Genomic DNA, 144,179 nt, shown 5'->3' with positions numbered 1-144,179 from the left:
GTAGTGCCCTAACGTCTATATCCCTGTGATCAGACACGAGTTTGAAATATTAATTGGTTTGTTCTCATTGTCTCTCCTCCACTCCTTTTACCCCATGCCTCACCCTCCGTGAGAGTCTATATCATGACTTTCCCATTCCCATTGCCTAAGAGGGTAGTTGTCAGAATAGCCCCCAAAGCCCCAGGGACCTCCCTGGCAGTCTAGTGGTTAAGACCCTGCGCTTCCCCTTCAGGGTGCTCAGGTCCAGTCCCTGGTCAGGGCATTAAGATCCCTCGTGCCCTGCGTGGTATAGCCAAAACAAAAAAGTCCCAAGTCCTTAGGTTTTAAGTTCAGGAGCTGTGGTCTAGGTATAGGATGGATAGGTTAGGTGGTGGGCATGATCCATCGGTTGCTGGTGTGGGAGAGTCCTGGACCTGCCACCTCCTTGCTTTGGGCTACATCTTACAGGACGGGAGGAAATGCTAAAAGCCCCAAATAAGTGTGGAGACCCCCGAGCAGAGAGCCCCCGAGCCTCCACCAGTGCTGTGGAGGAGGCATCTGATGGAGAACCGAACCCAGATGTAGTGTGCCCAGACATGACAGGCCAGTTCTGCACCAACCCCAGCCCCCTCAGCCCCATGCGGGTTCCTGCAGCCCCTGACAGCACAGCAGGGCATCCAGAAAATTCTCTCGGCTTCCAAGTAGGGCACTCCGCTTGTCTGGAAGGTGTTGGGTCAGAATTTCACGGCCAGGATGGCCCTTGGGGGTGGGTGTATTAGGTTTCAGTCTAAAGGGACCCACACACCTGTGCCAGAAGGACACGGGGCGTCTGGACCGTGGCGATCAAGGCAATGTATCAGCGCCTCCCCCGCCACTTAGAGTCAGTCTGGAGTGTGGGACAGAGAGGAAACCCTGATGGGGGAGCAATCCTGAGTGTGATAGAACTCTAAAACCTCAAGTCACTGAGAAGCCCCTGAACAATAATAACTTCAGTAAGAAATCACGAGACTGATTTTTCTGCACCAGGCAGAACAGGGGCATAAGAAAGAAATCCCACTTAGAGGGAAAATAAAAGTACTTCTGGATACATCTACCTTGAAATGTGTAAATTTCTTCCCGCAGAACACATGCACACTCCCATCAGGCTAGAAGACCTGGCCTGAAATCTAAATGCTATTAACAACACCTGGGGTGGTGGGGTGCCCAATTGTCTTGATGTTCTGTGATTTCTTTCTGAATTACTGAGACCCCCCTCAGTAGCTTCCCTGGAATTCTCCAGGGTGTGCGGTCAGGAGAGACCAGCCTGGTTGTCCAATCCCAGCCCCCAGGAGCAGGTGTGGTCACCCCCAAGGTCAACTCCCAGGAATGAGTTTTCCAGAAACGTTGTCTAGGCTTCACCTCTCTCTAAGCAATACCATCTCTCCTACCACCCACCCGCCACCCTAATAACCCACATCTTAGAGTAAGCGATGGGAGGTATTAGCAGGGGAAGCGGGAGGAGTAAACCCACAAATGTGACCTTCATCCCTGATTCGGAAATGTTGGTTTTCCAGGATCTTGGCTGGTGACCTTATGTGATCACATATCACCTCATTCCATCATAGTCACAGGCCTTCATCAGGATCATTCTCAAAGTCCAACCTTAGGAGAGAAGTCAAATATCAACTCTAAGTAGAATATGCATGTGTGAAAGGTGAGGAATCTCAGCTCTGATCATGTTTATTCTCCCTCTGTCTCAAAAGAAGGCCTCAGTGGGTCCTAAGATGAAGAGACTGCACAATAATAAAGGAAAGCTTCTATACTGAGAACTTAGACTCAGCTCTGTGCTAGGTACTCCGTGCATTTTATCATTTCCAACAACCCATGAATAGCGATCCCTCTACCACCAAGTGCCTGTACATCCTGGTATTCCAAGACAGTCCTGGTTTATACCTGTGTCCCAGTCCAGATGACCTCAACAGTCCCCCTAATTATTATCTCCCCCTTTACAGGTGAAGGTAGAGAGGCTCAGAGAAATGAGCTAACTTCCCCCAGGTCACACAGCTAGAACACAGTGGGGCTGAGAGTTGGGCCCGGTCTATCTCACTCTGGAGGGTGCGGGTTAGTAGTGAGCTAGAGAAGGACGTGGTCGAGAGAAACAGCCAGGGAAAGGATCACCAGCCAGATGGGAAAGACAGGTGAAATCACCCCCCTTTCTGCTTTATTTTTCCAACACTTCAGAATAGATATATATCCCTTTTACAAATCTCCCCATAAAAATCAAAGCCTACACAGTTTGTGATGAGGATGTTCTTGCAGAAAAGGAGAGTGCTCATTAGAAGGACCCTGCCTCCCCCTGCCCTGCCCAGGGAGCGTCTGGCCGGGAGCCCCAGAGGCCTGTGGATCTGGGCAGCCCCTTCTGCACCTGCTGTTGGGAGTGGGGTGGGCAGAGATGTAGGAGAAGGGACCCCACAGGCCAGCTTCTGGTCCCCTCCATGCTCCCTTTCTGAGCCACATCTTCTCATCTGTAAAATGGGTATGATAATCCAGGCCCTATCTTCTTCCCAAAGTACTGCCAAGGGAATCTGAGGGGACAAGCTGGGCCCAGGGCACAGAGAGACAGGCTGTCAGTATCCATCCACCCAGTGAATGCTGCCCAGCTCCTGGGACGTGGTCATGGGGCTCCAGGCCCAGGGCAGGCTCAGACCACAGCTGAGGGGTCCTGTTCGGCTGGAAATTCCCCACCCTATCCTTTATTTTTCATCCCCTCATAGGACTTTCAAGCAAACTGAGACGTAGTCCTCTCTGGGAAGAAAAGAAAACTGCAGCGCTCAGCCCAGGGTGTGCTGACCACGGCTCAGGTCAGGGACCCCAGCCCAGGGTGTACTGACCACGGTTCAGGTCAGGGACCCCAGCCCAGGGTGTACTGACCACGGTTCAGGTCAGGGACCCCAGCCCAGGGTGTACTGACCACGGTTCAGGTCAGGGACCCCAGCCCAGGGTGTACTGACCACGGTTCAGGTCAGGGACCCCAGCCCAGGGTGTACTGACTACGGTTCAGGTCAGGGACCCCAGCCCAGGGTGTGCTGACCACGGTTCAGGTCAGGGACCCCAGCCCAGGGTGTACTGACCATGGTTCAGGTCAGGGACCCCAGCCCAGGGTGTACTGACCATGGTTCAGGTCAGGGACCCCAGCCCAGGGTGTACTGACCACGGCTCAGGTCACGGACCCCAACCCAGGGTGTACTGACCTCGGCCCAAGGTGTACTGACCTCAGCCCAGGGTGTACTGACCATGGCTCAGGTCACGGACCCCGACCCAGGGTGTACTGACCACGGTTCAGGTCAGGGACCTCGGCCCAGGGTGTACTGACCACGGCTGAGGTCAGGGGCCTCAGCCCAGGGTGTACTGACCTCAGCCCAGGGTGTACTGACCACGGTTCAGGTCAGGGACCCCGACCCAGGGTGTACTGACCACGGTTCAGGTCAGGGACCCCAGACTGAGCGTGGAAAGTGGAAATGGGGCTGACAGGAAGCCGCTGACGAGGAACCCCACAGTGTAGAAGTGGGGGCCAGGGTGATCCCACTTGCAGACCCTCCACAAAACCTGGCCAAAGGTTAGGGGCAGTTCACACACACAGCAGACAAATCTTGAGGCAACAGAACCTTTCGCAAGGGGTGCCTTCCCCACTTCTTTTTGCCCCCAAAGAAGAAGCCTGACAACTTCCGGAGGAACCCTTGGTCTGAAATGATGGAGGAACAAAAGGGGCTCAGGGGCTCTGCTGGCGGAGGACTGCATGTGACTGCTTGTCCCACGATTTCTGTAAACAGCAGGCAAGATTGGGTAAAGGACAGAGCATTGGGCTATCCAAAGACCCAATGCCAAAACACAGAAGTTGCATGACCTCTGAGCCTCAGTTTCCTCATCCAAGAAATGGGGCTGTTAAAGCATGTTTTGTAACCCAGAATGGGGGGTGATCGATAACCCCCTAAGAGGTAGGGAAACTATGGCCCATAGGAAGGGGTGACCGATCCATCTACTCACTAGCCAGCACCTTCTCCTTTCTCTCTCCTCTTCCCATGCTTTTGAAAGAGACACTCTGTTACTTTATCCCCAGAACACTATTCCAGTCATTTCTGACTCTGGATATTCAAATTAATTCACACAGAAAGTCTTGGGAGGCATTTTTTGTTCCCAGAGATGGATGCTTAGTTCCTGTCCTCCATATTCACAGATCCCATTCAAGCACCGGTCTACCTGGAACTCCCGTTCTCATCTGCGAGTGACCTGAGGCCAGACTTCGCAGATTCCAGAGCCACTGAGAGGGACTGGCTCAGAAGCAGCCTGGGGCTCTTCCCCACCCAGCTTCTCAAAGGCGCATCTTTCTCCCCCTAAAGAAGCCAGAACAAGGGGACGTCTCCAAGGGGATGCCATTTACAGACAACCCTGAGCAGCGACAAGAGCGGGGCGGTGACCTTCATAGGAATCCCTCGTAGTAACGTTTCAGCCCTGGCCTGCGACAGGCTCCGCTGACTCCTGGACATAAATTACTTGTTCATTATCAGGCCCCGACATGGGGAGGGATGTCGGCAGCTTGATTGTGTTTGCGTCCTGTGGCAGGCGGTTGCAATCCGGGCTGCCACGGCTCATGGTGCTGTGTTACATGGGCTGGTGCTGCTGCCTTCGTTTCCAGGCAGGCTCAGGCCTCAGGCTGCCCACCAGCTTTGTGCTTCAGGGAGGGAATCCTAGATGCTGGGCTGGGTGGCAGAGACAGAATACACAAGTCCTCATGACGAGACGGCCAGCTGTAAACGTAGATGGAAATCCTGCACCAAGGTCAAGCTGCAGAGAGCCTGACTGAAGCCTGAGAGCTACCGCTCGCCGAGCCCTTGCTATCAGCCAGGGGCTGTGCTACATGTATTAATAAGAGATAGAATCCTTTGTTGCAAGTGGCAGAAACCCAGTTCCAAACAGCTTAACCCAAAAGGGAAATGTGGGCGTTCACTCAAAAAGTGAGACTAAAATAAAGACGCCGGACTAAGAGATTATTGGAGCCAAGGATTCAAGTTCAATCAGGGCTCTCTCTCTCCACTTCTCTGCTTCTCTCCAAGTAGGTTTTTTCTGATGAGTCAGCTGTTCCCCCAAGGCCAGAACCACACCTGCAGGGAACTTCTAGCTTACATTTTATGTCTTTACAACAGAAAGGAAGAGGTCTTCTTTCAACTAGAATAGAAAATCCCAAGGACAGACTCTGATTAGCTCCACTAGTCTGAGCTGAGCTGCCCATGCTGGGGGTTCGCTCCCGGATCTAGAAAGGTGAACCTCTAAAGTTAAGAACCCCCGAATCCTGGTTTGAGAGCAGACCTGATGTACAGAAGCCATCTGTACATCGGGTAGGCACAGAGGCTGGGGCACTAGGGCCACGGCTGTGCCCACCATCGTTCTGCAAGGTGAACGCCTCCACCCAGCAGCCACCAGGGGCAGTGAGGCTAGAGGACTGCCTGATCCAATCTTGGATACATCTGTGAGCACCTCATCTTGAGGACCACACCTAATTCCTGGCCCCAAGCCCAGCACCTGGCACACAGGAAGAGCTCCATCACATTTGCAGAATGAATACAGAAATGCACCAAAGGGCAACAGAATCAGTGAGGGAGAAAAGCAAAATCAGTTGAACACCTGGGACAAGCTGATGCTCCTTGTAGGTTACCTCACTTAACCCCCAGCCACAAAGCCCCAAACAAGATGATCCAACAGACGAAGTTCAAGTGAAGCTTCATAGGCAGCGACAGGTGGGGCCGTCTGGTCCCAGGCCTCCCTTCACCCAGAGTCTCCATGGAGAGTGCCGTAAGGAAGGTCTGAATCTCCAGCCTGGCTCGAGGGAGATGCCCAGCTGGCTCATGGGGTGTTCCCTGGTACTGTAGCCACCTTGGTGTCCCCTGGTCAGCAGCTGGGGGAGACTGAAGCAGGCAAGGCCCAGGTGGAGCCCAGGCCAGGAGGCCTCAGAGGCTGAGCCCCTCCCTCCTCCCCACGCTGGCCCTCCTAGGAGAGATGCCCACCCCGTGTTGCTAGCAGAAGGCTTCAGCAGACAGAGTCCCCGGGCCAAGCAAACCCCGAGGTCCCCAAACTTTCCACTTCCATAAAGTGCTCTGATCTTGTCAAATTGCTACCAGAGGAGTCATAGCTGAGTGAGCACTTGCCAGGTTCCCGCAGCTCTCCCGAGAGCTGTCACTGTCCTCATCCATCATAATTGAAGCAGTCCACCTGCTCCGGGCCCATCTTTCAACTGCAATGATGGCTCAGATGCGATAGATGTGTCTTGTCATCACCTTGACTTTTTTTTTGGAGAACGCAAAGGTCAGAAGGGGTCCTGGGGCGGGTGAAGCCTTGATCTCAGGGTAGAGAGCTGACTGCCTCTCCCACGGAACACCAGTCCTCACCATGGCCATCTGCTACAGCCTTCTGGCTGCCTCCCCACGTCAGGTTGAGAGGAGAGCTGGAGATTCTATTCACCCCAAGACCCCAAGTTGCTGCATTTGCCTGCCATCTTAGTTCTGCAGAGAGACAGACTCCAGTGGGCCCACAGAGTTTGGCACTGCCTTCCATGACCCCTAGACCCAGGATGACCCTAAGATACTAACTTTTGCATGTGTCTCCACTCAGTCCATACCCATGACCACTGGCCTTGGACCTGTTTGCCTGGTAAGAAAAATGGTTATCACTGGTTATCTGCCCTCAAGTCTGCTAATGAGCGCAGTGGGTGTGAACAGGTGCAGAGGCTGACAGCACGTTGCCCTGCCTCGGCCCCAGCCCAGCCAGAGTCGTCTTTCTGAAGCAAAGCTTTGCCTACTCACCGTCCTCTTGACTTGGAGGCCTTCAGGGCTTCCTCTGCCTGGGGAATAAAAACCACCTTCCTGGGCCTGGCACTCAAGGTACCAAAGAAGCAGACAGTTTGAGGAGCAGTAGGGGCCCCTAAAAGAATCAGTGCCCACTTATTTTAAGACTTCGTTAACAATGAATTCATTTTTTTCAATCAGAGGTATTCTAAGACACAAAGCCATGTCAAGGGAAGAATGAGCTCTCTGCCTCTAGAAGCATTCTAGTCCAGCCAAGTGGTCAGAAGTAGGTCCCGCAGCTCCCAGGTCCTCAGGCCTCACCACCTCTCATCTGGACGTGGCAGTAACTTCCTGCCCACCTCCTGCCTCCCCTCCAGCCCCTGCTCCACACACAGCCTGCCCTCTTCCCAAAGTTCCAGACTGCCCCGATCTTGTCATTTCCCCACTGAGAACCCTTCCACATGGGCTGCATTCATTGACCACAGGGCCCGGCATATCTGGCTCCCACCGGCTTTCCCACCTCATCTGCCCCCCTCTCTGCCACACGACCACCTTCCTGTCCCTGGGCTGTTACCCTTGCTGTCCCCTCTGTCACCCTCTTCCGCAACTACTCCAGTCCCCTGCCTCCCGGAGCCCAGCTGGTCCCCAGGGCTGGGACGGGGGCTGCTTCGGTCCTTGCTCCTAGCACATTAGCCACACCTTTCCCCAGCACCGACTTCCTCTGGCCTGGCGCCTTGGCCAGTGTCACCACATCCGTCCCCCGCACCGCCCCCCGTTAGCCTGTGAACCCAGCCCAAGGCTTGGCCACCTCTACTTCCGCGCCAGCTAGCATTGAGGGCAATCAATATTTTAGGAAAAATCTCATGATAGTAATTCTGCCTTAATCTTGTACAGTACTATACTTGTAAAAGTATGTTCTATCAATTACTTCATTTTACCCTTCAATTTCTCCTCCGCAGATGGGAGACCAAATATCATTCCCATTTGATGGATGAGGAAACTGAAGTTCAGTGAGGTTAAATAGTCCCCCTGAGATCACATGACTAATCAGTATCGGGGCCTGACTCTGCCACAGGTGCTCTGAATCCCATTCCACTGGTATGTTCTGCCATGCCAACATTTTCTAGGCATGATTAGAAATCCCTGAAAAACAACAAGGCAAGGAATGTTGCCTGATGACTGTGGCTTGGAAAATGTTATTCTGCTTTTTTGAAAGAGAAATAAGGAAGATGGCTCAAATCAGAAACCAGTGACCTTGACATTGACCTAGGTGAGATTGGTGGGTTGTAAGCAGCCAGAAAGGACAGACATCAGTAGGGGGTGAGGGCTGGGTGAGACCTCAGCATCCTCATTTACCAAAATGAAGTGCTCAAAGTCAATTACAATCAACCACAAAAATCTGCAATTCTACCAGGAAGCAGAATTCGATATATTTCCTGGCCAACAACCTTTGGTCTCTACAAGTTCCCTGGGTTCTTTTCCCAACTGCTTGCTGAGTGTTCAGGGCTTGTCTTAGCTGATTTCTTTTAGCCACATCTGTGTGTGTGTCTAAAATCCTCTAAATTACCTAGTACCAGCAGTCCCATCCAGGGACTCAGGTCCTGTTTCTTAATGATGATTGATGGCTTTGAAGATGCAGCGGATCAATAGTGTCTGAATTCCTAAACTCTTGCCAGTGCTGGAGAGAGCACACATCTCAATGCCTGCCACACAGAGCAGAAGGGGGCCCGTCCCTCACCTCTCATTCCTTCCGCGGTCAGATCAGCGAGAAACGGAGCCTCATGGGTCACCCAGAGAGATGGCACATCATGCCACGTCCACACTGCGGCCGCAGTTCCTCCATTCACTCAACAAGGACTTAACCATCTTGTCTATAAAAGCCTGTGCCAAGCTCTGCGGGGTGCCAGGCACCACTCCCGGCTCTTAAATGCATCCTCTCTCATGGTCCTCACGGCAACCCCATGATAACTTAGAGTTATCATCTTGTTTTACAGAAGGGGGAAGCCCAGGGGAGGTCTCTTGCCCAAAGTCCAAGCTAGGCAGTGTTGGAGGCATGATCCCAGGCTAGAGTCCGCATCCTGGCACAGATAAAGTTTCACAGGAGGGAGAGATGACCTGGCTGTGGAGGAGAAAGGATGTAATGAGGGAAGATGAGGTCTGTGAGCCAGAACTCCAAGGACAAATTGGATTTGAAAAAAAAAAAAAGAGCATTCTAGCCAGACCCCAAACTGGAGCAAGGGCAGGTATAACAGGCAGGAGCGCATTTCAGGAAATGAGGCAAGTAGCTGGATTTGCAAGGAGCAGACTCCAGGGAGAGGGACCACAGCAGGATGATGCTAGGAAGGTGGTTCAGGGCCAAATGACGCAAGACCCAGGAGCGGTTATCTCCTGGGTGCTGAAGGGGGAGCCACAGAAGGCAAGTCTTCCACGCAGGAGAGGGTCACCGTCAGGACTGTGGATCCAGAAAAGCAACCTGGAGGTGAATGCCACAGCAAGACAGACCCAGAGAGCGGGCCGGGCGGGCCAAGGGAAAAAAAGGAGAGCGGCACGCCTGTCGCGGACCCCAGGCCCGAGCGCGGGTCCTCGCCCAGGGCCGGCGCAGCACCCCGCGCTGGAGCGGGCAGGAGGCAGGGAGCCCGCGGGCGGCGGGGAGGCGGTGCGGGGCGGCGGGCGGGAGGCTCCCCTTCGACAGGTAAGTGATTGGATTAAGAGGCCGGTCTGACAGGATGTCCGTTCAGCCGCGGAGGCTAATCAACTTCCCCATCCTGCCTGCTAATAAATCCTGCTCCGGGGACCACTCTGCCTGATGATCTCTCCTCGGGGACCGCCGCAGACTTCTCCCGGAGCACGCTCGCGCAGGCTATTAAGGGGCCGCCTCGCGCCTGTCAGGCCCGCCGTCCCGGGGAGTCTCGGGAGGTGCCCATCACCCAGGTGCGCCCGCCGGGGCCGCGCGGCCCGCGGCCACACGAGCCTCTGCTCCGCCGCCGCGGGGCTGACAGCCCGCTCGGGCCGCGGGGGCCTCCGCTCCTTCCCGCGGGCGGCCGCCCGGACCCCGCGCGCTGCCTCCGCGAGCCGCCGGGGCCCCGGGAGGGGTCCGCGTGCATAACCCAGGAGGCGGCCACTGTCGGATCCGTAATATCTATAGAGAGGACGTAGAAATAAATTCAAGCTTTAATTGTTTTCTTGGATTCGCCGCAGCTCAAGAGGGCTAACCGAAAGCTGTCGGGGAAGGCCTGGCTCTTTCCAGAAGCTGCTCTAGTTTTGCTTAGCTGCAGTCATTTCTTTTTTCCTCTTTCCCCTACCCGCCAGAAGGTATCAGGGGGGCTCAGAAACAATTTCCTTTGTTACTCAAGATGAAAAATCCAAGCCTTTGGACTTGTAGACCCAGCTGCTTCCAAAATAGGATGGGTCCCCACCCCCAACACACACACACACACACACACACACCCTACCACTAGCTTTCTTTTCTGTGAATAGTGTCAATGGACAGAGTTCAATTCCACATTTTCATCAGATCTGGAAGAACCTCTAAGGGCATTATTAGATATGTGAAGTACGCTAGAAATATTCACGCAATCCCCATCTGGCCCTGGGAGGAAAGAAGGGACTGGGAAAGTAATAAAGTGTGTTTATTTTTTAATCTAGATGACATATTTTACATCATTAAAAAAGACAATTATTTTAAAAATTCAGCCTGCATGCTTCAATGGTTCGGGAGGCCTGCCACCAAGGAATCCATCATAACCTCCCTCCACAGCCAGGCCTGGGTCCGTCCTCCAGGCCAAGTCCCATCCTTAAACCGTCAAAACCACGGAGGCAATTGAGAGTCATGTAAAAAGCCCTCATCTCTGAGGCACCTTTCCAGGAGAAGGGGGTCTCCGATCTCACAGTTCAGAGGATCCTAAGCTCAGGCAAAGGAATTTCAAGGATGACAGAGGATAGACAGGGTTCAGAATGCCCAAAACACCTTTATCTTTGCAACAAAGCACCAGTTGTCCCGTTAAGAAAACCCTGCTGCCAGCTTTCCAGATTACATCTGACCTCTGCTGTTACTGGTCCAGGGTCACATCCTAGTGAGGGATGCAGCTGGGACTTCTACCCCCTCATCTGGGGCAAAACCCAGGCTTCTCTCCAAGACACCCAATAGCCAGCTCTAGAAATTCTCCCTCAGCCCTGTCCCTTGGGTTCTTGTTCTGCTTCCAGCACAGGCCAGAGGTCAGTATATTAAAGTGCATTAGTCACTCAGTCGTGTTTGACTCTGTGACACCATAGATTGTACCCCACCGAGCTCCTCTGTTCGTGAGAATCCCCAGGCAAGAATACTGGAGTGGGTTGCCATTTTCTTCTCCAGGGGATCTTCTTGACCTAGGGATTGAATTTGAGTCTCCTGCATTGCAGGCAGATTCTTTACCATCTTAGGCACCAGGGAATGCCTTAAAAGCTTGCATCTCTTTTGACTCAGCAAATGGATTATTCTAGGAATGTCTAGAAACATAAGCAAGTCACCAAAAAAATTATGTGAAGATCAGTCTTAACGACACTCATCATGGTGTTATTTATGTTCGGTTAAACCCTATGAAACTGCCATCTCTTAGGTCAAGAACAGCCAAATGTCAGAAATTTCATATTGTTTACTTTAATAATGTAACAAAATTAGAAACACTTAAATGCCCATTAATAGAGATGCTTGGCTGCATTTCAAGGCCCATTGGAAAACTACTTAGCTGTCTGAAATGATATCACAGAACTATACTTGGTAGAACAGAAAGATTTCAGAATTATTTTTGATAAAAAATAGTTGCATAGTTGTCTGATTCCTCTTCCATAAAAATGAAAAAAATAAATATGCAGAGATAAGGATAGACTCCAAGATGTTAAGAAGGGTTTTCCCTTGGTATTGGGATTGTACATGATTTTTATTTTCTTCTTCATGTTTATCCATATTTTCTGACTTTTATAACAAATGTGCATTGGTTGTATAGTAATAACAATAAAAGGAAACAAAGGGTTTAACACACTCACACATACACACAATAATAAAATAAATTGTGTGTCTCAGATTTGAATCTGAGATGCTGACCAAAGCTGAAGCCAGGACCCAGGTCTGGCTATGGAGGGAGGTTGTGCCGGGCCGCAAATGGGACCTGAGGGTGGGCCTCTGCTCTTTGTTGAAGGCTGGAGGCAGGCAGAGGAGGCAGAACAGGATGCTGGAGAAGGGGCAGTGGACTGGGATGGTGCCCTATTGCACTCTTAGGTCAAGTGATCTGGACAGCTGCCAGCACCACGGGCACTCCCTGGCTGTCTCGGGCCTGGCCTTAGGGCAGAAGAGGAGTAGGAACCATATGTACAAGGATGTGTTCTACTAGAACAAAAACTGAATTTCTAGCGTCTGAGCTTGGCTCCAAGAAAGGCAGAGTGGACAAAGCCAGGTCCACCCTAGATTCATCAAGTGCTCTGTCTCAATGAGACCAGATAGCATTCTGGCCATTTGCTAGGGTGTTTGCTTCCATGTTCCCTAATAACATTTGTTTTTGCCTCGCTCACATTACAGAAGAGGCAGAGGTGATTTCAGTAGAAGCAGAGAGCAATTAAAAAGAGCAAGGTGAGAACAAGGTGGGGACTTCCCTGGCGGTCCACTGTCGAAGACTCCATGCTCCCAGTGCAGAGGGCCTGGGTTCAGTCCCTAGTCAGAGGGCGAGATCCCGCATGCTGCAGTGCTCCCACTAAGATCTGAGGCAGCCAAATAAGTAAATATTGGGGATGGGCAGAACAAGAGGGAAATGTTTAAAACAAAAGGACTAGGACTGATGTCTTGTTTGTCAGTCATTTTTTCCTACCCCAAAGGTCATTAAAAACTCCCTGTACTGCAAGAGAAGAAGATCAAAGATTAGATACCGGAGGGGTCCTTGAGAAGGGCCCAGAAGCCTGCCTCTCCCCTGGCTGAGCCCGTGGTTACAGGGATAACAGAAATCTCAGGTGAGTTTGGAGAGATCTGAAAGTTGGGGAGCCCTGGGCCTCTTCCCTGGGGAAGGCCAGGGAGGCACAAACCTGGGAGAGAACCCATGTTCATGTGTGGGCAGGAGGGACAGAGAGAGAAAGCTGTGGGTGGTGTGCCTGAGCAGAGAGGGCCTTGGGGAGCGTCAAGGAGCTTCCTGTCGCGGGAGAGAACAGCGGGATTTTCCCATGTTCCTTAGCAGCCTCTCATGTAGCTGACATTTGCAACACTTCTGGAAAGGTCTGCCTCGGGAGGGAGGGGTGGTGGAACCAAAGGCTGAAGGCATCGGCCCCAAGGGCTGGCAGCCCTGATTGTCTCAAGGGTTGACAGCTAGGGTGGGTGACTCCCAGAGCACAGACAGCCCCCAGATCATTTTGCGAAGACCCTAAGTGGACTCCCACCCAAAATTTAGACAGTTCAGCAGCTGAAGAGTAGGGAGAGAAACCCCAAAGTAATGAGATCACTTGGAATTCACTGAGACGAACTTCTCGCCTTGCAGCTGAATGACGGTTCAAAAGAGAAAGCATGCCCTGTCAAGAAAGACAAAGTCTCCTTTCTTGAAAACCCAAGTGTGTGGCCTGAGACTGGTGAAAGGACAATAAGGTCCCACTGAGCACCATGTCCTGTGGGTCTGCACTTTCTGGGGTGTTCAGGTGGCCAGCAGAAAAGGCCAGGGTGGACAGGAGTGGAGGGATGGAGAGAGCAGGCTAACCAAGGCCCAGGGAAGCCGTTGGCTGGAGAGAGACCAAGTGAAGCAAGGCGGTGCTTAGGGCACCACGTAAGCTCATGGCAGAGCCAGGCTCGGGACTCAGCTCCTTCTAACCGCAGGCGCTGCAAGTGGCCGCAAGACCAACAGAGCAGAGCGGGGTGGATGGATGGAACTGCAGAGCCATCCTGGGGACATGGCTGGGTGGGCAGACTGTCTCCCACTCCAGGCAACTCTCAGAAGACAGCCCGTAACTGGGGTTTCCAGGAGCTCGGGTGCACGCTGAGCCAGCTGCCTCCAGCCATGGTGTCCTGTTAATAACTGTGCTAACTGTCCCCACACACGTCGGCACTAATATCCACACAGCCTTCCAGGACCTGATTTATCAGGATGGAGGGCACACTCTTAAAGGGTCATAGCCCACTGCGGATCTCCACTCCTTTAGCGCTAAGTGGCGAAACATATTTTCTCTGCTAACACGACTGTATGTTACAGGATAGATTATTTTAAGAATCAAGACTAAATTGAAACAAGGCAGGCTTGATTTTCTTCCCCCAGGACCATAGGAGCGGGTCATCTATCAGCGGGACGTAGTGGGCACAGTACTAAAGAGTGACTGCAAATCTCAGGGTGGAGGACTCCACTCCAGCACTGATCTGCCAAAGTGACCTTGGGCAAGTCACTTACCCTCACCGAACCTCAGCTTCCTTATCAACAAAGTGGGGAACGCTGTTCCCCATCCTGGTGCATAAAATGGTCTTACAAATATATCAGGGAAACACAAACTAGACATTTTACCAGGAAGTACATGTACACATATACATGGCTGGTAAATACTGAAGGAATGTTCAAAATTTCTAATCAACTTAGAAATATAGGTTAAACCAGCTAGAGGACATTTTTAATTATCAAATTGACAAATATTAAAATGTGATAAAAGTCAGCATCAGTGGCTCTGGAGAGATACAGGCACATTCAAACAGTGTTGCTGAGAATATAAATCAGAACAACCTTTGTGGAGGGCAAAGTTGGCTGTTAAAAGGAGCTTACCCTCTGATACTGTAACTTCAAACCCAGGCATTTCTCTGGAGGAAATAATAACTGTGTGAACAAAGATGTAAGAACTTTAGGAATTTTTTCCCTATAATTTTATCCCAATTATAGGAATCTGCTTATAATAGTGGGGGTTAGGGGATAAATTATCTAAATACCTGATCTTTAGGGATTGGGTAAAGAATGTTCCAACCATCTAATGGAACATTATGTATCCAATTTAGCTGTCAGAACAATTAGTGACACAAAATTATTCTGAGTTAAGGTGTTTTTTTTTTTTTTTAAAGCACGCTATAAGATAGAATCTAGAGTAAAATCTATGGAGGAAAAAATACTAGAAGAAAATACACCAAAATATGGACAATGGCGAGTCACTGGCAATGGGCTTCTAAGAGATTTTTATTTTCTTCTCTTTGTTTGTTTGCATTACCTACATATTCTACAGTGGGCTTTACACTCTTGATTTTACAGTAATAAAAGTTATTTAGGAACTATCCTTGCTCTATCTCCCGAGGGATGGCATGAGGATCAAGCTGGCGATACCAAGGCACGAGGACCACAGAGAGGATCGTGATTCCACTGCCCTTCATGAAACCCCTGCCCTGGGTCAGAGTTGGTCACGCCCTTCTCGGGCCTCCATTCACTTATTTGTGTTCTTCTCTTGGTACTGACCACATGCTGTCTTCTCTTAGATTATTCACACACCCATTTCTCCCTGTGACCTGAGAAGTCACTGGTGCAGAATCCACCATGTTTTGAGTTTGTCTCCCGCTCAGGGCTTGTCCTAGATTTGCTGCCCAGTGAATGTCTGTTGAGTTAGATAAAATGGCCATCAGCTAGAGCTGGGTCACCTTGGATGCACATCCTGCTTGCTGCCTTCCAGAGGGGTCAGTTGCCCTTGTCTGTGCCAGCCCCAGCAAAGCCCAAATGCAGCACCTTCCATCTCACCAACCTTCCTCCTGGAAGACTGTTCACAGCTTTCTGATCCAGGGAAACCTTACCTATAGCACCCCTCTGTGGACAGCAGAGGTACCAGGCCACCCCAGACACGAGTTCCTTGGGACCTCATAACAACTCAGGAGGGAGATCAAGGGCTCTCAATCCCATTTTACAGACAAGGAAGCACAGGCTCTGAGACTTAGAATGAGTTGCTCATAGAACTGTTTAGAAGAGGAGCCTATGCTTCCAGACTCGAAGCCCTGTGCTCAGGGTAACAGAAACCCAGACCCAAATGGGTACTCTGAAGTCTTCACATAGTGACAGATTCCAACACTATCCTTCACTATCCATGTAGCTTTAGGCAGGGCCCTTTCCCTCTCGGAGCCTGTTTCCATTTGTAAAGTGGTGCTAAAAATCTCTGTCTCAGGGTTGTTGAGGGGATCGGCTCCTCACAAGGATCCAGCGCAATGTGTACAAGCGGCCTCCGGTCAGGTGAGCCTTGACGGAGGGCTGCCTTCAGACACGGCTGCCCAGGTGGGCTTTCTTTTGTGCCTCTCCATGGGGATGTCTTTGCTCTTCATGTGCCCTGAGATCAGAAGGCACTGCCCAGGAGGCTGATGCCAATGTCTCCTCCCCTACCTCTCACCCCCAAAAGGGCTCCAAATTCCCTACAGCTTCTTTACTGGGCAGAGGGAGGGGCTGGCAATAACAAGAGAAAGAGAGTGGGGGGCTGAAAGAATACATTTCTGCCACTGACTCACTGTGAACACATCACTTCTGGAGTGGAATGAGTCATATCCCTCCTAAAATATCAGAGCCTGACGCCAGGTGTAAATCTTACCTTACATGGCAAAGTAGACTTTGTAGACATGATTAAATTACAGACCTTGAGATGGAGAGATTACCCTCAATAATGTGTGTGTCCTAAATGCAGTCACAAAGATCCTTATGTGAGAGAGGCAGAGGGAATTTGACACAGATGATCAGGCAATGTGAACGTGGAGGCAGAGCCTGGAGTCATGTGGCCATGAGCCGAGGAGTGCTAGCAGCCACCGGGAGCTGGAAGAGGCAAACAATGGATTCTCCTTTAGAGCAGGGAGTGTGGCCTTGTGGGCACCTTGATTTTGGCCCAGTGAATCTGATTTTTGACTTACTAGTCTCAAGAACTGTGAGAGAATACATTTTTGTTTGAGGCCATCAAGTTTGGGGTCAATTTGTTACGGCAGACATGAAAAAACAAATGCACTTACCCTCTCCGAGCCCATGGAAAAGTTCTATGATGACATGCGTGTATAAATAAACTCTCAGGGTTTATTAGGTCAGGTCAAACGAAGCTTTCAGTTAAATAATGAGGAAAGTGACTCACTTCTGGGGTGTGGTCTGCAATCATCGGATGTCAAAGGTCACCCTTGTCAATGCCAGAGGCCAGTGCAGGATTGAGCACAACCTGATCCTCTGCAGTGGGCAGCAGTCCTCAGGAGTGCTCCACCCAGCCCCGAGACCCTGCACCCGGGCCAGTCATAAACCGTGTACTCTTCTATGTCAAGGGCACTACGGTTACTTTTGTTTGAGAGAAAGAGTTCTGTTTCTCAAAGAAACAAAAAGTAAAGAAAGAAATCTTGGCATAGTCCCTAAGAATGTAGTTTTAGGAAGCGAAACAGCAGAAGAATGAATTATTAAAACCACCAGTCTAGTCCAATCATTCCCACACAGACCAAGAAACCCAATGCCCAGAGAGGAGACAGGGTCTCACCCAGGGTCGTGCCAGCAAGCTAGGAGACATGGAGCAGTGGCTATTGTTTCATTTCTAGAATCACATTATTTAGGCTGTGCCTCCAGCACAGTCAGCAGCTGGACTAGGGGTACAGCTCAGTCCTTCCGGCTCCCCACACTCACACACACTCATAACGCTCACACACTACTAGATTCCTCGCACTCCATGGTGTGCCAACTTTCATCCTCAGGAAGTCACCATTGGGCTAGTTTCCTGGGGTTGCTATAGCACATCACCAGAAACTGGGAGGCCTAAAACAACGAAATGCATTCCCTCGCGGTTCCAGAGGCCAAAAGCCAGAACCAAGGTGCCGGCAGGGTCATGCTCTCTCTGAAGGCTCCAGGCGTTCAGGTTCTTCTGACAATCCCTGGCACTCCTCGACGTGTGGCTGCATCACTCCATATCTGCCTTTATCATCACAGGGCTCGCTCCCCTCTACGTCTCTCTGTGTCTCTGTTTCCTTTTCTTGTGAGGACATCCGTCATTGGATTAGGGTCCACCAGTGTGATGCCATCTTGACCTGACTACATCTCCAAGGGCCCTCTATCACATGACAGGTCTAGGCAGACATGAATCTTAGAGGGACATTATTCAACCCAGCACAGCCATTTGGGCTCTTTATCCAAACAAATGAATAGCAGAGGCTTGAGAGCCTAGTCTTAGCCAAGTTCTTAAACATCTGAAGGATTTTGTCTATACCTCTCTTTCTGCTCTGTATGGTAGTAAAAGGAGACCCATTCTACTCTTTCTAGATTGTGCATTCAAGGGTGAAAGTTCCCAGTCCCCTCATATAGCCCTGGCACAAAGGAGGAAGCTGAGAACATTTGTTGCACAAATGTATAAGACATCGAGGACGCAGCCTGAAGAATGCCTTTCCTGGAGATGGAGCCGCAGCCACTTCTAGCTTGCTGGTGTCACAGCAGGCAGCTGAGATGCTGAGAGTCCCTGAGGTTCAGGGGCTCTGCCTGAAGGAGGCAGGAACAAGAGTGGCATCTGGCAACCAGCCAGCAGAGGTAAGAGTGGGTCTTATGGCTGCAGACCCTGAGGATTGAGTTTGGCTCCACTCATCCAGCAGACTCCCAGAATCAGGGCGTTTCTGATTGCAAGGGCTGAGGAAATATCTAGTCCAACTCTTCTTTGTGTAGATGGAGAAACTAGCACCCAGATAGGAAGGGCCTTGCCCAAGCTCACACACAGTTGGGATCCAGGACTCCAGACTCCACTCCGTGGGTCAGTCTAGTGCTGCCTGCCTTATTGGTCTGCCTGGAATCAATCCTTAACAAGTTAATTCAACAATGAGCTTTTAAAGGGATCCCTTCTTCGTTGAATTTGATGTACACAATATATACCCCCTTTGACCTAATGATAGCTCTTCCAGAAATGGACCTCAGTTATGCATAAGGATGTTCACTGTGGTGTTGTTTATAAGAGAGAAAAATTGGAAACAACATACATTTCAACAGTACAGGTCTCAGAGGAGCCTGGTGGGCTACAGTCCAAAGGGTTGCAAAGAGTCAGACACAGCTGAGTGACTAAGCACACGCCGTTTAATCACTGATGGCATAATTGGTTTTGGAATATTGTGCAATCATTACAAATAAATTTTAAGAAGACACAAAGAAAATGCTTATGATATATAAAACTGGGGAAATAATACCTATAGTTTGTTCCTAATATTCCAATATTATACACACACACACACACACTCACACTCACACATATATCCTGATACCTAAGCAAAGATGGTCCTTGTTTGGAGTCACAATTTAGGGCATTCTATACCCTAAGTTTCATAAACACACTCACACATGAATAGTTATCCCAGAAGACACGGGTATTTCTGTTTCCTGGGATCTGATGCTTGGTGCTTCAAAACGTCATCTTAAACACCAACTTGCAATTAACACCATTTAAGCCCTAGGAAATGCGTCTCCATTCCCGGCCCTCCGTTTGTGAAACAAAAGGGACTGAGTCCCAGCTCCACAATACTGCGTGGGTGAGTTGCTGCTGACACCAGAGACGGACACCGCCTCGCCTCAGCGTGGAGGCAAGATTTGAGCAGTGGGTATGCTTAAAGAAAAGACAAATTAATTTGTCAGATACTTCCTCTCAGATGGCATGAAGTGCAGTCTTTTCTTGCATAACAAAGTATCATCTCCTAGTAGTGGGAAGTGTCCATATCCTTGCTGTTCTTCTTGTAATTCGTGGTTCCAGGACTACTCACTAATTAACACATTTGCAACAGCTGCACATAACAGCTGAGGAATGTTCTACAATAGCAAATAATTCATTTTACTCTTAAATTTGTATGCATGTAGGTCTAGATATAATATGCATGAAGCATGATGCCAGTTCTTTATATTGACAACTAAATGGACCTTGGCCATTAAAAATAGCATCAAATTTTATTATTTTGAATATTGAGTTTAGTTTACTCAAACATCTGAAAATTAATTAAAGTTCTCAGCTTTATGGGAATAATTTTATCTAAATTTTCAACATTTACTAATTATAATTTGAAGTTTGCCTTCTCATCTTAATAATTTTGAATCTTTTAGAAGAAAAACAACTTCTTTAGGAAAATGATTTAAACATGTGGTTTATGAGACTCCAATAGTATGCTTGCCCTTGTCCCTCAAGTGTACAGATTAGGCCTGTGTTTAGAAAAAGATCCTGAGAAAAAATATTTCAGAATTTTAAAGGAGGTTGAATATAGATAGCAAGACTGCCATGATTTTTATTTCCTTCTTTTACCTTTTGTTTGTATTTTCCCAAGTTTTTCACAACAAAAAAAAATATTACTTTTTGGAAAAGGGGCTTCCCTGGTGGCTCAGCAGTAGAGAATCCACCTGCAATGCAGGAGATGTGGGTTCGATCCCTGGGATGGGACGATTCCCTGGAAAACAAAATGGCAACCTATTCCCGTATTCTTGCCTGTGAAACCCCATGGACAGAGGAGCTTGGCATGCTACAGTCCTTGGGGGTCACAGAAGTGTGGAACATGACTTAGCGACTAAACAATAATAACAAAGTTGGAAAAAACACAGTATATTTTCAAGTGATGCATATTTACCAGATCAGCTCTCCAACCCCACCTCAACATGGAACTTCTACCCTCAACCAGGATCCTGGAACAGGTTTCTGATTGTACCCCTCTACTCCCATGACCACACCAGACTTCCCGAAGGAGGGACCCCAGCGTAGCTCTACCTCAGACCACTCAGCATTCTCCCCCTCAGCCAACATCGGAGTCAGGTAATGAGATCCATATAGGAGCTCCTGGATGCCCAGGACCACGATCCTGGCACGGCATTCTCAGCCCAAGGTTTTCCAGAGCAGTTAACTCAGCGCTACTTCTGGGCCCTAAGTAGGAACCAGCACCCTCCCCAGAGTTTGCAGTGACCACACCTCCCCCACTCAGGGCTAAAACCCCCACACCTGACCTTCCAGAATTCTCCTCTGACCTTCCAGGATTCTCCTCTGGAAGATGATCAAGCAGACTGGGGGTGAGGGGAGACGCTATGATGGGTCTCTTCTCAATTCCCCAACAGACGGCATTTCCCATAGAGGGAACTAACAATAATGGGGAAACATGTTTCTTCAGAGAAAAGAGCAGTGGGATGCTCTCCCTGGTTCCCATCCAATCCCAGCCTCTGGCACCTGCAATTTCCCGGGCACCTCCACCACCACCCACCGCACCCCACCCCCGCTCCCAGTGAACTTAAGTGAGGCTGTGTTCCCTTGTCAGGCCATCTCACTTCAAGGAAACGCTTCCGAGAATTGGGAGAGGAAGCGTTTACACCTTCAGGGGCCCCAAAGGGCAAAGCTGGGAGGACCTCAGAGCTGAATTAACCCCTCTTTGCATACATGAGGCTCAGATTTCCACCAAACACTGGCCCTAGGTCACAAAGCAATCATGACCCAAGGGGAACCCACGGATTTTCTCTTCCGGCACACTGGACAGCCTAAAACTTTCCTTCACATTGTGATGTTTGAACCCTGGGGACTTCCCTGGCCACCCAGTGGTTAAGACTCTGCTCCAAAGCAGAGGACACGATCAATCCCTGATTGATCAATCCCTGATTGGGGAACTAAGACCTCGCATGCCACACAGCATGGCCAAGTAAATACATAAATAGAATACCTGCCACATTCTTCAAGGAGATGTGTTTACACTTCAGGGTTTTTTAGAAAATTATCTCCACCGGGATGCTTGCCCTGAGCTACAAATTGAGCAAAGGCAGAGACTATAGTGCCTAATTCACCACAGTGGCCTCAGGGGGTTCTGGCGTGCTACCTGGTTCGCTGAAACTAGGTGGACCTTTGCTCATATTTTCGTATCTCTGAAAGGGGGTTACAACTTGCAATCAACCAACCACAGGTCGAAAGTTTAATTGGAAGCCTTTTTTTTTCCTTCATAGATTCATCATTGTGCACCAGACAATTGATGCATCTTAGATTCAAAGAAATATGGTAAGTACGACAATCGTGACCAAAACATATTTGTCAAATGAATAAATGTACCAAGCGCTATGCTGAGTCTACACCTATTTCATTTACTTCTCCTCAAAAATCCTCCTATGTAGGAAGCAATATTATTCTCAGTTAACAGGTCAGAAAACTAAACCCTGGTGCAGTTAAGACACTTGCCCAAGGTCACGCAGTGATGGTGGACCTGTAATCACCCCAGAAGAATGCGGTTCTCTAGTCAACAAGTAGGGTGGCCAAGCAGCTGGGCTGGTCCCGGTCTGAGGGGTTGCCTGGAACATGGGAATTTCAGAGCTAAAACTAGCAGAGTCATTGACAAGCCAGGATGCTTGATCACTTTGCCACCGAGTCCAAGAGTCCCCCACCCCTCCGCCTCCATCTCCTCCAGAGCCTGACCCCAAATAGGCCCCTAGAGCCGGCAGGATTCCCACAGCTGGGTCCCCTCTGGATCAGCGGCCCCTCCACTGTTTGGTACTAGGGAAGCCGCCTATGTCCCCGCTTCTTAGTGTCTGCTGTCAACAGGCAGAAGATCCAGATGTTCACTGGACTGGCTGGGCTGTTCTCGCAGCTGATGACGGCACATCTGACTGGGTTCTTGAAGCTTCACTGAAATCAAGTACCAGGCTATATCTCCTTAATTCCTATTTCATGCTGCTATATGAATTTTGACAAGAAGCTCAATGTTTTCAGGTTCTGAGAAAGTGATAATATTGGCACATTCAGATCCAAGAAAAAGGGTCCATTCCCTTGAAAAGCCTCCTAGCCTTGCTGACCAAGGTTGCTGGAATCCACATAAGGCCCAAGTTTGTTTAGAAGGTCAAGTTGCCTGTGGGCAGAACTTCTCATTGGTGGAGGACCCCAACCTGAGGCGCTTGTTATTGGATTGGCCAAAGAGTTTGTTCAGGGTTTTCCATACACTCTTACAGAAAAACCAGAATGAACTTTTGGGCCAACCCAATACAATGCAGACTCTAGGCCTTGGCCCAGACTTGATATATCAGCCTCGAGGGATGGAGGCCAGATATCTATATCTGAAACAAGCTCCCCCAGTGGTTCTGATACATGCCAAAGTTTATGAACCATAGTAGAAGACAGTATCAGAAAATCTTGTGACCTCATGTCACCTTACTCAGATTCTCATGCAGTTGGACCCACATTCAGGTGGGTCCAGACACTGGTGCCCCAACCACGGGGACCCCTGACCCGACCCTTGACCCTAGATCCTTCCTTCTGGGTCTGTCCCTGCTGTCCCCACAGTTGGCCTGGAGGTATTAAACAGCCCTGTCCCCCCTCAGGGGGCGAAGCCTGCAGGACCTGGGAAGACTGCAGCCACAGATCAGGTACTCATGGGCGCAGCCAGCCAGAGCCGAGCGCTTCTTTGGCATCTCTGGTCCTTCTCCCAACCAGCTTCACAGGGATCCGGGCTCCCCGTCCTCTCTGCCCCAGCCGCCCCTGCCTCTGCTCACCACTTTCTCCCCTCCCCTGGCCTGCTGACTCCCAGGGCTCCCCAGCGCCCTGCAGGGACTCTGTTGCGGTACTGGTGGATTTTACACGAGAAATGAATATATCACTCTAAGTCATCCCACCCTGATCACAACTCCATCCATGGGGCCACTGGATCTGGGCTTTGCCCTCGGCTATATCCTCGGGGCTCAGCCTGGCACGTTGTAGGAACCAGTAAGTAACTGGATAAATGGACTATGAATAAATCCCCACATGTCCCGATGAAGCAAGAACTACTTTTATCCCCAGTTTCACAACTAAGGAACGGAGGCAGAGATGAAGAGATGTACTGCTCAATGACTATCTGGCAGAACAGAGCTGAAACCCATGCTTCGGGTCCCAGATCCCCAAGTTCTACCTCCACTTCTGAGAGGGCTCAGGAGGAGGCAGACCTGGGCGAGTTTGGCAACTGGTTTGCTCTGTCCTGAAACCTGGCAACGTCATTTAAAAATCTCCCCTCTTCTTTCTCCTAGATTTCAGCTTCTGCTTCTCTTTCTCCCCTCTCTCCCTTCTCAGACCTCACCTGCCCACTGTGTCCACAGCCTGATACAGTCACAAAGACCCAGTGATCTCTTAATGAGGGACTTCTTTTTTTTTTTTTTTTAATATTTCTTTATTTGGCTGCACTGGGTCTTAGTTGTGACATTTGGGATCTTTTTTATTTGTGGCACATGGGACCCCAGACCAGGGATTGAACCCAGGCTCCCTGCATTAGGAGCGCAAAGTCTTAGCCACTGGACCACCGGGGAAGTCCCTCTTAATGGGGAACTTCTCAAAATAAAGGCAGAGTCATGCTGAATACTGAGAAAGCCCACCATCAGGCTCAGGTGATTCACTGGCCACAGTGAGTTGGAGAAACAGAGGTAAATAAATATTGAAAAGAACTAGTGCCTTTTTGGTTTAAAGTCTGTCCTCAATATGAAAGAAAAATAAATTAAAAAAAAAAAAAGCTCCTGAAGATGAAGAAAAAGAGTATTTGGAAAACTTAGAGAAACAGATATAATAATGATAATTGGAAACTGGCTTCCACCCTTTAAAACGAATCCTGATGAGATGCATCCTGAAGTGTAAACAGATTTGAACAATAAACTTATTGAACCATATACAATTATTTCTGGAGAGAAATGGATGAGCGGTTGGTTAGACAAATGGAAGAGGTGTGAATGATTCTTAACACTCTGATCTGGCAAAATGGTCCTTGGAAATTAATGGAACAAAAAATTATACCGGGGAAGAGAAGCATCATCAGGAGAAGGCACTAAACATAGGAACCATGAAATGAAAACGCATTCTTATGAATAAGAGAATTAATGAAATGAATTTAAGAAAAGGTCAAGTTGGGGAGAATATCGGATGGGCTGCAGTTGCACAAAGACCCTGAATTTACTGTGGCCTTTGAAGCACAGGGCTTTGGAAGTTCAAAGTCCCAGAGAAAATCTTCCATTCCATGCTTTTTCTTTACATGAGGACCTCAGGTCCAGAGAGGTTAATGACTTGTCCAAAGCCACACAGCAATGAGGGTACCAGTCCTTTATGCTACACTGCTGCTACTTGTGGGTCAGGGAAAGTCATGCTTCCATTTCCTCTAAGCTGCAATTTAGCAACTGAAACTACACTTCAGAGATGTTGGCAGGCATGAGACAGGCCTAGAGGAGCTGGCCCAAGCGTCTCCATGCAGAGAACATGCTCTCTAGAGTCAGAGAAACCTGGGTTCAAATCCCAACTTTACCACCCAACAGTTATGACCTTGCAAGTCATTCTACCTTTCTGAACCTCACTCTTCTCTTCAGTAAAATGGGGCCAACACTGCATACTTTGCAGAATGAAATGAAATATCCCAGGAAAAGCACCTAGTACTTAGTAGGAACTCAAGAAACAGTGCTGGTGTTATAGATGTAACCAAAATTCATTGTCTTAAGATTCAAAAGTTCACCAAAAGGGGGGCGGGACCTTTTAATGGCAATAAAAGGAAAGTAAAGCATCATGACAGATTGTCTGATTCCCCCCCCCCAAAAATGAGAAATGGAGTGTGTCTCAAAAACTTGCCAACTTTCCTCAGAGAAACCAAATGGCCCAGGATTGCAGAAAAAATACACTCAGTCAGTGTGCACCACCTGGGGAAATACTAGCATCTCTTTATAGTTTGGTTCTTGAGACACTCTTGAGGATCTGGACTGCCCTACCCCAGCTCACACCCTGAGGGTCCCTCTGCAGAGCAGCGCCCCTATAACTAGTGGTGCCCGGTCTGCAGGAGAGCGGGGTCCTCTGTCAGGCCCTCCACCCCCATCACTGGGTGCAACTCAGGGAATAAGGCCAGGATGGGCCCTGATGACAATACTCCACTTACTATCACAGGAGAACACCAGGGAGGCACTGTCCTCCCAGAGCTGTCTCAGGCGCAGTCAGGAAGGGGCTATCTGGCTAGGGCACAGGATTTTGCAGAGGTCAACTATGAAAAATACCCACAGAGCTCCTGAGGTCTGCAGAGCCTATAGGGGACTCCACTCAGCAGCCCTATTTGCAAGGGAAATATGTGCCTGGCTAAGAACTAACTCTTGATCTATTCCTATGAGAAACCAAGGTGTATTTAGCTGGAATTATTTTCGCAAAATGCTGCTATAATGAGTTTAACAGCTTATTGCCCAATAAACTATCATGCTTTAGCTCTGTGCAGATGTGAACTAAGAACTTGCAATCCGCAGGACAGACAGACTCAGGCACTCCAAGCTAAGGCCACACGGCCATAGTTTCTAGATCCTTCAGAATAAGCTGCCTGTTGTGACTGAATTAACTCAACAGCAATGGCATCCAGTTCAAATTCCACCATATTTATAAAGCTTCCCAAATTCCCCCATTAGATCAGCTTCTTCCTCTAGATTCTGGGGCTCTGTGTTGACCACTATCTTTCTGGAATTTAAGAAGACATGTCAAATGACAGCAACTGAGGTCAGGAACCATCTTTTCCTTCATCCCCAATGCCTTTAGCAGCATCTAGGTAGGTACCTGGCACATGGTCAGGCCTAAGAAGCATTCTAAGAATTAAATGAAATGATTGTGGAAAATGTAAGGCTGGGCCAAAAGAACTCAGAAGCCAAATTTTCCAACAGTGACTTTATTGTTTTTATTTCCCTTATTCTTGGTAGGGAAATTCAAGGTAGTTTATACCAAGGGACTTATAGTAAAAGGTAATGGATTCTGCATTCAGTTATGGCTGGAGAGTTGACATTCTAGCTCAGTGGGTTGCCTAAGGGAGGGTGGATAAGACTGTTCTTTGGTATTGGATGGGCCCAGGGTCAAACTCTGACTCTACTGCTTACTAGCTTGGGCTTCTTTTTCCTCATCTGTAGCTAATAGATAACAGCGTTTGCCTTGTAGGATGTAGTGAGACTTAAATGTGATAATGTGCAAAGCACTTAGCTCACAGGAGGCCATAGCACCATAGTCCCCTTCTCTGTTCATGTTTTAAAGAGACATGGTGGGATAGAAAAGGGTGCGGTCTTCAGAGCTTCACTGCCCTGGACTAGGTTTGCAACTTCCCTTCCCCACATGTACTTGTGTGACTTTGAGCAAGTTGTTTACCTTATGCAAGCCTCTGTTTTCTCATCTGAGAAACACAGTGTGTATTTTATGGGTTTGAGGGAAGGTTAAACGAGATTACTTTTATGCTGAGACTAGTGCCTGGAATTTATTCAGTCCTAAACAAGTGGGTGCTATTATGTTCTTCCTTAGGCTGGCTCAGGGCATTTATCAGGCCCACAGTCAGAGCCGGACTTTGTGTTGGGCTCTGTGGGTTTGGTGGTCCTGGCTGAGAGGGCCTGCTGAAAGGCAAAGAATCCAGGGTATGGCAGGAAAACCTCTGATCTGGTCAGGACCACGGACAGCTCCAGAGGCGCTGCAGGCTGGACTGTGGAGGCGCCCCAGAGGTTCACAGTTCCTGACGGTATGTCTTTCCAGGGGATACCAAGAACAGATAACTTTAAGGGAATCTATTTCCTGCTCATCAGCTTCCATAGGAGACATTTCCTAAAACTGATCTGCCTGTGGTGGAAGCATCATGCCAGTTTTCCATTTCCATCTTCCCTTTTCTATAAAACCCCTTCTACTGTGCAGACTCATGCATCTTTTCATCCTGAATCTTATTATGATGCACCGTCCATTGAATCCCAGCTTCTGAGGCATCAAATAAAGGGATAAGCCAACAAATGGTGTTCTCAATGTCACCTTTAACCAAGGCTCTACAAAGATCCCTCACCAGGGCCACCATATAAAGTTGGGCAGGTTGTCCACTGCATAATTTCTGGGGTTGCCATCTACATCATAGTTTGTGTAAATGACTCTCCCTGGAGACACAGATTGAGTGGCAGTATGAGGTGGTCTTCCCCGATCCATCTCATTAACAGAGACACTTCCAGTAAAATTTAACTGTTTAATAATTATCAAAATTTGCAGTACATTCACGTTATTTTTTTATTTGTATTACTAATACTTGAAGTGATAGTTCAGAAGACTTTTTTAATTCTTAGAAGCTTATGGTCACAAAAAATAAAATAATTCAATTTATATACATCTTTTTGTAGCAGAGAACTATGATAGGAAAATCAATAAAAGACTTTCAAGCATAAAAATACATTACATTAGAATAAAATTCTGTGGGGGAAGTGGATTGGAAATACAATTTCCTACTGTTAAATAAGAGCTCATTCGTGTATTTTTTTAAAAGGATGGTCGCGGGTCTCAAATTGCTATGATGTTTGTATTTTATTGGATACATTCAAAATTGCAATGTGAGAGTTTTATCTTAAAATATCTATATTTAAAGTAACCATACATTACATCTTTTGTAATTATTTCTAATTGTTTATTTAAAATTGCTTCAGATAGTCTAGATGTCAACTTTTAAATGCTCAAGAAGGGATATAGATTTTTAAAATTATTTTAGGGGGTATTGAGGAAAAAATGGCTAATTCCGCTGATATTAACCCTATTTTAGACACTGGCCTGTCCCGGCAAGTGGATGGCTCCTTTGCACAGCAGAACAGGCATCCCACATTGGGAGCACTAGTTCTTCGCTTTTCTTTAGGCCAAGCTCTGGTTCAGGGGCTGGGACATTACTATGTGAAAAGGATGGTCTTTGGCTACCAGACCAGGTTTGCCTGGATGTCTGCTATCATTTTCTTCCTCATCACAGAACTTGGGTTTTCTTCTGTGATTCTGGGCAAGTGTTCACCTTCCTTTGGGTTCCAGCAATCCGGCTGTCAGGAAGGGGCCCATCAGACTCTCAAGACTCATTTGGTTCGGGACTCTGGGTTCTCTTCCACCAGCGCTCCCTCACTGAGAGCCTGATACCATACCTGGGACATTGCAGGCTTGCGGTTAATATGTCCACCCATGTGACGGCCTCAGATATGGAGAGATCTGCCTTTTCCCAGTAGAAAGTTCCAAAACAAAGCTTTTATTAAAAACTTAAAAAAAAAAAAAAAAACTTTTTATTTCGTTTTGGGGTATAGCCAATTAACAATGTTGTCATAGTCTCAGGTGAACAGCAGAGGGACTGAAGCCATATTTATACGTATATATGAATCCATTCGCCCCCTAACTCCCCTCCCGCTCAAGGCTGACACATAACATTGAGCAGAGTTCCATGTGCTATACAGTAGCTCCTTGTTATCCATTTTAAATATAACAGTGTGTACATGTCCATCCCAAACTCCCTAACTATCCCTTCCCCGCATCCATCCCCTACCCCAACTCACACCAACACCCCCACCACAACCACAAGTTCATTCCCAAAGTCTGTAAGTCTGTGAGTCTCTTTCTGCCAAAACAAAGCTTTTGACCTATTTGTACATATAAACTTTTAGGAATATAGATGAGCTAGAGTGCCACTTATTTAATACATTTTAAAATTTAATTTCACATACATGTAAAGTAACTTATACAAGACATATTACTATACCAATATGTTGATTATAAATTAATATATTAATTGAAAATTAGCACATTAATATAAAGTCTTACAAGTTACAAATATATTTAGAAATATTGTTTTTCCATATTTACATTTAATTCATGAAACAATTATATTCATTCTCTTCACATACATCTTTGACATTGGTATCTTTGTCACCACTAGAACCACTTCCCAAGTCATCTGACACAGCTTTCCAGAGAACATCATCTTCACTTCCATTCAAGTCATTTAGGATACAGGCCAGTTTGCATATTAGGATGATGCTGTCACTGGAAATTATACTCCCAACACCAAGTACCCATTCTCTATTCATGAGCTCTGCAAAGTAACCACTTAGAGTATATTGTCTTTTAAAGCAATCCTTAAAAGGCTTGTTTACAACATTCAACGCTTGCAATTATAAGGAAAAATGACTAAATCTGCACTTGGTGTTTTTGTCTCCATTTCTGCCCGAGTTACCTTCCTAAGCATTTGAAGCACAGCATTGGTTGAAGTTATCAGGAGCTAATATGTCACCCCCAAATAGTGCTTTGTGGGTTCAAATTAAGTGTTTGAGAGTGAGCCCTGTAACAAAAGAGACCTGAATAGAAGGCAAACCTCTCTTTTCTGAGAGGTAACGGGTGAGTGACTGAGTGGTGGATGAATAGCTGGGTGTTGGAGTCTTTGGCTAAGTTGAATACCCTCTCTCCCAGGCTTGGGCTTCACAGGGGCTGCCCTCCCCCCCCCCCTCCCAGTCCCTAGAGTCCTTAATTGGAATCTCGCCCAAGACTGACCCACCAGTACAATGGGTTCCATTTAGGCAGAGAGGCTGCCCTCATTTTAATCCAGACCCAAGCCCAAGAAAGGAAGCTATGTTTGTCACATCATTCCTTGGTATAAACTGCGCCTTGGAGCCTTCTCCTCTGCGACCCTGTTACGTCTTCCAGCCAGGCTGAGAGGTGGCTGTTTAGCCATGAGGACACTGAAGCTCTAGCCTTTTTAAACTACATGCACAGAGACATGAAAACTTGGCCAGTAATTAATCTCCCAAGTGGTTACAAACAGCCCAGTGGCTCAGAGTTAGACACCCCAGATTTAAATCCTGTTCTTCCACTCAAGAGACATATGACCAGTAATGAAACACTTAATCCTTCAAGGCTTTGCTTTTCTTAACTATAAAATGAGGATAATAATGTCCTCCTCAAAGGGCTGTCATGAGGATTAAAATAATGGTATCTAGCCCAGAACCGTGTACATCTGTAAGAACCTCAAGCTTCAGGACTCAAGCTCTGAGGGCAGAGAACATAATATAAAATGAACCAGATGCTACTTGGGACAACACAAGTTTTCCCTGGGTGACAAGTGGCCACACCGCTTACCTTTGCATGTACGAAATGCAAAAAAGAAGATAGCAAACTGGCCACCTGCCCAGACACACAGCGATTCTAGCAGGGGACTTGGTGTGTGACAACCAGGTTAAAAATCATGGTTGCAACTTGATTCTCTTATTACAAAAACGATACAGTTCATTATACAATTATACAGAGGAAGGAAAAGAAAATTACAATCACCTCTAATTCCTGGAGATAACATTAGTTATTATTTTGGTATCCTTCCAATTCTTTTTTGTTTGTTGGTGGTTTTTTTTTTGCTTGCTTGCTTTTCCTCTCTTAATTGCAAACAGTGCATCATACCCTTCATATTATTTTGTAACTTACTTTTCTCACTTAACACCCTGTGAACAGCTTCCTATAGGTGGCGCTAATGCAGGGGACGCTAGAGACACAGGCTGGATCTCTGGTTTGGGAAGATCCCCTGAAGGAGGGCATGATATCCCACTTCAGTATTCGTGTCTGGAGAATCCCATGGACAGAAGAGCCTGGCGGACTACAGTCCATAGGGTCGCACAGAGTCAGATGTGACTTAACAGGCATGCACATCATTTTAATGATACATAACCTACTAACTAACATGCTCTTAAAAAAAAAAAATTTTGGGGGGGGAGGCTTTTGAGTTGTTTGTAATTTTCCCCATCACTAAGTCCTCTTAGAATTTTACAATTCGTAAAGCACTTACTCCCATCACTTTGAATCTTCTTATTAACTCAAAAAGAAAACAATGTGATCATAATTCTCTCCACTTGACAGGTGAGAAAACTGAAGCTCACAAAGAAAAAAAAATGGCTTGCCCAAGGTCACTGAATAACTGGTAAAGCAGTGCCCAGCCGGGGTCTTCTGGATCTCCAGCCTGGCCAACCTCCTGACCCTCCTCCCTGCCCCTCCTCCCTACACAGAGTAATGAATCCTCCAAGATGCCATGCATCTTCCGCCGCCTCCTCTCCAGGAGCAGTGGGTTTAGAGGCACCACTTAACCCAGACCAGAGACCTTGACCCCCTAATCCAAAGGAGCTCCTCAAACACTCTCCAGCCTCTCACCCAGCTTTCTTTCTTTCTTTTTTTTAAAATATTTATTCATTTGTCTGTCCTGAGTCTTAGTTGCAGCACGTGGATCTACTTCCCTGACCACAGATCAAACCCAGGTCCCCTGCATTGGGAGCATGGAGTCTTAGGCACTGGATCACCAGCGAAGTGCTTTACCCAGTTTTATTGTGATCATTGTATTTATAACTACTCAGTATTTTCTTGTTTATTTACTTGTCTTTTATATAGTTCAGCAATTTTCAGTAGGACAGAGCTAACCCTCAGTGTGTGCAAAACAAGGAATGGGTTGTCTCACACCATTATAGCATCTGAACTTTAACCAGATATCCATGTGAGTCAAAAACCACTCAGGATTATCTAAATCTAGACTCAGGCTCCATCTTACACACAAAGGCATGTATGCTTGGTTTAACTGATACTGACTTTTCCAGGAACAGAACCCCCATGGAAAGCAAGAGATTATTACTTGCCTTTCTTCAGCTTGGAGTTTCCTCAGTTCAGAAAATCATGTCATCAGTGGCATTCATGACATTAGAGTCACAGTTACTATACCTGTATCAGTCTGCATCTGTAGCTGTCACATTCAAAGCAATTCTAAGTATATGTGCCAGGATCTTTTTTTAGTTCTTATTTCAAATTGTCAAAGAGAAAATGTCAACACTCAGTTAGACATTACCTCTTTTTTTTATTCTTAAATTCAAACGTTCATTATAACTAAGTGAGCTTCATGGTGCTTTCTGGTATGTCCTTATGATCAAACACTTACATACTGAAATACATATTAGTTTGCTTCCCTAGTGACTCAGATGGTAAAGAATCTGCCTGCACCCAGGGAGACCGGGGTTTGATCCCTGGGTCAGGAAGCTTCCCTGGAGAAGGAAATGGCAACCCATTCCAGTATTCTTGCCTGGGGAATCCCATGGACAGAGGAGCCTGGTGGGCTACAGCCCATGGGGTTGCAAAGAGTCAGACACAACTGAGTGACTAACACTTTCACTTTCACTTTAGTTTGATTAAAATTCCTTTCCTTTTATTTCTCTATTACATTACAGTGAAGTGCTATATTGATTTTTAAAACTATGTGAATAAGTAGAATGTGTTATCTGTGAATTTAATTTCAGGATGATAAAGGAGTCACTCAAGGGATTTGAGTTCCAAAGAAGTCTTTAGGTCTGATTGTGTTGAGAACCGCTGGTGTGGTCTGTCTCCCCCACTAGAAAATCAGCTGCGTGAAGGCAGGGCCTGGTTTGACTGAATCCCCACACTGACTCCTGGCATCCAGAAGAGAAGGGTACTCAATAAAGACCAGCTGAATGAAAAACAGAAACATTCCAGGCATTATCAAAATTTGGGGTGGGGAAGATATTTATGGGCGCAGGTCAGCCTGTGACAAGTTGATTTGGTAACATTTCTGAAATTCTTTTTCTCCAAGAACCAATCGGGGTAGGAACCCTAATCTGCCTGGATGTTGAGAAGACTCAAAGAGATCATGGATTTGCAGCCTCCTGGCGCAGAGGAGGGCTGAGTAATTGGTTGCTGGTGGTGTTTTTGTTGTTGGATTTCCCAAACAGTAAACCATAATCCTCTATTGTCAGCTACCTGGCATCCTTCTCTGTTCAAAATCCGGTAGTTGTTATTAATATATTTTCCTAAGAACCTCCTCTTCCTATTCACCCCCTCCCGCCTCCCCCACCGCAGGCCTGCACTACTTTCAATAATCTCACTCTAATTGGACATTGGGGCTGTCAGGATGCCCCTCCTCTCCCCTCCCCAGTTCCCACCTTGCTCACAGATGCAAGGGTCCCTGTGGCTCCAAGCAGAAGCCATTGACCAGGAGGACGAGGAGGGAGCCAGGCTCCCCGCGGGCGCCGTGGCGGGACAGAGCCGGCGCCCCAGACTTGGGCTGCCCGGCCGGCCTGGCCCTGCTCCTCTGCCGCCGCCCCCGGGGAGCCGTCTCCAGCCTTCCGCGGTGGCTCGGCCGCAGGTTTATCACACTCGCTGAGAGAAGACATAATCAATTCCCCAGCTGGCACTTTGCGCTGAATACCCACTTTTTCAGCTTGATAGCAGGACTAAATTAGTTATTTAGCAACTAGGCCCTAATTTAGAGCGAGCGAGATCCTTGACAAGGATCATTGTTCAAGGCCATCCCCCCTTTCCCTTCAGATAGGAGGCCCACAAGTCCCCAGAAGGTGATAAATAGACAATTAGAAAATAGATATATTTGGTTAGATCTACAAGGCTCCCCGGTGCTGTCAGCCTCACAATGAAGGGGGCCGGGGTAAATTGGTGGCCAATGAACGCCAGCTGCCCGGCCATCCGTCCTGCAGACACTCAGCCATATGTGGCCATTTACAGGCCGTCCTGAAGAATAGATCGGACCAGTAAGACCAGAGGGAACTAAAAATACTTGACAAAGTTGGCTGCTCTTCATTTAACAAGAATAAAATATCTAATGGGGTGTAATGGAGGCCATCAATCACCTACTGCCAGACCCCAATGTAATACCACACTTTTAACTATTAATGCTACTTTTTTTTTCTCTCTAATAAGTGGGACAGGCACAATCACTTTGTATACAGGGTGGCGGTTTGGGGAGTGGAGATGAATGGAAGATGCTGGAGAGCTGTGGCAGAGGATGAATTTCGGCTGAAAACAGAAAGAATGGTGGGACTGCAGAGTGATGCACCGTTGTTGAAAACAGTATGGCTGCTCCTCGGAAAGTTAAACGCAGAATTCCCACATGATCCAGCAATTCCACTCCTGGGTTTATACCCAAAAGAAGTGAACGCAGGGACCCTAACATATACTTGTACACCAACGCTCCCAGCACCATATTTACAATAGCCAAAAGGTGAAAGCAACCAAGGGTCCAACAATGGACGGATGGATAAATAAAATGTAGTGTATACATACAACGGAATATTACTCAGCCTTAAAAAGGATGGAAATCCTAACACCTGCTCCAACTTTAAGACATTATGATAAATGAAGAAAACCAGGTACGAAAGGGCAAATATGGCATGATTTCTTTTATATCAAGTACCTAGAATAAGCAGATTCACAGAGATAGGAGGCAAACTGGTGGCTGCCATGGCCAGAGAGAGCAGGGAATGGGGAGTAGTTGATTAATGTACAGAGTTTCAGTGAGCAATGACCAAAAAGCTTCTGAACTAGATAGAGGTGATCATTGTATTAATACAACATTGAATGTACTTAATGTCATGATTTATACACCAAAATGGTTAAAATAATAACTTATATGTTATGTATATTTCACCACAATTTTTTCTAATTTCAAATAGGAAAGGCAGAGCGGGAGAAACATTCCAGTTCACTTAAAGAACAGAAAGATCTTGTGAATTCAGTTAACCTAGGAGTATCTTTTAAAGTCACCCTAGAAGATTGGTCTTCACATGGCAAATCGTGTCTTCTTGGGTGAGGGGGGGGGGTCTCAGTTTCCTTGTCAATAGATAATAGATAACAACCCTTGACCCCTCTACTCCCCAGAGCTGTTGTGACATCCAAATGAGACGAATGAGACATGAGCATTGTTTGTAAACTGTTAAGTGCTGCTGTCTAATTTGTCACCAGTACAGCTAAGAAACACTTCAGGAAACCTACTAAGGGTACTTCATCCACATGGACTGATCCATCAGTCTGAAAAATCCCACGGATGAGAAAGTCAGATCCCCACAGATGGAGACCAAACCCTGTCCTCAACCCACCACCCACCTGGGGAGGCTCCCCCTTGCCCACTGCTGGTTTCATGCATTATTCAGTCACCAGAGGCAGCCTGGTGGCCCTGGCGGTGTCCTTCACAAAGTCTGAGAGTGTCTCCAGGCGGGGCAGACGAGGAACAAAAAGCAGAACGGCTGTGAACACACCTGCAGGGAGCAGATGAGCCAGGTGCTGTGGCAGCGTGGGGCTGAGGGCTCTTCGCAGGGAAGCAGGAGAGGTCTGGGCATTAGAGGGACGGTGACGGCCGCAGAACGACGGCCATCAGGTATCACGGAGGCGCTTGTGCTGGGGGGTTCCGCTGCCTTTTTTACCACCCTCTACCGCCAGAATGCAAATTTTGGTTTTATTGAAAAGCTTCCTTCTATGTCACTTTTAAAGCACCTTTACACCTTTTAACTCATTTGATCCTTGAAACCACTGTGTGCATAAATAGATTGAATATTTCCTTCTCCTGAAACTGAGCATGCTCTGCTTGTGTCCTAGTTCACCAAGTCTGAATTCAACTCAGTCCCTCTGCTCACTGTTTTATATACACTCATGAACCCAGAAGCCCTATATTCCCTTTCTTTTTACACCTGGCCCGTGTTCAATAATGATTAATAATTCATTTAGCAAATTATACTATTAATATTTAGGATTCACAAGAAGCAGAAAATCAACTCAAACGAACTTAAACAAGGAAGAGGAAGTTAGTGTAAGGATTAAAGAGATTCTCATGAAGCCCAGGAACAGGAATGTGCCTAGGACCCAGGGAAAAACCCAGAAGCTCAGCCTTGGTCACCACACTTCTCATCTCCCTTCTCTGGTTGGTTATCTATGATTTTCTCTCTCTCTCTCTCAATTTCCATGTCAGTTTTCCATAATTCTCAGGTTCAAAGAGAAGGAAATGCGGTTGCCAACAGTTCCTGACCTCCACCTCTTTTGTGTTTAACCACTGGAAGGGAGAAATCTGGCCCTTCTTCCTCCCCAAAGTATAAAAGCCCCAGGAGGAGGCTAACTGGCTTAGGCACCCACTCCTGGACCAAACGTCAGCAGGAACCACTGTGTGAATAGAATAGGGGGCCGGGAGCAATCCTAGAAGAAAAGGTTGGGGGGTTAGTGCTGGGAAACAAAGCACAAGGTTTCCATTACCAAAGACTTCTATGGTCCACCATGTGGGAAGCATTCATTCATCCAGAAATAAGCACTAAGCGTCTGCTAGGTGCTAGCCACTGTGGTAGGCACTGGAGACAAAAGCAGGGAACAAGAAACTCCCCCTGTTCTCAGGGAGCTTACAGGCTCTTTGCTAAGGCTGATCATACATAATCATACCTGATAATTTATTGCAACTAGGGGGTATAAAGGAGGAGGGCAGGATATATTCATACAGGACACATACCAAAATAGATTAGGAAATATAGATAGATAAAATTTTATATATGTATATTCATATATATATATATATATATGATATATATATATATATCTTCCAACCTAATTTGATGGATGAGACGTCTTCCCTGAGGAGGTGAGACTGAAGCTATGAAGGATGAATGGCAGTTGTCTGGATAGTCTACTAAGTACTCTGGGAAATTTAAAGATGAAGATCCTATCTTCAAGAAACCTCAGTCTAGCAGGGCAGTGTTTCCTGAAAAGCCCCGCAGAACACTGGTTGCATATTAACAACTGTCTGATTTATAAGAAAAGGTTCTATGCTCAAATTTATTTTGGAAGTGCTGGGTTGGACAGTTAAACTGTTGTCTTTAGTGCAGAACTTGTTGGAGATTTTTATATGCCAAGGTACCCTGAGAATCTCTAAAGAGATTCTCTTTTCCAATTAAGACAAACCTTTGTAAGTAACATCTTCAAATTCAAGCAAAAGTGCTCTGTCAGAAAACCCTGTCAATTTATGGAGGGTAAGAGACCTGCCCAAGGACACACAGCTCATTAATGATAGAATTTGGATTCTACCGACCTTCCCACTGGGCCTTCCTCTCCCCTATCTTCCTTGCATGACAGAGGCTGCAAAGGCAAGATAACCACTTCCTCAGCCTTCTTTTTAGCTGTGGATGGCCACATAACCCATTCTGCTAATAAGATGATAGAAGAATTCTGCTTGAAGACTAGTGAGAAAGATTTTGCTCCTGATGTAAGAGAAACTTAATAGGATGAGTCCTCTCACTGGCTTCCCTTCCTAATTTTGTGTTCTGTTGATAGAACACAGAAGCTCTGGACTGCTGTGGCCATTTGTGACGTTGAGGGGAGCTATCACCAATACCGTGAGTGTAGAAAAGCATAAAGCAGGTGGGAATAGCCATAGCCCTTGATCACAATAAGTTGCTATGACCATCCACCACTCCACTTCTTGCCATGAATACCTACTTTAATGAGGGAGAATGTTATGTTACTTGCTGCCAAAAAAAAATCTTTATCAATTCAATTCTCATCCCCGCTCATCCAACTTGGACTTTTAAAATATACAATGTCTTGTTGCCTAATGTTATTCTGGTAGAATGCCTCTTAGAATAAAAATACCCAAATTTCATAAAGCATTCATATCTTTCAATATATTTCAGTCAGTATTCATAAAGGAAAAAATTTAATTAAAAATTAATCACAAAAATTCATCATGACATTATTAACAAAAGGATAAATGAGAAGTCTCCAGTTGTTTTTTTTTTAAATATAATTGGTAGATCATCAGAATCCCATACAAAATTTTAAAAAGCAGATCAGGAGACAACAAAAAGGAGGTGTGTCTCAGATGGAGTGGCCCTAATAGAAGCCTTGTCACTGTGCCCAACTATTAACAACCTGATTTATCATATAATGTTGTGAGCATTTTTACATCCTAATACAATCATTTGTAACTTAAATTTAAACAGGCAGTTGACTGTGTTTTACTTCTGTTTTAGTAAAATTTGGTTGAGAGGTTTGGGTTGCGTATGATACACTGAATTTTTTTCCCATTTAAAATGATGGAAAATTAAATCCCAGTGGTGTTTGTGTGTAAAATGTCTGATTTTCAGGAATGAATTCCTGAAAGCACAGATGTGGTAAGAAAACTGAATCTGAATTGCTTTATAAATGCCTTCACTGAACTACAAATCAATACCCCTCTTGTATTAAAAATCAATATGATAATTGGTTGTATTAAGTGTTTCTGCATCTTCTGCAGAACAGTGATTACTCATTTGTTCTCCTTAAGTTTCTGCACCACAGAACCCCAGGCCTAGCTGTGCCTTAGACGCACCTGGGGATCTTCTAAAAAATATAGGTGCACATGTCCCACCCCAGTTGGGTTAAACAGAATCTCTAGGGGCAGGGTTCATGCATCAGTATTCTTTTTTTTTAACATCCTGGATCATTATTAAGTATACTCAGTCTGAGAACCACTGCTCTAAATAACAAATTCTTCCAAGAACTTAGAAATAGGAAAACACTGATATAACAAGACTTGTAAAACCTACTAGGTTCCTTTTTATCTTGGCTACCAGGAAGCTCAAACAATTAGAGTAACTCTCTTGTCCCTGGTTCTTACTTCAGTTAATTCTTTCCTTCCCCCAGATGTTCAGAGGCTGATTCTTTTAAGTCACTTTTATTACAATAAAATCCAAAATCTTCTGTGCTCCATCATCAGAACCCACCCACTCTGACCAATCATTCTAGCATATGACCATACATGAACACCCACACACCCAGAGCAGGGCTTAGCCTACTCCAGGAAGCCACACCTCTTGCTTTTGACTTAATCTTTTTTCCCTCTCTAGAAGTTAGATTGCCTTAAACATGTTCTACAGTGGTTAAAACCTTGACTAATCCAATTTTCTACGAATCAGGGTTATCAAATATTAATATCAACCTACTTTCTGTGACTTAAAAAATATTTTACTTTGGGAACAAAATATATGGCCTCATTTATGCTTGAGTTCATCAACCAGTTAAAATTTTTTGTGTTGTTCTTTTCATCAGCTCTGACAAAATGATATGGAATTAGACACCCTGTGAACTGTTTCTTTGCTCTAATGTGTGAGCTGCGCTTCACTAGAGGGAATAAAATAATCCACTGTCATTTCTGTTTTTATCATATTCATTTTTTTGGCAGAGAATTTATTCACTCTTCACTATATAGTTATTTATGTGCTACAATCTCGCATTTTTGCATTCCCCAGAGAATGCACCATTAAAACTCTTAATGTGACACCTCATATTTTTAGTAGACTAGAAAATAGTTACAATTTTAATTTAAATTGAAATGACTATGTAATAGCTGGACAAATCAGTTTGAGATCCCCAGAGCTCTTAATTGTAATTCTCCATTGTTTTCTATGCATAAATTTCTTTTCCAAAGTGTTCATTTTGAAATACTCACTCATTTTTTTTTCAGCTGTTCCATGCTCATTCCAAACTCACTTATTTAATAATTTTCTATGGTTAACAACTTCACGATTAAACTTTAATGTTAAATATAAATGGTTGAAATAATAAGCTTATTAGAGTGTTTAGAAAAGAGAGAGGATTAGACATTTAAGGAATGATGAATTTAAGTATAAAGTGTAAGAATAGGAGAGAAATTCAGTCTGGCCAAGAACAAAGCAGAGACATAGAATTTTTTTTTGGGGGGGTGTATGTATACATATATACATCATACAAATATATATATGTTGCTGCTGCTAAGTCACTTCATTCGTGTCCGACTCTGTGACCCCATAGACGGCAGCCCACCAGGCTCCCCCGTCCCTGGGATTCTCCAGGCAAGAACGCTGGAGTGGGTTGCCATTTCCTTCTCCAATGCATGAAAGTGAAAAGTGAAAGTGAAGTTGCTCAGTCATGTCTGACTCTTAGTGACCCCATGGACTGCAGCCCACCAGGCTCCTCTGTCCATGTGATTTTTCCAGGCAAGAGTACCGGAGTGGGGTGCCATTGCCTTCTCTGACAAATATATATATATATATATGACTCTTGCAACCCCAAGGACTATAGCCTGCCAGGCTCCTCTGTCTATGGGATTCTCCAGGCAAGAATACTGGAGTGGGTTGCCATTCCCTTCTCTAGAGGATCTTATCGGCCCAGGGATTGAACCTGGGTCTCCTGCATTGCAGCAGATTCTTTACCATCTGAGCCACTAGGGATGGATATATATATACATCTCATATATATGATATGAATGTCCAAATCTGCTCCAAGGATTGGACAGAGGAGCCTTCTCTGATGGAATTCAGGGCTAGAAGCAGCCATGAGAGTATATAGCCTAACCTACTCATTTTACAAAAGAAGAACACAAAGTTGTAGAAAAGGGAATGATTTTTTTTTCAGAATCAAATGATGTCTTAGCAAGACCAGGGTAAGAGAAGAATCAGAAGTGAACTAAAAAGGGGGTAAGAATTCTACTAAGGCAGTCAGATAGCCTCTTTTCTAGAATCCCCACATCCACCAACACAAGAGTCAGAGCAATAAAGGATATCATAGCCTCCCACTCGCTGTGCTGAGGATATTTCACAGCATCTGATTCTCAGTTTAAAAACGCGAACAAAAGACAACACCTGTGCTCCTGTCAGATCAGATTTTATTTTCACTTGGTCTGGCAATACTTAGAAGGTAAAAATGTCTCCAATAGAAAACCGGGTAATGCCTCTCAAATAGGTCTTGAAAGGTCTGCTCAGCCGTTTTGAACATTACTGGGATTAAGAATATCTACACTGGTTCCTCCATGCATGCATGCATGATTAGCTGTTTCAGTCGTGTCCGACTCTGCAACCCCACGGGCTGTATGTTGCCCGCCAGGCTCCTCTGTCCATAGGACTCTCCAGGCAAGAATACTGGAGTAGGTTACCATGCCCTCCTCCAGGGGATCTTCCCCACTCAGGAATCAAACCCATGTCTCCTGCATCTCCTACATTGCAGGCAGATTTTTTGCCACTGAGCCACCAGAGAAGCCCTTGCCCCTCCATGCCACACCCCAAATCCCTAGGACACACATGAAGACCTACTGAAGGTTGATTGCTGAGTTGTCCCTCTATTTAATGAAGAACATGTAAACCACCTAGACAAGAGCCTTAGATAAATTCTGACAGATATGGGGTCTAGCACTGACCCTGCTACTAATTGGCCATGTGACTTTGGTCAAGTTCATTGACCACACTGGGCCTCAACTGACTTATATAAAATGAGAAGACAAGTCTAAAGGCCTGTCTGTTCAGCTCTAATATTCTATGGTTCCAATTCTATCCCTTAATTTCATCTTCATGGTCTTTCTGTGTTTAGTCATTCAGCCGTGTCTAACTCTTTGTGACTCTGTGGACTGTAACCCGTCAGACTCCTATGTCCCCGGAATTTTCCAGGCAAGAATACTGGAGTAGGTTGCCATTTCCTACCTACTCCAGGGGATCTTCCCAACCCAGGGATCAAACCCAAGTCTCTTGCATCTCCTGCACTGGCAGACAGATTCTTTACCAGTAGCACCACCTGGGAAACCCTCATGGTCTTTACTTGACATTTATTGAGTGTGTTCTATAGCCTAGACTCTTGTTTGACAGTGGGAATATCAAAGTGAAAAAGACACCATCTCCATTCTCCAGAGTCTCAGTCTACTGGAGTGAGATGAACAATAAATAATGTGGAAATATTATTATTATCTAATAATTAATATTATTAAATATTATTAATATGCTGGGACAACAGATTTAAACTGAGACTATCCCAGGAAACCTGGGATGTATCGTCACTATAAAGACGGGGATTATAGGAGAAAATAGAGTTTGTGGACATAATAAGTTTAGGTCTAGAGATGTTTCCTTTTAAGTGCCTATGGGACATCCAAATGGAGGACAATGGAAAGTTGGACTCAGGGCCTGGCTGGGAGCTGAGGAAAGAGGACTGGGCCAGAGATTTAGATGTGGGAAGCATCATGAGCCACAGGACAGATGAGAGCATCTGGAAAAGTGTGAAGAGCAGGAAGAGAAATGGCCAAGTCAGAAGCCTAGAATTAACATATAAGTGATGGACAGAGGAAGAGCCTGGAAAGAAGACTGAGGAGTGGGAGGAAAACCAGAGGAGAAGATAATCAAAAGCAGAAGGGGGTTCCAGATGGAGGAAGTGGGCAGCAGGGTCAGGGAACAGGAATAAGGTGGTCATTGGATTCAGCAGTGGTGTTCAGGGGTGGTGTCCTTGGGGACTCTACCTCTGGGCAGTTTCCTCCATAGCCACACTCTAATATCCCCTTCTGACCATAGGATTTCTCCTTAAACCTCATCCCATCTGCTTGGAGTCTATTTGTGGGCCTGAAAAAATGGAGATGATATCCAAAGACTGTAGAATACTATTACTTAAAAGATCAAATTGCATCAAGAATTGCTACTTGTAAAGCACTTTGCAAACCAGAAATATCATACTCAGGTTCTCTTTTTCTCCTATCCAACATCCTTTCTGCCTCCAAGATTCACTACTTGTCCTCATCTTCATTCTTCTTCCCTTGTGACTTCAGTCTTCATCTTCATAGGTCTTACCTGTCTAGGCTGCATCCAATTGTTCTTGCCATCAAATCCATGAGCATGTGGTCTGAATTTCTTGCCTTTACTTCTCATCAGTGTTCCTGTGGCCCTGAGGTCAAGCTTCTGCCCCACCACACTCCTGAAGCTGCCCCTGGTTCCTCCTTGACCAATCTAACGCCTTCTTCTCATTCCTCAGCGTCCCTGTCCTCTCTGTAGCATCAAGCATCACTGTTCATCCCTCTTTCAAAGGTCTTCTCTCTTGACTAGAATGGCTTATTGTTTCTTCTCCCATCTCTTTTCAATTCCATTACCTGTTTTTCAGAGAAGTAGTTGACACTGGCTAGATCCAGCTGCAATTTCCCTTAGGTGAGACAACGTCACCCTGGGGCCTGGGGATATGCTGGGCCGTTGAAAGGGCCATTTCTTCCTTCCTAAAGCCAGATCCTTGACTTGAACTCTCTATCAAGAAAGCCCTGGGGCTCCCATTCTGCAACATAAAAATCAGACCCTAGATTCTCATGTCAAGAACCACATAGAACTATTGCTTCTCAGGGTTACGAGAGATTCTCAAACGATTTAATGCAGAAGTCACCAAATGCTTATAATCCTTCCTTCACAGTCCCAGTTGAGGGCTCAGTGGGTAAAGAACTTGCCTGCAATGCAGGAGATGCTGGAGATATGGGTTTGATTCCTGGGTTGGGAAGATCCCCTGGAGGAGGGCACAACCCACTCCAGTATTCTTGCCTGCAAAGAGTCAGACACGACCGACGCAACTGAACACAGCACACGGTCCCAGCTGAGGGGCTGCTTGTTTCTGCAGCAGCACGCCAGGGATAGGGAACTGGCCACTTCTAGGCAAGCATCTTTCTTCCCAAATAGCTAAGGAGAAAGGCCTCCCTCATAGCAAACCTCCAAGGATTCCCCTGTAGTTCCGTTGGTAAGGAATCTGCCTGCAATGCAGAGGACCCAGGTTCGATTCCTGGATCAGGAAGATACCCCTGGAGAAGGAAATGGCAACCCACTCTAGTGTTCTTGCCTGGAAAATCCCATGGATGGAGAAGCCTGGTGGTCTACGGTCCATGGGGTTGCAAAGAGTCAGACATGCCCTCAGCACAGCACATGGCAAATCAAGACCAGCTGCTTCTTATACCTGTGCATTTGGTAGTATTCTTCTCTATACCTAACGGGGCCATCCATAAAAGTTCAAATCTCTCTTCCATAAATCTTCAGATTTCTGAAGATGCGTGTCATATCTCATTCTTGTCTCCATGAAGCCTGGCCTTTCCTTCCACCATTCCTCACATCACACAGCTTCAATTCCCCTCATGACCCTGACCCACTTATCTGAAAGTAACCATTTCCAATAGTAAAGTGTGTGTGTGTGTGTGTGTGTGTGTGTGTGTGTGTGTGTGTGTGTGTGTAAGTGAGTAAAAGGAATTTTTTTTAGTTTTCCTTTAAGTAGTTCATTTTTGCAAACATCAGGGAACAATTTCCGAGAGGCAGCATGACATATGATGACATAGGAACAAGGTTACCCAGAGCCCAGCACATCAGACAGTCTGGAAAACCCTTAAGTGAAGAACGCCTGTCTCCATGAAACCTTGATAATTTAAAAGGGACAATGACTATCTGAAGCAGTCAAGGTCTCCATTAAATTCTGCAAAGCTAGACGACTGGAAGGGGGGGCTTCTCACGCAAGGGGACCCTTTGGTCTTTAGCGACATCATTATCTGTGGGTTATTACCATTACTACAAATACTAATACACTTTTATTAAGCACTGGCAATGACCCAGGGCAAGTGAGTTTAAGTTCATATTATATCCATTTTCATTATCGAGAGAAAAGAGGAGAATGAACAAAGGACTGTAATGTGAAATTCTAAAGTAGGAAAAATGAAAAAAGGTTAATTAAAAAAAAAACCCACAGAGTAAAGAGAAAGGCTCCAACTGTTCGTGGTCAGGAGTCATGATGGATGGTGGATCTTGTCACCCTGGACTTGTCCCCTATGATTTCTTTCCATCTCTCTCTCTAAAAAGAGCCTCCTCTCAGCTAAGGACACGTCAGGGACAGGGTGAGGGTGGAGAGAAGGCAGTAGACTCACCTAAGGGTCCCTGAAACTCTGCAAATCAATGTTTCCTAATTCTAATGTCGGGCCCCAAACAGAATCAAATTTAACATTCAAAACACAGTAAAATATAAAAATAAAATGAAAAGATTAAATCCTGAGGGACACTCCCTTGCCTTTTTTTTGCACCCTTGACTCAAAGTATTCCACTCTCACCCTGGCCTTCTGTATGGTTTACATGTCTTAGGAAACATGTCAGACATTTCCCACTGGACTTTCCTGTTGGTCCAGTGGTTAAGACTCCAAGCTTCCACTGCAAGGGGTTCCCTGGTTAGGGAACTAAGATCCCAAATGCTGTGTGACACAGCCAAAAAAAAAAGGAAATTTCCGATTAACCACCAAACTTTTCTCAGTCTCCTATGCAATTATACCTTTCTGCTCTATAACTCTGTTTGGTAATTCAAAACACTTTTCTGTGGAAGCTATTTCTCTCCATCAAGCAAATGCCTGAGGCTTTTTAGAGTGTATAAGCCAGAATGGGAATTCGGAAAAACAAGCAGATCAGCAGAAAGGACATCTGAATACAGAGTCGGAATGTTGTCCGAGTCAGAGTATCCTTATGTTTATATCACCTGTTGAGGTGTTTGTAGCCACTCCATCAGAGCTACTTTTCTTGGCTAAATTTTGATCCATCATTCCAAATTACACCTCAAACCTTGGCATCAGCTAAGAGGGACCCTGAAAGAGGTCTGTACATCTCTGTGGTCTGTGCTTCCATGTACATGTCATGTTTATAGAATCAAACCTGGAGACAAACAGTGACTTACCCAAGGTCACACAACTGTGTCAGGTCTGCGGAGTTCTCCCGGGGCCTGAGTCCTAGCATCCAGTGCTCTTCCTGCTAAAGTGCCCAGCCTCACAGACAGTGGTACAAACGCCACAGCTGGGCGTAGAGAAGTCTTCGCAATGCCTCAAATTTCAAATAAGAGGTCATAGCCAGGCCTTCTAATATGCCATGAGGAACAGGTGCCTCCTGTAACGCTGACTCAGACAAGGACTGGGCAGGAAGGAGACACTAAAAAGCCACTGTGAACTTCTGTGCATCTGGGAGCTGCCCAGTGTATCTTTCATTGAGACCCGTAGCACCTTGACGGCCAGATAATACATGTATTCTTTTCCACGTCCCACCTAGTACCAAGCTCAAATTCAATGCTGACTGAGTAGCTGAACCGAATGAAGTTAAAAGTGAGTCAATACAGGGGGACACATGTTACCTATGGCAGATTCATGCTGATGTGTGACAAAAACCACCATAATATTGTAAAGCTATTACCCTCCAATTAAAATAAATTAATTCAGTTCAGTCACTCAGTCGTGTCCGACTCTTTGCGACCCAATGGACCGCAGCACGCCAGGCCTCCCTGTCCATCACCAACTCACGGAGTTTACCCAAACTCATGTCCATTGAGTCGGTGATGCCATCCAACCATCTCATCCTATCATCCCCTTCTCCTCCTGCCCTCAATCTTCCCCAGCATCAGGGTCGTTTCAAATGAGTCAGCTCTTCGCATCAGTGGCCAAAGTTTTGGAGTTTCAGCTTCAACATCAGTCCTTCCAATGAACACCAGGGCTGATCAAAAATTTCTTAAAGTGAGTCAATAACGAATATTCAACAAATGGCATGAGGTTAACTGGCTAATCATTTGGGGGTGTTAAATTTGGTAGAGGAAGGACTAGGGCTGGCCGTGTGTATCAGATCTGTTTTGGTAAGGCCACTCCACAGATTCCAGTGAGGAGGACATCGTGAAGCTTGTCTGTGGACCTTTTCTGGGGACCCTGTGCTGAGTTGCACTCATAGTCTAACAATTCTTGCAATCCCTCTTCATGGAGGGCATTATTTCTTCCATTTCACAATTGAGAACCAGAATCTCTCAGAGGCCAAGCAATTGCTCAGTCTCCCAGCTAGGCCATAAACAGAGCTTTTATAGTAATAGCCATTTTAAGCATCTTAAATATTTAAAAACTGCCAACAACTGCAATGCTTCCACCTAATGACACACCCTTATCCATGTGGGTGTCACTGTTGTTGTTAGCACCTCCCCACTTTCTGGCACTAAGAGATGATCCAGACTCATCTTCCATATTTCCAGCCGCAGCCCCAAAATCAGCCTGTTCTCCAAGGAGCCCTGATTCCTTCTTTAGAGAATAATATTAGGAGCTGAGATCTGAGCCTTAAGTCTGCTTGCTGCTGCGAAGTGTCTTTGAAACTTTCTCAGCTGACAGAAGAAATACACATAGGAATATGCACTTGTGTGTTTATATATAGGTTTATGTATTTCTATATGTAACCATCTGTATCTATACTAAGGTAAACACTGCATAAATCATTCTAGTTTCCTTCCCTTGTTGATCTGTAAATTCTTACTCCAATGGTGAGAAATCTGGCTTCCACCACCCAACATCCATTTACTTCAGTTCCAATATCAGAAGTATCAGAATATCACAAGTACCGAAAGTGTTAACCTGTGTTCCCATGAGAAACAACTTTATCACTGAGAGTAGAGTGCTTCCGTGTGGATCCTTTTGCACTGAGGCTTACACACTTCCCTCATTTCCAAAGTTACTTAGGTCAGGGCCTTTTCCTCCACTCCCTTTAAAGAGGTTGTTTCATAATCTGTAATACAGTTAGATCCTCTTGTCACACTGTACATTTCTTCCTGGGTTATCCTACCTTCTAAATGATTTTTTGAAAATTCATATTACAGTCATGCTATAGAAAGAAGGCTTGTGTCTGTCCCTTACTCCCCAATTCACATGTTGAAACCTAATCCCCAATGCGATGCTATGTGGGGGTGGGACCTTTAGAAGGTGATCATGTCATGAGGATGAGGCCCTTGTGAATGGAATCAGTGCCTTCACAAAAGACCCCAGTGAACTCACTCACTCCTTCCTTCATGTGAGGTCACAACGAGAAGACATTTGTCTCTGAACCAGGAAGCAAGCATCTGCCAGCGCCTTGAGCTTGGACTTTCCAGCCTCCAGAACTATGAGAAATAAATGTTTAAGCCTATGGTTCATGGCTACAGCAGCCTGAATAGATTACAATATTTACTCACTGTGCTGAAAGTTCGATAGATTTTGACAAATGCCTATTATGTACCCACCACTAAAGTATCACACAGTAGCTTCACCAGCCTAAAAACTCCCCGCGCTTCGCCTACTCAACACGCCTTGCCATCACATCGGTCGTTTTAATGTCTCCAGCTTAGCCTTTTCCAGAATGACTGCAACCACACAGTAGATATTCTCTTCAGATTGATTTCTTTCACACAGCAATCTGTTTAATGTTCTTCCATGTCTTTTCATGACTTGATAGCTCATTTCTTTTTATTGCTGAATAACTTTCCACTGTATGGGTGTGCCACAGTTCGTTTATCCAGTCAAATATTGAAGGACATTTTTGTGGCTTCCAATTTTGGGCAATTATGAATGAAGTTATTATAAACATTCACATGCAGGTCTTTTTGTGAACCTAAGTTTTCAAATCAATTGGGTAAAGACTTAAGAGCACAATTACTGGGTTATATAATGAGATTATGCTTATAGCTTTGTAAGAAACTATCAAAACGTCTTCCTGAGTGCATGCACCATTTTGCATTTCTACCAGCAATGGATAAGAGTTCCTGCTGCTCCACATCTTTGTCAATATTTGAGGTTATCAGTTTCTGGATTTCAGCCATGCCAATAGTATCTCACTTTAATTAGAAATTCTCCAGTGACAAATGATGTTAAGCACCTTGTCATATATTTATTTGCCATTTGTTTATCTTTGATGAAGCATCTATTCAGATCTTTCATTCATTTTTTAAGTTGAGTTATTTTCTTATGGTTGACTTATAAGAATTCTTTTATTTTTTGGGTGCAAGTTTTTTACCAGAAAAGTGTTTAGCAAATGTTTTCTCCCATTCTGTGGGTTGTCATCTCACTTTGTTGGTGGTGCCCTTTGAAACAAGTTTTTAATTTTGACAAAGTATCAGCTTTTCCTCTTGCTGCTTGTGCATTTCATGTCATACCTAAGTAACCATTGCCTAATCCAAGATTGAAGGCAAAAGGAGAAGGGGTCAGCAGAGGATGAGATAGTTAGATATTAATAGCATCCCCGGCTCAATCGACATGAATTGGAACAAACTCCGGGAGACGGTGGAAGACAGAGGAGCCTGGCACTCTATAGTCCATGGGGTCGCAAAGAGGCGGACATGACAGAGCGACTGAACAGCAACAAAACAAATCCAAGGTCGTATTTAATCCTGCATTTTTAAAACATTTTTATCATTTTAGCTTTCACATTTAAGTCACTGATACACTTTATTTTTTATATGGTGTGAGGTAGGAGTCCGAAGAACTAAAGAGCCTCTTGATGAAAGTGAAAGAGGAGAGTGAAAAAGTTGGCTTAAAGCTCAACATTCAGAAAACTAAGATCATGGCATCTGATCCCATCACTTCATGGCAAATAGATGGGGAAACAGTGGAAATAGTGTCAGACTTTATTTTTTGGGCTACAAAATCACTGCAGATGGTGACTGCAGCCATGAAATTAAAAGACACTTACTCCTTGGAAGGAAAGTTATGACCAACCTAGACAGCATATTAAAAAGCAGAGACATTACTTTGCCAACAAAGGTCCATCTGGTCAAGGCTATGGTTTTTCCAGTAGTCATGTACGGATGTGAGAGTTGGGACTATAAAGAAAGCTAAGCACTGAAGAATTGATGCTTTTGAACTATGGTGTTAGAGAAGACTCTTGAGAGTCCCTTGGGCTGCAAGGAGATCCAACCAGTCCATCCACAAGATCAGTCCTGGGTGTTCATTGGAAGGACTGATGCTGATGCTGAAACTCCAATACTTTGGCCACCTGATGCAAAGAGCTGGCTCATTTGAAAAGACCCTGATGCTTGGAAAGATTGAGGGCAGGAGGAGAAGGGGACGACAGAAGATGAGATGGTTGGATGGCATCACCGACTCGATGGACATGAGTTTGGGTGGACTCCAGGAGTTGGTGATGGACAGGGAAGCCTGGTGTGTGCTGTGGTTCATGGGGTCGCAAAGAGTTGGACACGACTGAGCAACTGAACTGAAGTGAACTGAGGTAGGAGTTCAACTTCATCTTTACATGTGGATATCAAGGTATCTTAGCACCATTTGTTGAAAATGCTGTCCTTTCCTCATCAAATTGTCTTGACCTCTTTGTCAAAAATCAGTTGACCATTGTGATAGGCAAAAGAATGCCCTCCAATCAAAGACATTGCAATCTAATTTCTAGAATATATGAAGAAGATACATTACATGTCAAAGGAGAATAAAGCTTTCAGATAAAGTTGCCAAACAGCTGGCCCTATAATAGAAAAATAATCCTGCATTGTCTGGGTAGACCCAATATAATCATCTTTGTTTGAAGATGGAGGGTGATGGCCACGAGCTGAGAATTGCAAGCAGCCTCTAGAAACTGGAAAAGGAAAGGAAGTGGATCCTACTTTATAAGAAAGGCTTTTAAATATATAATTCTACAGGCCTGTATTACACAATAATCATAATTATAAAAATAAGCTACTTAAAAATACATGAAATCACTGTGGAATCCAGAAGCTGAAAATCATTCAATTCTTATTCCCTTAGTAGACTGTATTCTCCTTACTCAGGAAGACTTTGAACTCGTTACTTTTACTAAAGAGAATCACATAACACACTCAACTGTAATATACTTATTACACTGTAAAGAAGTCTGAAATGGTGATGTTTTCCTATGTCTTAATCATTTTGTGTAAAATTGTTGCTATGAAAAAGCAATATTTTAATACATAGCCTATACAATAAGTGCTTTATATTTATAATTATATATTATATCTATAATACAATCATGCTTTCCTACATGGTACAATTTCAGGAGAGAGGTATTACCTCTATACTGTGGAGCCCGTCATGCCTGGTTCAAATCCAATGCACATTTAAGCTTTATACAACCTGAAGAGAGTTATTCATTTGTCTTTCTGAGCCTCAGTGTTCCCTTCTGTGAAAAGGGATACCACCGGCCTTGCAGAGTTAGTGTAAAGCTAAATGAGTTAATGTGTGTAATACATGTTATGATGATTTGAAAACACTGATATAAGTCAGGGGTCAGCAAACTTCTTCTGTAAATACTTAATGATAGTAAATAACTTTCTGTTTTCTTGGTCATACATTATAAAAACCAATCAACCCTGCCACTAAGGAACAAAAATAGACAATATGAGCTATTTTACATTGGCCATGCTCCCATAAAACTGTACCATAAAGACTGCAGGGTGGCCCACCAGCCTGTTTGCTGACGCCTGATACAAATCATCCAGCACAGTGTCCGGCACACAGTGGGCCCTCGGTAGCTGACAGCTCTGTAATCTTCACATTGTTTCTCCCTATCACAGTCAACAAACACAATCTTTTACGGCTTCTGAGATTCAGTCACCATTCTATCATTTCTAACTTCCAAGATATTCAAAACTACCTATAATGATGCCGCGACAGCTTCTGGGGCTCTCTCTCTGCTGCCAACATCCAAACAACTGATTGATTATCTTCCATGATGTTACTGGACCACAGATGCTAATGTAGACAGGAACTTCAGGACTGTTAGTTCGGCTCATACTTAAATCCCTTCTATGACCCATCTCACAAATAGCTGTCCAACATGTCTGAATACCTCCAATGAAACGGCAGTAGTCTAAGTGTCTTTTCTCTTGTCTGGTAGCCTGGAGTTTTTCTGAAAGCTCTTTATTGTGAGTTTAAGTTCAATATGGCTCGGGGACTTTCCCGGTGGCTCAGTGGTGAAGACGCACACTTCGGCTGCACAGAGAATGGGTTCAATCATTGGTCCAGGAACTAAGATCCCACATGCCATGCAGTGTGGCCAAAAACAGAGTTCAATGTGGTTAAACTTGATAATGTACTGAGTCCCTACTATATTCCAGAGACTACTACATGCTGCAGATACAAAGATGAATAAGATATGACCTCTACCTCCAACTCTTCACTGCACTTTCTTTGCCTGTTATTCTCACTAAAACAAGACACATACTCTCTCCCCTTCTGAGTCCTCCAGTTTTCAAACTCCCAATTCCTTCAACAATCCTTTACAAATTCCCTCATCCTCCTTTACACTGCCTTCCTCTGGACACAAAATCACACAGGCCCTACAAAGAAGCCCAGCCATGGCTGGATGATGGAGAACAGAGTCAACTTACAGCTATGTAGATTTAGTTTAGAGTCAAAAATCTAAACCGTATTTGCCTCTTGAGAACTAACCCAGCCTCATTTACTAACTACACCTATATCGCTTTAATTCTCCAAATGGTTCTACAGAATTAGAGCTAAGTGACAGATTTTTAGATGATATGGCAACCATTAACATTTTTTCTTAAAGAAAAGGAAGATTTTAGCCCAAATAGCAATCAGGGAACCTATTTTAACTCGATCCAGTCTGATGGGTAGCAGAACTAATAACAGCATTTCTAGACTGAATTGATCCCCCAAAAAAGATTTTTAATTTTTAAAAAATTTTAAAGGTAAATATACTAAAAACTCCAATTTAAGGATTGAACTTGTTAGACCAGATGTTTAAAAAAGAAAATAAAATATAAAATAGTATTTCTTATATTAAGGTTAAGCAGTGTTTTTAAAATGTGTTTATGTGATGGATCCTAACGCAAAACGTGCTTCTTACTATGGTTCATAGTCAAAAGTTGTTGAGAATCAATGTTCTAGACCATGCCAACTGCTATAGAAACAGAAGAGTGGATCCTTCTCTTATGTCTTATAAAAATAGATAAATTGGGCTTTAGAAAATTAAAACTTCTGTTCTTCAAAAGACACCATCAAGAAGTACAAAGACAACCTACACAATAATTAAAAAATTACAAATCATGTATTTGAAAAGAGACTTATATCTAGAACTACAGAATTCTTACAACTCAACAGTAAAAAGAAAAACAGCCCAAGTAAAAATGGGCAAAGGATGTAAATAGATATTTCTCAAAAAAAAAAAAGATGCCAACAGGCACATGAAAAAAATGCTCAATATCATTAGTCATTAGGGAAAAGCAAACGAAAACCACACTGAGATACCCCTTTGTACCACTCTGCAGGGCCAAAATAAAAAAGACAATAAGAAATGCTAGAATATAAATGTGAAAAAATTAGAACCCTCATACATTGCTGGTGGAATCATAAAATGATAAGCAATTTGTCAGTTTCTCAAAATGTTAGATGACTCAGCAATTCCAATCCTAGGTATACACACAAGAGAATTGAACACCTATGTCCACACAAAAACTTGTACACAAATATCCAGAGCAGCACTATTTATAATAGCCATGAAACAGAAACAACCCAAATACCCATCAACTGATAAATGGATAAATATGTGATATATCCATACAATGGAATATTTTTCAGCAGTAAAACACAAAGAAGTCCTAAAATATGCTACAACATGATGAATCTTAAAAATACTATGCTAAGCTGAAGGAAGCGAGACCCCAAAGGCCACATATAAGAGTTCATTTATATCAAATGTCCACAGTAGTCAAGTCCACAGAGGCAGAAAGTAGATTAGTGGTTGCCAGGGGCTGTGGGGGGGTCGGGAATTGGGAGTCACCACTAACAGGTGCAAAGGTTCTCTTTCAGGTGGTGAAAACGCTCTAAAATTAGATTGTGGTGATGGTTGCACCAATGGGAATATACTAAGAACCACTGAACTGCATACTTTAAAGCGGTAATTTTACAGGATGTGAATTGTTTTTCAGTAAAGCTGCTATAAAAAAATTTTAAACTCCTTGACAGCACTCCTTTATCAAAACAGTTTAGTGGAGCCTTCAAGTTTTTGTCGCTTATTTCCAGCTAAACTTTTGAATCCTCATCTCCCGCTATCCTCCTTGTAGCACCTTCTGCCTGTACGCTAAACACACAAGCCATTTTCATCCCATGCCTCTGCACACTCATGCTGCCAAGAATGTCATACGGTGTTCTCTCTCTATTGAACTCATGTATCTTTCAAGACCAAATACAATTTCCTTCAAGAAGTCACCCCTTACTCCTCCAGACAAAGTTGATCATGCCCTCCACACTGTAAGTACTGGTTGATTTATATGCATCTGCCCTTTTAATGGGCTTCCCAGGTGGCGCTAGTGGTAAAGAACCCACATGCCAATGCAGGGGTGTAAGAGATGGGGGTTCAACCCCTGGGTCAGGAAGATCCCCTGGAGAAGGGAAGGGCAACCCACTCTAGCGTTCTTGCCTAGAGAATTCCATGGACAGAGAAACCTGCCGAGTTACGGTCCACAGGGTCACAAAGAGATGAACGTGACTGAAGTGACTCACACATACACAACCTGCTAACAGACTGAACTTGAGTTTATTAGACAGTTTGATATTCAGTCCTAGAACCTGATGCTTAGTAAATGTTTACTGAACAAATGAATGATAAAACATTTCCTCACTACTGACTAGAAACACTGCTATTTTTTTCTCCAACTAGTTTAACTCGTAAAATCCATACAAATATAACTTTAGCGTTGACCTTTAGAGACCAGTAAAATGAAATAAAAAGACAAATTTGAGGCCAATCTTGAGACTTATGGAAAATTACTATAAAGTAACATTTCATGGGGGTTCATAGTTCAGATACTTATCATTGTTGAGTGAACACACTTACTGACGTCAACACTCTTTTATTCAACACATTAAATGTGTTGTTTAACTCTGGTAACCACAGCTGTGACTTAGTTAACGATCTCAATAAATCCTACTTAAATCAGAGACAGGAAAAAATTATGCAAATGAATTCTTATCTGTTTTTCTGCCCAAGGCATATTTGATAACAGATAAAACATACTCCAAATAGTCTCTACTTAATAGTCAAGAAGCCATTTGAGGTTTTATTTGGATCAAAATCAAAGAAGAGGAGAAGCCTGCTATGTTCACAAATGATTTTATTTCAGAAAGAAATTACACATTAAAAAGAAGACATAGTTAAGAGCTTACATTCATGTATGAAAGTGACTCTAAGAAAGTAAACAGTTATTAATATATAAAGCGCATGATTTAAAAAGACAGTAATAGATAATGACAGATGGGCTTGCCTTAGGTTCACCCACAAAATAGGATCTTTTGTCTAAAAACAAAGATATTGGTCTTTGAGACATCTCTTTAGACATGAGTTTGTACTTCCAGTGGACTTGAAAAATCAAACCAATCACACCAGGCTCCACATAGGCTGTATCACACCCATACTCATCAAGCAGGAAGGAGACCATCCATCAATTAAACCTTGCAGCTAGACAGGATGTCTTCCACTAATCTCTTGTAAACCCAGGCATCACCCTTAAGCCGCTGCCTCCTGATACCCACCACGTCAGGCTTTTGAAGCTGGCACACTTCTAGTTCAAACTGCATTGTCACCTTGCCAAAATCTGACTGTGTTTGACACTTCAGAGTATAGCTGTGAAAAACAAGGTAAGAAGCCAGTTAGCAGGAGGATCATGAATATTCTGTATAATACAAGAGATTTCTAAGCCTCTAGGAGGCCAGTGGGGACAATGAACTATGATTTCATATTAAGCAATGTAGTACTGCTTACAGTTTCCAGATGACCTAGCTATGCATTAGTGATGGAGTATGACTAGTGTTTCCCCAAAAGCTGAACCAGAATCTTTAAAAAAAAAAAAAAAAAAGAAAAGCTGAAAAGGCTTATATCAGAATTCTCCCTTGCTCCAAAGAAAAGTGCTTTATTCATAGCTATACAAGCCATTCATGCTTAAGAAATTTTTTGGCATCCTTTATGCAACTCTTTCAATGGTGTAACCTATAAGCGTTAGGCCATTTCCACAATGCTGACAACAAAAGAAAGCAGAGGGAATACGAAGAATATTTTATTTTGTGTACTTCATCAGAAACTTCTGTCTTTCATACAAATTAAGCTGAAGCCACCAACTGGCTAGTAAGAAACACGTTTTTGAGGTTTTTCTAATAGTGAAGCGAAAGTCGTTCAGTTGTGTCCCACTTTTTGCAACCTCACAGACTATACAGTCCATGGAATTCTCCAGGCCTGAATACTGGAGTGCGTAGCCTTTCCCTTCTCCAGGGGACCTTCCCAACCCAGGGATCAAACCCAGGTCTGCCACTTTGCAGGCAGATTCTTTTACCAGCTGAGCCACAAGGGAAGCCCTATTTTCTAATAGTAATAAGAGGTTATGATCATTACAACACTTTAGGGCAGAGTTATAAAATATATCGCTCTTTTTCTTACTTGCATCCTTTGGGGCTTGATCTATTAAAAATAAGCAGTTGATACAAGAAATGCCATAAGGTATACCCTGCAGTTAAGGTTCCTGATGGGAAGAGGAAGCACAGAGCGATGTAGTCACATCAAAGATAAAACGTGATTCTTCCTCATTGGGAAAAGACAGCAATGGAATGTAACAGAGATTAGTGACACCACACCACTGAAAAGTTCGTTATTCTGTTTTGTCACAAAGAAAGTAAAAACAGGTAAGATAAAAAGAAAAATAAGGGATCAAGGTAGACCTTTGGGTGGATCAGGAAGTTCAAGGAACAGATTATTGGTTAATAGCCAGTTAGTGACCTGACAGATTATATGCTAAAGGAAAAATAATTGAAAGCTTTCTCATACAGATGCAGTGAGAGGTTCTGCAACTGTGAATAAACCCCAAGCATGAAGAGCAACTCAGGGTTAGATGTGTTCTAATGACATCTGAAGAAGAAAGCCAGGGTTCACATAAGGAGTGCTTGCCAACACTTAGAGATAGTGAAAAGTAAAATTACTGTTGCAAAAGATTCTTTCTTAAAATCTTCTATTGACTGTTTGTTTAAATATTTTTGTTAATTTATTAGTGGCTCTTCTTTGTCCTTGTTCAGTCACTAAGTCAAGTCCAACTCTTTGCAACCTTGGACTACAGCACACCAGGCTTCCCTGTCCGTCACTATCTCCCGGAGTTTGCTAAAATTCATGTCCATTGAATCAGTGATGCTATCCAACCATCTCATCCTCTGTTGCCCCCTTCTCCTTTTGCCTTCAATCTTTCCCAGCATTGGGGACTTTTCCAATAGGTCAGTTCTTTGCATCTGGTAGCCGAAGTATTGGAGCCTCAGCATCAGTTCTTCCAATGAATATTCAGGGTTGATTTCCTATAGGATTGACTGGTTTGATCTCCTTGCAGCCCAAGGGACTCTCAAGAGTCTTCTCTAGCACCACAATTCGAATGCATCAATTCTTTGGCACCCAGCCTTCTTTATGGTCCAATCCTCACATCTGTACATGACTACTGGAAAAACCATAGCTCTGACTATACAGACCTCTGTTGGCAAAGTGATATCTCTGCTTTCTAATACATTGTCTAGGTTTATCATGGCTTTCCTTCCAAGGAGCAAGAGTCTTTTAATTTCATGGCTGCAGTCATGTCCGCAGTGATTCTAGAGCTCAAGAATAAAATCTGTCACTGTTTCCATTTTTTTCCCCCTTCTATTTGCCATGAAGTGATGGGACTGGATGCCATGATTTTAGTATTTTGAATGCTGAGTTTTAAGTCAGTTTTTTCATTCTTCTAGTTTATTCTTCTATTAGTGCTTTAATAATGAAATTTTAGAGAGACATAAGTGGAAATGCTTAGAAATATGAACATCTTAAGTAACCAGAAGAGTTCTGGCTGTCCAAACCATGAGATCATGACCCAGGAGGTTTTGATGGCAGTTCATTCAACAGTGGGAAAGAGATAAAGTGACATACTTTCTAAAGTACTGAAGACCAATCCTATCACATAGACATCATAAAGAGGAGTGTGTGTGTGTGTGTGTGTGTGTGTATCTCCTTGACTTGTTTGAGGTATCTCATAAATTTAGATTACAACTTAGAAATATTATTGTTAAGCAAAACATTAAAGAAAAATAGAAGATGCAAGAGAAAACTGGAAGAAATTCAGATTTTTCTATGTTGAAAAGTCTAACTTTGAACATGGTGACAATATGGTCACTTAAAAAACTTCTAAAGCCCATATAAATCAAAAGAAAATATATTATTAACACAGACTATCAAAAAAGCTTTTTTGGAAAAAACGAGATGGAAGAAATACATATTTTTAATAAGGGGAGAGGGGACTCAAAACTATATTTTCTCAGAGTTCAAAAGACATCAAGTAATAGATGCAAACATGCTTCTTACCCCTTCTGGACAAAGTCAACGTGCTTCTTTGGAAGAACAGACATTATTTCATTCAAGAGTTGATCTGGATTCACTAATCTGGTTGTAGTCACATTATAGTGAGGCTTAAAAAAGAAAAAGGAAGGGTGAGAAGTAAATCCTTACATCAACACAAAGACCATCCTATCTGATTTAGAGATCCCAAACTCCTCAGTATAGTACCATTTCAAGTGGAAGTATTTCAAGACAAACAGAATTTACAACCAACTCTCAGTAAGTTGGACTGAGATGGTACTGGGAGAACCTAAAGAAATCATGTTTATTAGTAATAACCTCCATATCATCATTTTTATACTTGCATCTTCCTCTCCTACCAGCTTTTTAAATAAGTAAATAAATATTAAATAATGTCTATCTCTCTGAGCTCTACCTATTTCCCCCTTCCTGCACTGTGATAAAGATTCCTGCAGTATAAACTGTGAGAAAACAAATGCCCTAGAAAATTTCACTTGTATATGGTTGGATGTGTTTCCTTAACTCTTTCTTGATTACTTTAGGAACTTTATAGAATCCCAGGAGTTGATTCTATGACAATTCTATGAAGGAATGAATATAACAGGTTTTTCTCATTCACTCACAGCATACTTCTCAGAAATAATCTCATTCCTAATTCCTAATTCCATCCATTCATTCAACAACTATTTATTGAAGGCTTACTAGGTGCCAGGCACTGTTTTAATAGGTCCCAGGGACAAGAATCCCTGCTTTCCTAGTACTACCTTTACTGTCAAACAAAATTATACCTTCTATGTCTTTAAGATTTAAGTTCTTTTCATAAATAACAAAATGCTGAGGTGGAAAAGAACCCACTACCTTACTTTTCAAATGAAGAACCTATGACCCAAAGAAGAAATACAAGTTTCTTAAGATGGGGTTTCCCAAAATGTGATAAAAAATCATAACTGGACTTATAACTCTAAGTGGTACATGTATACTTTTTTTTGGGTCACACTGCATAGCATGCAGGATCTTAGTTCCCTGACAAGAGTCCAAGGCTGTACCCAGCGCAGCAGAAGTATGGAGCCTGAACCACTAGACCACCAGGGAACTCCCCAGATAAATATTTTTATGTATTTGTTCCAATCTGATTTAGAAAAATATAATTAGCAAAACTAATAATATATGGTTTCCTTTTAAATAAATACAAGCTTTTAAAAAGTTAGTCATCTTGATTGTGGTGGTTTCACAAGTACATTATGTATGCCAAAGTATATGAATTTTACATTTTTAATATATGCAGATTATTGTATGCCATTTATATCTCTAAATCTATTTTAATTCTGCATCACATAATGCTCACTTTGGCAGCACATATACTAAAATGCATCATATAAAGTAAGTATCAGAAAAATAACAGTGTAGATTATACACTGATAGGCCGATATAAAGGTGAGTGTCAAATGACTGGCGTTCAGGAACCTCAGTTTCAGGTTATAAAAGGAACAAGTGGCACAGCTGGGACAAACTCCTCTGTCTCTTGGCTTCCAACTCAGGTCTTTTTTCACCAAATTAACTTGGTCTTTTCAAGATAATAACAAACTACACACTTTCAAATCACAATTCAAGTGATTCCCTTTGTAAAATAAAGAAGTGATCTTATTTTATCTATTTAAAATTCAGATTTGTAAAGACTGCTTCCTAAAAGAGGGCTTAACCACATAAGGTTTGCTATCTTTAAAAGCTAAGGTGTTCTTCGTACCATCTTTTACCTTTTTTTTTTTTTTGCCCTATCTCACAGCTTGTGGGATCTTAGTTCCCCAAGGGAGCAAACCTATGTTCCCTGCAGTGGGAGCACTGGACCACTAGGAAAATAGCTTTGTACCATCCTTTTAATTTTCTGTAAGTTTATAATTTTTAACAACCAGGTGGAAAAATGAGGTTAATCTCCTAAAGCAAGTCGTTCAGTTCTGAAAAACTTTAAACATTAGAAAGGGTTAAAGATCCAAAGTTATATAAAGTTTTAGAAGCTCGGCATGTGCTAATTAGAACTGTGGTTCTGCTACACTGGGGTTAAAATGCTCAACACTGACAAAGCATTTCATATAATGTAGCATTTCACACAGTCTTGTTTACATACCCCAATTCTGTGAAGCTGCCAGAGCAGACATTCCCTCCAGTTTTTATGAATAAAGACATTGAGAAAGTCAGAGATCAAATGACTTAGCCAAGCTACACTGTATGAAGCTGAGGCTGCAACCCAGGCTTCTCATTCCTATCTTGTCATTTTTCTCCTACATTCTGGAAGCACTGGGAAATGCCTAGAAAGCCAACTAATATCACAGCAGTTCCTACTGAAAAATGCATTCAAGTTCCAAACAGTTTACATAGGTGAATGAACATTTCAAGGATGTTATCCATTAGTATTTGATAACTGCTTAGCATCTCAATAATGTATATAATTGGACAAGTTTCCTTAATCTTCTTTATTTACTATTCTCATAGAAATGACATATGATCTTCATAATCCCAGTGTCAGGGTTTGAAATACCTCACAACTGTCTCCAACTAGAGAAATCTCAGGATAAAAGGATAAAATATGCCTAATAAACAGACATATGAAACATAACACTCCAGTGAATTATGTAAGTTCTACAAGGCAACAGACACTAATGGAGAAGTCCTATCTTCTCTCACTTTAAGACAGAACGTAAATGGGATCTCAGAACATTCTCCCCTGAGGCACCCAGCCTCCCTTCCGGGCCTGTTGCTATTCTCCTCACACACACCACACTCAAAGTTCAAATTAACTTCCCCTGCATTCAAATATTTTGTGAGGGCCTACAAACACACCCATGTGTCAGGGACTCTTCTGTGTACCAGAAAGAGGACAGCTCAGCACAAGCTCCCACCCTTAAGACTATTCCTCACATCACCCCATGCTTCCTCATCTCCACGTTGCCTCTGAGATTAGTCCCCCATCTGAACCTGAATATTTCAATTTCAGTTATTTGTCCCCACAAAAGACCAACTGTATCTAATTTACCTCTGCATTAAGCCCACTGCACAGTAACATGTATACTTTAGGTGCTCAAAAAATATGTACATATTAGCTAAACAGATGAATAAGTACATTAAAAATACTAATCAATGCACGCATTCAGTTTTTCTTTGGGGAAAAAAAAATAGTACAATTAGCAGTCAGCTTCTGAAATCCACCCTGAAGAACTCCAGCCCACCTACCTTTAGTCTTCTCGGCCCATCTCTGACAGAGCCTTTCCTCTTGCTCCGGGTAAGCACTGTGATAACCTTATCCAGCCCCTTCTCGAGGCTCCCAAACACTTTGGTTCCTTTTCTTTTTGGAGTTTCCTCCACATGTACTTGGTTGAGATTGAGTTCTACTGAGCGACACCTGAGGGGAAAAAAAAACCAAAAACCTCATGAGTAGGAGCCGGACGTCCACCTGTTGGCCCCTCACAGGGGTGCTTTTGTCCGGCCGGCCGGGTGCCACGTATGCCCAGGGCAGACCATCTTACTCTGCAGGCAGCATGAACGCCATCTCCCACCCGAGTGCAGTCATCACCTGTCCCCCGAGCCAAATGCCAAGATTATTTTTCCCCTACCTTTTTTATTTTTAATGTCAAATCTGTAGAAGAGTTGGGCAAAATACATAACAACCACTCACATATCCTTCTAGATTATTATATTAATATTTTGTCACATTTGCTTTCTTTATGTAAATATAATAAATATATTAAAAATAAGCCATCAAAGTAGCCCATCTGAGGCTATCACAACCGTTTATTCTAAAACACTTCAGAAAAAAAAAAAAATAAAATAAAAAATAAAACACTTCAGTACACATCATCAATGTATCAATATTTTCCTACACAACCACAATCTCATTATATCAAGAAAATGAGTAATAATGCCACGCGTGCCTGCTCCATCGTGTCTGACTCTTTGCCCTGTTAGAAGACATCTACACTCCACTAGCAGAAGTGTAGGGAAAGATGGGCCTCAGCACAGGAGGCCTGGCCCCAGCCTCCCAGCCGGCTGTATTTTTTATTTTATTTTATTTGTTTATTTTTGGCTGTGCTGGGGCCGCACTGTGACGCGGGCTTTTCTCTCGTTGTGGCGAGCAGGGCCCATTCTCCAGCGGCAGTGTGTGGCCTTCTCACTGAACGTGGCTTCCCCTCTCGGGGAGGCTTCTGCAGCTGCAGTTCCCAGGACCGACACAAGCTCAGTAGTTGGGGTTCCCAGGCTTGGCGGCCTTGCAGCCTGCGGGATCACCCCAGATCGGGGGTCAAACCGCGTCTCCTGCACTGGCAGGGGGTGCTCTCCCACTGAGTCGCCAAAGAGGCCCCTGCTCTATTTTAAGTCAAGGTGTCAGTCCTACTGCTGCCGAGTCTCACAGCTGCCCCGAGGAAGGCAGTGTCAACAGACGCAGTGATGACCACAGACGACGTTTACACAGACATTCCTGCAGTCCTCGACAGAAGTCACATGCTGCTTTACCTTAACTGGATTTATCATATGTGAAAAAAGGAAACCTGGCTACAGATACTAAAGAGCAAGAGTCTTAGAAACTGAACACTTACCGCCTCTCAGGGCTAATGACTCCTGCTGTCAACTTCTCTGTTCCTGTTGAATTTACCGGCATTTTAATTGGGGTTTCTTTCAGGAACTGGTTTCCAGCTATTAGAAAAACAACAAATACAAACCATATGTAGCTTACATGCTATGGTTTCAAAATTTTTATCGATAATGCATGTATCACCTCATTCACTGGCTCAGAAATATTGTAATCACTTGCCCAGTGATGTTAACACTCTAATTCTTTAAAGAAATGTTTCCATGTGATTTATAATAAAAACAAAATTATCTTGCTTTACAAGTGTGACTCTGCTTTTTTTCACTGTAAAACCATGCTTATGATTTTGTTATAAATATCACATAACAAATCTAAATAGAACATATAAATAATACTTCATGATTACTGATTCTCTTTTCTATAAATAAAAGTCAATCTGTATTTATACCTTTAATTGATATATTACTGAGAGGTGTTAACTCAATTCATAGCCCTCTCAACTCCTGTCAGGCAAAGAGAACAGTCCCCTGTGAAAGCTGACAAAAGTTATTACAGAGGTTGTAAGCTTTAGTTATTTTTATACTCCACATTGCAGAATTTGGGGTTTTATTCTAGCAGTGTATTTCCAACTGATATAGTTTGTGACAAATCTGCATTAACAATCTGGTTACTGCTAATTAGCTAACTTTTTGTTCATGATCTAAAAGTTGTATCCTGCTTAGAAATATAAGATACCATGGTTTTAAACAGAGACCAGGGGTTTTGTTTTATTTATGACTATATAGCATTACTCTCACTGGTTCCCCAAGAACAAGAAAATAAGATTAATCAGCAATACCTGTGAAAAGAGTTTTCATCTTTGTGTACTGAGGGTATCTACTAACATACATAGTTACCCTTCAACAAATTCTCATTAAATGGATTAGACAGGATTCAGAAAAATAAAACTAATTCTTAGGTCAAAAAATGACTCAGAGGGACTGCCCTGGTGAGCCAGTGGCTAAGACCCCATGCTTCCAGTGTGGGTGGCTCAGGTTCGACCCCTGGTCAGGGAGTTAGATCCCACATGCTGCAATGAGGACCCAGAGCAGCAAAATAATAATAAAAAATAAATATTAAGAAAATGACTCAGAGCAAAAGTAAAATGCAAAGTGCTAATGGAGGCTATCAATTGGGGCTTCAGCCACTGCTTTTCTTGACAGCCCTTATATTTAAAGAAAAATGGCCAAAAACAGCTTCTGACCAATGTAATCTCTCACAGGGACAAGATACGTAAATTAATGACACTTTAAGATTATAAGTTCCAAACTACCTATATTTTCAAAATTTTCAGAATTATATAAATCTTTTATTTAAAGTCAATAATAGAAGGGACTATTTTTTAAAAATAATTAAAAAAAAAAAGTCCTGAATGGGTTAAGATGAGTTAAAGGTCCATTCTAGTTCCCTGCCCAACCTCACGACTCACAAAGGACCTTATAGGTATGTTAAGAGAAATAAGAGAAAGAGATACGATGCAACAGCAGCAATTACTGAGGTCCTACTATGTGCAAATATTATCTCATTAACACTCATAAATAATCACAGGCTTCCACACATCACACCAAACCAGTCTCATGATTTTAGGGAAAGTGTTGCCTCAACTGGATAATGCTATCAACACAACTTCCAGCAAATACTCTCACCAAGTGTTTCATAATGTCTTTATACATAAGAAGTAGACTCTAGAACTGGCCATCAGTCAGTTAGCAAGCTGGAAACACAATGGCAGAATGTGGGCAGCCATGCACAAGGCAATGTTTCACAGTGTGGATTCATTAAGGTTTTAACGTAACACACGAGTAGGTCACAATTGCTGGAAAGAAAACTAATAACGTTTAGGTGTCAATTCTTTAAAGTGACAAAGGCTAGATCACAGTAAGTAAAATCCCTTCAGGCTCTCTCTAATTTATTCATTTCTTCATTCAACAGAAAAGGCCCCCATTATATGCCGGGCGGTAGGTTTCCCAGCTGGCACTAGTGGTAAAGAACCCGCCTGCCAATGCGGAGACATGAGAGACGCAGGCTCGATCCCTGGGTCGGGAAGATCCCCTGGAGGAGGCATGGCAACCCACTCCAGTGTTCTCGCCTGGAGCATCCCATGGACAGAGGAGCCTGGCGGGCTGCAGACCATGGGGTTGCAGAGAGGAGACAGACTGAAGCAACCTGGCATGCAGGCAGGCACCGAGCGGGTACAGATACCAAGCGCAGCTCCAGCTACATGCCACGCCATGCCACGGGGAGGCAGAGCGCTGGCTCATCCTGGTGAGACCACGTACTAGACGCTGGACTCAGTCCTAGGCACTGTGTTTTAAACAGAGCGACAAAACAGAATGTGCCCAGAGAAGACCAGCAATCAAAACACGGAGATGTCACCAAGGAAACAGCTTGAATGGTGATGATTAAAATGAAGAGGAAATCAAGGTAAATGAGAGATCTGTAATATGGACGCAGCTCTAGGTATCCGGAAGGGCATCAGTAACAGAACAGGCAGAACAGGATCAGACACCAGAACTGGAGCTCCAGACGAGTAAGAAGGGCTCAGCAAAGACTTGAATGGAGTCATTCTATGCGGGGGCAGAGGGGCAAGCAAGGTCTCCGCCTGCATGTACGACCTTGGGCAAACCCCTTCACTCATCGGAGCCTCAGGTTCCTCAGCTGTGAAAAGGGTAAGGGGATTAAATAAGCAATAACTTGCCTTTCACCTTTAACATTCTATGATGCTATGATTCAACTCTATAAATGTGGGAAAGAGAAAAACTTAATAACATTTGAGAAAAATCTGAAGTTGATTAATATGCTTTCATTCCAACTAATGCAAATAACATATGCTTAAAAAACAGCCTGGCTTCTCCTATAATTCCTGAGGGCAATGCTAGCCATTTCTGATCTGCTATATGCTTATTTAGCAAGGTAAGAAGAAGGAATCTCGAGATATTTTGCTACTGTTTAATCTAAACAGCAAATACCTTTTGAGGGTGTACTGTAATGATTGGGTGTAGTGAGTATTTCTCTTTTATACTGGTTCTTATTAACTGGAGTCTTTGGCTCAGGAAATACAAAGCACTCTTCATTCTTTACAGTGGACTTAGGAGTATATACATTTTCTTTGTTCTTTAACTTATTGGCAGATGCCCTGCATAATACTGGAGTTAATGATGTAGATTCCAGGCCATTTGATTCTGTCCAACGCTTGGCAAACTGGAAAAAAAAAAAGTTACTGGATAAAGCACATTGAAGAAGAAAAGTCAATTTCTTTGCAACATGCCTTAATCATTTGCAAATTACCTTGCACCATTTTTATTAAAATGAAACACTATCAAAAGGATATTATTGGTGATACCAGGAAATTTGAAAATGTATATTCAGTTCCCTTTAGTTAGTACATGTAGATCACTTTAGGCTGGTCTATTGACAGGTAATTTTCAACATGTTTCAAGATGTATTTAATCAAACACACCCAGATTCTAGGCAATTGAGGATGGCCACAAATAAATCCCCAAGAATTGCTTCCCATATCTAGACTGCCAGTTTGTTTTTAATTTGTACCAAGAAATAAAAGTTTAGTCAATGACCAGCACAGAAAAACTATGTTAAAATGTTCTAACAGAAATGTTGCATAGAAGATATGTCTTAATCCTTTCAAATTTATGGTTGAGCTTGCAAAAAAGATAGGAAAATCCTCAGAGGTCAAACGAAAAAGAGAAGCATGAATGCAGAAACGTAATCAAGGCTGCAACTGTCTGCTGCCCTAAGGGCACCTGCCCACTCTCTCGCATAACCTACAGCAGGAGATGAGACCTATGCGAGGTGCTGAGTTAGAGCCGAGCTTCCAGGTAAGCCAGGAGGGGCCAGGACGAAAATGAAAGGGGGGATAAATTCAGACCTGCCCTGTAAAGGAGTTGGCAAAAAAACCTGTCTGTCCTGGCTATGGCTCTGAGGAAGAAAAGAGAGTTTCCTTTAACAACTGCTAAGTAACCACAGGACAGTCTTCACACAGGTTTGGAGCTCAAATTCATATCCCAGAAATTTCAGCCTTAGAATTTAATTTAAAATAGTTCTAGTCCTAAATGGTTGTATTCCAGGAACATGACAAAAGGAAACACAATTCCTATCTGAAAGAAAAGCTTCAATCCAGCACATTCTAAGACCTCAACCCTTAATCCAAGTCGCAAAGCATTCCCAAAGAGCTCCAGAAAAATGAGCCTATTAAAAAAAACCACAAATGATACAGACACCATGAGCAAAAGTCAGGAGAAAAAAGAAACAAAGGAAACAGACCCAAAAAGATGTAAGATATTAAAATTATCAAGTACAGAACATAAATATGTTCATATGTTCAAAATAATAGAAAATTAAAAACATGAAAAGAGAAATGTTAAAGCAATTTTGAAAAAAGAATAAAAATCTCTAGAAATAATGCAATGACAAAAATGAAAAATTCAATGGACATGTCAAATAGCAGATAGAAATGAAAAAAGAAAGTGAATGTGAAATAAATCTGAAGCGATCTAGATTACAGCTTAGAGAGAAAGATACGGGATATATGAAAGAGAATTTAAAATAAACAGAAGACGAAGCTCTATGGTCTAACATGTATCTATTACACGTTCCAGAGATAGGTAAAAGAGACAATGAAAAAGCAGTAATTACTCAAGGTATATTATAAAATTAATTAAAAATACAAATCCTCAAATACAGGAAACACAATGAATCGCAAACAAAAAGAAATCATATCTGTATTTACCAGGTTGTACAACTCTAGCAGACACCACCCACCCAGACAGTACACCTAACAGCGAGACTGCAGAACACCCAAGCAAAGAGAAAATCCTGAAAAGAGCCAGGGAGAAAAGACTAACGAGAAAGCAACCTGACTGACACTGATTCAGTTCAGTCGCTCAGTCCTGTCCGACTCTTTGCGACCCCATGGACTGCAGCACGCCAGGTTTCCCTGCCCATCAGCAACTCCCGGAGTCACCCAAACCCATGGATGCCATGCGATGGCATGCCAGTCGGTGATGCCATCCAACCACCCCATCCTCTGTTAGCCCCTTCTCCTCCCTCCTTCAATCTTTCCCAGCATCAGGGTCTTTTCAAATGAGTCAGTTCTTCGCATCAGGTGGCCAAAGTTTTGGAGTTTCAGTTTCAACATCAGTCCTTCCAATGAACACTCAGGACTGATTTCCTTTAGGAAGGACTGGTTGGATCTCCTTGCAGTCCAAGGGACTCTCAAGAGTCTTCTCCAACACCACAGTTTAAAAGCATCAATTCTTCAGCACTCAGCTTTCTTTATAGTCCAACTCTCACATCCATCCATGACTACTGGAAAAACCATAGCTTTGACTAGACGGACCTTTGTTGGCAAAGTAATGTCTCTGCTTTTTAATATGCTGTCTAGGTTGGTCATAACTTTCCTTCCAAGGAGCAAGCGTCTTTTAATTTCATGGTTGCGATCACCACCTGCAGTGATTTTGGAGCCCCTCAAAATAAAGTCTGACACTGTTTCCATTGTCTCCCCATGTATTTGCCATGAGGTGATGGGACCGGATGCCATGATCTCAGTGTTCTGAATGCTGAGTTGTAAGCCAACCTTTTCACTCTCCTCTTTTACTTTCATCAAGAGGCTCTTTAGTTCTTCACTTTCTGCCATAAGGGTGGTGTCTGCATATCTGAGGTTACTGATATTTCTCCCAGCAATCTTGATTCTAGCTTGTGCTTCATCCAGTCCAGAATTTCTCATGATGCACTCTGCATATAACTTAAATAAGCAGGGTGACAATATACAGCCTCGACGTACTCCTTTCCCTATTTGGAACCAGTCTATTGTTCCAGGTCCAGTTCTAACAGTTGCTTCTTGACCTGCATACAGGTTTCTCAGGAGGCAGGTAAGGTGGTCTGGTATTCCCATCTCTTGAAGAATTTTCCAGTTTGTTGTGATCCACATAGTCAAAGGCTTTGGCATAGTCAATAACAGAGAAGTAGATGTTTTTCTGGGACTCTCTTGCTTTTTCGATGATCCAGCAGATATTGGCAATTTGATCTCTGGTTCCTCTGCCTTTTCTAAATCCAGCTTGAACATCTGTAAGTTTATGGTTCTCCAAGCCTGGCTTGGAGAATTTTGAGCATTATTTTGCTAGCGTGTGAGATGAGTGCAATTGTGCGGTAGTTTTGAGCATTCTTTGGCATTGCTCTTCTTTGGGATTGGAATGAAAACTGACCTTTTCCAGTCCTGTGGCCACTGCTGAGTTTTCCAAATTTGCTGGCAAATTTGCTGACACTGATTACTCAGTGGTAACTGCAGAAGCAAGAAGACAGTGGAGGAGAAGGAAAATCAACCCACTCCAATGTTCTTGCTTGGCAAATCCCATGGACAGAGGAGCCTGGTGGGCTACAGTTCACGGGGTTGGACATGACTTAGCAATTAAACAATTCTTGATTAATTAAAAAATAAACAGATCTCTAGGAGAACAGAGGGGGGAAAAAAAGAGAGTGGAATAATATGTTCAAAATGAAAAGTGTAAAATAACTGATAAACTAGAAATCAATATACAGAGAAACTATATTCCAAAAATGAAAGTGAAAAAAAGTCAATTTAGAAAGAGTGTTTGCCATCAATTGTGACTTCCACTAAAGGAAATTTTAAAGGATACACTTCAGGAAGAAAAAAAATAATTCTAGAATGAGGATTTGAGAGATAAGAAGGGTAAGTAAATGAAGTAAAATATGAGTCAATCAAAACAAATATCAATAGCATTACATTCTAAAAATATAATTTATGAAATTAAAAATGTATAGGGCCAAAAAAAATTGTACCACAGTTATGCAAAATTAACTACTGGAGGAGAATGAGTGAAAGGTTCATGGGACCATAGCATCCAGTGATTTTATGCCAAAACATTTTAAAACTTAAAAGAAGCGGACACTAGAAAAAAAAATTCACCAAACTGACAGGAAGAAATTGAAATACTGTGTAGTCCTATAAATACAAAAGAAACTGAATCAGTAGTTGACCAGCTTCTCACAGAAAAATTCCAGGCCCAGATAGTTACATAAGCTCCATCATACATTCAAGGAAAATATAATTAATAGCTCTTAAATACCATTTCAGGGAATAAAAATGAGAGACTATGTTCCAAATAATTTTAAAAGACAAATTAAAAAAAAATAAAATAAAAGACAAATTATAATCTTAATATCAATCAGATACAATTAATATAAGATGGGATGGGATGCAAGAACGGGGAAGAAAGCCTTTCATTCTTTATTCAACATAGTTCTGTAATGTTTGAATTTTTTCACAAGATGAATATACCTATGTATTACTTTAGCAAAACTAAAATTTTCAAAAGAAAAAAAAGTCATTTAAGAATGAATTGGCCAATCTCACTTAAGAACATAGAAGCAAAAATTCTAAATGAAAATTATAGTAAACTAAACCCAGCAACATGTAAAAAAGATAGCAATGCATCGTGACAAACTGGGCTTATCTAAAGAATGCAAAATTGTTTTCAAATAAAATCTATTAATATAACATATACTACATTAACAAATGGAAAGAACAAAGCCAGATGATTATCTCAACAGATGAATTCTATCTAATCTTTTTTCCTGCAACTGAGATCCATAATTTTTAAGCAAACCAGGATAGATGAGAAAATTTTCTTAGTCTGAAAAATATGGGGTGGGAGGCACAGAGAAGAGAGAGGGAAAAGGAGGGTAACAGGAAAAGGGAAAGAAGAACAGAGAAAGGGAGGGGGAAGGGGAATGAAAAAGAAAAAACAAGCACCGTATTTAATGATAAAATATTAGTAGCCTCATTCTACAGTTGGGAAGAACACAAGAATGTCTGCTATATTGTTAGGACTACTAAATACAGTAATAAAATGACACTAAAGGCATGAGAATTAGAAAGGAAGTAACAAAACTATCATCCACAGCTAATTTTTCATAATATGTGAAAGAGCATATAAAGTATAAGAATTTAAGAGTTTATGAAAGCTGCTGAATATAAGATCAATACACAAAAATCAATTTCATATCTATACCCCAGTATTAGACACTTAGAAAATGTGACTTTAAAAAGTCTAATATTCCAATAGCAACAAAAAATAAAAGTACTCAGGAATAAATCTAGTAAAAGATATATAAGATCTTTTGGGAGAAATTTATAAAATTTTATTGAAAGCAATTAACTAAAACCTAATAAATAGCAAGGTACACTATGTCTACAGATGAGGGGGTTTGAGAGTACAGACCTCAATTTTTTCCCAAATTGAATCTTAGAACCAATGTAATTTCAATTTTTAAGTTTATGTAAATTTATCAATTTATCAAAAATTTATCAAAATGACTCTAAAATGTACAAGGAAATGCAAAGGAATAAGAAATAGTCAATATATCCCTACAGAAGCCTAAGATGGGAGGAAACTGGACATCCAGATAAAAGAAATATTATAAACTGAAGATGGTATTGGTGCAAATAAACCAATGAAACAAAATATTTCTCAGAAGCATAGAACAATACTTAGAACAACTTGGTATCTGACAAAAGTGCCACCGTAGATCAATGCAGGAAGACTGGGCTTTGTAATGGTGCTGGCGTAACTGGTTACAAGAGGAAGAGTTGATTCCCTACCTCACACCACACAAGAGAATTAATTCTCCATAGATCAAAGACGTAAATGTGAAAGAAAAGACTTTAAAACTCTAGAAGCAGTATGTGTGAATGCATTCATAACTTTTGGAGAGTGATTTCTTTTAAAAGATACAAAAGCTACAAACCATAAAGAAAAATGCTGACAACTCATTAAAATTAATGACTCCTGCCATCAAAGTAAAAAGACAAGTGACAAACTCAGATGAGATACCTGTTCACCAGCAATACACAACCAACAAAGAGTTAGAATTAAACTTAGAATTTCCTCAATACCACCAGAGAGAAGAAGCAATCCAACAGGAAAACAGGCAAAAGACAAAAAGACATTTCATAAAGCAGAAAAAAAGACTGGCTGATCAACATCTGAAAAGATACAAATGTAATCAAAAAAGTACAAATTAAAACCACACTGAGATATCACTTCTTATTCATCAGATTAGAAAATATTAAACACAAAAAATATCAAGTATTGATAAGTTTGTGGAACAGGGACATTTAAATTATACTTCATTTGGTAAAAAGGAGGGGAGGGGAGGAAAGGGAAAAAAAAAGAGCAGTAAAGTGCTCCAAAATGAAAAGAATTCAACTTGGAAATAATTGGCTTCCTTTCATTTATATCCCAACAATCTCCTGTTAATATTTTCAGTGGTTTAGGAATTCATGAAATTTGCAACCACAAATTAGATCTCACATTATATAGCCTAAATGTTTTTTATAATTGAGATGACATATTCTACTTTAAATAATAAAAATAACCAACCTGTGGTGTTTGTGGAGTAGCCACACTTCTTGATGAAATGTCTTCACACCATTCATAGTTTATTAATCCAGCCACATAATTTTCGTCACTGGTGATCATATCTTCTAGACTCAGATTCTTTGACTATTCAAAAACAGAAGAACTCAGAAAACAATGCCACCATGATTCAGTTTTAAAAGGGTATGTTACAGGCACAGGGCAAGGCCCTGGAAGCAGAAACAAATGAGACAGTATATAGAAGGAGCTCACATCCAAAACTGAAAACAAGAAGTCAAAAGTCTTTAATTCAAATTATTAGATAGGAGAATCTGATTCCCAAACAAGATGCCTTGGAATGTTCTTATGTTATATGGCTAAGTAGCTTATCATTATCAGATAATCACTACAACACCAGACAAACGACTCCTTTGCAAATTCACAAATAAGCAGCTCTCTGACAAAGCAGAAAATGGAAGGGACTCTGAAAGAAAGGTTTCTTGGTTGGAAGAACATACTGAGTAGTTAGCAATTTCTACTAGGAATAAATTAGCCTTATGAAACATCTCTTGGAGACAAGATATTGGGATCCTATGCTAATAATGCCACCAGAGTCACTTATTTTCCTTCATTCTTCCTTCTCAATAAACTGTGCTCAGTTGCTCAGGCATGTCTGACTCTTTGCAACCCCATGGACTGTAGCCTGCCTGGTTCCTCTGTCCATGGCATTCCCCAGGCAAGAACAGGTAGGCAGATTCTTTACCACTAAGCCACCTGGGAAGCTAAATAAACTAGGAACACACTAGATATACCCTAGATTCTAAGACTATGCAGTATAGTTGGATTTTTTATTTTTCTTTCCTTCAACATCTATTTAGCCTGGTCAGGCAACTGTACTTGAATTTCTTACACCCCAAAAATCCCTTCTTTTCTAATTTTCTAATTCAAGGACAAATCTTCTCATATCTAAACTATTCAAGCAGACAATACAATCCCCACCACTAGTCTTTCCACCCTCTCAACCAGCGATGACAGAGTTCTCCAGGGTTGTCAATTACCAGCAACTAGAACTAGTTACACGGAGTGCCAGGCTGAGAAAAATACTAAAACTAAGTCTGGGCTTAGTGGGGAGAAGCACAGTGTTGTGTGAATGAGGGCTACTTTAGGGAGTAAAGGTATATACACATCCCTGACTGAATAATCCTGCATACAAATGGATGAATTCTGAAAATCAGTCAAGTTGGTGATTTGTCATTGTCATGGCTTGCTCAAAAATCCAGTTTCCCACTACCTATAGCATAAAGTCTAACCCTCTGATCTGGCATTTCAAGGTTCTCTACAATCTAGCTTTCAGCTACCCTTCCAGATCACCTATTCTCTCTCTCTCTCTTACTTTTCCCCCTTGAACTCTATTTTAACCAAACAAATCTAATCATTGCCAAAAGAATACATCAAGCACATTTAGGAGATTGAGTTTTTGCTAATTCCATTTATCTTGCCCTAAATTCTGTGCTCCTTCTTTTCTGCTTTCCTAAACTTAACAATGGATCCAGTTTGAATCACCCATAGTGATCATTCCCATGCTCTATAAAGCCCCCACCATACATCTCTAGCGCTTACCTGGTACCCACCATCTACTATGATGTTGTGTTATTTATATGTGACTTGCCTCATCTTACCTGTTAGACAGCAAGCACTCTCCTTCATATAGACTGTTTCCCCAGAGCTAGCACAGGGCGTGAAAATGCTAATGATGCTGAAAATACGTGGTCTTTTTGTGATTCTCAGATCAGATTGTATTATCATTTCACTGAAAGTGTCATCCATTGATTAATAGTTCAGAATTACTTTTTTTTATAAAGAACACTCTAGAGAAAAAAAGAGTGACTCTATCAAGAGAATAGCAGGAAGAGACTATATAGCTTGCTTCAAGCCTTAGTGAGTTGCATAAAGATCAGGGAGAAAAAAAAAATTTGATTTCTACTTCATTTCTTGTCATTAAAAACTCTCTTTATTGGCTATAAAAATTGACTCAATAATATAAATGCCCAAATAATTAAATTATTGGGTAAATGCTCACTAGATGGAAGATTAAATACCTTCCCAGATCATTTTTACTTGGATACTCTATGACTCATATAAGCATATCAATTGAGACCAGGCCAATCCAGATATAAGAAAATGTAATGGCTCAGGAAAATGTCTAAGACCTTTTAACTAGGGTGTCATAAACTCAAAAACTTAGGGAGTTCCCTGGCAGTCCAGTGTGGTTAGGATTCTGCATGTTCACCGCTGAGGACCTGGGTTCAATCCCTGGTCAGGGAGCTAGGATCCCACATGCCACACAGTGCAGCCAAAAAATAAAAAATAAATAAAATTAAATTAAACTGAGGTTTATTCTAAGTATGGAGGTATCTAACATCTCTCTGAAATTACCTTGATCAGAAGCAAAGTTTATGTTTTTGCATCCTCCTGAACCTAAAGGTACCGATTTGAGTATCAGGCTTTAAAGAGTTCGCTCTGTAAGCAGGATGAGGGATGGGATGATTCATGGAGCTGGTAGATAAAAGATCTGCCTGGGCGTGGGGTATTCACCAACCCAGTATAACTGAGAACAGAGCAGAAAAACAGCTCACCCTTTGCTGTCCACCCGAAGCCATCACAACACTGTAAATCGGCCATGCTCCAGTACAAAGTAAACATTTTTTTAAAAGAAAAACAGCCCAGCAGTAAGATTATCTCACTTTAGAGATTTCTTCACACAACAGCCCCTTACACTAACACTTCCCGTTTTTAACTTGGTCAAGACCAACTAGGGAGAGAAGGGAGACAGGTTAGGTCTCGCGGGGACAAAAGAACCACTGGACGGCAGCACACGCCTGCCACGCGCCAGAGAGAGGTCTGCGCGGGCTGCTAACGGGGCCGCCGGCACCTGCGGCCAGACCACCCCGAACGCGCCGATCGCGTCTGAGCGCGGAAGCTAAGCAGGGTCGGGCCCGGTTAGTACTCGGATGGGAGGAACTCCCGGCGCTGCGGGTACGGGAGGATTCCACACAAGCTTATGAAAGGGGTAGCATTTGAAGATTTTTAAAACACAGCTTTGAGATCTAAAGAAAAAAATATCTGGGAGGCAGGAGGGAGATTCAAGAGGCGGGGAAGATATGTACGCTTACGGCTGATTCATATTGTTGTATGGCAGAAACCAACACAGCCTTGTAAGGCAATTATCCTCCAATTAAAAAAATATCACTGCACTCACACAATCATTTGCGCTATACCGGGTTCCAGGCTCCCCAGGTGGCACAGGGGTAAAGAATTCGCCTGCCAATGCAGGAGATGAGAGAGACGCAGGTTCAGTCCCGGGGAGAAGGAGATCCCCTGGAGGAGGAAGTGGCAACCCAGTCCAGTATTCTCCCCGGGGAAAGCCCGCGGGCAGAGGGGCCTGGCGGGCTACAGCCCACGGGGTCGCAAAGAGTCAGACACAGCTGGGAGGCTGGGCAAACATACTGGGTTGCAGAGAGGGCACACTCCCCCTCTCTGAGAAGAACAAAAGTACAGTTTCCAGTGCTAAAATCATTTACACTGCGACCTGGACTCATGGGAGGAAGATTATATTACAAACCTGCACACCCATGCGGCAGAGAATTTGGAAGGCAGAATTTTAAGCCGTGGGAAACACAGAGAATCACACAGAAAACAGACAGATGTGAGCACTTAGGAATGACGCAGTGCTTCCCCACAGGGGAGGCTTCTCCGCCATTCTATACATTCATGAGGAAGGAAAATGAGACAAAGACCACAGAACAGAAAAAAGTAAACTGGTTACAAGTCATATGAGAGATTTGAGCTGCATGAGCAACATCGACTATTCAAAACATCCTAACCCCCTGACATAAAAAGACTATCAAAATATTCACTGAAACACTTCATTTACATAAAGCATATATAATTTGTCTTATAATTTACATTAGATATAAACAAGCATACTAAAAAAGACTGGGAAGACAGTAAAATACAAACTATTTTATCTATAGGTGGTAGTAAGTTTATAGATAAATTATATTCTCCTTTAGCTTATCCGTGGCTTAAAATTATTCTACAACAATCAGGAGTTACTTTCACGGGGAAAAAAGGAGGAAGGGAGAAATTTTTCTTTTAATGCCATGCAGACATTCACAATTTTAGCACTCAAGCTCAGAATTTCTCCTTTCCCTTAACAAAAGTATTTAAATCATAAAATGCCCTGCCTCTGGGTCCCTGACATCAGCAAAGTCCACCTCCCTGGCGTGCATCCACTCAAGAACAGTGAGCACACGGCAAGAGCGGATGGCACTCACACAGAAGGTTCCCACACTCACCTTCAGGTTCGTGACTGGCGTTGAGCTGGCCTGGGCACAGGAAGAAAGAAGCCTTAAACGAACCGGTTTTCCCCGCGCCTTCTTGGCTAGGAGCAGAAGGTAAGTAGCCGTGAGGTGATCATACTGCCACTGGAGAAAAGAAAATCCAGTTGTTTAGAAGACATTGCTTTTGACACCATCTTTATTTTAAATTAATATTTTCCCCCAATGTCATGACATTCAGAGTTTAGAATTTTTTTTTTAAGCTTTACAAAGCATACAATGAGAAACAGCAATCCCCTACACCATACCCCACACACAATTTCCACTCCCTAAAAGTTACCACTTTTTAACACTTTCAGTTATTTTCTCTGTATTTCTAAATCAATTGATTACACAGCTCTAAATTTTGGTTTAGTGTCAGATATTGTCTCTAGTTTTCTTATTATGGAAAAAAGAAGCTCTATTTAGCTCTATCTCAACTCCTTCCTTTCCCCCCAACATTTCTCCTTCCTGTACCCTCCTACTACAATTTTATCACAATTTTTAGTTAAATCACATTTATGTTATTATAATCATGTAAATAGTCCTTACGACTAAGTAAAGGCAATGTCCAAAATATTTACTTGGTACCCTGACATCAATCAGAACAGAGGCCAGAGGGTGAGTAGAGTCCGGGGGAACCCCTGCCACGCCAATTACTAAACTTTTTAATTACTGGATGAATGGGAGGTAAGCTTTTTGAGATTCTGCATGTCTGATAAATGACTGCGTGCTGCTCACACACTTGATTCTGGCTTGGCTGGGTATGGAATTCCAGGCTGACAATAACTCACAGCTTTGAAGGCACCGTCCCACGGTCTTCTCACATTGGTACAGTTACCGAAAAATCAAGTCTTCCTGATTCCCAAATCTTTGGGTGTGACCTTTTGCCTCCTGCCTCTAGAAAATCTGGATCTCCTTTTTCACCCCTAGTTTTCTGGAAGTTTACTAAAATAGGCTTTTGTGCAGATTTATTTTCATCCATTTTGCCAAGCCCTAGTTACTTATACTTTCACTTCTGGGATATTTTTTCTCATACTGTTTCTTTGGTTTCCCTCCCCTCCTCTGTTTTTTATTTTCCTGCAGCTTCTATTATGTGTATGTTGGACCTTTCTTACCTTCTCTTCTCTTTGTGCATCTATTTGTCTTTAGGTTCTACCTTTGAAAGATTTCATAATTAACTTCATTTTGAAATATGTCTACTGAGCTTTTCATTTCTCTGGTCATATTTTAAATCTTCAAGAGCTATCTCTTAAAATGTCCTTTTTAAGTCATCTTATTCCTATTTCGAAAAAGAAATAGCTTCTCTTATCTCAAAGAATAGTAATTATTGTTTCTTAGCCATTTTCTTCCACTCCCTGCACTATCTGATTTTTTCTGAGTATCTATACTTTTGCTTCACTCTCTCCCCGACCCCATTGTTTTGATCTTTGACTTTCATGTTAGAGGATGTCCTCAAAGGTCTGGTGACCTCTGGCTGATTGTCTCTAGAAGCAAAGAGCATACTACGCAGCTAAAAGACTCTATGTGTAGTTTGGGGCAGTTCATTACCTTGGGGGCTTCTCTCTAACACAGCAGTTCCCAGCCTTTTTCACACCAGGGACTGGTTTTGTGGAAGGCAATTTTTCCACAGATAGGGGTGAGGGGAGGATGGTCTCTGGATGATTCAAGCACATTTATTGTGCACTTTATTTCTATTATTATTACATTGTGATACATAATGAAATAATTATACAACTCACCATAATGCAGGATCAGATTATCAGGTATTAGATTCTAATAAGTATGCAACCTAGATTCCTCACACATGCAGTTCACAGTAGAGTTCACACTCCCATGAGAATCTAATGCTGCTGTGCTGATCTGACAGGAGCAGCTCAGGCAGTAATGCAAGCGATGGGGAGCAGCTGCAAATACAGACGAACTTTCACTTGCTCACCCTCCAGCCTTCTGCTGACCTCCTGCTGTGGGGGCTGGTTGCTAACAGGCTACGGACTACGCCAGTCTGTGGCCCAGGGGTTGGGAAGGCCTGCTTTAAGGTTAACAGGCAGGGAGTTGAACTCCCAACCATTGGTATAGTAGGCCTTTTCTCTTGGCTTTTCCCTAAAGATGAGTCTCCCAGTAATTTCCCCAACCTCACTGCAGTTAGGATAAAATCCTGATCCCAGCATTCTCAGAGTTGAATAGGGAAGGGAGTTAGAGATGGCGGTTCACTGTTCAGTAAGGGGATTGTGTGTGTCAACGCATCCATTTCAGAATGGCTCATCACCCCCACCTGAGCGGCATCTGGTACAAGAGCGTGTCTTGTTCACTGTCTCTCCAATCTTCTGCTGGAGGGGGGGGAAAAGGTTATCAAGGTAAAGAACGGGACCCAGCAGCCTAACTGCTCCTAATAGAGACTCCAACCAACCTGACTCCAGAGGTTCCCAGGACCTCTGGCTCCTGAGCCTTTCTGGAGGTCCAGGGCTCTAACAACTTGCTTACTGCCTTTTCCCACTCCATGCACTCTGCTTTCAGTTTTCTCCAAAATGCTATGTCAGCTGCCACTTAGCTATTTTATAACTTCTAAAATTTTACTGACATTTCTTTTATCTCCTCTTTCAATCTTTTCATTGTGAAATGTTTGCCTTTTTATTTCTTTATTATTATTTTAGTGAGGTTTTAGGAGGTGTTGAATATAAACATGTCTGTTCAATCCTCATGAAAAACTAAAAGCTTCTAAATAATATACTCAAGACTAAGAGACTCTCTGCCCTGTAAAAGTGTTAAAATTTAGAACTAAATAGTATTTTATGCTATGTATCTCTCACAAGGGGGTTATGTCTCACATGTCATCTCTCATATGACCCAAAGAGGTCTACTATCACCTCTGATTTTATTAATAAGTTTTATCTGTTAACATTTTAGATAGCCACAATTGTAGTATATACTTTGAAATTTACATAATGGACAAATCAATCTAGTGGAAGAAGTGTAACACTGTGATAAATTATCATGGAATGTTACCTTTCACTCAGATAGGTTGGGGAGAAGAAAGGATGGGAAAGGTTTCATGGAGAAGGTACTTGGAAACTAGGTGACAACTAGCTCTCTACTCTCCAAAAGTTATGTTAAAGATTTTATTTATTTAACTGTTTATCCATTTATTTATTTGGCCGTGTGGCATAGCTTGTAGGGGAGAAGGCAATGGCACCCCACTCCAGTACTCTTGCCTGGAAAATCCCATGGACAGAGGGGCCTGGTGGGCTGCAGTCCACGGGGTCGCTAAGAGTCAGACACGACTGAGCGACTTCCCTTTCACTTTTCACTTTCCTGCATTGGAGAAGGAAATGACAACCCACTCCAGTGTTCTTGCCTGGAGAATCCCGAGGACGGGGGAGCCTGGTGGGCTGCCGTCTATGGGGTCGCACAGAATTGGACACGACTGAAGCGACTTAGCAGCAGCAGCAGCAGCATAGCTTATAGGATCTTAGTTCCCTGACCAGGTACTGAATTCTACACCCCAGAAATGAAGCACCAAGTCATAATCACTGGACCACCAGATAATTTCCATGTTAAAGGTTTTTTTTGCACCTTCCACATCTATGGTCTCATGTGTGATAAATGCCTTTTTTTTTTTTTCCATTTTTAAAGAATTGTATTAGAAAGTTTTCTTTTTAGCAACTAAAACACATATCTTCTTGAATCCCTTGGTTCCTAATGTGTACCTTATTGAGCAAATCTAATAGTTTTCTGCATCAGCAATTCTTCAAATATTCTTCAGACACAAAGAAACTATGTCTCCCTGTACCCTCTTATACACAATATACCCTAAGACTTGTATCATCATTCTCCAAATATTGCTGAGTCTTTCAAAGGTCTTCTACTATTTCTGTATGTTTCCATTTGTCCAGTATTTTCTCTGCAGGAAATGGCAAGTATTTTATTATAATATATGTTACTGAATTTTCATTTACATGGGGGAGGATAAATAAAACCTATTAGATTTTGAAAAGGATGCCATAAACTGATTAGAGACAATGTCTCAGAAATAAGTTGCCACTTGCTTGTTAACAATAGCATAACCCAGGCATTGTAAACAATACTGGGAAAATGCTGAGTTTCAGGTGGAGCTTTCCAAACATACCTCAGAGCTTAATCATCATCCTGGAAACTCTCTATTCCCCTCGGCAAAAAAACATCCTTTTAATAACTTTTTTGCCATAGCCACTTCATACTACTTATTATGATAATATGCACAGGGGAGTTCCGTGTTTAATAACAGATAAATCAATGCATTAGTTACCCTTTCCAGGTGATGTGAATCCTCAAGTCTAACACAACTAATGTCTCTCTTATCTTTTAAGCAGCTCCCTCTTTAGAAAGTCAAATGTCTGAGAGTAAAGCAAAAGGTTTACCTGTTATAAAGAAGGTTCTACTTCCAGGAAATGAAAAACATGTTAAAATCCCCAGTTATTGTTCACGCAAACCAAATGTTAAAGGCCGGCCTGGGCGCCTGGGCTGAGGGCAGGCAGCCACTGGATCACAGGGCTTGATAAACTGAGGGACAGCTCAGTCTCCTTCCCCTGACCTTGCGCCTGGGTGTAGCGGTGTCGTCCTGAATTAATTCTCACAACCACAGAGGATTATGACAGACAGTGAAGGGACAGCTCACGAAAGAGCAACTGCCTGAGAAAATCCTGAGTGCATATTTACTGAGCCTCCTTCTTGGACAAGGAAATCAGGCAGTAAGGCTTTGAAGGTAAGCAGGTTTGTTCCACGTGCAGAACAACACCTGCTGAGGCTGACGTGTCAGCCGAGACATCTGTCTTAAGCGCGTGAGAAACAGCATGTAAGGAAAGAGTCAGACAGAAGAGTCTCCAGAAAACAGGGTCTTGAGAAAGGAACAACATTTATATGCCCACAATGGGGCCCTCAATCTTTAAAGCTCCGTCACCAGAATACATGAGAGTTTACGCCACAGGGGTGAGGGGAAAGGATCTGTCTTGGTCTGCAGGTCTTCGTGTGCAGACGGGACCTTCAGTGAAGTTCCCCACCCAGACGACTGGCTGCTCCACAATCCAGAGCCACTCACAGCTGGAAGACGAGGGAGAAAGTGAGGAAGGCAATGAACTGGAAGCTCTAGAACCACTGGAGGAAATCTCAAGAGGGTTAAAACAAGGTGGCTCAAAATCACGACACATGAGAGATTGTCACTTCCAATACAAAAAGCAGTTTAAGAATGCTCAGGTATATAATATATAAATGATAGTTCCAAAAACTGAATGTTTGTGAATAATATTCTCTCTTTACACAAAGATCAGCAGCTCCATACCCAGCATGGATCACATTAAACTGATCTCTGTCCTGTCTAGCCAGCCTGAAAAGTAACAGCAGAGTGCCCAAGACATCAGAAAAAAAAAAAAAAAATTAACAAACCATGGCTGATCTCAAACCTGGTTTTCCCAAGGCTCTTTAAACTGGAAAGTACCTAGAACCAATGTGAATTCTCTGAGACGTCCCAGACCAGGATTTCTCAAATTCAACACTGTTGATAGTTGACCTGGGTAATTTGTGGCCAGGGCCTATTCTGTGTACTATAGGATATTCACCAGCATCCCTGGCCTCTACCCACCAGGTGATGTTAGCTCACACACACACCCTAGTTGTGGCAAGCGAAGATGTCCCTGGAGGGCAAAACCCTCCCAGCTGAGAACCACCGACTCAGACCAGTGCTTCAGATGGATCACTTGGATTCTACGAAGATGCAGGTTCTGACTCAGTAGGTCTGAGGTGCACAAAGTGAAATGCATCTCTAACAAGCACAAAGGGATGCTGATGCTGCCGGTCACAGATCACACTTTGAAGAGCAGGAATCTCGAGTGGTACCTCCCAACCCCTGTCTACATACTGCAATCATCTGCGAAGCTTTTAAAAAATTCTGATGCGTAGGCCACACCCCAGGTCAATGAAATAATAATCTCTGGGGTTGGGATTTAGGCATCAGGATTAAAGTTCCTAGGTGATTCCAATGTTCGGCCAAGGTTTTGAAGAGGTTGTCCACTCATCGCTAGGACTGGAAAGTAAGTACAAACAGGCATTTAAGAATGAAGGGGAAGTACACAAGAGGAAAATGATTGCTCTCCTCACACATTCCTGACATTGGTCATGCCCAGCTTTCAAGACAACCGAGATGTTTAGAGATGTAATACCAGAAAAACCGTCTCTATCATGCTTCATTATATTGCTTTATAATTCCTATTTCCATTTCAGTTTCAAGTTTGAAAATTATATGTAGAGACCACATAAAGGACACTATTTTAAAGACTTTTTACCCAAAGATTCTTGACATTTTGAGTATGTTACTTTTCAGATTCAGATTTTAAAAGTTTGTGAATCTCCTGCCAAAGTTTTTCTGCATAAAATAATATGATATATGGGATTTGCTTTGAAATGTCTTAGCTAAAAAGGGCAGATGGAGGACAGAGCTGGGATATAGATAAAACTGGCAAAACGTTAATACCTATTCATTAAAGCTAAAAGATGAGTGCATGGAAAATCATTGTTATTACACTAGTCCCTCTATAGATATTTGAAAATTTCTATAATAACAATTGAAAAGCAATTTCTTGAATCCAAAATATAGCTTTCTATTAAAGATCATCCCAAAGAAAAATTCATGTTTATATGAAACTTGTCTATGTGAAAACTTCAAATTTTCACTGTAAAAGACGAAGGATGTGGTGGTCCAGTGGCTAGGACTCCTGCTCCTAATGCAGGGGGCCTGGATTCAATCCCTGGTCAGAGAACTGGATCCCACATGCCATAACTAAGAGTTCTCATGCTGCAACTAAGACCTGGTGTAGCCAAATAAATAAATACTTAAAAAAAAAAAAAAAAGAAGGACCTGACACATCTAGCAACAGTTCCCAATTTTCGCCATTTCCTTTCATTCCACTGAAAAAGTAAATTATCACTCTGTTTTCCAGATATGTTCCATTTGTCTGAAATTGTCTTTCAAAAGACTTACTGTGTCATTCAAAGGAATTCTTTCATGTCTCCTCACTGAAAAAACTTGTGGCTTAGCAAAGCTTTGGTTAGTTCTTTAAAAAAAAAAAAATCTGCTTAAGGCCTTTACCTTTCAAGTTAGAAAAGAGGAAAAAGCAAACACAATTCATAGGTGATAAAAGACATGGTACTGAACCAGGAGGTAAGGTGGATGTGATCCCTGCCCATCATATCAGACTGTACTCGGAGACAGCCTCTGTTTCCAGCAGAAACTACATATAGGCTCTAGTTTTTAAGCATCTGAAACAGCTAAAAATGACCCAACACCAGAAATCATAATAATCATCTCATGTATCTGGTTCATAAGGCTGGGGGTGATGTGATGCTAATGGGATGCTTTCAGGTAAAATGAAAGAAAGCTCATTGCTACGGCAGAATCACACTTCTGTGTTAAAAGAATTTAAAGTTGTCAGAATTGGAACTCTGAAAATTCTCTGGACTCATTTGATCTCTTTCTTAATTTTTCTTCCACTGTAATTCTCTTTGTTCAACCTCATTTCTAAAGAGGATATCTAGCAGACATCAGAAAAGAGCTGAAAATATACACAAACATAAACTAAGTGCAATACAGTATTTTCACCTGGAATAAAATCTTAGGCCTGAAAAATGCTATACTATTTTTATGTACTGATAAAACAAAAAAAAAGATGAAACAAAAGATAATACTTTCAAATTCATGCTGTATTTCTTACCAGTGAAATTAAATCCTCCATAGTTTGCCTGTTGTTTCTGTGATGTACAGAAAGTTCTGTTACACAATCTTCATCAAGGTGAATAAGCTAGAAAAAAAATTTTATTGATTTTATTAACATTAATAAAACATTTATGGCTTTGAAGCCTTTAAATTATGATAATTACCTTGTAAAATCAAACGCCAACATGTAAAAACAACATGAGTTTGTCAAACTCAGGTAAGAATAAACATCCTCCACAATTTTTAGATATATAAACAGATAATAATAAGCAGTTCAAGAAGGTGATGAGCTCTCTTTCCTAGCTCTTCATGTCCCCATCATCATCTGACCGACTGCTACAATTCTGCCATGCGGCCCAGGGACTCTATTCTCTTCCCCTCCTGCAACACAGGGGCCGGCATTTGCACCAAAGAGCAGTCATCTAGGCATCAAAAACTAGTGTCTGCACAAGAGACCACGTAAAGAGTGCGTCAGACTTGTAGCAGATAGTCTCCCAGGTTATGTTTGGGTTTAGCACAAGCCAAGGAGCCCTTCTGATGGTGCCACAGATGCTGCACAATCATCATCATGATGAAGGCACTGGCAAAGCGCAAGTGTTAAAAGGAAGAAGTAATACTGCCTCTACACAAACATTATTTTGATTAAGGACAGAAATGATCCAAAGCATCCCTGCAGGATGAGACCTCACCAGAGATGGGACCAGAAATAGGTTCTCAGAACCAAACAAGGATCACTGAGAATGAAAAGGCAGGCAGGGTCTGGCCTGTTCCTCCAACAGGAGTTCAGAAAATCACATAGGAAGAGAATTATAGGAATGTAACTATAAAGTCATATTTCCAATGTAAGAATGCACTTCACAACAGCCCCAGTAAGTGAGGCTTCACTTTCTACTTAGTGTTCATCTCCAGAACAGCTGGGATGGCTAGCTTCGTCCTCCTCCCCTAAGATTTGTCTCCTGATTCCTACCCACTGTGAACCAGTACAATCCGACAGCTGACAGGCTTTAGAAGTAGATGACCTTGGTTTTCATCATTTTATCACAAAAGAACCGTGTGATCTTGAGCATGTTATTACACCGCCCTGTAAAATAAAGATGGCACCTGCCAAGTAACATATGCAAGCTATGTGGAGTACCTAAACGAAGAGGCCCTCAAACAGTGGTGAACTATTTTTACCAACAGTCTTAATTCTATTTCCTCTTTGGTATAAGAGTCTTTCATAAATTTGAATATGCCTATTATCAGCAACCTTTCTTCTCCAAGCATTCTCTTTTCCAGTCCCTTTAACAACCATTTCAATGATTAACTCCTCCCAACCATTCTGGTCCTTTCTTTAGATCGTAGTTCAGGTTATCACTGACCCTCAAGATCCAAGAGAGGTTTGCCCAGCATAAGGCAGAACACTACCATGAACTTCCCTTGTTCTGGACACCACAGCTGTCTCAACAGACTCAAGGGAGAACCATGCGCCACCATGAAACTGGGGGACGGTACAAGGAATGACCTGCACGACTGGCTGGTTCCTCACGGGCTACGGAGAATGTGGAGACCACAAAGGTTTATACTGATGGTTCCAGGAAAGTCACCAATGCCACAAGGAAGTTTTCCTCGTGATTCCTTGACCTTAGCAGTTCCCCGACTGTAGATTCCCACTTCAGGAAGAACTCAGACTCAGAAACCCAGACATTTTACAACTCAGCTGGGTATCTTCTTGTTGATGTCACTGCTCAAGCATGAAAGACAGGATTTCTGGGTTCCCACCATGACCTTAAGTTACTCTCATAAAAACAAAAACCTCTCCCCCACAGCCTCTCGCTCTGTACTTCTACCACAGGGTATGTGGAAGAAGGGACTTGATGCGATCTTCTTTGCTGGGCTCTTGAACTGGAAAGAATGAAAAGAGTGGGACAAAACACCAAAGTCTGAAAAATACGGTTTCTCAAACTGGGTTTTTCAAAGAGGTTCAATACTTTAAGTACTCTGAATTCTCAGCCACACACGCTCCAGTTAAATACAAAAATGTGTACCAAAAGCTAGCCAATTATTTTGGATTATCCGTGCCTACTACATTTCCTGTTCAGTAGGGCAGAAAATGGAACTGAATATAACTTCTATTTTATACAATACTTGAGTACTACAGCTACGTGTGAAAATGATAGAAGATCATGCAAACAGTTACAGAATAGCATCTCTACCTTAAATATCCAAGTAAATCTGAATTATTTTTTATAGCTCACCCTTGATGAAAGACAATCCTGAGGCAGACAAGCGAACCCTTCAGAAGCGACAATCCCTACAGCTCTGCTGTTGTAGCTCATGTGACCCCTGCAACAGCTCAGTAAGGCAGGTGTAACAGATGAGTGACATTGCAGTTAAAGCACTTTATAAACGACAAAACATAATCCAAACATACGGAAGATACCCACATTAGAGGTGAGAAAATGAAGACTCAGAAAAACTTATGCCATTTGCCCAAGATGGGCATTTTTCACCCTAGCCTAGGGTTCTTCCTCCCACACCACAACGCCACCTCTCCGAGACTCTGTTCCCATAGCTATCCCAACAAAGGCCAGACAAGCAACGCTCATCACGAAGGCTACCGCTACACAGAATACAGGGCCTGAGTTTCAACTGCTGACCTGTCAGATCCCTTATGTTCTGGAGCCCTTCTGCTTGGGTGAAGATCCTGGTTCTACACTTACTAGCTATTTGACCTTGGGCAAGTTATCTCATGATTCTGTGTTCAACTGCTTCATCTGAAATGGGGACAACAGTACCCAGTTCAGAGGGTTTATATGAGGGTTAAATGAATTAAAAGAGTTAAAGACAAAAAGCCCTGAAGGGTTCTATCCTAAGGGCTCTATTGTTATACTATAGCGCTATGGCTGCAAACTTCTCTATTATAGTAAGCATTCAATATATATGAGCAATTATTATACTAATATGTAAGGAAAATCATATACATTTTCAGAACACTCAAAACTATGTATCCTACTTTACACAATGCCCCAATTTAAAATAATCTTCGTGCTGATGAAATCAGAGACTTTCTTCATTTTGGCATCTATTCTATTGCAAACGGTAGCATATCCTCCCCTGTTAAGGATCACGGCTGAGAAGACATGCAAAGCCCTCCCACACGTGGAGAAATGATGACCCCCAATGGCTGAAAACAGGCATTGGCACCACGCATGGTCACCATCCCGTAAGGGGCACAGCAGAGCTCCCCGGCCCGGCTGCCGCGCTGCTCGGCCAGCAGACGTTCTGCTGTCTGTTGGCTCTCAGTTACTGGCATTAAGCTGCTGCTTGAGGATGTCTTAAAGGGTGAAAGGAAACAGGGAGGAGAGAAATTGCAGAGACTGACAATCACAGGAGAATCAGGAGGGACTTCAGGTCAGGCTGTGTGGTCCTCACAGGGGACAGACTAGTGAGAAGGGGTTAAAAACAAACAGCCTATTTTTCCAGGTATCTATATTTATTGGTCTGATTCTTCCAGAAAGCAAATATCCTACAGCTGTATCAGGGCTATAATGTGGCGTGTCCCCAAACTGTTCTGTTGACCCATGCACAAACTCCACTTCACTGTAGACATTTTAGATTATCAGAAAACATCCCCAATTATCTGAGAAGGCTATTAAAATACTTCTCCTTTAAAGCATTAAAATGTTTTTCTAACTACATACCTGTGTGAGGCTATATTTTCTTCATATGCTTTAACCAAAACAATGTATCAAAAGAGTATAGAAGGAGAGGAGTACCCAAGTGTCTTCTATTAAGCTAGACTTTAAGGAAATTTGCAAAGAGTAAAGCAGTGTCACTCTTCTCACTATATTTATTTATTAAATAGTTATGTTTAACTTCTTGATTTCCTTGTCTATGAAAAGGGGATAAGAATTGTACCAACTTTGATGCCTACGCCTTCCATACTGGCTCTGGGTTTTGCCTTGGCCAGACATTAGTAAGTACAATGAAAGCAGAGGCTTGAAATATGCTAGAGTGTTTGGGCTTGCCCACTTTCTTGCTTCTTTTGGAATCCAGCCACCATATCAAGAAGCCCACAGTAGCCTGCTGGACACAATGTGACCCAACAAATAACCAGCATAAACAGCTGGGGTTTTTTTGGCTATGTTATGTCACATGTAGGATCTTAGTTCTTTGACCAGGGATCAAAACCATGCCTCCTGCAACAGAAGCATGGAGTCTTAACCACTGAACCACCAGGGGAGTCCCAGTAGCTAGTCTTTTGAGTGAATTTTATACAATCCAGCCACGTTAGAGTCACCAGTTGACTGCGGCCACACAAGTGACCTCAGGTAAGACCCACACAAGAACAACCCAGTTGAGCCCCAAATTACTGATCCACAGAAACTGTAAATTATTGTTTTAAATCACTAAATTTGTTTTTTTAATGTAGCAATAGTTCATTAATATGCAAAATGTGGCTACCCCTTACATAAAATAAACTGTAAAGATTTACTGTGTAACACAGGGAACTATCAGTCAATATCTTATAATAACTTATAATGGGAAATAATTTGAAAAATATATATATATACAAGCATAACTGAATCACTTTGCTGTACATCTAAAACTAACACAATATTTTTAATTAGCTATAATTTTTTAAATTACACATATTCTTTAGTAGCGCTCACATTTTTATCAAGTTCAAACTGCCAATTGTTAAAAAATATTTTTAAAACAGTAATGTAGGAATACTTGTTAATATAATTGCTTAAACTTGCATAGCACCCTGTATTAAAGTTCTTTCCTATATATATATTAAACCAACTCTCAGGGTGTAGTGTGGTCTGCAGACCCTGGAGAATCTCCAATCAAAACAATATAACAAAAGAGACAATGCAGAAGCAGGTGAGAGTCAAGTGCCCTCCTTTAAGCTAGGCTTTAAAGAAACTTGCAAAGATGTAAAACAATGCTATTCTTCCCAGATTTATTTTTTAAATAGTCATTTTTCATAAAAATATTTATTCATGATAAACTGTAACAGATATAGCACTGTTACTTTTAAGTGAATCAATTAATAAATATTTTAATAAATTAATATTAAAGGCATTAAAAGGGGTCTCAGACTTAAAAGTATGAGAACCACTGCCACCTCGTAACTACTCTGGAAGTAGACGAATAACAGGTTTAACCTACTTTTTACAGACGAATGTACAGCTTTGGAAAAGTAAAGTAACCTGCCCGAGATTCTCAGAGCACTGTTCACAATCTGACTATGTCAGAGACACCTGGGAGCTTTTTAAATATCCATTAATTGTTGTGGAAGGAGCACAGGCACTTTTTAAGGTCCTTGTGATTCTCATGTGCCGGCCTAGTTAGGCACCACTGTCTGGGAGGTTAACAGGTGAATGTATAATTCAGTTACAGTCTCCCAAACAGCAATCTGATGAGTAAGTCTACAAAATATATTTTCTTTTAATACTTAGACCACATCACTGTACATCCTGAATCCACACAAAGTTTTTTGTTTGTTTGCTTTTTAATTCTACTTACAGGAGCCTTGCTTTGCCACTCAACAGGACAGTTGTAATCGTGCATGATCCAGGGGTGGTTCAAGAGATTTTTCATAGAAATCCGTTTCTTTGGGTCCACCTAGTGGCCATTGAGAGGTAGCTGGAGATTAACATTTCAAATGGAGAGCACAGAACACCTTTTTTCTCCTTAAAACTCAAAATTCATCAGAACAGATGTAAACTTTTATCATCACAAAAATGCTGTGAAAGACCTTAAAATGGCCTTGGAATAAATTCTTTTAAAAAGGGAATAGAAGCAAGAGAACTATAGCAACCAACACGGTTACAAGATAAATGTTTAACAAACATGAACTTCATTGGTATGGACATTATTCATGAAGTTCAGTCAATCTATTGTATGATGTAATAGTCTTTTGCTGGAAAACCTATTCACAGGAAATATTCACCAATTTAATATTCAAGCAGCCACAATGCAGGGCATTCACACTGAATATGCAATCTCTACCTCCGGTGAGCTTACAATCACATAGAACAAGTTGAAAAGCATACCTTTCTTTTCCATTTGTAATTTTCAAATGTGAGGAAAGGAAAATTAATCAACACAGATTAAGTTTTGGGGAGTTTAGAAGAAAGGATGAGGTGTGTTCAATCTCATTATGGAGATTTGGTGGTCTGGTCTACTTAATCAAGGTGGGTGAGCGTGAAGTAAATTTTGAATAAAAAGTAGAGATGGCTTAATAGATGGAAAGCTGAAATACATAATAATGAAAAACATACTGCACTAATAAGGTGCTCATATTTTCAAAGTGTTTCCTATTAATCTCATTTTATCCACATAACACTATTTGGCAGTGAGGCCAAGCTCAGAATCACCATTTTCAGATCAGAACCAGGTTAGGTGGCATGCCTATTGATCTGTAAGGAGGATAACTAGCCTTCAGCACTCCCATCTTTCACCTTCAGAGGTCAATACACCAAATCAGTGATTCTTAAATGTGGCCCCCACCAGACCAGCAGCATCAGTGTCATCTGGGAGCTTGTTAGAAATGCAAACTCTTAGTCCTGCCCCAGATCTATAGAATCAGACCCTCTCCGTTTGAAGCCCAGCAAACTGGGTTTTACTAAGCCCATCTGGCAATTCTGGTAGATGCTGAAGTTTGAGAACCATAGCACTAGATCAAGGGCCCACTCAGCTGTACATCAGCTCATTCAAGCCTTTATTCCATATCTACTATATGTCTAGCATACAAAGAGTGGGAGCAAGAAAACAGAAAACAGTGGAGCAAGAGCTGATTAAACTGACAATTCTCAAAAAAGGGAAGGAAAACCAAATCACCAAAGACATATATTAGCTGTCTTTAAAAAAAAAAAAAAATGCAGGTCTTCCCTGGAGGTCCAGTGGTTAAAACTTCACACTTCTACTACAGGGGACGCGGGTTCGACCCCTGATCAGGGAAGATCCCACATGCCATGTGATATGACCAAAAAAAAAAAGCTGCGTTTGCAAAGAAAGCACTGGTAGAGAATATTTGCAGAATAGATATAATGAACAGAATTTTTTAAAGGTGATGTATAAACGTAGTAGCACAGACATCTTAAAATCAAATAACTGCAACAGACTTCATTATTTAAAAGTAAATAACAAAGATTACCTGTAGCATTTGCTGAAGAAGTAGAACGCTACTGGGAGAGAGCCACTTAGGAACGTCATATTTCCCTCTCTACAAAAAACAAGAAAAGCATTAAAGAGATTAGGTTCAACCAGCCTTAACAAAAATTTCTACAGTTAACAACATGCTAGAGATTTACTTCCAAGCTTGAAGACTTCACCCAGCTTTAAGACATGGCAAACATGTATCTTACCGGCCTTTGGAATCTACAGTATTATTAGTGGACAGAAGTATACACTGTAGATATGCTCATATGCTCATATTGCTAAAGCAAATTTTAGTTTATAATCCCAGAAGAATTGTCAGTTGACAAAGTTAGGTCACAGAAAAGCGTATTTGGTAACTGGACACAGGCTGTGGTTACCCGCGGGTCACGTGTCATCTACAAGGCAGAATTCACTATCACTGAAGAAAGCCACCCCTTTAGGGAATGGAAGAGACTCGGGAGACAAATGCTTACAACCTGTTAGACATTACAGTCACTAAGTCATCAACCAAAACAAGACGAGGGGCTTGCTGAACACTAACACGTGACAGAATAGTACCTCTTCATGCAGACTGTCACACACCCCTCTTTCCCAATTCAAAGGAAATGACAGAATCATTTTTCTTAGCAGAGAACAAATTGTTTAATGATGCTAGGATAACAGGTTAATTGTATGAGAAAATTAAGATTGAATTGTAATTCAAAATCTACATCAAAATTATTTCTACCCAGGTTAAAGAGTTAAATGCAAATACAAAACCATGAGAATACGGAAAGCATCGGTGATTAATTTTTAGAACCTGTCTAGACATGACAGCAATACCAAAAACTATAAAGATTAACAGATGACAAAATTAAAAATTGACATTTCTGTATAGCAAAACACAGATAACAAAGTTAATTAACAACAAAGTGAGTAGGGGGAAAGCCTTGCCACCTAAATGACAAAAGACTAACCTACTTTATCACGTACAGAGGTCTTACAGATCACCACCGACCCTCCTCTTCCAACATTTCCCCTTCACAGCAAATAGCGATTGCCTTACCCACTCCTCAGGTCAGAAACCTTGGATCATGGGCTTTCTTGGGGGTCCAGTGGCTAAGACTTCACATTCCCAATGCAAGAGGCCTGGGTTCAATCCCCATCAGGGAACTAGATCCCACACGCTGCAATTAAGAGTTTGCACGCCACTACTAAAGATCCTGCTGGCTGCCAAGTAAAGAACTTCAATGCCACAGTGAAGATCTGGCTTCGGGCCCAGCGTGGTCTGTGCCCCACATCCACCAACTCCTTGCCACCTCTCAAACGCACCTGCTCACTCTTTCCCTCACTCACCAAACGAGGATCACAAGTCAAACACAGGCCGGCCTTAGGTCCTGTGCACACTGTGTTCCCGCCACCACCGTGCCTTCCTCAATATCAGCACAGCTTGTACCTACTTCAGGTCTCCCCTTAAATCCCAGCGGTATCAATGAGGTCTCCCCAAACCACCATATAAATAGCATCCTCATGCACCATCATCCCTACCACCCTTCCAAGGCACCTTCTGTACAGTCCTTATCTCCACTTGTCATACTACATATTTGTTTATACATTAGAAAATATTCTAACGTATTCTATTTACATTAGAATATAAACTCTTTAAAAAAATCACAGGGATTTTGTCTGTACTGTTCACCTAGAACACTGTCTGGCCCTAACATAAAAGGTCCTCAATTAATATTTGTTGAATAAATGAAGAAATAGGATAAAAGCATATACTCCAAGAGAAAATGGACAAAGAATATTCACAATTCCAAAAACAAGAGGTTTTAAATGGTCAATAAACATGATAACATGTTCAACTAATCTAGTAATAAAAAAGTAATTAATTTAAACAAAAATATGATCTAAATTGATAAACTTCAAAAAAATTATTCAGTGTTAGAGTCCAGGGGCAAGAGCACTTATATATAAAATGAGAGAGTATAAACGTTTCTGAAGAGTACTGTGGAAATATGTTTAAAAAGCATTCAAGGTCAAATATCCTTGATCCAGCAATCACACTTCTAGCAATTTATCCTAAGCAAATAAATTGACATTAAAAAGTTATTACTGTTATGAACAGTAATATTCATCACACAATTGTTTGTGATACAACTATGGGGACTAAGGAACATGGTCTGGGAGAATCCAGAGGGTCCCCCAAACTAATCAAAATCAAAATTACCTGAATAAGGATCCTGAGTTAGAAATCTATTACAGGTCCAGGGAGACGAGGGTGTTAAGTAGTTAGAATAGGAAAGAGTAGTCCAGAATGGCGGTGGCTAAAGGACAAAGACGGGAAAAGCCCTGGAAAACAGAACAAAGGAAGGTCCAAGGACGGGAGTGAGGACCGCAGGTGGAACAAACAGCCCTCCTGGCCAGCCCAATTTACACAGGGCAGGCTCAGGGGGAGGAGAAAAAACATAGAAAAAGAGGCGCCAAAATCGAGCCCCTGGCCTCTCTTCTCTTAGCATCTTCTGGGTCGGCCCGCCCTCATGCCTTGAGGATGTATTTTCCTTTGCTTGCCAAATAAAACAGCTGTAACACTGGTCCCTCCGTTGCTTCAAGTGTTTGCTGCGGTGAGACAGAACCAAGGAAATGACAGACTCCCCTGACCACGGCAAGCACACACATGCACATGCATGCAGGTACATGCACCTGCGCGTGCACACACACACACACACACACACACACACACCCAGCAATGACTGAACTAGCCTGGGACGGCAGAGGCGGGCAGGCGGAGAAGCCACCGGCTAGCAGCTCCATTGCCTTCTCTGTCCTCATGAACTGTCTAGGACACAGTTCTCACGGGAACCAGTCCAGCTTAAAGGTGAGGCGAGGAATGGACAGTACAGATCTCTCAGAATCTGAGACCTACATGACAGGCTGGACTTTGACTGTGTTAAAGAAACAGTCAAAGTTCCAAAGAAACGCTATCAAGCAGTTTATTTAAAAAGAAAAGGTGCTAACGTTAAAGCAACTCAACCTCTTACTCGGACTCTCTGATGAGAGCAGACAGGCTGACCTACAAAGTGTTTCCTAGGAAGGACAAGAGCTTTCATTTTACAAATGACATCTAATGTCATTAAGTTTTTCACTCTCCTTTAGCTAAAGCACTCACTGCTACCCGGAGATCCCATGCCTATTTATGCCTTGCCAGGGCACCTACACACACGCCAATGTCAGGTGCTGACGTTTGTTTCTGAGCCGTAATGAGAAGCCTCTAATTCACTTTTCCTTACTGCCCCTCATCCACCAAGCACTGAGCCTCAGGGCTGCCTAGGCTCAGGCTTATCCCTGGGAAGGGGGACTTTCAGATGCTTCAGCCACCTTGCTGGGACTGAGCACCAAGTCACACGCAGGACAGGCCGTGACTTGGCTGGCCCCACTCGCTTATCTCAGCTTTTCCTTATTCCTGCATCCAGATGTCTCTCATGATTCAAACCCTGGGTACCTGACATGCTCTTTTTCCTGGCAAACCGATCGCTTGCCTGGTACCTCAAATAACATAGCCTGCTCCTACCAGGGTCCTGTAGAAAACAGAGACAGCCTGGGGTCATCTCTACTCTCTACCTACACTGATCAGAGGGTCGTGATCTGAGTCTGCGATCACAGCCTGCACGGCCTGAAGTGTCCTCTGTCTTGCTCACGGGTCAGAACCTCCATGGACTCCAGTGGGTCTCTGCTCATGCTGACTGGATGCAGAGCCATCTACTGCTTGCTCTCTGGACACCAACTGCACAGGGTTGAATAGTGTCCCCCCAAGACTTAAGTCCACCTGAAACCTGTGAACGCACCCTTATTTGGAAATAGGGGCTTTTGCAGAAGCAATCAAGTTAGGATGTCCTGGGTTAGGCTGCGCCCTAAATCCAAAACAACTGGGGGGTATTCTTATAAGAAGGGGGGCACTTAGACGTGGACACACAAACACACAGGCGAGAAGGCCACGCGAACACAGAGGCAGAGGCCGGAGGGACACACCCGTAGACCGAGGGCCGCCGGCAAACGCAAGACGCTAGCCGAGGCAAGGGGGGTCTCTCCAGACCCGTCAGAGGGCCCACGGCCTGCTGACACCTCGGCTTTAGACTTCCAGTCTCCAGAACTGAAAGAATAAGTATCTGGCGTGTCAAGCCACCCTGTGTAGTACTCTGTGACAACCACCGCAGAAAACGAACAGACCGTCTCTAAGGGTTTCATTTCCTGGCGCTACCTCTCCCCGCCATCACCTGCCCACCCAGGGAGAACTCTGGTTCCAGATTCCAGCCCTTTCTGGCCTGTTTCAACACACAAGCAACAGTTCCTAACCAGAACTATGACAATGAATGTTATGCCATTAAATCCCAAAACTACCATCCAAAACACAAGCACTCTCAACTAAAAGTAGCAGAATTCTACAGAAATCAGATATAAAAATGGGTTTTCAGACCAAAGAACTGAATGACAAGAGCCACCAGGCTGATTCCAAGCTTCCCTTCGCCTCTTCTTTCTCAGCCCTTCGATCACCCTAGCTTGAATTCATGAAGGCTCTCTTCACAGATCCCCTGTGCTGCACCATAAGCTAGAGCTTACAGAAGCGACACCGCCGCAGGGGGGCAGGGAGGACAAGTGATGAGACGCACGGTGCTCGGCGCACCGGAGACAGGCAGCGCCTGGAGGCATGCTCTGGGTCTGAGCCCGCCTGCCTCTCATCTGCTCCGTGAACCTGTACAACTTAGGTCATCTTTCTGACCCTGTTTCCTAAGAGCAGGCTCTGGAGACAAGCTGTCTCTATCCAGATGGAGGACCTACCACTTACTAGCTGTGTGGATGGGCTATGGAACCTCGCTGTGCCTCAGTTTCCTCATCTGAAAAAGAAATACAATAATAGTACCAACTCCGTAAACGGCTGCTAGCATTGAATGACTTGATACACATAAAGCTCTTGGCACAGGGCTAGGTGCAGAATTAAGAACTCAGGATCCGCTAGTTTGTACCATCAAGGCTGCCTTCACTACTATTCCTGCTGCTACTGTTGCTACTGTTGCCGTCTGTGAAACAAATACGGTGATGCTGCTTACAGGGCATTACTGTATGCGGGACTATCCCACTAAAAGGAATAAAAGAGAATGTATGGGAAAGCACTTGGTAAAGTGGCTTGCACAAGAGGCAATAAATGTTTGTTCAATCGGAAATAAAAAGAAGTGGGAGCTACTCAAAGGGCAGAGAGATAGGACAGACCAAAGATGGCATGGCGGCCAAAGCCACACATGCCAGGGTGCTCAACATTCAGTAGAGTAAAAACGGCGAGTCATTCTGAGGATGCACCTGGCCTCTCAGCAGCGCTCTGCCCCATCGCAGCTGCCTCAGGATCTCAGGATCACCTGGTGAGAACAAATCAACTAGTCAAGTCCTGCTCACATCACCACCCACTTTCCCAATGGACAGAACAGCTCTGTAGAGCGCCATCGACAAAGGAAGCATGAACCTGTGCCCCAGCACCATGACCTAACATCCTCAGCTCCATCCTCTACGCCACTGAAATAGAGTCCAGAGCTGAGTTTTGCTGCCAGGCTCACCCCAACCGCTTATTTGTACACAGTACTCAAAAACACACAAAGCACTTGTACACATATTTTACCTTGTGCGGTGGGCAGGGATTACTAACCCATCACACAGGTGAGGAAACTATGTCTCAGCCAGGAAATCAAATACCCATTCAACGTTATAAGGCACTGGCTCTCCGCCAAGGGTGACTTTGTCCCCAGGGGGGACATCTGGCATTGTCAGGAGACATTTCTGATTACCGTGATTTGGAGGCCGCTATTGGCATCTAGTGGGTGAAGGCCAGGGATACTGCTGAACACCCTGCAATGCACACGACTGTCCCCCACCACAAGGAATCATCCAGTTCAAAATGTCAGTGGCGCCAAAGTTGAGAAACACTGTTACAGAGCGATAAAGGGGCAGAGACAGTAAAGAAAGATATGATACTTACTGTACTGTACTGGGCTAGTAAGTCTGAGGGTGCCTAGAAGTAAGGAGAAAGCTCCATCTTTAAATATTCAAAGTATGTATCTATAAATGGTCAAACAGAAAAGGCCTTAAAGGAACAGTTTCACTGGGGAAGAGCACCTCCAACAAAAGGCCCTGTGTCAACCAAGCCTGCCCCCTCAACCCTGGTTTATGTCCAGTCTTTGGAGAATTCTTGTTTATTTAAGAGCTGACTACCTTGCAAATGAGAGCAAGAAACAGGTAGTAGAGGGTGAAACCAATTGGGAGGAAGGAAAAAAGATCTGTGTGCTAATAAGCAAGATAATCCTGGGAATATTGGTGAGCTTGGAATTGTTCATTTTTCATACATTACTACGAAAGGCAGGTGATCTCTCCAACACATAATATAGTACTGGAGTCAGCTCTATAACTGTAAAGTATTATCTCATAAAGAAATAACTTGCTCATCTTCTTTAAAATTATAAACCATACTTGTTAGAAAGTAATTTTACTTACAAGCTACTCAACTTTCATTTACTAAATTAGTTATATTTCCTTAATGTTTGCATACCCAGAACTGGAGTACAGCCATGCCTGTCTTTGAATGCAGTGATAGTGAATGAGTATAGGTGACATTAACAAGATGAATACTCCGTCTGTTAGTAACCCTGCTGGAAACTGCAGTTTAGCGTTTTGGTTAAAATAGTCAAAAAACACAAAAGCTAAACGAAGCCTGCCTTTTAAACAAGAGTTACATACAGTATGTCAATACTGCTGGGTTTTTCAATCAAACCAAGAACTGAGGGAAGCGTTATTCCCAACTGAGGAATTTTAGAACATTCTAGGCAAAGATACATACTGCATGCAAGTGATACGACACCTTAATTAGATTCAACCAGCAGACTGTATTACACTGTGACTCGGAACAATAGTTCTGAGCCAAGATTACAATAAATTTCAAAATCTATAATGTGTGAAATTAAATTCCACAATAATGCATAAAAGTCCTAATTTGAATCAATTTTCAACTTGCAAATACATGAAAAAGTAAAAAATGAAATTCAGAGTAAGAGAAACAAAGAATATACAGTATTAGTAAATAATATTAATTAGGAAGGCTAAATCTCTACTGAACAAGAATTAGACATTTTCTACTCATTGCATGGCAGAAATATTTGATTTACCCCAAATATCAAAACTTGGATCTAACACCTACTATTAGGGTATAACACTTCTATGTTATCTTAGGGTAAGTCCTCTCTCCCAAAGGATTCACCCAAAATCCACTAATGCATTCAATAAATGAATAAAAGTAGAGAACATTGAAATTTGTATGTTAGTACTATATTTGTATGTTAGCATGTGTATTGGTGAAACAATACATTAATAATTAGGAACATCGGGAATTCCCTGGCAGTCTAGTGATTAGGAGTCCTCGATTCCACTGCAGGGAGCAAGGGATTGATCCCTGGTCAAGAGACTACGTTTCCTCCAGTAGCATGGAGCAGCAAAAAAGAAAAAAATTGACTGAACAAAAAAAAAAACAATTCCTGCATAGCCAAAAAAAATCTTAAACACAGAAAAAGGTGACACACTGATGGGATTATGAAGAAATATGCATCTTCATGCTATAGCTGGTGACTGTATAAACTGATAGAACTCTGCTGGGAAATAACTTGGCAATATCAAATAAACTTACGAATTCACAAACCTCTGTCCCATACATAAGAGGACATTTCATGCAAAGACAGGCACAACAAAGGACAGAAACAGTATGGACCTAAGAGAAGCAGAGATATTAAGACGAGGTGGCAAGAATACACAGAAGAACTAAACAAAAAAGATCTCAACGACCCAGATAACCATGACAGTATATCATTCACCTAGAGCCAGATATCTTATGATGTCAAGTGGGCTTTAGGAAGCATTACTACAAACAAAGCTAGTGGAGGTGATGAAATTCCAGCTGAACTATATCAAATCCTAAAGGATGATGCTGTTAAAGTGCTGCACTCAATATGCCAGCAAATTTGGAAAACTCAGCAGTGGCCACAGGACTGGAAAAGGTCAGTTTTCATTCCAACCCCAAAGAAAGGCAGTGCCAAAGAATGTTCAAACTACTGCACAATTGCACTTATTTCAAATGTTAGCAAAGTAATGCTCAAAATCTTCAAGCAAGGCTTCAACAGTATGTGAACCAAGAACTTCCAGATATACAAGCAGGATTTAGAAAAGGCAGAGGAACCAGAGACCAAATTGCCATCATCCATTGGATCATAGGAAAAGCTAGAGAATTCCAGAAAAACACCTACTTCCGCTTCATTGACTACGCTAAAGCCTTTGACTGTGTGGATCACAAAAAACTGTGGAAAATTCTTAAAGAGATGGGAATATCAGACCACCTGACCTGCTTCCTGCGAAACCTGTTTGCAGGTCAAGAAGCAACAGTTAGAACTGGACATGGAACAACAGACTGGTTCAAAACTGGGAAAGGAGTACGTAAAGGGTGTATATTGTCACCTTATTTATTTAACTTATATGCAGATTACATCATGTGAAATGCCAGGCTGGATGAAGCACAAGCTGGAATCAAGATTGCAGAGAGAAATTTCAATAACTTCAGATATGCAGATGACACCACACTTATGGCAGAAAGCAAAGAAACTAAAGAGCTTCTTGACGAAGGTGAAAGAGGAGAGCAAAAATGCTGGCTTAAAATAAAACTCAGTCTTCAAAAAACTAAGATCATGGCATCTGGTCCCATCACTTCATGGCAAATAGATGGGGAAACAATGGAAAGAGTGATGGACTTTTATTTTCTTGGGCTCCAAAATCACTGTGGATGGTGATTGCAGGTATGAAATTAAAAGATGTCTGCTCCTTGGAAGAAAAGCAATGACAAACCTAGACAGAGTATTAAAAAACAGAGACATTACTTTGCCAACAAAGGTCTGTATAGTCAAAGCTATGGTTTTTCTAGTATGCATGTACGGATGTGAGAGCTGGACAATAAAAAAGGTTTAGCACCAAAGAATTGATACCTTCAAACTGTAGTGCTGGAGAAGACTCTGGAGAGTCCCTTGGAGAGCAAGGAGATTAAACCAATCAATTCTAAAGGAAATCAACCCTGAACAGTCACTGGAAGGACTGATGTTGAAGCTGAAATTGCAATACTTTGACCACCTGATGCAAAGAGCTGACTCACTGGAAAAGACCCTGATGCTGGGAAAGACTGAGGGCAGGAGGAGAAGGGGACGACCGAGGGTGAGATGGTTGGATGACATCACCAACTTCAATGGACGTGGGTTTGAGCAAACTTTAGGAGTTGGTAAAGGACAGAGAAGCCTGGTGTGCTGCAGTTCATGGGGTCGCAAAGAGTGAGACATGACTTAACAACAACTGACCCATAACTCTTCAAGAAATTTTCCTATAGATATATGCACAATGTACAAAATGACTACTTAGAAACTACTTAAATAACCATTAACCTAGGATTGTTTAGATAAATTAAGGTATATAATTTATCATTTAAATTTTTAAGTTTATATTTTAGATAAATTAAGGTACATAATTTAAATTAAGGTACATAAATTAAGGCTGGTTTAGATAAATTAAAGTACAATACACTGCAATTCTATGAAGTGAATTCTATGAATATATGGAATTTAGAAAGATGGTAATGATGACCCTATATGCGAGACAGCAAAAGAGACACAGATGTAAAGAACAGCCTTTTGGACTCTGTGGGAGAAGGTGAGGGTGGGATGATATGGGAGAATGACATTGAAACATGTATATTATCATATGTGAAACAGATCGCCAGTCCCGGTTCGATGCATGAGGCAGGGTACTCAGGGCTGGTGCACTGGGATGACCCTGAGGGATGGGATGGGGAGGGAGGTGGGAGGGGGGCTCAGGATGGGGGACACATGTGCACCCGTGGCGGATTCATGTCATTGTATGGCAAAAACCACCACAGTATTGTAAAGTAATTAGCCTCCAATTAAAATTAAAAAAAAGAAAAGAAATCTATGAAAAGTTCTGAGCTGGGTATGAAATGGTACCATTTCCAACACATACGGTTAGAAGACAAGAAACAGAACAGTGCTGTGGTATGCTACCATCTGTATGACGAAACTGGGAAAGGGGTAGCATAAAGAGACAAAATAAAAGATTCCTTACATAGTATAGATTAATCTGGAAAAAATACATAAAAATCTGATATGCACTTTGTAAGGGGTTAAATAAACAACATTATGCCAATAAACAAAAATTTAGACAAAACAGACACATTCATTATGCTCAAAACTGAACTCCTTATCATCCATGCTCCACCAGGAATCTTCTCCATCTCGCTTGATGGCAGTTCCAACTTTCTAGTTGCTCAGGTCACTCCCCTCATCCCATCCATCAGCAAATTACACTAGCAATACCTTCAAAAGACAACAGATTAGTCTAAACATATGTCCTGACTATGGAGGTGGCTACACGAATCTCTGTGTGTTAAAATCTGTAGAACTATCTGTAGCCTGGCTGGCTCAGTCGGTAGAGCATGAGACTCTTAAAATCTGTAGAACTGTTACACCCAAAATTCTTATTTTACTCTGTGTTCATTTTTAAATAATTAAAAAAAAAAAAAAGACACCTAGAATCCAACCACTTTTCACTACTTCAATGGCTACCATCTCTTGTCTGAAAATTACTACCACATTTCCCTCACCCATCTCCCTGGTTCTCCTCTTTGCTTCTTATAGCCTATCTCCACAAAGTAGCCACTGTGGTCTTGATAAAATCTGAACAAGACCAAGTCTGTTTTCTGCTCAGAACCCTCTGGTGGTACCCTATGTCATTTAGAGAAAAAGCCAGAATCTTTGACAGCTACAGAGCCCAAGGCAGCTGGGGCTCCTAGCCCCTGAGACTTGGTTTTTATGGCTCTGCTACTTTACTCCACTCCAGGGGCACGGGCCATCTGCTCTCCCTTGACCACACCAGGCATGCTTCTACCCACTAGCCTTTGCTCTGCTTTCTTGCCTGAAATATCTCTGCCTCACTGACCACGTGACTAACATTCTCATCTCCTTCTCACCAAATCTTGCTCAAATCTCACCTCTGACTACCTTATTTAATACCTAAAAATGCAACCAGGATCATGGCATCTGGTTCCATCACTTCATGGCAAATAGATGGGCAAACATTGGAAACAGTGGCTGACTATTTTTCTGGGCTCCAAAATCACTGCAGATGGTGATTGCAGCCATGAAATTAAAAGACGCTTACTCCTTGGAAGGAAAGTTATGACCAACCTAGACAGCATATTAAAAAGCAGAGCTATTACTTTGCCAACAAAGGTCTGTCTAGTCAAGGCTATGGTTTTTCCAGTGGTCATGTATGGATGTGAGAGTTGGACTATAAAGAAAGCTGAGCACCGAAGAATTGATGCTTTTGAACTGTGGTGTTGGAGAAGACTCTTGAGAGTCCCTTGGATTGCAAGGAGATCCAACCAGTCCATCCTAAAGGAGATCAGTCCTGGGTGTTCATTGGAAGGACTGATGCTGAAGCTGAAACGCCAATACTTTGGCCACCTGATGCGAAGAGCTGACTCATTTGAAAAGACCCTGATGCTGGGAAAGATTGAGGGCAGGAGGAGAAGGGGACGATAGAGGATGAGATGGTTGGATGGCATCACCAACTCGATGGACATGAGTTTGGGTAAACTCTGGGAATTGGTGATGGACAGGGAGGCCTGGCGTGCTGTGGTCCATGGAGTCGCAAAGAGTCAGGCACAACTGAGTGACTGAACTGAACTGAATGCCCTTCTTTTCCCCTTTACACCCCTTCATCTATTCTGATTCCTCTTTACCCTGCTCAATTTTTTCTTTTTTCTAAAGCACATGAAAGTGAAAGTGAAGTCATTCTGTCGTGTCCGACTCTTTGTGACCCCATGGACTGTAGCCTACCAGGTTTCTCCGTCCATGGGATTTTCCAGGCAAGAATACTGGAGTGGGTTGCTATTTCCTTCTCCAGGGGATCTTCTCGACCAAGGGATTGAACCCGGGTCTCTCACATTGTAGGCAGACACTTTTACTGTCTGAACCACCAGGGAAGTCGATCATCTTTTAATATAGTTTATTTATTATACCTATTATCTCTTTCTACCACTATCAGTATTATTTTCCCTGCCACTGTAATATAAACTCCATGGGGGCAGGGACCTTCCATCTGTTTTACTCACAGATCATAACATATCCCAAGCATCTAGAAAAGTGCCTGGCACAGATAGGTGTTCAGAAACTGTTAACGATTTAAGAATTTCATCCTAAGATGAGTAAGCAATGAGGACGCTGAGATACTGGGAAGCCAGTTCACCTAGGATGATGCGTACCGCTTACACTCTGGCTTGAGTAAAATGGAGAGCTTTCGGTAAAGTAATAGGATCTTCCTATTTTAAAATCTTCCCATAAAGAAGTCACTGTCGGAGATGGATTTTCAAGCATATTCCATAACACCCCAAAGTTCCAAGCTTAAACCACCTCTCCACAGACACACACACAAAATAAACAGTAAAAGGAAGAATAGTCCCCAATTAACTTTATGTGGCTAGTAAAATCTTGAAGACAAAAAAAATCAAAAGAGTTCTAGAAAGGAAAACTACATATTAATCTCTGAACAAATGTTAAGTCCTGGACAAAATGTTGGCAAACCAAATTTAGAAGTGTATGTCAGTCATAATAGCTAACATTTACTAAGCATTACACTAAATGAACTAACTCATTTAATCCTGACAACCCTGTGTTGTGAATCTATCATCTATTTTACAGATGAAGAAGCTGACACACACAGAGGCTAAGTAATCTGCCGAAGTCCATAAGCAGAAAGTAGAGATCGTGGATTTTTAAAATATCAGTGAGATTCTGACCTAACTTCTCTGGGGGTTGGACCTGATGTTTTCTAAAGCACCCCAAGTGATGCTGTTACGCTGCCAGGGTTGTAAACCAGTGCACAAAGCCCATAGCTAAGGCTTCCCCCACCCTGGGAGTGATACATGGACACAGCCAGGACGAGAGATGTTTTAGTGAAAATTTAAATATGAAACAAGAAACAGAGAGGAGAAATCAGGGTAACTCTATGACCGTGTGGCCCCACACTGTCTTTCTAGAATTCTAGAAGGTTTAAGATTGCATGCTATTAACACCTAACAGATCCATTCTTCTTCATCTTTGGAGAAATTTGTCTGTCAGTTTATTTCTTTAGCGTGGAGTACCCCCAACCCCCAAAGAGAGTTTGGTAAAACATACTAGCAGCTTATAATACTAAAGTTATTTTCAGAACAGAAAACAGAGTGCTACTTTAAAGAAAGAGTAGCAAAAAGCAGGAATAACTCAAGAGGTCAGCCAAATATTTTTCAAAAGTATAACTGGAAAATTGTCCCTGAGCTGCCACCAAGCCTCCTTCCCCCGCATCTGTTAAAGCTGAAGCTGCAAAGGGATCTCAACACTGTTCTCCCTGTATCCTGCTGTGAGGCAGGGTGCTGTGGCTCTGTGAGGCCAGAATTGCTGTCCCAGGCAGGGTTGCTAGTGGAGCCAAGGCAATAATTGCTACCCCGCAAAGTTTAGCGGAGGCTTTGTGAGAAGGGCTGGGGAGAAGCACGTGCTGTCTCGGCTACCCTGGGAGGCTCCAGCCCACTGCCCCATCCGTGCCGCTCTCCAAGGAGAAGCACACACGCTCGCAGTTCCCCAAGCCATGAGCAGCAGCTACTGCTAACACCACTCCTCCCTGATCCTGCAGAATCAGAGCGCCTCAGCCTTCAAGAAACCGGCACTACTACAACTGCATCACTTCCCCAAACTACTTTTAAAGCGGTTTCCAGGGTGGGATACAGGAAAAACTATTAAGTCAAATAAATAACTGCAGACTGAACTCTGGGCCCTTAGCCTTGGTTGTTCTATAGAGCAGGCAACGAGCCAACCGCCCCTGCCACTTTCAACCCTGTGTGCTACTTCCCAGAAATAAGAGCTGGTGGAGGCAGCCTCCCTGCAAAAGGGAGACCTAATGGTCTAGACACAGAAAACTTCTGATCATTTCTCCCCATGCTACTCCCATTGTGCCTCTGCTGACACTGTCCAGCAGACACGCTCTCTCCCACATCCCTTTCTCAAGTGCTTCTAACCTTTCAAAGCCCAGCTCAAACCTCACTTCCTGTAAGATGTTCTCCCAAATCCCACATCCACTCCTGCATTAACTTCACTTATACCTCTGTTATAAAAATGGCATCCCTCACCCTTTCCCCTTTTTATTTTCATTTTTTCCTTTTGAATTTTTTATCTTGCGCTGCGGTACAGCCGATTAACAATGTCATGACAGTTTCAGGTGAGCAGCGAAGGGACTCAGCCACATGTACACACGTTAAGGAGTCTGGGAGGCCATGCACACCCTGCTATATTTAAGATGGATAACCAACAAGGGCCTACCGTACAGCACAGGGAATTCTGCGCAATGATATGTGGCAGTTTGGATGGAAGGGGTTTGAAGGAAAAATGGATACATGTATATGTAGCTTTTCCCCTTTTTAGATAGCCATATATCTGTCTCCAGCAAGAAATCTGGCCCTGGGGGAAAATGACCAAGTTTCATAGATCTTTGTTCATGCTTCTCAGTATCTCAAAGAAGACTTTCAGGAAGTATTTGTTAAACAGAACGGAATTCCAGCTGCATTGAGAAGCTGCTCTGCTGGTCTGACCTTGGTTTGCTATGGACACAACGTGGAGCTCTTCCTCCTTACAAGTCTTCTTTTGTTAGCGTGCTTTGAATATAACCTTTAAAAAGAATTTTACTACTTTCCTTCCCATATGATTTCTTATTTTTTTTAATTGAATATAGTTCATATAACATAAAATTCACTTTTAAAGTATACACTTTAGTGGTCCTTAATATATTCACCAAGTTGTGTAATCACCACCACTGTCTAATTCTATGTTTTCATCAACTTACCAACATTCATCAACATTTCATCAAAGGGTAAAGAAACCCTTTACCCTTAAGTAGTCACCCTGCCACTGCCCCATAATCTCAATCTACTATCTTTAATATATATAATTTTAACAAAACTTACAGCACTCTTCATTGTGGTTTTATTATACCTTAAGGCCAATTTTACCTTCAAAAAAAAAGGCTTCTCTCGTTTTAACATAACTCAAAAGAAAAATGTGATTTAATATAGCAACTTACTAAGGCATCATTTCAGGATACAAAACAAAAATTCATACAAGGAAAATCAGCCTACATGTTTACTTTCTCATTTGTTTTTGTTTTGTTAAGCTTCTTATTGAAGAAGTATAATATACATATAGAAAAGGACACCTATCATAGGGTATATCTTGATAAGTTTTCAAAAACTGAATCCATAAATATAATCAGCATTCAGATCAAAAGCCAAACAGAAGCTTCCACCACCTCTCTCAGTCACTACCCACCTCCAAAGAGTAACCACTATCCTTACTTCTAACAGCATAGATTACTTCCACCTGTTTCTGTACTTTTATAAACAGAAGCTTATAGTTTGCAGTATAATAAACCCTCACAATGAAATTCTATGCCTTGTAATACTCACCATAATCTTTTTGTACAAAGCCATGACATTATCGTCATCAAATGGTAGAAAGCCACACATAAGTACATATAAGAGTATGCCCATGCTCCAAACATCTGCCTGAGGGAAAAAAAAAAATCAAAAGACAAAAAATTAGAACACATTTCAAAATAGCAGTACACAGAATCTTTACAGGGCTGGAAAAGAACTCAGAGATCATCCAATTCAAACCAGCTCATTCTACAATGTAAAGCCCAGAAAAGGAAGGCTCATCCAAAGTCACCCAGCCAACAGCAGGCCACCCAGGCAGGTCTATTGACTTCCAGTTCAGTGCACTCCCCTCCAATGCTTAATAGAAACTCTTTTCCAGTTGGCTGGATTGGGCATGATATGGAAGAAGATGAGGCTAAGTCTCTGATTCTGAAAGAGAAAACTATAGTGCTACTGAGGGTTTATTACATATGAGGATTATGCAAACATGCATGAGAAAGCAAAACAAGTTTTAAAATTTACTACTGATAATCTGCAAACGTGACTAGGCTGCACTGTAAAGTCCTCTCTATGTAGAGAAACCTTAATAAAGTTCAACAAATGACTTTTCAAGGATCAAGGCTAGAAAGTAGCCTGCCAGTACAAATAGCCCTACAAATCTCAAAATCCCAGGAAGGAGTTAACCTTTCCGTAAGATAGCCATCTGACCACTGGCTGAGAAGTCACAGCTCCCACCCTCATTTGAGCCTTGGGAAAACTTTAATTTTTATACTAAATAACACCAACCTCACACCTAGTCCTGCCTATCAAATCACATCCTATTATTAGGACTCAATATGGAACCCCTGGATGAACAGTGTACTTTCAAGTGAACAACTGATTGTTCTTCCACGTTGCAGGAGGTCAGAAATTAACCATTTATGTCTGAAAGATGTCAAATGCTTCATCTGTAAATTGAGTCTTGGTGGCATGGCACTTCTGACCGGGGTGTTAAAGTTAAGGTAAAGAGGCCACACAGGAGAGGCACGGGTGGGAAAACTGTACTGGGTACCACACTATGAGCGGAAGTGGAGAAAGTGCTGAAGCTCCACCGGGTGGGGGAGGGGGAGACAGACAGCTGTTCTGCCAGGTGGTAACACAGCTAAGGAGAGAGATCAAGCAGGCTAAGAGGACAGGAAAGGAGATTCGTGGCAGAGGGGGCAACAGGCATAGACGTGGAACAGCAGAGGCCAGGGGGGCTGGAGCAGAGTGACCAGGAAGAAGAAGAGATCACGCCCTGAGCCTCTGGAGTGGGAGCACTGAGCCCAAGACCCTAGACTACCAGAGAACTAACCCTAGGGAGTATGAAATAGTGAGAACTCACACAAAGGAAACCACTTGAATATAGGAATACAAGACCCGGCATCACCCAACCACCAGTAGCACATCTAAACAACAAACAAAACAAAAATACAAACCCAGTCATCAGCAGACAGGATTACCACCTCACTCAGCCTTGCCCATCAGAGAAAAAACAAACTCACTCAGCACAAATCTCACCCTAAACGAAGCTTACACAAACCAGTGGACCAACCTTAGGAGGGCAGAAGCCAAAAGGAAGAAAGAATTCTACCTTGAAGCCTGGGAAAAGGAGACCTCAAACACAGTAAGTTTAAATAAATAATGAAAAAGCAGAGAAATACTATACAAACGAAGGAACAAACCAGAAACACATAAGTCCAAATAAATGAAGAGGAACTATGCAAATTCCCTGAGAAACAATTCAGAATGATAGTAAAGATGATCAAAAACCTTGAAAACAAAATGGAAAAATGCAAGACTCAATTAACAAAGACCTAGAAGAATTAAAGAATAAACATACAGAGACAAACAACACAATTACCGAAATTAAAAATACTCTAGAAGGAATCAATAGCAGAATATCTGAAGTGTAAGAACGAATCCGTGAACTAGAGGACAAAATGGTGAAAATAACTTCTGAAGAGCAGAAAAAAGTAAAAAGAATGAAAAGAACTGAGGATGGCCTCAGAGACCTCTGTGACAATATCAAACATACCAACATTTGAATTGCAGGGGTCCCAGAAGAAGAAGAGAAAAAGAAAGGGTGTGAGAAAATTTTTGACTAGATTATAGTTGAAAATTTCCCCAGCACGGAAAAGGAAATAGTCAATCAAGTCCAAGAGGTGCAAAGAGTCCCATACAGGATAAATCCAAGGAAAAACACACCAAGACACATGCTAATGAAACTAACAAAGGCTAAACACAAAGGAAGAGGCTACACAGGAAAGAGTGGGCTAATGTGGCCTCCTCAAATGCCGTAAGAGGTCAACAGAGAGACTTCCTCTGAGAAATTACAAAAGGAATTAGAGATGTTTACTATGGAACATCCCATAAAGCATGATCTGAACCATGAGCAACAGAGTAATCTAAATTACTTATTTAAAAAAGAAGATTCCTAAAGCCCCACCTTAGAAAACAAAACCAACATCCCTAAATACACTGCCCTGGGTTCTGCACATTTTAACAAGTGCCCCCAGACAATGCCTTGGTACACTGTCCTTAAGAAATCATCCTAGAAGGATGGAAAACTGAACTAAAATGGATAAGAAAACAAGATCCTGTGGGAAAACCGTGATGCATTCAAACCAGCAGAGCCTCATCACCAGACCTCCAGGAATCTTGTGAGCATCAGGCATGTGATTACCACTCCTTCTAGGAGACTAGAAAGCGTACAGGCGGGCGGTAAAGCTTCACTCAGTTCAAATCTTGACCCACAGTTGCTAGTTGTGATCCTGCAAAGGCACTTAATTTCTGAGCCCCAGTATCTTCATCTTTATCTTATGAAACAGAGTAACAGTATCCACTCCACGGGATTTTTGTACAGATTAAATGAAAATTATAGAAAGGATCTACCATGTGGAATCCTTGTGCATTATTACGGGAATGTAAAATGCTGCTGCCACTATGGAAAACAGTATGGCAGTTCCTCAGAAAATTAAAAATAGAACTACCATATGATCTAGCAATTCCACATTTGGGTATCTATCCGAAAGAACTGAAAGCAAGGTCTCAAAGAGATATGTGTGTCTACCAGCATTATTCACAATAACCAAAAGATAATAGTAATCCTAGCGCCCATGATGAGTGCATAAATAAAATATGGCATATACATGCAATGGTATATTACTCAGACTTAAAAAGGAGGGAAATTCTGATACATGCTCCACAATAAGGATGAACCCTGAAGATATTACACTAATAAAATAAGGCAGTCACACAAAAAAACAATTATTGTATGAGTCCAGAAACAAGGTACCTAGCCTAGTCAAGCTCACACGGATGGACAGTAGCAGGACAGCTACCGGGGAGCAGGGAGTGGGGAGTGGAGTTACTGTTTGATAGGCAGAGTCTCAGTTGTGCGAGATAAAAAGGGCTCTGGAGACTGACTGCACAATAATATGAATGTACTTCACACTACTGATTGTACATTTAAAAATAGTTCAAATAGGAACTGTATCCTTATAAATGGTTTAGATGGCAAATATTATGTCATGCGTATTTTACCACAATTGGAAGAGAGAAAAAAAAGATCTAGCATGATTCCAGGACTATAATAAATATTCAGTAAAAGTCTGTCCATTTCTTATGATGCCCTGAGAAGGCCACAATATCAACTCTGTGCTATTTCTGCCAAAAATGCATAACCCAAAACTAATCAAACAAATTCAAATTGAGGGCCATTTTATAAAATAACCAGCTTCCCCCAAAATTTCAAGGTCATGAAGATGAAGAAAGCCTAAGGAAGTCTTCAAAATTAAAGAACAAAGAAATGCCACAGTACAACGCATGATCCTGGATGGAATCCTGGACTGGAGGGAAAGCAGAGCTGTAAAAGACACGATTGGTACAATTGACACCATCTGAACATGAAGTGTGGGTTAAATAAATTGTACCAATGTTAAACTCTCTGATTTTGATAACTAAAGTGAATTTATTTTGAAAACTAAAAGAAGGACACCTTGGGAATTTCCCAGCAGTCCTGTGGTTAGGATTCAGCGCTTTCACTACTGAGGCCCAGGTTCAATCAATCCCTGGTGAGTGAACTAAGATCATCCCACAAGCCACACAGCATGGCTAAAAAAATAATAAATAAATAAGAGAGCCCTTGCTTTTAGGAAATATATACATAGCATCTAACGATAAAGGGATATGATGTCTCCAACTTACTCTCCATTGGTTCAAAACATAATTTACATGTATATAGAGAACACCAAAACAAATAGGGAAAAATGTAAACAGTTGTGTATTTGGCAAAATATATATAGAAGCTTCTCATTCCATATGTGTAACTATTCTGTAAGTTTGAGAATATATCCAAATAAAAGGTCACCAAAAACAAGTCAGTCTTCATCGTCTCATGTTACAAACTAAGTAAACTGGCATATCTCAAAGCCTCTCCCACATAACACCAGTTCCAAAAGATGCTCCACATAAGAAGTGGACTCTGCAGGCGCATGAGGCAGACCAGCTGCCTCTGCCGCGGTCTCCTCCCAGAGGACGCTGCACAGGAGCACGTTAAGATTCAGAAACATCCTGAACTGAAGAAAACTGCACAACCCCCTATTTCCAGAGCTTCTGACAACCAAACCTTTTCCATTTTACGACAGTATCAGCAAAATCAGGACTCCAGAGTGTAAGGGGCTGACTAGCACACGGTAGCCAGTAGTTAAGCAGCAATGCCCAGGGCTTTCTGAGCCTGGGCCTCTTACACGGGACTGCAGCCTCGGATAAAATACAGGTTTTCTCTGTGCTGAACACCATCTCTGCAAACTAAGCCTATAATCCTGGCCTCATACACTACCTGGCTGGACTAATCAGTCTAAATTATGGCACTGTTAAACACAAAACACCAGAAATATATCCCTGTTTCACAAGAATACTCTGTATTATTATATTTATTGCAAGCTGGTCATTTCCCTTTTTACCGTACATATCTCACTCTCTGACTAGACAACTCTTTAACAAGTTTATTTCTTACCTTGTCACATCCTCAACACACAGTGCCTGACTCACTGCAGATCACCAGTAAACACATGCTAATTATATACTGAATTAATCACTGAATAGTTACCTCTGATCCCAGATAGGAGTTGCCTTGTATTAATTCAGGTGCTGCATAAGCAAGACTCCCACAGCAGGTCTGCAGGTGATGATCCTTGTTACCCTGCCAATAAGATAAAAATGAAACACTTATTAACTACAGCCCTTAAGAGAATTAAAACCCTGATAAACATTCTTCCAATATAAGCAAAGAGATGCTAGATAAGAGTTACCCCAAATGATGAGACTTTCTGCCGCCAACTCAATACTCTGCTCATGTGCATGCATGCATGTGTGGCTTCCTCTTCTCTGCATTTCCACCACCACCAAGACCTGGCATGAAAAAAATCCTTCTCCCCTTAGCTCAGTCAAGTCAAGTTCTACTTCCCTAGGCATCCATTTGCATAATAATCAGTTTAGCATATATCCAAGCACCCAAGTCCTCCCACTCACAAGTACTCAAGAAAAAGATTACTTCTCTAAAGGAGTCTATCTCTAATAGCAAATTTTTACAAATACGTTAAGTTTCTTTTCCCCAAGAGGGAAGAGAGCAAACACTACACAAAACAAAGCCTTGGGAGCCTGTTTTCTAGACTTGATTATAACTCAGATCATGACCTCAGCCTCCAGATCTGTTCAAATAAGGATCCTCTGGTCTCCCACACAAATACGGAGCCATAATGCAAATGATACCACTGCCCAACACTTCCACAGAGTTCCACAAATGGCAAATGACTTATGAAACTGTAAGATTTCATTTACAACTGCAACAGCACACTCAGAAGTTAGCTCCTCAGCAGAACGCTGAGGCCACCTTCTCCCAGTCAAGTCTTGCTTTGAGATGGAGTCTGTGTGGATTGAATCCGTGGAGCCATAAATAAAGGCTGCCGGAGTCTGTCACAAACATTCTCCACCGCCTCCTGTGATGAACATGACTTAAACCAGCTTATCGGCTCAAAGTAAGCTTTATCTTTATTGCTTGTCGATCAGAAAAATGCCTTGTTGCATCTGGTTCCCAGACACAAGACTCAACTGACAATCTCTGAAGAGCCAAGGGAAGGAGAGGAAAATCAGAAAGAATCAGACATTCAGCCAAAGGGGCAAAATCTGCCTCCCTCTGCACCCAGCTAATTCTGATTGGGGCAGGAAATAACCAAGGGGCTGAGTCAAGTCTGAAATTTCAACATTCTTAATGAGGGTAGACAGTTCATTTTAGAGACTGTGAGTACCATCATTAGAGGACTCAGGAGGAAGCCTCCAACAGCAGCCACAAAGGAGAAGGTTCAAAGTCACCTCAAAGAGAAGGTATGCTGGAGAACACCAGTGCTTAACTGTGGAGTGCAAATTAAGGAAACCACTCATGGTATTAATTTTATTTCTTTCTTTATTTTTTTACGGTATAAATTTTAAAGTACAAATGGACTTTTTCCTTCTTCTTTTATAAGGAAAGGGGATTGTCTTTCAAAATGTAACTAATTGTTAGTTATATAACCATTTGGATAATAAAGAACAGATTTTCACTAGATTTCCTGAAATGCATATCTAAACAAAGAAAGGCATCGTCTAACAGGAACATACTCCAACTGCAAACACGTGGTCAATTCAGCAGTCATACTGTGATGGCTTCCTGACACCTCAGTCCTGCAAATTCTCTCACAGCATACCCATGGGGTTGTCAGCAGGACCAACCCTGGACCTAGAGCAGTGGTTTTCAACCTTGGCTACATGTTAAAATCATCAAGAGAACTTATAAAAAGTGTGAAATTTAGCATTCTTCTCAATGGATGCAGCCGGGTTCACTAAATACTAAATGGAAGTTAGTATAAGGTAACAGGTAAGAGGTACACTGGCAAAGGAAATAAACTCATTTTTATCTCTGCACTTACCTTGGGTTTTGCACAGAGACCAAAGTCAATCAGCTTTAATTTATGATATTCATCAAACAACAAATTTTCCTGAAAAAAAAGACATTTTCATAACTACATACAGTCTTCCTTATATCACATCCTACCGCTGCTGCTGCTGCTGCTGAGTCGCTGCAGTCGTGTCCAACTCTGTGCGACCCCATAGACGGCAGCCCACCAGGCTCCCCCGTCCCCGGGATTCTCCAGGCAAGAACACTGGAGTGGGTGGCCATTCCCTTCTCCAATGCATGAAAGCGAAAAGTGAAAGTGAAGTCGCTCAGTCGTGTCTGACTCTTAGCGACCCCATGGACTGCAGCCCACCAGGCTCCCCCGTCCATGGGATTTTCCAGGCAAGAGTACTGGAGTGGGGTGCCATTGACTTCTCCAACATCTTACCTCTAGCTACTCCTAAAAGCACTTTAAGGTTAGGTATGGAGTGAAAAAATTAATTTAAAAAAAAAACAATGAAGTGACAAGAATAGAAGGAAAGAGGACAGGAATGTTGATAACTATCCTGCTTCCCCTCAAGACACATTAGCATAAACCACTTTCTCCTTGGCACTCTGAGGTTCAACTAGAAGCAAACATAATATGTGCCAAAGGCAAGTTTGAACAGAAAGGGTGAACTCGAATCAAAGAGTTGGATAAAAACAAAGGGAAAAGGACAGAAACTGCCGTATCTTGTTAGGGCAATTCTAGATCTCAAACCCTAGTACCAAAGTACACTGAAATTCATGCTCTCCAGCATGCATGTTAGTCAGAGCCTACACACTTAAGAGTAGCAAATTCTTATTCTGCCCTTGAAAAGCAGAGTCTGCCCATTTCACTGAACTGCTCATTTCTGAAGCACAATGGAATTAAAATTAAAGGAAGATGATGTCAGGAAAAGAGTATCAAGAGGAAGATACTCAAAGACAATATTCCCAAAGAAAATACTCAAAACTCTTCTTTCTTAGGAATAAAACCGGAGGTTTATATTCTGCAGCTGATTACAAAGACATTTATAATGTCACACAAAATTGACAAAGAAATAGAACGCCAGTAAGTCCATCTAGAAGAGCCTAGCAGGAGTCAAAAGTCAAAAAGGAAAAAGAAAGATACATTAGGGATGGAACAAAAAAATAAGCAAAGCCCAGATAAATTCTAAGCAGAACAAACATTTGAAAACAGTGATGACAGGTAAATGATGTCAAATTCTCAGGGGAGCATCTGTGATGCAGTCACTTACTGGTTTGAGGTCCCTGTGAGCATAGCCCTGGCTGTGCACGTAAGCGACTGCAGATACTATCTGACGGAAGACAATACGGGTCTCCTCCTCTGACAGGCGATCATGGGAAATTATGTAGTCAAACAGCTCTCCTCCAGGGCAATACTGCAAGAGCAGCAGAGTCACATAAATATCATTATTACTTGCAAAAATCAGAGGAATTTAAAATTAAAAAATCATACTTAACTCAGATGTTGTTAATTCAACTTATAAGCAAAGGAATGAACTAATTTAGGTTTACTCAAAAATACACTCTCAGTATTTCAGCGTTTGGAATACTTTTGGTCTTGAGCTATTTTTTTAAATTAATTTATTTATTATTTTTCAGTTGCACTGGGTCTCTGATGCTTCATGCAGGTTTTCTCCAGGAACAAATTCAAACCTATTCTGTCCACTAAAGTACACCATCACATGAGAAGGATATCACAAAGGATATATTTACTATGTATCTCCAATTTATTATACATGTCTACTTGGTCTAAATTGTTACAGATAGAACTTAAACAGGTAAGCCACTTAGCATTTAATCTTGCAAGTGAAATGAATTTAATACCTCTCTCATAACTATCATAAAATGAAAGAGAATGACCTGAACAAACATTTGTGTCCCCAAAAAAATTCCTGTGTAGAAACTCTAATCCCTGAAGATGGTGATTTTAGAAGGTGGAACCTTTGAGAGATGATTAAGACATGAGGGCAGAGTCCTCGTGAATGAAATCAGTGCTCTCGTTAAGAGAAGCTCCAGAGAGATCCCTAGCCTTTTCTATCATGTAAGCACACAGCAATAAGGTACCAGCTATGAACCAGAACGAGGACCCTCACCCGACCACGCTGGTGCCTTGATCTTGGGATTCCCAGCCTCCAGAACTGTGAGAAATAAGTTGCTGTTGCTCATAAGCTACTCAGTCTGTGATACTTGTTACAGCAGCCCAAACAGACTAAGACAGAGACAAATAACTTCAGGTCTCTGGAACTTACTACCGACCTCGAGAACCATGAATATTTTGTTGGCTGTCTCTATCACATGGTAGAGTTGACATATATGCTCATGTCTCAGGTTCTTCAAGGCATCAATTTCTGTTTTGACCCGAGGCAAATCACTCTGTGACAAAACATTTTATAAAAAGAGCAATAAACTTATTTGGAAAATATTCCAAGTCCCAATCTCAATAAGTCTAATACTAAATAGCAAAAGCAGTCACTGGCCTCAAAACAATTTGCTCAACAATACAGAAATAGAAAACAAAGGCTTATTTCTGTGTATATTTTCAAGAGGACCTGAGGGTTTTACAAAAGAAAAGTTCAATCTGAGGCAAGAATACAACATCCAGAAAAAATAAAATAACCTCACTCCCTTTAGAAGGTTAGCATTCCAAACAAGGAAAATGATAGGAACACTATCCAGTGTGCATGTCCAGGCTACCCCTTTGGTCTCCGCAATGTCCATTAAGAAGCATGATGAAACCTATGGCTGATCCATGTTAATGTTTGATAGAAACCAGTGCAATACTGTAAAGCAATTACCCTTCAATCAAAAATAAATTTTTTAAGAAAGAAGCCAGCTGAGTTAAAAATTGGTGAGTGTAGATAAAAGGTATTCACTATCTCAGTCTTTCAACTTTTCAAAGAGCTTGAAATCTTTCAAAATAAGTTGGCTAGGAGGAGGATAGCCAAGTTGAAAAAATTTTAAAGTCCACAGTAAAGGTAAGAATCCAGATATCCATGGAGTAAACAAGTAATATTTTATTAAAAAAAGGGACTCAATCTAATGATCAGTGGTTTAAGATCCAATTAACTTAGGGCCATGCAACCTGATATTAGCTCTTAACCAAAAAGTTGTAACTTTAACTATTCTGATATGATGATCTTTTCTTCTTTTTGGGGGGGATGTGGTAATCTGATGACTAAAACCCTGAAAGTAATCAAAATATTTTTAAAGTCCTAGGAAGTAAATAAAATAAGCATAATAACAACAGGAAATATAAAAGCCAGTTTAAAATTAATGAATTAATATCATCATATTGATGCTTTAGAATAAGTTTTGAGTACTAGTATGCTACATTTGATAATAACAATTCACATTTTATCTGCTATTAAGGTGTTTGCTGGGTCAAGTAAATAAGGTACACCAAAGTTATAACTGAAGTTTAAATTGCTTAAGGGAATTAATCAGTTTTATAACCAACATTTAAATGATCAAGACAAATTATTTTTAACATCTTTTTATTAGTTTAATAAACATAATATTGAGCATTGAAAACAAAAATACTGAAGGAGAGCCTGAATTGTCAGTTGACAGGTTATTTAAAATAATTCTGCTATAGATCACTTCGTGATTTTGGCATGTATTTCAGAAGGAGTTCAGAGAATTGAGTGATACTACTATAATACGACATTCTCTTCAACTTATTTATATATGTTAATCAGCACTTACATCCTTAAAAATAAAGTAACAATTCACATTAAATTCTGCCAGGTTCCTCTGTCCACGGAATTTTTCAGGCAAGAGTACTGGAGTGGGTTTCCATTTCCTTCTCCAGGGGATCTTCCCAACCCAGGGATCGAACTTGCATCTCCTGGGTCTCCTGCATTGGTAGGCAGATTCTTTATCTGCCTGCCAATATACTTTACCTGAGATATTCTTTATCTCAGTGGAGCCACCAGGGAAACCCTTTTAAAACCACAGATTTATACATAACTGGCTATGGAAATGTTATTTTAATAAAAGGGCAATAACTAGAACATTAGAGAAAATTCAGGTTGTAATGCACAAAACTGATCCATAAATATTTTTAAAATAATGTTAAACTTACCCCTAGCGCATTTTTATCCATGATTTTTATAGCTACCATTTCTCCAGTGAGGATATGGCAGGCAAGTTTGACCTTTGCAAAGCCACCTAAGTAAAGGAAAATGTATTATGAAGAGATAAGTGAACTAACTTAAATTATCATCAGCAGACCAAACTGAAAACTCAAGCACAAATACCATTCCATGTACTTTATAAAGCTCTCTTGAGCTATATTTTCCTGAACTTTGGGGCCCTTTTTTACATATTGCTTCCAAAGCGTTAGCCATGATCCTAACTTCTCTTTATCCAATGACTGGCTAAAGATTCCTTTTTGCCATTATAGGACATCTTTAATTTTGCAATTAGGAAGAAGTAGAGATTTGTTTTATAATTCTTTAGAAATCTGTTTTATAATTAACATTGCAATTAAACCTGCTTTTTAATTAACATTGTCAAAACACCGTATAAAGTTGCAGAGACAAAAGACAAATAATATGAAACTTCTATTCAGTTTTAAAACTGAAAAACTAAGCAATTATGTTTCAAAATTGGCTCAAAAGCTGGGTAAATATCTACATTCAGGTATCTGAAAGAAACAAACTTAGTACCTCTAAAAAGAAGTTCCCAAAAGTCCCTCCCATGGTGTTCCCCATCTCAGTAAATGGCAAACTCATCTTCCCAGATCAGACCAAAAGCCTGGAAGTCATCTTTAGCCCTTCTCTTTTGTCTCACACCCCATACCCAACCCATCAACATAGCTCATTAACCTAGGCACTATGACCAAAAAAAAAAAATAGCCCATTGGCTCTGTCTTCAAAAACTTATTAATGTTTATCTTAGGGGAAAGGAGGCAGGCACTGAATGGAAACATTCTATGTCCTGATCCAAACATATGGGCATATGTGAGTCAAAACGCCACCAAATGTATTACACTTTGCTTATTTTACTGTGTATTATGTCTCAATAAATTATATTTATATATACACACGTGTGTCTGTATGCAGAAGCCCACCCCTTTCTATACACAGAATTCCACGACCTTCAATTCTATCACCATCCGTGTCACCATCATCTCCAGTATCACTCACCTAAATTACTGCAGTAACTTCCTAACATCTATCTGCTTCTGCCTCTGCCCTCTCCCATCCATTTTTTCCACAATCAAGTAGCCAGAGTGATCTTTAAAAACAAAAGGTCAGATCACTCCTTGGCTCAAAACTCTCCAGTGACTTTTATTCTTAATAAAATGAACTGCAAGACCTTTCCTACAACTCACCTCTCTTGCTCAACTTTTTCTTACTAAAATAAGTTCAAAATTTTTTAAACTATGCAAGTTAGGCTAAAAAGCTCATGGTTTGGCAGAAACCAACACAATATTGTAAAGCAATTATCCTTCAACTAAAAATAAGTAAATTTTTTTTTCATTTTTAGTCTTTATTGAATTTTTTATAATATTGCTTCTGCTTTTTTTTATTTTTTATTGAAGGATAATTGCTTTACCTAATTTTGTTGTTTGCCGGAGAGGGTGTGGAGAAAAAGGAATGCTCTTGCACTGTTGATGGGAATGTAAATTGATACAGCCACTATGGAAGATGGTATGGAGATTCCTTAAAAATAAGTAAATTTAAAAAAAAGAAAAACAGCTCATGGCTGTCCCATTTCACTCTACTCTCAAATGGATGACCTATTCTCTTCAAGAAAAAATTAATTACCTGTCCCAATAGTTTCGTATAATTCATAGTATTTGAGAAGTTCATCATAATCTTTCATGGTCCTCCTGGAAGTTTACTCAAAATTATAAAAAGAACCTGTAAGACAAAACAGTACACAATCAAAGAGAGAAATACTAAGAGATTATCTCCTTACTCTTGTAACTACAAATATAAATAAGTCTCAGGCATATAAACCATATTGAGAAAACTGACTAGCCATAGGAAAAAACAAAACAAGATAAAACTAGATTCCTCTCACTCCATACATAAAAATCAATTCCAGATCAAATAAAGACAAATATGAAAGGTAAATATTTAAAAACTTTTAATAGAATATTGTTATCATTTCAGGATAGAAAAGGGTCCTTTAAATAGGCAGAGAAATGGTTTATCATAAAAATAATCAGACTGGGATGTTCTCATCAAAATTTGAACAATGTTTCCCACAGGACTTATCCATGACCATGTAAAGAATGTTCCTATGTGAAGCAGTTAAAACTATTTTCTTTTAATATTAATTTTTATTTATTTATTTGGCTGCTCTGGGTCTTAGTTGCTTGCAGGATCTTTAGTTGTTGCTGCATGCCAATTCTTAGTTGCAGCATGTGGGATCTAGTTTCCCGACCAGGGTTCAAACCCAGGCCCCCTGCATCGGTAGCACAGTCTTAACCACTGGACCACCAGGGAAGTCCCTGAAGCAGTTAAAACGATAATGGCCTTTTATTTGACAGACTGCTGCTTTCTCACCAATGACACCCCTAGCGCTACCTCATTGCTCCCACTTCCTTCTCCCTCAGCTAGACAAAAGGTGAACTGCTCATGCTCTTTGATAGAATCCATTCCAAAACTGGTCCTCGTTTCCCCAGCGCAAGCTCAAACCATATAAGCCCCTTTCAACTCACTCTTATTGAGATGCCCAAGATCCTAGGGAGCAGGGTTCCTCTTGCTGCAGCAAGCTAAGGACACCCAATGTTTTTAAATTACAGATGTGTTCCTAATGGTTTGTAGTTCATAGGCCTTAAGAAAAATTGCTAACTTGAAAAGAATGAGAGGAAGAGAATTCCAGAAAAAAAGAATGTAGATGCAAAGATCCCAGAGGAAGAAAAGGCTGACATGTACTGAACTGAAGCTGCTTTCAGAAGTACCAGTGCTGGGACAATTGGTTAGGCATGTGGGGAAAAAGAACACTGCATCTCTACCACACACCACACACAAAATCAATTAGAATAAAGACTTTAAAGACAAATGTTTAAAACATATACAGATAAGGCCTTACTCATACCAGACCTATAGCTAAGAGTGGCAAGAGGAAGAGCATGAAGATGACAATTAGAAAAGTAAGAAGAATATAGCTTCATGGAAGCCAAGAAGGAAGGGAAAAAAGCAAAACTAGTAAAAGAAAACTTCTAGGAAGCCAATTTCTAAATAAATTGGGAAGCGCTCCTATACAGGTCAAGTCCTGGGACCTGAGTTTAGGTGCTGCAAAGTGGAGCTTCCTTATAGGTAAACCAGCACAGCACACCAAGGGATCTAGAGATCACCAAGGGCTTTGAGCCAAGACCTAGCTAGTGATGAACTCCTCCTTTGCTGGTATGACTCCTGAGCCCAGAGCTCCCCGTGGCCTAGCAGCGGACTGGGTATGGCAGCACAGGGTTCAAGACCCCAGGACCCCCCTCTCTGCACCACTTAGGTAAGTATATGCACAGCCAACTGGGGCTCGGGTAAAGTTCCACCTGGAGAGGACAGAACGCATGCCTATCGTAATTGCTACCACTCCGTAGTGGAAACCTGGGGCTGGTGCTCCTTTCTAGAGCCAGAAAGCCTCCCTTACCAACACGGAGAGTTTTAGCAAATCTGCTGAAGGCTCTGGGATCAGTTATGTGGCCAGCATCATGCTCACTAACTTTTAAGTTCTCTGTCCTTCATCCTGGCTCTTCCAGAGCCGAGGGACCAGCATGTTATTAAATCTTAATAATGGTGGTGACTTTGGAAGACCTAGAGTATGGTCTAGTCTCAACCTCAGGACTACGGTGAGTTAGTAAAGGAAAAGACAGAGTAACAGGGAAGGTTTTTACTATAGTGAAGATGGGCCATCTTCTTAAACTGAGGTGGAGAAAACACTGAATGAAATTATCAAAAGCCCAAGAGCCACAGATCTTTTTTTAATATCTCTTTAAATATCCTCTTAAAATGCTTAAATCTGATTCCATGAGTCATTTTACTTGGAGATAAAAGGTAGGTTATTTAGCAAGTAAAAATACCTTCAAAAATCTGGTCAGTGAAATAAACCCTAGAGCAAAAGTTCTGGAGGGAAAAATATCAAAACTCAAGAAAACAATCAGCTTAAAAAATGGTTTTAGTAGCAATGTCAAAGTTGAAATAGCAAGAAAGATAAAGATAATGGAAAAAAGACCAAGATCCAGTAAACAATATTGGTCATTTTCTAGGAAGAACTGGCATTGGACCAACTTAATAAGCAGGTTGAACTTTTAATCTAGCTGAATCTGCACAAATAGCCTAGGCAAACAAAAGAAGGAAAGTCAGGTCCTGATGCTAATAGAAAGCTGGTGACATAAAATGAAATATTTCTGCTTCCATTCGAGTGGCAAAAGTTGTTCTAGGCAAGGAGACAGTACAGAGGACATATTTATTCTTCCTGGGCACCTGAGATACAGGGTGAGAAATATCCTTAACAGCAGTATGAATTCAGAAAGCTTTTAAAGCGCATTTGTCACTGGAGCAAATTGGGAATAAAGTGGAACCACACCCCCAAAGACAGGAATTACAGGACTAAGAACTTTTAAAACAGGTAAAAATAGCAGTAAAATATAGAGGTAATACAAGGCTAAGAAATCCTTGGGATCCTAATGAGGGAGAAGAGAGTGACCAGGATATTGGAAATGGAGGGATGTTAGGCTATAAATCTGTTTAGAAAATTGGCTGATATAAAAGTAGGCTATCATGTTCCTTAGAGAGCAGAGCCTCAACTAATGCAATATTGGGGTATTCAGAACATGGGGGTTAAAGAGGAAACACAAACAGACATTATGAAGCTTAAAAACCATGAAATGGAAAAAGTTCCCCAGTGGCCTAGTGGTAAGGATTCCAGCCTTTCACTGCTGTGGTCCAGGTTCAAGCTCTGATGGGCAACTGAGATCTTGCAAGCCGCATGGCACAGCCAAAAAACAAACTAACAAAAGATCATGAGATGAAAATAGACAAAGGAAAAGAAACAGGTCTTAGAAAATATAAGATTCTAATGGCCACCATGCACATGCCTAAATTCCATACCAAAGACTGGGCTATTTTAAATTGCCACTCAGAAAGCAATTGGTATGATGTTGGAATTGATTTTCCCAGATAAAGGACATAAGAGCACCTTAATCAATGTATTGACAGATTTTTCCCAAATGAGTTTTGAACTTTCAGGTTATAGCCTTCAGTCAACTAGCAGAGATCGAACTGCATCAGTTTAAGACTGAATTACATACCTCCTCTTTTTTTGCTACCTTCCATTTGCTTATCTACTCCCTTCCCTCAAATCATACCATGTCTTCAGAGAAGTAAAACTAATGTGGGCCTAAATTATATCTATTTAATCCAACTAACATTATTTTTGCTACTGTATAAGAAAACTAATGTTAAAAAAAAAAAAGAAAACTAGTGTTTATATCGCAAACTGCTATAATGATAGCAGATTTTACTTGGCTTGTGGAAGTAGAATTGGTTCTAAATATTCTTAAGTCTCCTCGCTGTTTATCCTCTAGAGTCTGGAAATATAGAATAAGGACATGTGACTGGAGTTATCTGGCTGCTGCTAAAGGAGGTATATGATTAGTTAAATGTGGAAGGGAACCTCCCAACTGTGGTTAAAGAAGGGAGCTAGACCCCAATCAGACACCTGATTGTCCTTCTGAATGTGACTAAATAGAACTGGAGCTATATAAAATTGTGGACCTGAACTTTTCTGAGGAAACAAGGAATTGCCTAGATAGTGGGAGGAAGTTTATCAGTAAATTTTATAGGATAGCAACAAATTGGAGGCATTTTCTTACCAACATAGTCTTGTTTGGGCTATGCTATTACCTGCTGCGTAGCACATTTACGTTATCTAGTGAGCTTGGTAAGACATTGATGCTGCGAATATTTCACATGAGAAGCAGAATACAGAATGTCTTACAATATGACCTTAAAATACATTTAATTAACATCCAGTTCTGCTCCCTTGCAGAGGCTTCTGGGAGCACCAACTGAGAGGCATTCATTCCCAAAGGCAGCAAGAGATTGATCTGATCATCTCATTGGTCCACAGTGGATCTACTGAAAGGATGGATCCACTGGTGAGACAAGCCCATGAAGATGCAGTGAGGGCGTTTCTGATTTATCCCACACAGCACAAAAATAGAAACCAAAATATGAAGAAAAAAGTGAGGAACCCTAGTCTCTAAGCAAAACTCCAGGCACCTGTGATGCTGCCCCACCTTCCCCCTTTCCCTTGCGATTACCAAAGAGAAATACCAATGGCGACGCTCAATAGTTACTCATCCTAGGAATGAGAGGGGCCGGACCACGCCCCTGGGACGCGCTCCTTTGGCAGTCTCCCTTCCCCTGGTCTTTCCGTGAAGGCCACTTCTTCTACTCCTATAACATTCGGTGTATACTCCCCTTTAGTGTAGGTCTCTGAAGCCACTACTTTGAGAAGGTGAAGGAAGAGGAAGCCTTTGGACTCTGAAAGAGGGGTGATAAGACATAACACATTTCCTTTTTCACTGAACTGCCCCAGTAAATTGAGCTGTAGGAACAGAAACAACTTGAAATCCTTCTTTGATCGTCGTTCTCGGAGACCGTCAAGGTCGTGCAAACGTGGAATGGGAATTCACATCTGTCCCAGCCTCCTAGGTGGCAAGCGCTTCCACTGCACACCTCATCGATAATCCGGAGGCGTGTACGATCACTATCCCCACTTACAGCGGAGAAAACCGGGGGTCGGAAAGGCTAATTATCTCATCCAGGGAACCGAACTCGTAAGGCGGGGGCTCCAGGAAGTCTCCCAAACTCCGGTGAGCCAGCAGCACCGTGGGCTCAAGCCGCTGTCCCCCGCGCTGCGCACTGCCGGGGCCTCGGCCCTCACCCACGCGGGACGCACTGACCTGCGGGCGGAGGGCTGGGAGGGGCTGAACCAGGCAGAAAGACAGACGCACCGGACCGCAATCCCGGAAAACCTTCGGGATGGTCAGGCTCTGGCCGCTTCCGCCCGCCAAGGGAATCAAACCTCGCGCGCCGGAAGGGGCGGGGCGCGGCGGGCCCTGCGAGGAGGGGGCGGGGCGGCCCCTGCGAGGAGGGGCGGGGGCGGGGCTCATCGGGGGGGGCGGCCCCTGAGAGGAGGGGCGGGGGCGGGGCTCATGGGGGGGCGGGCCCTGCGAGGAGGGGGCGGGGCGGGCCCTGCGAGGAGGGGGCGGGGCGGGCCCTGCGAGGACCGGGCGGGGTCGCTCGCCGGCTGAGAGGGGCCGTCAAGTCTCGGTGGTCAGCCTGGAGTGTGACTGAGGGCGCGGGAAGACTTGCCTGGTGGGCTGGACGTACAGAGTTTCCACATATTTAAGCTTTCTTAAGTTCTCTTCCCTAAAATTAATCTGCGGAGAAGTCACTGGTGGTGAAGGTTCTCATTTTCGTCCTCCTCTAGCCTCACGGCCCTTCGCTCATCCAGCGAAAGACAAGTGTACCTCTGCCCTCCTTCATCTTACTATAAACTGTGTTGCCGCGAGGAATGAAATCCCCAGGAGCCGTTAGATAACTCAAGGTACCAGAAACACCAACCTAGCTTCACTGTAAAGCCCTTCTAATGCGTTTTACCGTTTGGTCGTTATTTAGGTGACTTTCACGCGATGTATGAATTACAATGTCATAATAACTCGATCCTGACATAAAAAACATTATAGCAAGAGGAAAGGAAAAGTATTAAGTATAAATTTATACACGTGTTTTCAGGGGCTTCCCTGGGGGCTCAGACGGTAAAGAATCCGACTGCAATGCGGGCGACCTGGGTTCGATCCCTGGGTTGGGAAGATCCCCTGGAGGAGGGCATGGCAGCCCACTCCACTAACTGAGGAGCCTGGTGGGCTGCAGTCCACAGGGTCACAAAGACTCCGACACGGAGCGACTAACAGCGCAGCATACTACAGTGAAAGATTTTCAAGCAAAAAAAAAAAAAAAAATACACTAAGATAACATGTGTGGAACCGAAATATGAGTTAGAGGGGAAATAAGCAAGTTAAAAAAGAAATCGCATATTTTGTGTATTTTTTAAGTAATAGTAGGTATCATCTGGTATTTCCAATCCATTGGATATCTTCAAAGGAGTTATTGCTTCACTTTCTGAGGTTTACAGTAAACAGTTGTTCTAAAATACATAAATACAACTAACCCCAAAATTAAAACTTTTGCGGACTATGAAAATCATGAAGAGAGCGTGCGCGGTGGAAAGTGATTCGGTGTTTACAGCCTCGCCCCAGCATTATGACAATACAGTTGAAACCTAAAGGGCTAGGTTTTAAAGATGACACACCTCTAAAGAGTTTGGAAGCCTTGTAAAGGCAGCTTTATGCAACTTTCGCCAGGAATTAGGGTTAGCAAGGTCGCAGGGATTCAGCGCTCTAAGAGGGCACGGAAGGTCCTGGTCATCCAGCCGAGAGCCGGAAGAGACGTTTCTATAGCAGAGAGCGGCCCAGTAAACAGAGCGGGTCCTCGCTTCCCCGCCTGCGCGTGAGCAGTAGTCGCAGACTCGGAAAGATGGCGGAGGAGGAGCTAAGAGACAAGATCCCTTTGGTTCTGGAAGACCTCCTGAAAAAGTGGAAGTTTTATCAGGTCCTCGGAGCCATCCAGGCAAAGCTTTTGCAAAAGAAGGAACAGAGGAATGGAAAAGCGGTCAAGTTTTAGCGACTAAAATGGTTCCTCCATGATTCCTAGCCAAAAACTGTGTGACGGCATGCACCGACCCCAGACAACTGAAAGTGAAACCTCTTGGCTTGAAAGTGCCAGGTAAACATTCTTTGGCCTGTGTTTTAGTCATCTAGAGGATTAATGGGGTGAGTTTACTGGTACAGTGGACCATTGCAAGACAGCTTGAATAAGATTTTCAGTGATGTCTTTGTGAAAGTAACCCTTCAAACCATAAAAACCCTTCCTATTGTGGAACCTCATGTGGCCTGGGGATTTCCAAATCTGAAGTCTGTTCGGAAACTCATCTATGGAAGTGAACGCATCAGTCAGGTGAACCAGCAGCTGAACTAAATAAACCCAGAATATCTGAAATCATAGTGCATTTGGAAGCATGTGTTTTTGTTTTCTGGAATTGTTACCCAATATCTTCAGAGTTTATTTTCTCCTCTATCTTCAGAAACTGGAGGCGGAAAGTTCAGGGAAAAGATGGTGATATTGGAACCCCATTTCCAAGGAAAAGTTCCTGTGTGTTTTTTGTGTTGGTCGCTTTCCACCTCTGAAACCAACCAAAGACTCATGCCATGGAGGAGGGATGCTTTGTCACATCTTCTATTCTGGGGTTAATGAATGAATACCTAAGCATAAATACAAGACAGCAGTGGACCAACCCCAGGGGGCGTACTTGAACCTATTAAGAATGCCATGGTAGGGGTGGGGAGGAAAAAAGAAAAAAAAAAAAAAAGAATGCCATGGTAGATTACTTAGTCCCTGTGCCATCTATGAGTCCGGGAAATGCCCACCATTTAGTTCTGCTGGGTTTCAAGATGGAATTTTCTGGTTTTCCTGATGGTTTCTTAAAACCCAAGTCAGGGAAGAGTGAGCCAGTTTCTTGGTTTGGCATGGATGAAATTAGCACCATTTGGTCTTTCAGACTCCGGACAAACAGCACAATTGGACCCTTTCCTTATATATTCTAGAATCCAGAAGTATTGCCCTCTGCAGGTAGACCAACACTCGTGGAGATGTTAGACCTAAAAAGGGGTTCTGATCGTGCTTGTGTTTGTCATTGGTGTCCATCCCTAAATGGGCCTTGCCTCTGCTCCTATCACTCATAGTTGCTTCAGCTTGCCATCTAAGTAGGCGGCGAGGGTGTGCCAGGCCAAGCTTAAGAGCTAAAAACATGCTTAACTATTGTGTTCCCTGGTCCTTTAAGATCAGCTCTGCTGCAGTTTGGGTTCATGGAGTGCTCAAACGTGTTAGTCCAAAATCATACTGCTTGCTACCTGACAGGTCAATAAATGGAGAGATGAGTTGTTGGGACGAGGAATGGGGACTTTATTCAGAAAGCCTAAAAGCCAAGAAGATGGTGAGCTTGTACCCCAAAAAACAGTCTTGCCTGAGTTAGAATTCAGGTTTCTTTTATATTGATAGGAGAGGGAGTAAAGTCAAGTATTTCTGGGTTCCCATCAGCCTTCAAAGGGGCTATGTTAGTTGTTCACAGGTGGGCCTGGTCAGCAAACAAAGGTTTCTTAGCTTAATGCTCATTACCTGGGAGCAGATTCCCAGACATGGGCAGTTATGTATAATTTAAGTTTATAGGCAACATCCCTTTAGTGATGAACTTGTAATAGAATACAGAATGTTCTTCCCTGTTACATACATAGCTGTGAGATTGAATTGGAGATATTAACAGTGCCTTAAAATGTGTCAGATTATGAGGTAATTATGTTGGTTACCCCAAGAGTTAACCTGCCAGGATTACATGTTACAGATGTTACTCGTATACTGTGAAGCATTGTGAAATCAGGTTACTTTTAAAATGATGTATCAAAAAGTCATGGGAAAAGAGCAGTTGCAAGTGTGGAAGTCCAGGGTTTATATCCTGGACCTTATACTAAATATGAAAATGTTCCCATTCTTACCTGTAAAATGGGGTTAATATAGTCTAGCCTGTCTGTGTCATATGGTTATGAATACTAAGGAAAATAACCATTTTTAACTTAAAATTCTATGTAAGTAAAGGAGGTTATAATTAAAAGTATGGTGTGAAAAATTAGATATCTACTTAAAAGTTTTTCAAAATCATGTTGAGTGTGCGTATTCAAAAGCATTTGAGTGTTGCTGAATTAAGGAGAGTAATTATGCTGCCAGAGGGAAGGGTTCAGTGCAGGGAGGCAGGGCCTGAGCTGTGGGACCTGGCCTGAAAGAAGTGCCTGCCCCTCTGTCAACCCGTTTCCTCAAGTGGACAGTAAGGAGATTGGATATGATTTTGCTGCTCCCTGTTTCTTGAGCCACTAAATGGGTGGGTCAGGCTATTTGGAGTATAACATCTCTACCAATATTAACACCATTAGCAGCAATTAAAAAACCCTCTACAATTTTTTGAATGATTAATATGCATTTATATGCATCATCTCTATAACCAAGTGTCTGCCCCTGCCACACAGGGTAATTCATGCTGTTCATTCTATAATCAGTCACCAGTGTCTACCCTATGCCTCACCATGTTCAGGACAATGCCTAAGGAAAGAAGAAAAGAGAGATGGCTTCTGCACAAGGAAGCTCAAACGCAGAATTGCCAGATCCATAGAGCAACCAACTCTAACAAAGGACCAGACAGAAGCACTGTTACTACAAGTGCACTCATTCATGCTGGTTCAAACTCAAAATGGGGAGCAATTATTTCTAACAAAGGGACTGAAGTATTTTGTACTGGAGCTAAGCCTTGGGGGAAAAAATAGAAAATTTTGACGAGGGAAGAGCATTCCCCAGATGGGGAATTGTGTGTGCAGAAGCACAGAGGCAAGAAAACACAAGTCTCCTGGAAGAAAGTTCTGTTGGATGGAGTACAGGAAATGGGTGTGGGGGGAGAGGAAGAGCAAGTAGTCAGGGCACTCTTGGTGAAGGGCCGGCCTTGGGTGCCACGCTTGAGTCGGGAGGGGTGTAACCAGGAAAGAGAGATGAGCAGTTGTGCATTTCACAGAAAGCCCAGGCAGCCACTCTGCCCACATGAGTATCCGTGCCTAGAGCTGTGCTTCCCCGGTGGTGGAATGAATGCCTGAGTGTCAGCAACATTTGTGGCTGAGTCATCAGTGCGGACGGGAAGCAAAGGTCCGTTCATTTTTACAGTGTTGTTTCTCTTCTGGAGCCGTTGAGGTTAGCACACCTCAGGCTACAAATCATGACTTGATTCTTATATCCAATCCTATCCACACAAAATTCAGTTTGGGGCCATCGTTCTGCTGGAAGAGGAGATAGCGCCAAAAAACCTATTAAAAATACTTCAGGAATTTAAATGTGAAAGCTACTTTGGGAGTTTGTTAAATTTTCTAATTTTGATAAATCGTGGGTGTGTATGAGAATGTCTTTGTTCATAGGAAAGCATGGTGGGAAGATGATGGTGGTGATAGGACAAAATGTAGAATTAGTGAACCTGGGGAAAGGGTATATGGGAATTCCTTGCTATGTTCTATTCTTGCAACTTTCTAATAACTTTGAAATTATTTCAAAATTAAAAGTAACCCCAAATGTCAACAATGTTTCTATTTTTTCTTATTATATATTTATTTATTTGGCTGCACCAGGTCCTAGCTGCAGCATTCGAGATCTTCATTCTTCATCTGCAACATGCAGGATCTTTTTTTTTTATGCAGGATCTTTTAGTTGGCATGCAGGATCTTTAGTCACAGCATGCGAACTCTTAGTTGCAGCATATAGGATCTGGTTTCCTGACCAAGGATCAAACCTGGGCACCCCCCCGGAATTGGCAGCATAGGGTCTTAGCCACTGGACCACCAGCGAAATCCCAGGAATGTGTTTCTTAATTCTGTTTATCCCGTAGCACTTGCCACAGGGTCTTAAAATTACTATAATTAAAAATGTTTTATCACTTTCTTTTAATGTTAAGAAAAGATTTGATGTATGTATTGATTGATTGATTTGGCTGCGTTGGGTCTCCATTGCTGCCCACAGGCTTTCTCTAGTTGCGGCAAGTGGGGGTTCCCCTTCTTTGTGGTGCTCCAGCTTCTTGATGGGGTGGCTTCTCTTGTAGAACCCGAGCTCTAGGGCACAGGCTTCAGTAGCTGTGGTGCATGGGCTTAGCTGTTTTGTGGTATGTGGGATCTTCCTGGACCGGGGATCGAACTTGGGTCCCCTGCATTGTCAGACGAATTCTTAACCATTGGACTACCAAGGAAGTCCTTACAATGTTTTTAGCTCTTGAATTCCATTCTCTGCTAGACAGTGTACTATAGGTTGTATATACATTATTTCTAATCCTGCAGAATAGGTATTCTTATTCCTATTTTACAAATGAGGACACTAAGTTTCAAGAAGTTTAGATATCTGATAAGAATGAGTCAGGAATCCAAAGCCCAGGATTTTTCGGCTATAATTCCCAGTTAATTTTTGCTGAATGAAATTTTAGAGAAGTTTGAACAATTTCAGGTGCCATACAAACACAAGAGACTTTATGAATTACTGAGAATGATAATGAACACTCTGACCTAGAGAGCACCTTCATCAATAGGCAAAGGCTAAGTATTAGTGGGATACTACGTAACCAGTGTTTCAAAAGAATTAGGTAAATATATTGCCATTTGGGTCTCTAGATAAAATTGCAACATACTGGAGAATATTTACACTTTAAAAAATCCATTATTTATCCAGAATTCAAATCTAACAACATTTTGTATTTTTATTTGCTCTATCTGGCAACCCTAAATGCCATGAAATGATGTCTGTTTTTTAAGTAAACAAAATAAGCTGCTTACTTAAACAAATTGTACAGTGCCATTTGTGTTTAGAGAAATGTGTAATATAGGAAAATGTCTGGGAGGTTATACGTTATAGTGTTAATGTTCTCCCAGAAAATGGAATTAGGGTAAGTTATGGAAAACAGACTTAGTTTTTACTTTCCATACTACTATATTGAGGCTTACTATATTGCATGTATTTTAATTGAAATCTTTATTGAGATAATTGTAGATTCATATGCAGCAGTAAGAAATAATGCAGAGAGTTCTCTTGTATGCTTCGCTCCATTTCTCTCTAACTTGGAAAAAAAATCCCTCTTTTTTTCTAGACTGCTACTTATTCTGAACACTTTTGACACCTATTAAATATCTACAATTCAATTCCATTCTGACACTCTCTACCTGACATTAGCATTAGCATAAGAGCTTAGTCCCATAAAACTGGTCCCATTTCAGATGCCAGTCTGGAGTTAAGGCCTCCTGTATTTCTGACCAAACAATTGTAAAGGAGGGGTTCCCATGACACCCTTCTTGAGTTGGATAATCTGATAAAGCAGCTCACAGAACTCAGAAAAATAGTTTATCTACTACATTACTGACTTATTATTAAAGGATACAACTCAGGAACAGCCAAACAGAAGAGATAAATAGAGCAAGATGTGTGGGGAGAGGCAGGGAGCTTCCATGCCCCCTCCAGGACCATCAGCCTCCTGGCACCTTGATGTGTTCAGCAGCTACTGTGAATGCTTCAGCTAGGGCTTTTGATGGAGGTTTTTCTATGTAGACATGACTGATTAAATTATTGACCACTAATGATTAGCCCAACCTCCAACTTCTCATGCCCTCCCTGGGTGTTAGGAGACTGGGACTCAAAACTTCCAACCCTCTAATCATGTGGTTGATTTTCCAAGCGGAAACCAGTCCCTCATCCTTAAGAGCTTTTTTAGATGCCTCCAGCCACAAGTCATCTCATTAACATACAAAAATACACTTATCTCTTCAGAGATTACAAGGCTTTTAAGAGCTGTGTGCCAGGAAAAGAGGAAGTGAGGAAGGCAGACACCAAATATGTATTTCTTATTATGTCGCATTGCCCCAGTGGTAACATTTTGCAAAACAAATTCATCCAAGTTGTCACATGTATCAGTGGTACATGCCTTTTTATTGCCAGGTAGCATTCCATGATTGGATGTACCACAATCTATTTAACCATTCACCTGTTGAAGGACATCTGGGATGATCACAGTTGGGGCTATTAGCTCCCTGGTGGCTCAATGGTAAAGAATCTGCCTACCAATGTAGGAGATACAGGTTTGATTCCTGATCCAGGAAGATCCCATATGCCACAGAACAGCTAAGCCCATGCACCAAAACTACTGAAGCCTGGGCACCTAGAGCCCATGCTCTGCGACAAGAGAAGCCACTGCAATGAGAAGTCTGTGCACTGCAACTGGAGAGCAACCCCCGAAGACCACAACTAGAGAAAAGCCCGGGAAGCAACAAAGACCCAGCACAGCCAAAAATAAAGAAAATTATTTTTAAGTAATCTTATTTTTTAAAAATTACAGGGGCTTCCCAGGTGGTGCTAATGGTAAAGAACCTGCATGCCAAGGCAGGAGACAAGAGACACAGTTCAGTCCCTAGGTCAGGAAGATCCCCTGGAGGAGGGCATGGCAACCCACTCCAGTATTCTTGCCTGGAGAATCCCATGGACAGAGGAGCCTGGTGGGCTGCAGTCCATAGAGCCGTGACTGAAGTGACTTAGTACATATTTTTTAAAAAATTTTTTAATGTTTATGAGTAATCTTCTGTATGAAATAAACAACAGAAAAATCCCTATATGTGGACAGTGATTTCAGAGCTAGGTTATCCTCTCTGAATGGTCTGCACTCCCAGAACCTGGGAACCTGGGCAGGTACTGTTGCTCTGATTGGAATTAATAGAATTTATGAAAATGACCGAAATTTAGAAATCTTGCCCATTCAAGGCATTCAATTGTGTGTGTTGCCAACAAAATAGAGATGTTTCCTCAAATCTTTACCAGAACAGAAACCAGCCAACTAAGATGGTCACAATGATCAGAGAAACACTAGTCCAGGAAATGTAAGTTATCAGTGACAAAAGTGGGGGAGAAGAAACAAAAGTAAAAATAAATGAATGAGACCTAATTAAAACTAAAATCTTCGCAGAGCAAAAAAAAAAAAATTATATATATATATATATATGTATATATATATCAACAAAGCAAAAAGACAGCTTACTGGATGGGGGAAAATATTTGTAAATGATATGATCAACAAGGGGTTAAGATCCAAAATATACAAATTACTCACACAACTCAGTATCAAAAAAACAACCTGATTAAGAACATAGCAGAACACCTGAATAGACATTTTTTCAGAGAAGACATACAGATGGTCAATAAACACATGAAAAAATGTTCAACATTGGTAATCATTAGAGAAATGCAAATCAAAACCACAATGAGATATCACCTCACATCTGTCAGAATGGCTATCATCAAAAAAACCCACAAATAGCAAATACTGGTGAGGATGCAGAGAAAAGGAAACCCTTGTACACTGTTGGTGGGAATTGTAACTTGGTGCAGTCATTGTGGAAAACAGTATGGAGATTCCTCAAAATACTAAAAGTAGAACCACATATGATTTAGCATTTCTACTTCTGGGTATATAGCCAAAGAAAATCAAAACATTATTTCAAAAAGGTACATGAACCCCAGTGCTCATAGTAGCATTATTTATAATAGCCAGTATATGGAAGCAACCTAGATATCCATCAACAGACAAATGGATAAAGATGTGATATATGTATACGGTAGAATATTATTGAGCCATAAAAAAAGAATGAAAAGTTGCCATTTGCAACAACATAATGGACCTAGAGAGTATTATGCTTAGTGAAATAAGTCAGACAGAGAAGGGCAAATACTGTGTGATATCGCTTGTATATGGAATCTAAAAAATAAAATCAGTGAATATAACAAAAAAGATGCAAACTCACAGATAAAAAGAGCAAACTAGTGGTTCCCAGTGAGGAGATGGAAGATAGGGGTAGGGGTTTAAGAGGTACAAACTAGTATGTATAAAATAGGCTACAAGGGTATATTGTATAGCAACATGTAATATAGCTAATATTTTCTAATAACTTTAAATGGAGTAGGATCTATAAAAATTTTGAATCACTATATTGCATACCTAAAACTATATAATATGGTAAATAACACATCAATTTTCTTTTTAAAAGTGGAGAAGGAAAGGGACCTGAGTGTCGCATCAAGGAAAGAAGACCAACTTTTAAGAAATAAACACTGTGTATCCAGTGCCCGAGTTTGGAAGACTTGTCCCCAGAGGAGAGGCTGAGCAGGATGGCAGGGAGGACTCTGAGCCCTTTCAGAGCCAGGAGGGACCGCCCCACAGCAGCCTCCCGCCACCCCCTCCCCGCGCCCCACCTCTCTCAAGACCTGCCCTCGCTGAGCAGTTTTCTGGCAGCTGAGAGTGGCCAGTCCCCACATGTCTGCTGTCCTCCTGTGAAGGAATCTGCAAGCTCCAGCTTTCCAGTAGTCTTCTAGGAGTTTGGTGACTGCTGTAACCACCCCAAAACTGGGGTCCTCTGAGTCTGTGGCGCCTGAGTTGTAGTTCCCAGGAGAATGCACACTCTACCTCTGTGATCTTATAGCCTTATGCACACATCTCCAGTACTGCATTTAGCAGCAAGGCTCAAGGTCAGCTGGTTGAATGGTGCTCCCCCAGAGAGACACTCTAACTCTGGAGACCAGAATCCATGTCTGTGTGGCTTACCCATCTTGATACACGGTAGAAGCTTAGTAAACTTTCTTTGTTAAAAAGTTCTTGTGTGTGTGTGAGAGAACTCAGCTTAATTTTGAATTTAAATCTCCATTCTGCCAAAGTAGCAGAAACATAGTCCTTTAGAATCCACCCTTCAGTTTCTCCCCACCCCATCAAGATGATGGAGGTGAGCTTCTGACCTTTGGTCATCATGACAGCCTTGGTCATCATAGTGACAGCCCGTGCCAGTGACTGTCACTACTGCTCTCCTTCCTGAGAGCCAGGACCTTCACCCCAGAAGCTCTTTCCCCTCTGTGTCATCTAACAGTCGGGGAATCAGGCTGCTCCCTCCTCCCAGACTTCAGCTTTGCCTCTTGGGGCTCTGTATAGAAGGCAGGTCTTGTCTCTTGGAATGCCACCAAAATCTGCATCATCAAGACTTCTGCTTTGTCTTTTCTTTCTTCCAGCCTTAGGGAAACCTCTTCTCTGTTTGAGGGAGGGATTTGCGAAGCCCTGCTGTCTCCCGCAGAGGTTTTATCAATTCTTGAAGTCTTCTTTATGGAAAGGCACACATTTTTGGACACAAAAGCAAGAGACTCCTTTGATTTTTCTTTCATATCTATCACATTCCTTCCCTAGGGACATAAACAACAGAAAAGGGCAGCACTTTGAATGAAGGAGGGTGTTGGGGGGGATGAGTTGAGGGGAGAATAGTAAACCACATGGAGAAAGGAATATCGTTAAACATCACAAAAAAGTTCAGTTCAGTTGCTCAGTCGTATCCAACTCTTTGTGACCCCATGGACTGCAGCACGCCAGGCTTCCCTGTCCATCACCAACTCCCAGAGCCTACTCAAACTCATGCCCATTGCATCAATGATGCCATCCAACCATCTCATCGTCTGTCATCCCCTTCTCCTCCCGCCTTCAATCTTTCCCAGCATCAGGCTATTTTACAATGAGTCAGTTCTTTGCATCAGGTAGCCAAAGTATTAGAGTTTCAACTTCAGCATCAGTCCCTCCAATGAATATTCAGGACTGATTTCCTTTAAGGTTGACTGGTTGGATCTCCTTGCTGTCCAAGGGACTCTCAACAGTCTTCTCCAACACCACAATTCAAAAGCATCAGTTCTTCAATGCTCAGCTTTCTTTATAGTCCAACTCTCATATCCACACATGACTACTGGAAACACCATGGCTTTGACCAGATGGACCTTTATTGGTAAAGTAATGTCTCTGATTTTTAATATGCTGTCTAGGTTGGCCATAACTTTTCTTCCAAGGAGCAAGAATCTTTTAATTTCATGGCTGCAGTCACCATCTGCAGTGTTAGGTCATAATAATCCAATACATAAATCATAATGGAAGAGAATATAAAAAGAATGTCTATATGTATATACCTAAAGTCACTTTGCTGTACAGTAGAAGTTAACTCAACATTGTAAAACAACTGTACTTCAATTTTTTAAATAATTTTCTTAAAAACCTCAATGCATTTTAAATGACATGTAAATGAATGAACATCCACACCTACCAAGGAAACAGGGATCTTGCATTGTCTCCCAGCTCCAATTCAGCTGCAGTACTATGTGTGTGCCTGAGATCATGGCCTTCAGAAGAACAGATCATCTGGAGCGTCATCTTCAGTAACCAGAGCCCACAGAGCAGCCTTCTTATAATAGGTTTAAGTCTCCGTTCAGAAGCTATTCATGCCAGCCAAGAGTCCCAGAATCCCTGAAACTGGGCTGTAGGGTGGACAGCCCAACCTGTTCATTCTGAGGAATATTTCCAGGTTCAGGCGAGGCAGCAGGTCCCAGGGCAGAAAGATCCGGGCCAGTACGTTAGGACCAGACAGGCTGTGGCTGAGCCACTCTGGCCTGTCTTCTTGGCCTCTGTTGTGCACTGAGTCCTCTGCAACAGTTATTGTGGACCCCTCCTTGTCATGAGTTCATCCCAGCAGAGCTTCCGCCACTCTGCCTCCTCTGGGATGTATGTAGATCTGAGCTGAAGGACAGAGAGAAGGACTGTGACTAAGAAATGGCCGTGACCGCAGTAAGAAGGCTCATTGACAGTCTTTTTAAACCTCCAATCCCGCAGTCATGATACCCACCCTGCCCTGGAGAAGGCCATGCAGAGCCCTCAGGGGGGTCCTAGGGAGCTCACACACCATCAACCCCCAAGTCCAGAAGGGGCTGCGCCAGACCTGGAGCCTTCCGAATCAGGGCCTGGACTCTAAGATTCTGCAGTGAGCAGGCGTGTGCTGAGCGCTTGCTGTGTACAGAGAAAGAGGTGAACGTGATACTGCTCACTCATTAACACACTCAACAAATACCCACTGCGGAGAACACACACATAAGTGATTTCATTTCAGAGGGTGACATTTGTTGACTAGGAAGATAAGTAGGGAGAAAGAACAGAAAGTGATGCAAAGAGAGAGTTGCTCTTTTTTATTTTCATTGAGATATAGTTGATTTACAATGTTAGTTTCAGGTGTTCAACATAGCAATTTAGGATTTTCACAGATTATACTCCATTAAAAGTTATTATAAGATAACAGCTATAATTCCCTGTGCTATACAGTATGTCCTTGTTGCTCATCCGTTTTATACACAGTAGTTTGTGTCTCTTCATCTCACATCCCTATGTTGCCCCTCCCTCCTTCCCGCTCTCCACTGGTAGTCACTGGTTTGTTTTCTCTATCTTGAATCTGTTTCTGTTTTGCCATATATAGCAGCGCTGTTTGCTACCGCCAAGGAATGGAAGCAACCCAAGCGTCCATCAACAGACAAATGGATCGAGAAGATACGGTGGGGACTTAGCTGGTGGTCTAGTGGTTCAGATTCCAAGCTTCCAGTACTAGGGGTGCAGGTGTGATCCCTAGTCAGGGAACTAAGATCCTACCTGCCTCACAGTGTGGCCGGGGGAAAAAAAAAAAAATAATAAGATGTGCTATGTACATATACAATGGAACATTAGCTGAAAAGTAAGAATGAAATTCTGCCATTTGCAGCAGTGTGGATCGTCCTAGAGAATATTATACTTAGTGAAATAAGTCAGAGAAACACTGTGATATCCCTTACATGTGCAATCTACAAAATAAAAGAGACAAATGTGTGTAGCAAAACAGAGAGCTGCTGCTTTTGATAAGGCCATCCAGAAAGTCCCCTCTGAGGAGATGACAGGAGAGTGGAGGTCAGAAGGGGAAGAAATAGAGAGAGCCACGTGAAGATGGGAAAGAACATTCCACACAGAGGGGACAGCAAAGGCGGGCTCCGAGCAGGACCAGGCTCAGCACGTTCAAAGGCCCGTGTGGCTGGAGTGGACAGAGCCAAGAGGCTGGCAGTTAGGTGGCGAGGTGGGGCCGCCAGGTTGCATAAGGCCCTGGAGCTCAGGGAAGTACTTCAGACTTCACTGCACGTGTGATGTAAAGTCACACTTGGGGAGTGATATGACCTGATTTGCGTTTTTTAAAAAGCAGAAGGCAGTTGTGCAGGCAATCAACTGGATATATTTTGAATATATCCAGCATCCCAAAAGCTTTTCACCATCCATTACTGTCTCTCAGATCCAAGCCACATCATCCACTTGGACAACAGTAGTGGTCTTTCTTGACTGGCCTTACTGCGTAAACTCTTACCCCTTCCAGTTGATCGCCTACACAGCTGCCTTCTGATTCTGGGACGCTGGGTATATTTGGAAGGACTTCCCTGGAGGCTCAGACAGTAAAGCGTCTGCCTACAATGCAGGAGACCTGGGTTCAATCCCTGGATCTGGAAGATCTCCTGTAGAAGGAAACAGCAACCCACTCCAGTATTCCTGGAAAATCCCATGGACGGAGGAGCCTGATAGGCTATAGTCGATGGGGTGGCAAAGAGTCAGACACGACTGAGTGACTTCACTTTCACTTTCCACATTTTGAAAGAGGAAACTTTTTGAAGAATGAGGAAACAAGAAGAATCAAGGATAACTCCAAGGTTTTTGAGATGAGCAACTGGGTGAATCGTGATACCATCAACTGAGATGGTTATATATAGGGGCGGGGTGGGAGGAGGTCTGGAATCAAGAATTCTATCTGAGGCTTGTTAATTTTGGAACAACAAGTAGGCAGCTAGATACATGATTCTGGAGCTCAGGAGATAGGTTGAGACTACACACAGTCTGGAGTCATTGTGCAGAGGTGGTATTTAAGCTCCAGGGCTAGATGAGACGGGCAGGAAGACAGTGGAGATGGAGAAAAGGCTTGTGAACTGCACACCAGGACATGCCACGACGATGTGGTCAGAAAGGCAAGAAGTGGCTGAGAAGGTACGAGGACAAGCCTGTGGTGACTGGGAAGCCTGGGGAGGAAGTGCTTCAAGGAGTGCATCAAAAGCTGCCAGGAGATATTTCATAAGATGAGAATGGAGAGTTAACCGTTCACTAGGGAAGGTGGAAACGGTGGTAACCTTTCAGAGAAGCGCTAGGGAGCTTGCCTCACTGAAGTGAACCGAGAAGAAAATGAAAGGTGAGGACATCAATGAGTATGAGAGGGTCCCAGCAGGAAGCACAGGCCCGCATCTGGGGGATTGTCGTGAAGATGCGCTTTACATCTCCATGATGTAGGTAGAGTCAGCCTATTAAAGGGGAGGTTGAGACTCTCAGGAAATAGAACAGTGAGCAGCTGAAGCCTAAGGAGCAGGAGAAGATTGTATTAATTGAAGTTGGGTGAAAAGCCATGGAAGAGGGGCCATCTGGCGCAGAAGTTGTAGTTGAGGGAAGCAGCCCTTGGAAACTGTGGGGTGGGGGAGAAGCACAAAGTATAAATTGGGGTGAATTCAGTTGGAAGCCATTGGAAGCCAGCAGGTAAGGCAGCCTGGTGATAAAATCCACAGAAACCAGCTTCCTGGGGCAGGGACGGGTGGAGAGAGAATGGAGGAGAGGGTGGGAAGGGAGCTGGGAAAAAATTAGCAGAGCTGTAAGTTGGGGGAGGGAGAGGACAGCAAGTACAGGTGACTCCAGCACAAACCAAAAGAGAATGCAGCAAGGCACAGAAATGTTCACGAGAACAGTGTGGACATCAAACCCCAGCCTCGCCACTGTTTTGCTACTGACGCAGTGATGAACTTTCCTGGCGGTTGTGAAAATTAAATGAGATTGTAGATGGAAGGTTCTTGGGTTCAGTGAAGTGTAGCTATTATTACATGCTATAAACACTATAAAGATAAAGCATTAGTATCATGTTTTAAAGTATGTTTAAAAATCACAGTGATTTAATGTAGGTTCAAAATGAGGAAATCGTGTCCCGCCTCTGGGATCTCTGCCTAAAAGCGGCTCTTGTTCTGCTGCTTGAACCTGCGGCTATGCGTCCTGCTACCGCCTGGGGGCAGCGTGCCCCAATCATGGTTTCATTGTTTTGAAGAGCCGACTCCTTTTAAGAGGTTTTGAACAGGGAGGTGGGAGGGGGTTCAGGATGGGGACACATGTACACCCGTGGCGGATTCAAGTCCATGTATGGCAAAACCAATACAATGTTGTAAAGTAAAATAAGTAAATTAACTAATTAAAAAATAAAATGCACATATTAAAAAGTAAAATAAAAGGTTTTGAACAGAAGGAAGAGCCAGACATTATGGATCTCCTGATGACGTGCACAGCGCCACCTCTGAAGCAGCCTTGCCAAAAAAGCAAACCTGACTGCAAATCAGGCTCTGGATCCAACTACCAATTTACAGAAAATACAGGAAAGAAAGAGTCGTGTTAATCAACCTCATGAGGATGCAAAGCAGCAAAACCAACACCTTGGTTTCTTTAAAGGAAAAAAAAAGTGAGGAAAGAGCAAGGCTGGAAGAAGATTCTTCCAATTAAAACGGATGGAAGAGATAAACTTAACATGTCACAATAAAGAAGCCCTGAGGGAGATGTGAATGCTGACTGGATTTGGGGTGACATTAAGTAATCACTGTTAATTTTTGGAGGGGGGAGAGTGTTGGTCTGATAGTTAAATTTTTTCAAAGGGAGTATTTTAATATCTCTTTCTAGAGATACATATTGAAATATAGATGTAATGATACAATGTCTGCATATACTTCAGAATAATCTGTAGAGGGCAAGGGGAAGAGGAGATGGGTGAGGAAGTGAAAACAAAATTGGCCATGAGTTAACTACTGTTGAAGTTAAGCGGTGTACCTGGAGGTTCATTATATCCCTGTGTTATGGGCTGTATATCTGTGTCTCCCCGATATTCTTATGTTGAAGCCCTAACCTTTATGATGTAATAATATTAAGGAGTGTTAGGGGATCATGAGGATGGAGCTCCTATGATGGTATTAGTGGTCTTATGAGAACAGGGAGAAATACCAGATCTCTCTCTGGTGAGGGTACAGAAAGAAGGCCGCCGTCTGCAAACCAGGAAGACGGCCTTCCCCGGAGCCCGACGATGCTAGCGCCCTGATCTGACGGACTAGCCTCCAAGACTATGAGAAATAAACGTCTGCTGTTTACGCCACCCAGTCTATGGTGTTTCGTTAGGGCAGTGCAAACATACGGTAGTTGCGGTCAGCAACATGTCAGTCACAGGGGAGCTTTGTGAAATGCAGAGTCTCAGGCCCCACCCCAGACCGCTGAGTCAGAATTGCAGTTTAACAAGCTCCCCAGGTGAATCATGGGGACACTTAATGCTTAAGAAGCATCAGGTTACATTCCTCTTTCTACTTTGTGTACATTTGAGATTTCCACGGTAAAAATGTAAAAACTAAGAAATTATAAGAAGAAAATGTGTACTGTATAGCAAGTATTACATCAAAGATGCTCATTAGATATTGGTTGGGATGAGCCAGATGCTGCTCAGATAGCAAATATTTCTTATTTTCTTATAAAAAATAAATATGTCACAACTCCAGTGTGTTATGGTTAAAAATATAGCACATATCAGTATATTTAATCTTTGCAAAAAACCTCTAAAGTAACCTTTTGCTACAGATTTCAGCGGTGAGTAAAATAAAATTTAGAGAGACCAAGTGACTCATCCAAGATCTCACAGGTTCTAAGTGGAAAAAAACAGGACTTCTAACTCCAAAACCCTTTCTCTTCCTACCACTACACCATAATTCTAGGAATTGAAATGTTTCCCTGGTTTTTGTAGTTTGTTTTTATATAATTTGATTTGGGTTTTAGTCTTTTATATGTCTGTTTTTGGAATTTCCTCTTATACTAGGGCTTGTTGGACCAGTTATTTTAACTTCCCCCTTTGCTTTCTACTGACGCTCTGCTGGGAATATAATGCAGCTCCGGCTTTTCAATCTTTCTTTATTCAAGAGACAATTACCTCAATCCTTAAATTTATCTCATTCACAGAATCTTGAAACTTTAGGATTAAAACGAGTAAGTTATGAGAGTAACATCAGTGTTTCATGAATTTGTGTGTTGAAATCCCTTGGGGAACTTTAAAAATTCCCAGTGGAATTATTCTCTGAGGGAAGGACCCAAGCCTAAGTTCCCCAGGCAATCCCAGTGGGCAGTCTAGTTTGTGAACCAGTGACCTAGCTATTCTCATTGGAAGCAGTGCTACCTAAGAAACATTTCAGAAATTTGTGGAGGAATTTTGACTGCCAAAATATTAAAAATGGCTAAAATTTAAAATAAGTGATGGTGAGGATACAGAGAAAATGGATCACTCATACATCGCTGGTGAGAATGCAAAATGATGCAGCTGCTCTGAAAAATAGCTGGATGGTGTCTTTTAAAATCAAAAATGGACTTAACATGTGACCCAGCAATTTCACTCTTAAGCATTTATCTCAGAGAAACGATTATTTATTTTCACACAAAATCATGTCCATGAATGTCCAAATGTTCATAGCAGCTTTATTCACAATAGCCCTGAATTGGAAACTGCCCAAGTGTCTTTCAACAGATGAATGGTTAAATAAACTATGGTACATCCACACCATGTGGGACGGCTAATTTTATGTGTCAGCTTGATGAGCCACAGGGTGCCCAGATTAAACGTTGTTCCTGGTTGTGTCTGGATGAGATCAGCATTTGAATTGGTGGACTCAAAGCAGATTACCCCTCCCCCCCACTCCCCCAGTTTGAGTGGGCCTCATCCAATCCACTGAGAGCCTAAATAGAACAAAGGCCACGGGAGAACAAATTTGCCCTTTTTTCCCTGGCCTCGCTGCTTGAACTGCTGGGATGTCCCGTCTCATCTTCTACCCCTGGACTAGGATTTATGCCGTCAGCTCACCTCTTCTCAGGTTTTGGGACTCTGACTGATTTACACTTCTGGCTGTCCTTTTTCTCCAGCTTGCAGACTGCAGATTATGTGCCTTCTCAACCACAATAATTGCACGAGCCAATTCCTCATAATAAATCCATCTCTTTCCATACATACATATATATATATGTGTATATGTTTTTCTCTCTGTATCTATCTGTGTGTACATATAGAAGGAATGAGAGAGAGTATGTTCTGGGGGATCTGGAGACGTGTGTCCTGGCTGAATTTCAGGACTGAAGGGAACCAGCAACTGCCACGTACTGATCCCTGGCTCTATGAGGGATGGGGTCTAATGTGGTTATCTTATCCCTCTTATCCCCACCTCACCACTCTGCGTTGCACATCTCACAGCTAGACCTGATTTAAAGGATAAGCTCCTAGACTTCAAACCAAGACCTTAATAGAATGAGACTTTGAGGGGAGGATGTGAGTCTGTTTTACGGGTGGGAGAGACGTGAATTGTTGTGGTCGGAGGAGTGACTGGTAGATGGTCTCTGAATGTGGCTTTCATCCATTCCTTTCCTCCCTGTCCTTGCATGCCATCCCTCTATCAAGAGGTAAATTCTGCTTCCTCACCCCTTGAATCTAGCTGGCCTTGAGACTTGCTTTGGCC

General features: G+C 42.5%; 1 protein-coding gene across 3 annotated transcripts; it reads right to left on the bottom strand.

The window, feature by feature from the left end:
* Nucleotides 1–54,921: 54,921 nt before the first annotated feature.
* On the bottom strand, nucleotides 54,922–125,080 carry MELK (maternal embryonic leucine zipper kinase). 3 transcript variants are annotated; one of them, XM_065907992.1, is made up of 18 exons: nucleotides 124,961–125,080; nucleotides 119,811–119,906; nucleotides 118,121–118,206; nucleotides 116,293–116,409; nucleotides 115,269–115,412; nucleotides 114,023–114,091; nucleotides 112,168–112,260; nucleotides 107,067–107,165; nucleotides 91,458–91,526; nucleotides 89,825–89,923; nucleotides 84,306–84,392; nucleotides 76,546–76,674; nucleotides 72,212–72,334; nucleotides 65,762–65,993; nucleotides 62,761–62,857; nucleotides 61,403–61,571; nucleotides 58,184–58,287; nucleotides 54,922–55,447 (listed from the first exon to the last, which is right to left on the bottom strand). In XM_065907992.1, exons 2-18 carry the CDS (start codon nucleotides 119,866–119,868, stop codon nucleotides 55,270–55,272), a joined length of 1,953 nt encoding a protein of 650 aa, XP_065764064.1. In that variant the 5' UTR covers nucleotides 119,869–119,906; nucleotides 124,961–125,080; the 3' UTR covers nucleotides 54,922–55,269. The 3 variants fall into 3 exon arrangements, with proteins under 3 accessions (XP_065764064.1, XP_065764065.1, XP_065764066.1); XM_065907993.1 differs by lacking the exon at nucleotides 124,961–125,080 and adding an exon at nucleotides 124,779–124,857; XM_065907994.1 differs by lacking the exons at nucleotides 114,023–114,091; nucleotides 115,269–115,412; nucleotides 116,293–116,409; ... (1 more) ...; nucleotides 119,811–119,906; nucleotides 124,961–125,080 and adding an exon at nucleotides 112,370–112,391.
* Between the last annotated feature and the right edge of the window lie 19,099 nt (nucleotides 125,081–144,179).

Source organism: Muntiacus reevesi, chromosome 17, assembly GCF_963930625.1.
Source record: "Muntiacus reevesi chromosome 17, mMunRee1.1, whole genome shotgun sequence".
In the NCBI taxonomy this organism is placed as follows: Eukaryota; Metazoa; Chordata; class Mammalia; order Artiodactyla; family Cervidae; genus Muntiacus; species Muntiacus reevesi.
Note: the sequence above shows the minus strand (reverse complement) of the source record. Positions and strands in the feature narration are given on the sequence as shown.

Coding starts and splice junctions, on each gene's coding strand:
- MELK (XM_065907992.1), bottom strand. CDS start 119,868: ATGAAAGATTATGATGAACTTCTCAAATACTATGAATTATACGAAACT. Junction 116,410..118,120: donor TGGATAAAAATGCGCTAGGG/GTAAGTTTAACA, acceptor GTTTTGTCACAG/AGTGATTTGCCTCGGGTCAA. Junction 55,448..58,183: donor GTTGACTTTGTCCAGAAGGG/GTAAGAAGCATG, acceptor TGTTTTTCACAG/CTATACTCTGAAGTGTCAAA.